Raw genomic sequence first — 144,179 nt, 5'->3', positions numbered from 1 at the left:
GCTGCCTGCCCCCTCTACAAGCCAGCAGGGCATGAACTTTAAACTTTAAATATCATGATCATTCATTGTGTAACAAATATATCATGTGCTGTAAAAAGAGAATTTTATTGGATCATGTTGGTTGAGGGACCTAAGTGGAGAGTCATCCAGGAAGGCTGGTCATTAAACTGAGTTGAAAGAATCTGTAAATGCAGCAGAACAATATTTACCTGTCAGTGGGTTCTAAGAAGTTTTTTAAATGTAAAATTTCCCAAAAATATTTGGTTCTCAGTTCAGTTCAGTCGCTCAGTCGTGTCTGACTCTCCACGACCCCATATCTCAGTCGATACTAGTTATTGGACAGTGTCATAGAAACCTGTTTACATGATCGAAAGCAAAGTATCAGCAGGGAAAAAAGGATGCAGCTCCTACCACATATTAATTCACATTTTATTACTACCATTGTCAGTATTAAAACATTTCACTGAGCTGTTTCATAATCTTATTTTTGTGTTTCCCCTGACATCTCTCAGTTCAACCACTGGGGAAGCCCCTGTCTTCCTGTCTGCCTTGTTTTGGTTTTGTTTCATGTACCTTTCCTGGCAACGGGGTCCATTTAGTTGACTGGTTACCATAGGAGCCTACTTCTTCTGAAGGGCAGAAAGGATTCTAGGGAAATCAGCAAACTACAGGAAAGGAAAGACTGAAAGTCTCTTGCCCAGATTATGAGTCAACAGGTAAATTTGACTCACTTTATTCCAAATTACTTCTAGGTGGAGTCTAATCTGTGGTGCAAATGGCCACTTTAAAGTTTTATTGCTTCAATGTAGGTATTCTGTCAAATCATTTTAATCTTTATTTGCATGGCTGTAAATGGTTTAAATAAATAAGTTTCTTGATTTTTCCACTTTATTTTATGACTAACTTTCTTATGTGCTCGTGCTCACTCACTTTGGACTGAGGTCCACCAAGCTCCTCTGACCATAGCATTCTCCAGGCAAGAATACTGAAGTGGGTTGCCATTTCCTCCTCCAGGGGATCTTCCTGACCCAGGGATAGAACCTGAGTCTCCTGCATTGCAAGCAGATTCTTTACTGCTGAGCCATCAGGGAAGCCCCAACTTTCTTATATTGCTTCAAAAATGAACTTCTTGGTTTAGTTCCCATTGCATGGGGAGTGCAAAGAAATTTTGAAAGTATGTTTGATGATGATAATTGTAAATGACATACAGAACCGGACTAAAAACCTGGTTTTTAGTCTGCCTGCCTGATAGTTGGCATATATAGGGAGAAATATATTGAACATCTGTATCCGTGAGATTTTCTTAAATGCATGATCAAGGGCTAAACTTAAACCAACTTGAGTTTCAACTGAGCAAATTGTTTTTCATTTGTAGAAATGGGAAACTAATATATACTTTGTCAAAAACAATTATTTCATTTAAAACTTGCAGTAATGCTTTGATCAGATTATTGTTATTCCCATTTTTTAAATGAGGAAATTGTAGGTCACAGAAACAATAAATGCTTTTTATAAGAGCCCTAAATCCCTCAGGAACAAAAAAGCAGTAATTTTATTATTTCAGTTGAGTTTATGAAGTAAATTAAAATTTAAGTAGTTCCTAGCAAATTAGAAAAAGTGTGACTTTTAAAGACACAAAGAAGAGGAGAACTGTGTCATCCATTGTGCCGTAAAAACAACTTACATCGGGACAAGAGTATAAAAAACCCAGGCTTTTTTTCTGTTGTTTGTTGCAAAGGAAGCACTGTTATATTGGCAAAAACAGCCCTGCACTTTCATTCAATGGAAAGAAATCAGCAAGTTCTCTGGAACAGGTTCGGGCTTAGTGGAAAATCATGTCCTGGTACAAAAGTAATAGCCTTTGTAGATAAATAACCATTTATAGCTTTTTATCTTAGTTAAACTGTTATCTTCCAGTCTGTAAAAGATAATTTGGGTTTGCCAAAGAGCTTTTTGAAGAAAACACTCTGCCTCTTATGAAATCCATCTCCCCAAGCTCTGCTCCAGAGTTTGCGGGCATTCTGTCAGTACTTTGGGAAGAATGTCTCTGAAAAGCAGACTGTTAGCCCTGAGTAATATCTCCCTCTGTTGAATTACATTTTCGTCGCCTAAATAACAGGTAGAGTTTGAAAGCAAGAAAGAGGTTGTCCCGGCAGAGAACTTCTAGGCTTTCCATCACTGAAACCTAAAGATATGCTTTAGGAAAAGGCAGAAGTGAGGCATCCAAATCAATTTAACACTTAATGGAAAAAGTGCAGAAGCACTGGAACAAAACAGCCGATAAAGCACTAGATTACAACCTACATGCACGGTGGAATGGCCTCAAGACAGAGGAGCTGAAAGCCGCAGTTTAAAATCCATCACTGAGATTCCTAAAATTAAAGTTTACTCCTTGATATTTTATCCACAAGAGATTTACTGACTCCTGGATGTTGCTATTACAAAGCTGAAATAAAAAAATAAATATAGGGAAACTGCATATGATAATATTTCTTCTTTACTGAACTAAAATACACAAAACATAAAACTCACTATCATAGTCATTTTTAGGTATACAGTTCAGCAGTATTATGTACCTTCATATTGTTGTACAACCATCTCTACCATCCATCTTCAGAACAGTTTTCATCTAGAAAAACTAAAACTCAGTACCCATTAAACAAAAACTCTCCCCAGGACCCCCTCTTCCCAGCCTCTAGCAACCACCATTCTACCTTTTTATGTCTCCTTTTCCTTCACGTCCCAGCCCTTGGTAACCACAATTCTAATCTCTGTAGCTCTGAGTTTTTTATGGGGGAAGGGAAGTTGTTTTTAACATACACCACATTTAAGCGGGAACATGGAATACTTGTCTGTGTCTGGCTTATTTCACTTAGCATAATGCCCTCTGGATGCACCCATGTTGTTGCAAATGGCCAAACTTCCTTCTTTTTTAAGGCTGACTGATATTCTTTTATTTAAATACATATATAATTCTATTATATGTATACATACTTCATTTTCTTTATCCATTCATCCATAAATAATATTTCATACTACAAAATGCTCTTCATTTTTAGAAGTTGCATTATTTATGAATAATATTGCAATATTTGTGAATAGTTTCACTATTCACATACTAGAAATGAGTGTAAATAACTGGAGATTCCCTTAGCAAAGCATTTGCCAGCTCTCCTCTATATACAGTAAGGTTCCACTCACACTAATAAATGGAGATTTCACAAATCATAAGGTGCATAACCTAGCAGAATATGGCTGCGGAGATCTTAAGATCAAGTGCAATTATTAGACGAGATCGGGCGCGTTCAGGGTGGTATGGCCGTAGACCAAGTGCAATTATTAAACAGGCAGAACGGAAAGGTTCCGTGCCCGCACACACTTGGTATATAGCCCCAGTATGCCAACAGTTGGCCCCAGAAGTCTATTGTTTCTCTGTATCTTGTATACTCTTTGCAGTTAGCTCTGAATCATTATTTCAAAAGAAAAATCCCAGTGATTTGTTCTCTTCTAATCTTAGTAGAAAACATTTCCACACCTGAGTGGACTTTATTTTTCCTTCCACTCTCAGCATGAAGTAACAGACCAAGCAAGGAGCCTCCTTGCTAATCCCTCCTCTGCTTCAGATTACCTCCAAGACCTTAGTAAGTCGTTTCTCATCTAAGCCTTCCTTCCTTCATTTGTAGAGCGGGGGGCTGCTGAGCAGGAAGATTTCTAAAGTCTTTGCAACTTGAAGATTCTGTAATAATATAGAGTTGTTCCCAGGTGTCTGGCAAAACTCCTAGTTTCTGTCTCTTTTTTTCCCAATGTATGTTTAAATTATGGGTCCCTCAAGTAAATTTCAATAAAAAGCCGCCTAAACCAGGGTTAATTGCAAGTTTTAAAAGGGGGAAGGGGAGAACCCACAGAAAGAGTTGTTGAGAGCCCAGAGATTGCTACCAGGATTAGAATCACCACTTTTGTCTTGCCAAAATTCCTCTCTGAAGTCACACAGCCAATCCTCTAAATAAAAGAGACAGGTTCAGCTGGAATTATCATGTTCAGCCTAAAAATGGTGGAAATTTGAAGACACTGTTAAGTTGCTACCACATGAAATTTAAGTTTTCTTTTAGTATTGTTATGTTAGCATCTCTTGCTAGGGGGCAAAACCAGAAACAAGAAACTTTTAAGCAGAAAAAATAGTGTTTACTTAAACCCAAGAAACATCTATTGCTTACCCTCAGTATTCTCCAGGATCAGGGTCACACTAAGCGCTCCATTGGCCCCAAATCCTCTTACTCTGAACATCCTGTCATACATCATATCAAACATATTACTGTACAGGGACATCTCATCCATAATATATATCATATTTGTTTAAACTGTAAGAAGGTGTTCATCATCTTTTTGAAACTTTTATTTTTAAGTTGCTTTCTCTTATGTTGTAACCTATAATTTCTATTTTGAGATCTTAACATTTCCCTGGCTTTTTAAACATTTCTGGCCTCTGGTGTCCAGTGAATTAATATCTCCATGATTCGTCCCACGTACAACATTCTTCTGAAAATCCACCAGGTCATCAAAACCGGGCCACACATTTAACAGCACAATCTGTGATGACTTCTCTAGATACCTCACAGGCCTGCTACATCTCCTGAACCCAACTGTGCTCTGGAGCTTCCAAAGCCATCAGGCTGAGTTCTGATTTGAGACCAGCACCCCTAGCTTCACTAATAATCAAATTCAGATAAAGAAACAGAAGAAAATGAAAGTTTCCCTTCAGAATATCAGCTTGAGAACCATTCAGATATGGCCTTAGGACTTTATACCTTCCTAGAAGTTGGTTCTTCCTGTGTCATTATAGTCTGACCTTTGAAATAGAGCTTTGCGCATATGTTGAGGCTGTATTGAAATAGTGCTAGCTTCAGGTTATGAGTATGGGAACTTTCAGGGAAACCAGCCTGGCCCCTGGGAAGGCGAGGATTGTAAACCTGAAACTTTGGACTGTACTTAGCATTGGAAAAATAATCAGTCTGCCAGAACAGACATCTTCTGTATTCCGACACCTGGTATCTAATCTAGAAAACATTCTAATTGTTCTCATTTTTTTCCATGACAAAATACAAGCTGTTGCCTCGAGAAGGGAAAAAAGGCCCAGATAATCTTGATTACAGGGTCAAGGATCCATTTAGGACAGCAGCTCTTTTTCAGTGTTGTTTGGCCATAAAGAATGCAATTCACTAAAGCGCTCCTTGGACATTTCAAAACAAAATCACCTTGAACATTCACGAAATGGATTAAGTCAGTGGAGTCCATTGATAACTGAAAAGCAAATCCATTCAGGAATATGTAGTTTAGAATCATATGTATAAGAAATTTCTCTTTTAAATGTCCTAGACCTCTGGTAAATGCTATACTTTCCCCAAATCTAACCCGGAGATGCTCTAGGTACTTAGAAATGTACTGAGGTAAATGGATCTTCTTTTCCTATCCAACAACCAGAATGCATGCCTGGCAGTGAAACAGAATCCGTAAAATCCATGTTGTTGATTGGTTTAGTCACTAAGTCATGTCCGACTCTTGTGACTCCATGGACTGTAGCCCACTAGGCTCCTCTGTCCATAGGATTTTCCAGGCAAGAATACTGGAGTGGGTTGCCATTTCCTTCTCCAGGGGATCTTCCTGACTCAGGGATTGAACCTGGGTCTCCTGCATTACAGGTAGATTCTTTACAACTGAGCTACAGACCCTGCATATTAATAAGGGCTTCCTTGGCGGTTCAGTGGTTAAGACTCCAAGCTTCCTCTGCCGAGGGAAATTAAGATGCTACATGCTGCACAGAGGGGCCAAAAGAAAAAAAAAACCTAATAAAAAATAAAGTTGCAAATACCAGAATGCAGGTTCAGATACTATCTCTGTATGGTCCAACTTGCCTTGAAAATTAGCAGTAAGTATAACAGAAAATTCAGAGTAAAATGTTTTTCAGTTTGTAATTGCAGTGTTATTGGCTTAGGTACACATCTTTACCACAACACTAATTCCATGTCTAAGTAAATTTCTCCAAGAAATATCTAAAACATGATTTCCCTCACAGAAAGGTTGACTCTAGGAAATTATTTCAGGAGGATTAGAGGATAAATGACTTTCAGATATGATATTCATTTTCCACTGATAAATCTATTTCTTCTTTATCCAGTTCAGTTGAGTCGCTCAGTTGTGTCCGACTCTTTGCGACCCCATGGATTGCAGCATGCAATGGCTTCCCTGTCCACCACCAACTCCCAGAGATTACTCAATTTCATGTCCATCGAGTCGGTAATGTCATCCAACCATCTCATTCTTTGTCGTCCCCTTCTCCTTCCATTTTCAATCTTTCCCAGCATCAGGATCTTTTGCGATGAGTCAGTTCTTCCCATCAGGTGGACAAAGTATTGGAGTTTCACCTTCAGCATCAGCCCTTCCAATGAATATTCGGGACCGATTTCCTTTAGGATTGACTGGTTGGATCTCCTTGCAGGGACTCTCAAGAGTCCTCTCCGACACCACAGTTCAAAATCGTCAGTTCTTCTGCACTCAGCTTTCTTTATAGACCAACTCTCACATCCATACATGACTACTGAGAAAACCATAGCCTTGACTAGACAGACCTTTGTTGGCAAAGTGATGTCTCTGCTTTTTAAAAAGCTGTTTAGTTTGGTCATAGCTTTTCTTCCAAGGAGCAAGTGTCTTTTAATTTCATGGCTGCAGTTACCATCTGCAGTGATTTTGGAGCCCAAGAAAATAATTTCCCTCACTGTTTCCATTGTTTCCCCATCTATTTGCCATGAAGTGGTGACAATAGATGCCATGATCTTAGTTTTCTGAGTGTTGAATTTTAAGCCAACTTTTTCACTCTTCTCTTTCACTTTCATCAAGAGGCTCTTTAGTTCTTCACTTTCTGCCATAAGAGTGGTGTCATCTGCATATCTGAGGTTATTGATATCTCGCCCAGCAATCTTGATTCCAGCTTATGTTTCATCCAGCCCAACATTTCACATGATGTACTCTGTATATAAGTTAAATAAGCAGGGTGACAATATACAGCCTTGACGCACTCCTTTCCTGATTTGGAACCAGTCTGTTGTTCCATGTCCAGTTCTAACTGTTGCTTCTTGACCTGCATACAGATTTCTCAGGAGGCAGGTCAGGTGGTCTGGTATTCCCATCTCTTTCAGAATGTTCCACAGTTTATTGTGATCCACACAGTTAAAGGCTTTGGTATAGTCAATAAGCAGAAATAGATGTTTTTCTGGAACTCGCTTGCTTTTGCAATGACCCAGCGAATATTGATAATTTGATCTCTGGTTCCTCTGCCTTTTCTAAATCCAGCTTGAACATCTGAAAGTTCATTGTTCATGCATGTACTGTTGAAGCCTGGCTTGGAGAATTTTGAGCATTACTTTACTAACGCATGAGATGAATGCAATTGTGCAGTAGTTTAAGCATTCTTTGGCATTGCCTTTCTTTGGGATTGGAATGAAAACTGACCTTTTCCAGTCCTGTGGCCACTGCTGAGTTTTCTAAATTTGCTGGCATATTGAGTGCAGCACTTTCACAACATCATCATTTATGAAATAGCTCAACTGGAATTCCACCACCTCCACTAGCTTTGTTTGTAGTGATGCTTCCTATAGCCCACTTGACTTCACATTCCAGGATGTCTGACTCTAGGTGAGTGATCATACCATCGTGGTTATCTGGGTCATGAAGGTTTTTTTTTTATAGTTCTTCTGTGTATTGCTGCCTCCTCTTCTTAATATCTTCTGCTTCTGTTAGGTCCATACCATTTCTGTCCTTTATCAAGCCCATCTTTGCATGAAATGTTCCCTTGGAATCTCTAATTTTCTTGAAGAGATCTCTTGTTTTTCCTATTCTGTTGTTTTCCTCTATTTCTTTGCACTGATCACTGAGGAAGGCTTTCTTATCTCTCCTTGCTATTCTTTGGAACTCTGCATTCAGATGCTTATATCTTTCCTTTTCTCCTTTGCTTTTCGCTTCTCTTCTTTTCACAGCTATTTGTAAGGCCTCCTCAGACAACCATTTTGCCTTTTTACATTTCTTTTCATCAGGAATGGTCTTGATCCGGTCTTCTGTACAATGTCACGAAACTCCATCCGTAGTTCTTCAGACACTCTATCAGATCTAATCCCTTGAATCTTTTTGTCACTTCCACTGTATAATTGGAAGGGATTTGATTTAGTTCATACCTGAATGGTCTAGTGGTTTTCCCTCCTTTTTTCAATTTAAGTATGAATTTGACAATAAGGAGTTCATGGTCTGTGCCACAGTCAGCTCCCAATCTTGTTTTTGCTGACTGTATAGAGCTTCTGCATTTTTGGCTGCAAAGAATATAATCAATCTGATTTTGGTGTTGACCATCTGGTGATGTCCATGGGTAGGGTCTTTTCTTGTGTTGTTGGAAGAGGGTGTTTGCTGTGACCAGTGTGTTGTCTTGGCAAAACTCTGTTAGCCTTTGACCTGCTTCAAGGCCAAATTTTCCCTTTGTTCTAGGTATTTCTTGACCTCCTTATTTTGCATTCCAGTCCCCTATAATGAAAAGGACATCTTTTTTGGGTATTAATTCTAGAAGGTCTCATAGGTCTTCATAGAGCTGTTCAACTTCAGGTTCTTCAGCCTTACTGGTCAGGGCATAGACTTGGATTACCTTGATATTGAATGGTTTGCCTTGGAACTGAACAGAGATCATTCTGTCATTTTTGAGATTGAAACCAAGTACTACGTTTTGGACTCTTTTGTTTACTATGATGGCTCCTCCCTTTCTTCTAAGGGATTCTTGCCCATAGTAGTGGATATAATGGTCATCTAAGTTAAATTCACCCATTCCAGTCCATTTTAATTCACTGATTCCTAAAATATTGACATTCACTCTTGCCATCTCCTGTTTGACCACATCCAATTTGCCTTGATTCATGGACCTAACATTCCAGGTTCCTAAGCAATATTGCTGTTTACACCAGTGGACTTATTTCCATCACCAATCATATCTGCAACTGGGTGTTGTTTTTGCTTTGGCTCCATCCCTTCATTTTTTCTGGTGTTATTTCTCCACTTATCTCCCATAGCATACTGGGCACCTACCCACCTGGGGGCTCATCTTTCAGTGTCTTATCTTTTTGCATTTTCATGCTGTTCATGGGGCAAGAATACTGAAGTGGTTTGCCATTCCCTTCTCCAGTGGACTACATTTTGTCAGAACTCTCCACCATGACCCGCCCATCTTGGGTGGCCCTACATGGCATGACTCATAGTTTCATTGAGTTAAACAAGGCTGTGGTCCATGTGATCCATTTAGTTAATTTTCTGTGGTTATAGTTTTCAGTCTGTCTGCCTTCTGATAGATAAGGACAAGAGGATTATGAAATTTTCCTGATGCAAGAGACTGAAGGGGAAACTGGGGCTTGTTCTGATGGATGGGGCCATGCTCAGTTCAATTCAGTTCAGTTCAGTTGCTTAGTCGTGTCCGACTCTTTGCGACCCCATGAATCACAGCACGCCAGGCCTCCCTGTCCATCACCAACTCCGGGAGTTCACTCAAACTCATGTCCATCGAGTCGGTGATGCCATCCAGCCATCTCATTCTCTGCCGTCCCCGTCTCCTCCTACCCCCAATCCCTCCCAGCATCAGACTCTTTTCCAGTGAGTCAACTCATCACATGAGGTGGCCAAAGTATTGGAGTTTCAGCTTTAGCATCAGTCCTTCCAATGAACACCCAGGATTGATCTCTTTTAGAATGGACTGGTTGGATTTCCTTGCAGTCCAAGGGCCTCTCAAGAGTCTTCTCCAACACCACAGTTCAAAAGCATCAATTCTTCGGCGATCAGCTTTCTTCACAGTCCAACTCTCACATCCATACATGACCACGGGAAAAACCATAGCCTTGACTAGATGGACCTTTGTTGGCAAAGTAATGTCTCTGTTTTTTAATATGCTATCTAGGCTTGTCATAACTTTCCTTCCAAGGAGCAAGCGTTTTTTAATTTCATGGCTGCAATCAGCATCCAGAGTGATTTTGGAGCCCAAAAATATAAAGTCTGACACTGTTTCCACTGTTTCCCCATCAATTTCCCATGAAGTGATGGGACCAGATGCCATGATCTTCGTTTTCTGAATGTTGAGCTTCAAGCCAACCTTTTCACTCTCCTCTTTCACTTTCATCAAGAGGCCTTTGAGTTCCTCTTCACTTTCTGCCATAAGGGTGGTGTCATCTGCATATCTGAGGTTATTGATAGTTCTCCCGGCAATGTTGATTCCAGCTTGTGCTTCTTCGAGCCCAGCGTTCCTCATGATGTGCTCTGCATAGAAGTTAAATAAGCAGGGTGACAATATACAACCTTGACTTACTCCTTTTCCTATTGGGAACCAGTCTGTTGTTCCATGTCCAGTTCTGTTTCCTCCTGATCTGCATACAGGTTTCTCAAGAGGCAGGTCAGGTGGTCTGGGATTCCCATCTCTTTCAGAATGTTCCACAGTTTATTGTGATCCACACAGTCAAAGGCTTTGGCATGGTCAATGAAGCAGAAATAGATGTTTTTCTGGAACTCTCTTGCTTTTTCCATGATCCAGCGGATGTTGGCAATTTGATCTCTGGTGCCTCTGCCTTTTCTAAAACCTGCTTGAACATCTGGAAGTTCACGATTCACATATTGCTGAAGCCTAGCTTGGAGAATTTTGAGCATGACTTTACTAGCGTGTGAGATGAGTGCAATTGTGCGGTAGTTTGAGCATTCTTTGGCATTGCCTTTCTTTGGGATTGGAATGAAGACTGACCTTTTCAAGTCCTGTGGCCACTGCTGAGTTTTCCAAATTTGCTGGCATATTGAGGGCAGCACTTTCACAGCATCATCTTTCAGGATTTGAAATAGCTCAATTGGAATTCCATCACCTCCACTAGCTTTGCTCGTAGTGATGCTTTCTAAGGCCCACTTGACTTCACATTCCAAGATGTCTGGCTCCAGGTGAGTGATCACGCCATCGTGATTATGTTCGTCGTGAAGATCTTTTTTGTACAGTTCTTCTGTGTATTCTTGCCACCTCTTCTTAATATCTTCTGCTTCTGTTTGGTCCATTCCATTTCTGTCCTTTATCGAGCCCATCTTTGCATGAAATGTTCCCTTGGAATCTCTAATTTTCTTGAAGAGATCTCTTGTTTTTCCTATTCTGTTGTTTTCCTCTATTTCTTTGCACTGATCGCTGAGGAAGGCTTTCTTATCTCTCCTTGCTATTCTTTGGAACTCTGCATTCAGATGCTTATATCTTTCCTTTCCTCCTTTGCTTTTTGCTTCTCTTCTCAGTAAATCTTTAATCCAATTTTCTGTTGATGGGTGGAGCTGTGTCCCCTCCATGTTGTTTGACCTGAGGCCAAACTGTGGTGGAGGTAATGAAGGTAATGGCGACCTCCTTCAGAAGGCCCCATGCGTGCACTGCTGCACTCAGTGCCCTCAGCAGTGGCCACTGTCAACCCTCGCCTCTGCTGGAGACCCCGGGACACTCACGGGCAAGTCTGGGTCAGTCTCTTGTGGGGTCACTGCTCCTTTCTCCTGGGTCCTTTGCACATAAAGTTCTGTTTGTGCCCTCCAAGAGTCTGTTTCCCCAGTCCTATGTAAGCTCTAGCAGCTCTGTGGTGGCGTTAATGGCAACCTCCTTCAAGAGGGCTGTGCCATACCCAGGTCTGTTGCACCTAGAGCTGCTGCCCCTGTAGCAGGCCAACTGCCGACCCATACCTTCACAGGAAATACTCAGAGTTCTGGCTCAGTCTCTGAGGGGTCTCTGGATCCTGGTGAGCACAACATTTGTTTGAGCCCTCTGAGCGTCTCTGGCAGGTAAGGGGTTTGATTCTAAATGTTCTTTTGCCCCTCCTACCATCTTGCTGTGGCTTCTCCTTTGCCTTTGAACATGGGGTATATTTTTTTTTTGGTGAGATCCAACATTCTCCAGTCAATGGTTGTTCAGCAGTGAGTTGTAGTTTTGGAGTTCTCGCAGGAAAAGATGAGCGCACATCCTTGTACTCCACCATCACACACCACCTATCATGGTCTCTTCTTTATCCAGGATGGAGGGAAATGGCAGAGAAGGGATGAGAGTACTGGCAAGGGACTCTGCCAGTCCTCTGAGCTCTTCTCTTCTCTAGGAAGCATACTCACTGCAAAGAAAGGTTATTTGTGAGAGAAAACAAGCAAACATCAGTTATTTCTATTTCTTCCGCCTACTCTTGGTTGAAGGTCATAGTGGTGGTGGTGGTTTAGTCACTAAGTCATGTCTCACTCTTTGCAACCCCACGGACTGCAGTCCGCCAAGCTCCTCTGTCCATGGGATTCTCTAAGAATACTGGAGTGGGTTGCCATTTCCTTCTTCAGAGGATCTTCCTGACCCAGGGATAGAACCCGCACATCTCCTGCATTACAGATGGGTTCTCTACCAACTGAGCCACCAGGGAATCCTGGCGGTCATAGTATACATATCCATTGCTGTATTTCAGAAGTGTGCTGCCTGGCCTTTTCCAGAGTAAAGTCCATAGGAGAAGCTAACAGAAATTTCTTGTTTTGTTTTGTTTTTTTTTTCTTTTACTGTCTTACTCCATATGGTCTTGCCAACCTTATTGGACTTGGGGCCTGTCCTGCAAACATGATTCCCAGGTATCTCCCTCCCATCTAGCCCTGGTGGGCTAAGGAATGATGTCAGAGGTCCCGGGAGCTATGGCTTTAGGGGAACTAGCAAGTGTGTTCAGAAGAGGAATTGTCTGTTCAAGTCAAGTCTGTTCAGGAGAGGCGTCTCACCTCACACAAGTCTCCACAGGGCCCAGACCCGGGATACGGCTCCAAGCGAGTCTGGCGGCCAAAGCAGTATGATAAGCACATGAGCACTCTCCCCCCACCCCACACCCACCCCCGGCCCTGCCTGCACTCAGGTGTCCAGGAACTCCAGGCCTGTGTGCACCCCTGTTAGCTCAGAGCAGCAGGCCATCTTCCTGGGACCAGCAGTTACCCACCCCTGCACTCCTGATGCAGAGTAGGGAGGGTCATTTGAGCCAGACCCTGTTATGACTCTGTGTCTGGAAGGTACTCAGGGCCTTTGAGGGATCAGGTCTCCCAAGTGTCTCTCATCAGCAGACTTCCTGGCATTGCTAAGAAATTTCTAGAATTTAGAGGTAACTGGCCCAATTTCCCTTGTTCATGGGGGTGTAGTTTCTTGTCTTTTTCACTTGGAAACAAATATCAGATAAAATATTACTTCTTATTCCTGATTTTATGCCAAACATATCTGGTGATTTGTGTTTTAAATCTTTCTAACTTACACTCTGATGTGAGTGTTGCTGATTCGGTGATATATTAACTGCTCCACAACCTCTTTTCTACACATTGTAAGTTGAACTGGGCAAAATTCTTGGAAGAAACAAAATACTGTGGCCCAGGGTATTATTGTTTTCAAGTAGGATATGACAAAAAACAGGTAAGAATACTCTCTAAGAAGAGGCCTGTATTGGAAGAAAATTAAGTTAGGTGGCTTATTAGGATTTTTATTGAATTTTAAGAACTTTCTGATTTGTTTTGCTCCTAGAAAGGGCCCATCCATTGTCCTTTGAAAGCATATTATGTAGTCTGTAACCATATCCTCCATGATTAACATTTTTGAAAGAGTTTAATTTTCAAATGGACTGGGGAGCTTACCACTGGGACTGTTTTGAAAGCTTATTAGGTATTTCATGACCTAACTATTACAAAAATTTTAGCTATTGTTCTGGCTTCTGATTAGAACTGTGTATAGAACCCCTTCATTTTAATTAATATTTTCTCTTACTCATTAAGAAGCTAAAGGTCAAAGTTATGAAATGACTAGCTACACTTCTACTTAGCAGCAAAAGATAATTTCAAGAGTTCTTTCTATCACATGGTGGTACTTAGATATATTTTAGTAATTTGTATTAATTTGATTAGATCTTTGGAGGAAACCTAAAGTTCTTGCAGTGAAGTTATTACTTTTATCCTCTAATGAAATATTTGACAACCCTGAAATTAATTGCCCATTTATTCTTTTGACAGATACTATTCAGCCAAGAGATTCTAAGTGGCTAAGGAGGAGGGGAGTACAGTACATAAGGCGTGGTCTCACCTTCAAGAAGGTTATGGTCTGGCAGGGATGATAATATACTTTGGCAATTCTCAGGACTGCCTTTCCCACTGGACCCAATAGGCACTGTATAGAGCCCACAGTACTTTCAGGATCCATGAAATGTTTTGATTTCAGTATCTTTTCAAACCAGAAGAAAAAAATGAACACATCTAGTCTGGATTACATTTGTCTTTATACCACAGTCATTAAGTATCATTTTTACCAGTTTGTAATGGACATGACTGAGCAACTGAACTGAACTGAATGGAGAAAAAGTCCAAAAAAGGCAAAAATGCCCAATACCCATGAAAGTCATATTACTGCTCTGGAAATGCTACCCCAAGCACAGAAATCTGAATGCTTCATTTGCCCTACTTACCATCTCAGAAGCTTTATATATCTACCTTTTGTCTCCATTTCTGTATAGCAGTCTTGGGAATTTTGCTTCAGGCTAAAATTTCCTTTGCAGAGGTTCAAAGATAGCTCTGGTGATAGTAGAGGTTGGTTTTCTGAACTCTGGAATCAAGTAGGCTTTCTGTACACATATTCTAGAAATAAAACACCATAATCTTAAATTTATGCCATTTTATGACCCTGACAAAAGCCCCTGAAACAGACTAATTTAAGGTTTTCCAAACTATATGATGATCATAGATGTTCCTGGAAAATAATGGGTTCTATGACCAAATGATTTTGAGGACTGCTGTATATAATATTCCCTGTTCTTGTTGATTATCAGTGAGCTATTAAATGTTATCAGATTCCCAACTGTAGACAAATCTTGTTAACTTTGTTTAATACAGTATTTTCCAAACTTATTTGAACAAAGACTCCTTTTTCAAGAATGTTTATTAACATTTCATGGGAAACTAATGTGCCTTGGAACATAATTCAAGAAATACTGGTCTATACTAGGCACTGGCAACCCTTTTAAGTAAAGGACCATATCATAAATATTTTAGGTTTTATGGGCCAGGTAGTCTCTGTCAAAAGTACTAAACTGTGCAGAAGAGTATCTATAGACATTGCATAAACAAATGGGTGGCTGTGCTTTTCAGCACAACTTACAAAACAAGCAGAGGACTGGATTTGGCCCAAAGGCCCTAGTTTGCCAACCCACGGTCTATACTTTCCACTCAAACCTTTCAGAACAGCTATAGCTCCACCCAGAAAGGTTCCAAAGCTGTCTCACAACATGTAACAGTTGAAAACAACCAATCCACCCTAAACTTTTATTTGGAAAGTATCTTTTCTGCCTAAAACTAATGTCAACCTAAATAAATATGTACTTTTTTCATCAAAGATCTTAAAAGTACTTGCCACAAGACACAGAGGATATTCCCTAAAACGAGTGGATGTCACAGGATATGGAACTACAAGGGACTTTGGTTTTCTTAGCTTTACTTTTCTGTAGCATTTATAATCAGAACAAAGACAGCAAAAGGCATTTTTAAATAACTCTCCTGTAGTTCAATATTTTTCCAAGTCCTTCTCTTGTCTTAACAATCATGCCACCTTATAATTAACAGTACTTGATGGTTCCCATTGTCTTGCGGGCGCAAAGCTAAATTGCTTCCATTGTTCCTGACTCTCTGTGACCCTATGGACTCTAGCCGTCCAGGCTCCTCTAACCATGTGGATTCTCCAGGCAAAAATACTGGAGTGGGTTACCAAGGATCTTTCCAACCCAGGAATCGAACCCACACCTCTTTCTGTGTTGCTAGGTGGGTTCTTGACCACTAGCACCAGCTGAGAAGCCCTCCCATTCCCTTACATGGTCTTTTCTCGTATCCTTCTCCCAGTTGTCCTTCTAATTAAAACTGGACAAATGTAGGTTCTGCTGTCAGCTTTCCTCAGCCTCGTCTCTGCGTTCTTACTCTCTCTTTATGGCTATTTTCTAAATTTACATTCCTCAATCTGATCCAGGTCCTTTTTGTCATAATCACCTTGGGATTTACTAAGTATGTAGATTTCTAGCTCCACCTGAGACTGAATTAATAAAAATGCTCAAGGATAGAGCCTCAAGGATAGGTGTATTTTTAAAAGTCCACAGGAATTTAGGTGGTACTCCTATTTAAAAGAAAAAACACAAAACAAAAAAATGCTGCTTTTGAGAGACTTAATTGTATAACATTTTTTTCCTGGCTTATTTTTTGTACCAGATTCTTAAAGGCTTATTTAAGAATCCATCCATCACATGCTCAGTCATGTCTGACTCTTTGTGACCCTATGTAAAACTGTAGCCCACAGGGTTCCTCTGTCCATGGAATTTTACAGGCAAGAATACTGGAGTGGGTTGCCAGTATTTCCTCCTCCAGGGAATCTTCCCAACCCAGGGATCAAACCCGTATTTCCTGTGTCTCCTGCATTGCAGACAGATTCTTTACCGCTTGAACCATCAGGGAAGCCCTGTTTAAGAACATGGTTTATTTATCTTTTCATATTTTTTATAGGTAGCTACAAGTCTAATGCCCACTGACACATAAGATGGATCCCATTTTAATCAGCAAGGCATATAAATACGTAGTAAACTTAAAGATGTATTTGTATTTTCTTTTTCTGTCTTCTTACCTTCCTTATATTTTGCAACCCATTATATTTGCATTTCTTTCTTCTGCCACCTCACTGACATTTCCTCAAAGATCATCAACAGCCCTTTACTTGTTAAATCCAAGAGACACATAAGTACTCATTTTTTGTGTCCTCTCTCTGACTTTTGGCATTGATAACCATTCTCTGGTCTTGAAATGCTGGTAATTGCTGTCCTTTTAAATACCCCACAAATACTGCTTGTTCTTACCCCAAAATAAGCCCAACCTTATGGCCACAAATGTGTGCTTCCTTACTTTGTTCCTCCTCTATCTGAATGATACCACCATCCACCTCATTCCCCAAACAGAAATCCAAGTATTTACCTTAATTCACCATTTTGCCTATTATATCCACCTTAGACAATTAATCACCAATTTAACTTACCCACATTTCAAAAAAAAAAAAGACTCTAAAAGCTCAAAGATTCTGTATAATTTACTTGGCAACAAAACCTGCTCTGAAGTGAAGTGAAAAGTGAAAGTGAAGTTGCTCAGTCGTGTCCGACGCTTTGCGACCCCATGGACTGTAGCCCACCAGGCTCCTCCATCCATGGGATTTTCCAGGCAAGAGTACTGGAGTGGGGTGCCATTTCCTTCTCCAGGAGATATTCCCGACCCAGGGATTCAACCCAGGTCTCTTGCATTGTAGGCAGACGCTTTACCGACTGAGCCACCAGGGAATGGAGGGTTATTCATAGTCGTAATTCATCTCATTTATTGTGAGTATCTGTATGCTTTACTGTGAAGATATTGATATATTGATTAATGGCCTGACATTCCTGAGTGGACTATGTAGTATATTTTGTATATATCATAGTATCCTTCAAGAAATATCCAAAAACTTCTTAAATCCCCAAAAATGCTGGTCTCAGCAAATCCTGGGGATTATGAACTTGTACCTCCCAAGGAACTCTCTACACCCTCTCACTTTCTCCAGTCCCTTCTCCCTTGGAGAAAGTGACGATCATCTCTTGCCAGACTGCAATAGCAGTTTCATACCTGTCCCCCAGTTCTCATTGTTGCCTCCTCAAACCCATTTCCTACCTGCAGCCAAAACAATCTTTCTTTTTTTACAAAAATGCTAATTTTCTCCCTTACTAAAGCCCTTTGATGTCATGTTTTGCTTCTACCTTAAAGTTCAAATTTAGAACATGGTCTAGAATTCCCCAGGTGATCCAGCCCCTGCCTAAATCCTCAGTCTTATTTCTCATCACTTTCTGCCCTCAACTCAGCCATAACAAAACCCTTCCAGTTACTCCATGTCCTGCTGTTTTTCACATTTAGTCTTGGAGTTGGACTCATTAAATATTTGTTGAATGAATAAACAAAATCTAACTTACTTTCTGGGCTCTCAAGAGAGCCTGATAGGTATTTTCTCTGAGCGCATTCCCATTTTTTTCTTTTCATTCTCCTTGTGAGAATAATCATGAGGGATGGGAAGGAGATGCAACAATGACCATAACTAATAGTATTATTTAATAAAAATAATGGTGTGGACGGGAGCAAGCTAAATGTTATGACCAAACACAAATGTCCTGTTGCCCTGATGACATTTCAAAATTATTTCCTGGCATTTGGGCCATTTTCTTTTTTTTTTTTTTTCCATTTTATTTATTTATTTATGACTGCACAGGGCCTTCGTTACTGTGTGCAGACTTTCTCTAGTTGCAGTTATTCGGGTTTCTTATTGCAATGGCTTCTCTTGTTGTGGAGCATGGGCTCTGGACTCGAAGGCCACAGCGGTTGTGGCACGTGGGCTCAGTAGTTTCGGCTCCCAGGCTCTAGAGTCCAGGCTCAGTAGTTGCGGCCTTTGGGCTTAGTTGCTCCATGGCACGTGGGCTCTTCACCGACCGGAAGTGGAATCCTTGTCCCCTACATTGGCAGGCATATTCTTAACCACCAGGAAGTCCCTGAGCTATTTTATACTCATTGCTTCTCTAGCTAACACTTAACATTCACAGTATTTGAACCTCTGGTTAACACTGTTAAACATCTACCATACGCATAATACTTTATATACAGTGTGTAAACGATATATAATCCACATAATAAATGTAAGGTGGGTATTGTTATCTCAGTCTTAAGGATCAGGAAACCAGGCTCATAGGGTTTGATGGATTTACCCCAAGGTCACAGATTCAACAAGTGGCAGAAATGGGATTTGAACCCCGTCCTCTTCATCTTCTAAACCGTCTCTGCTCCTGCACTCTGTCTTTTGGGCTCAGTGAAAACTGGCCATACTGCTGGGCAAGCTTGAAGTGATGACTCGTGGGCAATCAGGAGGGAAACTAGTGAGAGAGGCACGTGGGAAAGACAGACTAAACAGGAAATAAGGAAAAAGCATAGAATGTACAAACTCCTTAATTATAAAGATATCTGGCTACATTATAAATTCTATCAAGGAAGGGTCCACTTTTACATTCTCTGTCTCCAGCTGCCTAGGACAAGGCGGGGAACAGAATGAATACATAATGAAGACTTATGAATTGATATGAATTGACTACTTATTAATAAGATGTTGACAATGTTAACTAAGTATCATAACATTAATCCCTCTCTACTTTTCCCCACCCTTCAGATAGAGTGTAGTTGAGGTCATAAGAAGGTGTGGTAGGTGCAGTGAGGCTTATCAGTAGAAGGCATTTTAATGCCTTTAAAGATCTCATTAAACTCTCTGACCTAATATAATATTTGAAAAATGCCGATTGCCAAAGTCCTGTGTTTGACTTTCAAGGAACAAGTTGTATTTCTGTCAATGAACTGTTTAGAAATTGTGTCTTATATCCACAAATATTTATTAAGCACTTACTCTAAGCAAGGCAATGAGTAGGCAGTATGCATGGAAACATCCAAATATCCAGATGTGTACAATTGAAATGCCCTTAAAATGCCATTTTGTTTGCCAAAATAATCCAAAAAAAGACCTTCTATGGAGAGAAAAAAAGCCATCTTGCTTATTTCAACTATCATGTCGTTTTCTAAACACTTCCAAAGAAGCATTGTAAAAAAAAAAAAAACCCTCATTTTCCTGTGTAGATAATGCTGTGTCTGAATTCCGATTCTTGGTGGGAAAGCTGCTGTTGTTCAGCTCTGGAAGAAAAAGCCTTCTGCTCCTTTCGGAAGTCTCAGTGAGGGCCAAAGGCCTCTGTCCAGGGTGTGTATGTGTGTGTGTTTGTGCGTGTTGATTTCTAGAAGATGTAGCGCAAGATAAGCCAAAGGTATGTTAACCTGGTGCCTCTGATGTGCTTCAACCAGAATTTTTATAGGGCTCTGGAGCCAGAAGGCGCTATCCATTTTCCTAGTGGAAATTAGAGTGCTTTATACCTTAGCCAGAGGACAGAAGCAGGATCCAAAGAGAAGACATTATAAGTGCTTGGAGATGGGGGGTATGTTACAGGCAACTGGTCCAGTAATTCCTAAATCCTGTTGCCATCAGAAACATCTGAAACAATTATTTGGGATTTTTGTTTGTTTTAAATTTTTTCTATTCTTTTTCAAATTCTTTCTCCATTTAGGTTATTGGAGAATATTGAGAAATTTCCTGTGCTATAAAGTGGGTCCTTGTTGATTATCTATTTTTAATACAGAAATGTGTACATGTCAGTCCCAAAATCCCATTCTCCCTCTCCCCTCAGCCCTTCCCTCTGGTAACTCAAAGTTTGTTCTCTAAGTCTGTGAGTCTGTTTCTGTTTTGTTGATCAACTCATTTGTATATACTTTTTTCGATTCTTCATATAAGTGATATCATATGATATTTGTCTTTTTCTCCCTGATTTACTTCACTTAGTATGATAATCTCCAAGTCCATCCATGTTGCTGCAAATGACATTATTTCATTCTTTTTTGGCTGAGTAATATTTCATTGTATATATGGGGAAAAACAAAATAATTGTTTGAAACAATAAATAAAAAATAAATTCAAACTCATTAAATTGTTGATCATGTTAAAAAATAATAATAAAATAAATTTCCTCTGGTCAAAGAAAAAAAAAAACCACTTGAGAAGTTTCCTAAAAACTGAAGACTTGGGCCCCGATCATATACCTAGATTCTCCAATGGGTAGGAGCTGGGAATCTACTCAATCAAGCCCCCTGCTAAGTCACTTAAGTCATGTTTGACTCTGTGAGATCCCATAGACGGCAGCCCAACAGGCTCCCCCGTCCCTGGGATTCTCCAGGCAAGAACACTGGAGTGGGTTGCCATTTCCTTCTCCAATGCATGAAAAGGAAAAGGGAAAGTGAAGTCGCTCAGTCGTGTCCGACTCTTAGCGACCCCGTGGACTGCAGCCTACTAGACTCCTCCATTCATGGGATTTTCCAGACAAGAGTACTGGAGCCCCTAGGAGACTGCAAAGATAAAAGATGACAAATAATCAATGACAATTGCCAAATTTTGAGTATTTAGTTTACGATAAAGTAGGGCTTTTCAGAAAGAAAGAACTCCATTACAGGTTGAAGAAATCAACTCAGAGAAGAGTGTAACAGAGATTACAGCCTTAGAAATATATTCTTACTACAGGGTCAAAAATGATAGTGTGTAGTCCCAAACCAGCGGATGAGAAGTCCAAAGACCTGCATTCTTCTCTGTCTTAGGTATATGAACTCAGGGAACTTACATGGCTACTAGCTGCCTCCTTAAATAAACTAAATAGAAACACCACGTCTAAACATAGGAATCACCAATGTGTTTAAAGTTATCTGAGTTTCAGTTTTCTCATCTATAAAATGGGGATACTCATATGAATTCCTTTAAAGACTAATTTTCTCATTGCAAATGTAGAATTGAAAGAGGAAGTTTTTTTCCCTCTTATTAAGCAAGTCTGTACATAGAAACACTGGTTTATAGAAAAAAAGAAATTTTTTTTATCAATTTTGCTTTGCACCTGTCTTCCAGAAACGCTGTGGGAAAGAAAGCAGAGGTTCTCTATTCAAAGAGCAGGTTTTTGTTACATTTTTCTCACTATTCCTGTCTCACTTTAATTTACATCAAAGTAGGAAAAGAGTAAATGTTATGGGTTGAATTGTGTCCCCCCGAAAAGATATACTGAAGTCTTAAAGCCCAGAAGCTGTGAATGTGACCAAATTTGAAAATGGGGCATTTAATTTAATCAAGTTAAGATGAGGTCAGTCTGGTGGGCCATGACACAATATGACTAATGTCCTTATAAGAAGAGAGAAAATGTGGACACAAAACATGCACAGAGAGGAGAACGCCCTGTCACTGACACTGAAGAACCATGTGATGAAGGAAGCAGAGACTGGGATGTCACAGCTGCAAGCCTGGGGACGCAGAGGATTGACAGCCGCCACTGGTGGAAGAAGCGAAGACTGAATTATACCCGGGCTTTTGAGCAAGCGTGGCCGTGCTGACTCCTCAGTTTCAGCATTTTAGCCATTTCTGTTGTATTGAGCCTCTCAGCTTGTGGCACTTTGTAAAGGCAGCCCTAGGAAACGAATACAGTGAGTGAAATTGTCTGTATCCTTGACACAGCCATGTCTCCTCTCATCCTATCAGAGGAGAAAGAGGACTTCCATCCATCTTGGCTGGCACACTAGCAGTGGTACAGTTTGGGAATACCCGTCAATCCTTCCCTGAGCATAGCCCCAAAACCTGGAGTGGCATCACGAGGAGGGCGGCCACGCAAGCGGAAAATGGGCTGGCAGGGACACTGTAGCTCTCCAATCTATTAAAAGAGAAAGTGAAAAGTGAAAGTCGCTCAGTCATGTCCGACTCTTTGCGACCCCACGAACTGTAGCTTACCAGGCACCTCTGTGCATTGGGATTCTCCAGGCAAGAGTACTGGAGTAAGTAGCCATTCCCTTCTCCAGGGGATCTTCCCAACCCAGGGATTGAACCCAGGTCTAAACAAAATGAAACATGGTGTTAAAAGCTGCAGCACCCATTCATTTCAAATGTGATGTTAGTACCTAAAAGTTGAAGTGCTGGCCACCACTTAGCTTTGTACTTAAGGCCTATCAGTTTCACATACTTTATGGGACAGTTTGATCTGTCATTATATTACTTACAGTTCATACATTTCATTACAAAATAACATTTGCCTGGGAAAACCAAGGCCTCGTGAAGGAAATTGTGCCAGAACACCTTCCCGAGATAGAGCCCTGCATTGTTGTCCTGGAGATGAAATATTAAAATAGTGGGTTTGTAAACCAAAATCATTACCCCAACCTAGGTATTGCAGCTGTTTTTTTTATCAACACAGTCTTGCATAATATAAAGAAGTTTTATTATTTCCATTAGTTCACTGGAGGAAATTAAATAACAGGGCCAAGAAAAGCAATATATGTTCTCACCGTCAGATATGCAAATAGAGCGTATGAAGAACTATCCCTATTAACTTGCTGTCTGCCTAGAGAACCAGGCCTGTCGTCTGACATCCATCCGCTACAGGTTAATTGGGGAGGCTGCTTATTTAAAGAGCCTAGCAATTATTCTGAGGAACTGACCAGCCAAATCTATTCCATTTGATTATGAGTGAAAATGCAGAGTTTAACTCTTCTCTAAAAACAAAAACTTAAACATGTTTTGAAGGTGGGAGGAAGGAAATCTGAATTCTGCCCAACGCTTGATGCTGACATTTCATTCTGTCAAGAATATTAAATTATCTCATTCAAATAGCTTTTTAAACCACATATTACAAATAGGTGAGCTAGGGTGCTCAGTACAATGCAGTTTCTGCACGAGCTAGGGAATTCAGTGATTCTGAAATATTCTAGGCTCATGGTCTATTTCACTGTCCCTGTAGAATCTTCTGATTAAGTGAGGAAGCCCAGGAATACAGACATGAAAAGATTTTATTTTTAGTTGTTGCCTTTGGCAAAAGTTCTCTACCTAAACGGAGGGGATTTATTCTAAAAAATCGGAGTTTTCTTTTTCTGCCACATAAAGAAATAAAAATAGCAAACGCCTCGTACATTATCATTCCTCAATGTCAGGATGTCTAGTTTAGGAGCCTATTGTCAGATGAGGGCGGTTCACTCTGCAGGCAAGAGTTCCCTGCCTGTTTCCTGACACTAAAATGACAACTGGGAACAGACGAAGAGGCCTTTGGGCAAAAACATTTTTTTTTTTTCCATGAACAGGTACGGGTTTCAGAGAAGGCCAGAGATGACATAGACGTTCTCATCATTATCATACACCTCCCTTCCACCAGCAAAATTCTCTATGTCAAGGGTACTCACACGCCTCTTGTACCATCCCTCAAGGATGTCAGGATCTAATGAGCTCATCATGTATAAATGCTGGCGCTGCTTTCTCCTCACTCCCCGAAGCCACCTTGCCGGTGATCTTTCTGCAAGAGGCCCAGCATGAGTCAGGGCTGGTGATTTGGTTTAGTCACAGCCAACCCTAAATCCATAATTCACTCTATCTGACCTAAAGCCGGGAAATTTCAAGAGTTCAACACACCGGATCTTGGCATCCCCACTGTTGCCTTTATTCTAGTCATAATGGCTCCCTTGCATGCTGGGCTGGTTCTAAGACAGCCTGCCCAAGGTTTCTGCCCTATTCCCCAGGACTCTTCCCCAGGGGCATGATATGCTGGAATATCATGCCCCTGCTCATGTTACTTTACATGGAGAAAGGGGAGGACTTGGCAGTGCGATTAAGTTTAGGGATCAGTTACGCTGAAATAGGGAGATTATTCAAATGGTCCTATTCTAATCACATGGGCCCTTTCAAAGCAAAGTTGCAGCCAGCCAGAGAAATTCAGAAGGTGAGAAGGATTTAATATGAGGGAAGTTCTCCATTGCTGAGTGACAAGGCACCTAAAAGGCCCAGGGATATAGTGGTGAACCCAACAGGTAAGATCTAAGACTTTATATTCTAGTGTGATCCTTACATGCTAGAGTCATTCCATAAGATGTATGGATTTATTGTGATTTTGTGATTTTGAAGTTATCATAAGACTTGGAGTCATAATAACATTACCTCCAAAATATATGGAAATGTGATCAACATTACTCTTGCATCAAAGAATAGCAAGCACTGCCTTTTACATCCGGTAACTACAATTTAGTATTTATTTTGCAAGAGAAAAAAAAAAAAAGCAGTGACTTGTATGTGGGCAATGAAGTACTCATGTTATACCTCAGTGAGTTAATGGGGAAAAAAATCATTTCATTTCAGAGATTTAGGCAATGAATCCACAAAGAGAAAGCAAGGCTGTGGCCAAGGCTGGAAGTACTATGGAAGTACATAAACAATTTGCTGGTTAGATCTCAGACTAGGTATGCCTCCTGATTAAAAGGGGGGCGGGGGAGAAATCCTCTTACCCTCCCATTGGAAGCAAGCCCTGACTCTCACTGGAGACCATTTTGTAAGCCAAAAATACTCATGCCAGAGAACACTGAATTTATCTCAATGGCAGTTCATCACAGAGGGTGTCAAGGCTAAACAGCATAACTGCATGAAATGTCTGTGTGTATCAGACCAATCCAAAGCCATGGATTTTGTAAAGCAGAGCCCTTCACAGAGGTGTTGGCCCAACATCATCAATATCACTGTTTACAGCTTGTGCTGCAAAGAAGTAAATAAAAAGTGAAGCTAAAAAAGAAAACAGACTCTTCATTGAGTTGCCTCCTATTTACCAGTAATCCCACTGAGGGTTTTTTGGATTGGCAAAACTGAGCTGTACATGTTTATATTGGTAACATTTTCCAGTAGGTTCTACCAAAAGGTATCTGAGTACCTTGTGTTGTGAAATTCAGGGAAATGGAAAACATTAAAACAAATAAGCCTTGTCTCCCAGTACAGCCTCCTGGAAAAGAAATTCTACCTTTCCAAGGGCATCAGCCTAAATGAAGCCTCAGTTCTTAAATTCTTCAATCAGTTGCCTTAGAAACCAGCAAAATATGGTAAGCACCTCCAGTTAGCAAAGCAATACAGTGATAGGTTTAATCACCTGTTACTGGCCAAATACACACTCGAGAGAAGGTAGAATTGGTATTATTCATTGTGACTTATGTCCTGCACTTGCAGATTTTGTGTATGAGTTAGTCACTCAGTCATGTCTGACTCTTTGCAATCCTATGTACTGGAGCCCACCAGGCTCTTATGTCCATGGGATTTTCTAGGCAAGAATACCGGAGTGGGTTGCCATTTCCTTCTCCAGGGGGATCTTCCTGACCCCGGGTCAAACCTGGGTCTCCTGTGTTGGCAGGCAGATTCTTTACCATCTGAGCTATCAGATTCTTTACCATCAGATCTTTGGCCCTTACAGAAAATAAAAAGTCTCTCTCCTACATGTAAGAGCTACTTTCCCTAGTAGCTCAGTTAGTAAAGAATCTGCCTGCAATGTAAGAGACCAGGGTTCGATCCCTGGGTTGGGAACACCCTGGAGAAGGAAATGGCAACCCACTCCAGTACTCTTGCCTAGAGAATTCCATGGACAGAGGAAGGAGCCTGGCAGGCTACAGTCCATGGGATTGCAAAGAGTTGGACATGACTGCGCGATTAACTTTCTTTCTTATTTTCCCTACATGTAGAGAAAGAAGGAAGGAATGCTGGGTATATTGGGATTAGGAATTCTTGTTTATTAGCCATCGGTGATTTATCTCAATTGGAAAGCACTCAGAAAAAGTGCAATATAATCTTGTTCAACAAATTTCGTATTGAATTCCTACTATGTGCAACGCATGTCATGAAAACCAGCAACAGGTTATATTTACTCTTATTTCTGAAGAGTATCAGGAAGTTTCCAAAATAAACTGATAATACAGTATGATCTAAATATGAATATGGCATGAGGAAAATGTTCTTTCATTAATTTAATTTTACCAGATGAAGACAGATACTGAGTTTATAGGTAAACTAAGGAATTGCAAGGAGATCCAACCAGTTCATTCTAAAGGAGATCAATCCTGGGTGTTCATTGGAGGGACTGATGCTAAAGCTGAAACTCCAATACTTTGGCCACCTCATGTGAAGAGTTGACTCACTGGAAAAGACTCTGATGCTAGGAAGGATTGGGGGCGGGAGGAGAAGGGGACGACAGAGAGTGAGATGGCTGGATGGCATCACTGACTTGATGGACATGAGTTTGAGTGAACTCCGGGAGTTGGTGATGGACAGGGAGGCCTGGTGTGCTGTGATTCATGGGGTCGCAAAGAGGCGGACACAACTGAGCGACTGAACTGAACTGAACTGAACTGAAGGAATTATCACATTTTAAAATTAAATCTTTGAAACCTCCAAAACTGTTCTATCATCCAAAGTTACACATATGACTAAAAGTAAAGATTATAGTTGTGGGTTCTGAAAAATCAGTCCCTAATTCCATCTGCAAGGGGTTTTAATTAGCATCTCTAAATGACTCTGTTAGTCTTCAAAATTTTCATCTGTGTGTCCCTCTCTAGACTTATTCCAACCCTCTTTGTCCCAAAATAATGATCAGTTCTTCTATCAGGGCATTTAATTCTGAGGTCTTGTGCATTCTAAGTCTCTTCAGTCATGTCTGACTTTTTGGGACCCCATGAACTGCAGCCTGCCAGGCTCCTCTGTTCATGGGATTCTCCAGGCAAGAATACTGGAGTGGGTTGCCATACCCTCCCCCAGGGGATCTTCCCCACCCAGGAATCAAACTCCAAGTCTCTTATGTCTCCTGCATTGGAAGGTGGGTTCTTTACCACTAGCACCACCTGGGAAGCCCTCTGCGTTCTTAGATTTGCTCATCTGTTGTTTTGGGGGGTTTTCCCTCTCTCTTTTTTCTCGTGTTCTTGCTCAAAGTTGATCCTTCATACTATAATACATATTTCCCTCTCTTTCCTTCCCCACTTTCCTTTGCTGTCTCTCCACCTCTCATATGGATAGCCAGCGTTCAACATCTCCTTCCACCTTTCTCCATGCTTGTATCTTGGACATGTACAGGTGAGAGGTGAATCATGGTTTGCTTTACCAAAATGGTGTTATATGCAAGAATTATATCTTCCTTTTCTTGCCTGATAGTACATAATATCCTTTTGAATTAGGTGATATAGGGCTACCTTACTCTTTTAGTAGATTTGTAATACTCCATGTTTTGAATATACCGCAGTTTATTTACTCATTCCTCTATTAATGGCTATTCATTTTGTTTTTCAGTATTGTACCTCTCCAAACAGAGCTGCAATAAACATCCTTAGAGACTAGGACTTTCAATTTTACGGCACAGAATTACAGGAATGAAACTGCTGAGTTCACCAGTATGTGCATTTTTTATTTTAAATAGTATTGTCAGAGTGCTTTTTGAAAAGTGCATTCTACCAATCATGCATGAGGATATTCTTCTCCCTAAATTCCTACCTATTGTAAGCATAGTCTTCCTTTAAATATTTTCAAAACAGTGTGTGAGATGTTGTTTCTTTTAAATTTTAGCCTTCATTTTCCTGAATAGTGAAAAGAAATTAAATATCTTTTTGTTTACTGCTCATCTAGACTTGTTCCTTTATGAATTATCCATTCAAATCCTTTGTCCATTTTCCTTGGGTATGTTTTGCCTCATGGTTATCAATGTGCAAACTCTCATTTTATATTTCAGATAACAGCACTTTGTCATCTGTGTTGTAAAATTTTTTAAACTATTGATTTTTACATTTTCTTGTTCTGTTTTTTACATGATTTACTTTATCTGATTTACTTTATTCTGATTTTTACACAACTTACTCTATCTAGAATTTTACATGGCAAAAAATGAGGGTCAAAGTTTATTTTCTATCAGGTGGAGTGAACTAAACTATTCCTTTCCCACTGAATTTAAAATACAACATCTTTTTTTTTCCTGCCCCTGATCAGTTTGTAATTTTTATGCTGTGTGTATGTCTGTGTGTGTGTGTGTGTGCGCACACACAGGCTCAGTCGTTTTCAATTCTTTGTGACCCCATGAACTGTAGCCACCAGGATCCTCTGTCCATGGGATTCTCCAGGCAAGAATACTGGAGTGGATAACCATTCCCTCTCCAGGGGATCTTCCCAACCCGGGGATTGAATCCACATCCCCTGCCTTATCAGGCAGATTCTTTACCACTGCACCACCTGGGAAGCCCAATTTCTATGCTGCTGCTGCTGCTGCTAAGTTGCTTCAGTCGTGTCCGACTCCGTGCGACCCCATTGACGGCAGCCCACGAGGCTCCCCATCCCTGGGATTCTCCAGGCAAGAACACTGGAGTGGGTTGCCATTTCCTTCTCCAATGCATGAAAGTGGAAAGTGAAACTTAAGTCGCTCAGTCGTGTCCGACTCTTTGCGACCCCACGGACTGTAGCCTACCAGGCTCCTCCGTCCATGGGATTTTCCAGGCAAGAATACTGGAGTGGGTTGCCATTTCCTTCTCCAGAGGATCTTCCCAACCCGGGGATCAAACCCAGGTCTCCCACATTGTAGGCAGAGGCTTTACCGTCTGAGCCACCAGGGACTTCCCTGGGAGCTCAGTGGTAAAGAATCCACTTGCCAGTGCAGGGGATGAGGGTTTGATCCCCAAGTTCGAAAGATGCCCTGGAGAAGGAAATGGCAACCCACTCCAGTATTCTTGCCTAGGAAATCCCATGGACAGAGGAGCCTGGCAGGTACAGTCCATGGGGTCAGAAAAGAGTCCGATTCAACTTGATGACTAAACAACAACCTGCCTATTTAGATTATGGCAGCTTTACAGAATATTTTATTATCTATTATGCATAATCCCTCCTTACTATTCCTGTTTTCTTAATTTTATTTGCTATTCTAAATACTTACTATTTAATATAAGTTTTAAATCATCTTATTAAATTTTCCCCCAAATATCCTTATTTTTATAATTGGCATTGTAGTGAACTTATTAATTTTAACATTTTGACTCTTCTCATCCAAAAATATGGCATATCGTTCCATTTGTTCAGAGAATTTTGTCTTTACAGAGCAATTTCTTTTTTTTCTACTGTATGTTACTATATTTTTTGATGAATTCTTTCCTAAGTATTTCATAGATTGTCACTATAGTGAAGATAATATATTTTTAAATTTTCATTTCTAGATAAATTCTGATACATTGAAAAGCTATTGCTTGTTTCATATCTATCTTATTTCATCAATTCTGAAACATATTTTAACATCTCTGAAAATGAGATGTGTCCTATAATAATGACATTTTAATTATAATTGGCAATTTTTTTCCTTCTTTGGAGTATGTAAAGTAATAGAATATCTTAAAATTCATGGCATCTTAAATTTTTTGAAATATGATATTCCAATAAATTTACCACATTTTCCTCTTACTTCTATTTGATATTACTGAAATTTCTTAGGTTTTTCTAAATACATGATAATGTTTCCAAGAAGGTTTAATTTTATCTTTTTTTCAAATTTATGCCAATTATTTCATTTTCTCATTGAGGGTAAATATTGCTCTTCTGTTTTTATGTTATGAAATGGTTGCTGCTGCTGCTAAGTCGCTTCAGTCGTGTCCGACTCTGTGCAACCCCATAGACGGCCTCCTACCGGGCTCCCCATCCCTGGGATTCTCCAAGCAAGAACACTGGAGTGGGTTGCCGTTTCCTTCTCCAGTATGAAATGGTTAGCATGAACAATTTTAACTTCTTGTTGGCTTTTTAGAACTTTTTACTTACAGGTAAGTAATTTCTTTTCCTATTTCATGTAGAGTTTTTATTAAGAATGCCTGACAAATGTTAATAAATACATTCTAAGCATTTTACCCTTATGTAAAGATCACATGATTTTGCTCCTTCAGCATATAAAATTACACTAATAATTTTCATAGTTTTGAACCATTCTTGCATTTTGGGGATTAATTCTACTGAGTAATAGTGCATTGTATTTTGTATTTTTTTATATAATGCTATGTTCAGTTTGATTATAAGATTTTTGCTATTGTATTTATAAAAGGTTGAATTGCATTGTTTCACCTGTACTATCTTTAGCAGGTGTTAAGATTAAGCTGGTTTTATGAACTATGGGAAGATTTACAACTTTTCCTATGATGTAGAATAGTTTTTAAATACTTGGCTGGATGATTTTTAAGAATGTGATTAAACTTAGCCACAAAGTCGTCTGTCCTATTAACTTCTTTAAAGGCTTCTTTTTATCCACCTTTCTAGTATTTTCTAAAGCATTAAGTATACTAAAATTGACCTCCTTTTGGATCAAGTTTACTGATTTACATTTGTTATAATATCAGTTTCCTCTGAGTTACCAAATGTGTTACCACACATTTTCTTAGGTCTTTTAGTCTCTTCCACAGCTATAGTTATGACTTCTTTCTTCTTTCTCATCTTTCATGTTTTGCGCCTTCTCTTTTTCCTTTAATCAGGCTTATAATAGATTTGTTTATTTTATTAACCTATTTTAATAGCTGGGTTCCATGTTTATTTGCTCCCTTGTGTCTCATCTGGTAAAGAATCCTCCTGCAATGCGGGAGACCTGGGTTCGATCCCTGGGCTGGTAAGATCCCCTGGAGAAGGGAAAGGCTACCCAGTCCAGTATTCTGGCCTGGAGAATTCCATGGACTGTATAGTCCATGGGGTCGCAAAGAGTCAGACACGACTGAGCGGCTTTCACTTTCGCTTTCACATCGATGTTTATTTAACTTCTCTAGCTTGTTTATTTTCTATTCATAAATTTTAGATTATATACTTATTAGTGTATTCTGTTTTATTTCATATATATCTTAATTTCTTAGAATGACTACATGGTACCTTCATTTTTCTGTTCAGTCGCTCAGTCGTATCCGACTCTTTGCGACCCCTACCAGGCTTCTCCGTCCATGGGATTCTCCAGGCAAGAATACTGGAGTGGGTTACCAGTTCCTTCTCCAGGGGATCTTCTCGACCCAGGGATCGAACCGGGGTCTCCTGCATTGGGGGCAGACGCGTTAACCTCTGAGCCACCAGGGAAGCAATGCAGTTTAAAGCTATAAACTTCATCTGAGTGTAATTCTTCTTTGTTCCATAAATTTTGAGTTCTATGTCCCGTTTTTTACTGCCTTGAAGATAGTTTGTAATTTCTGTTTTTATTTTCTCTTTGATTCAAGAGTTATTAGTTTCTTAATGTGCAAATTTATTATACAGCTCTCAGCTCAGTTCAGTTCAGTGGCGTCCGACTCTCCGCGACCCCATGAATCACAGCACGCCAGGCCTCCCTGTCCATCACCAACTCCCAGAGTTCACTCAAACTCATGTCCACAGAGTCGGTGATGCCATCCAGCCATCTCATTCTCTGTCGTCCCCTTCTCCTCCCGCCCCCAACCTTTCCCAGCTCTCAGGGAACATTATTTCTTAAGCCTGCTAAGCAGTGCAAGAAGGTTCAGCTGTATTCTCCCTTCTATCTGAGCAGTATAAGTAGTTTGACAAGAATGTCCTTATCTGTCCGATTATTTCATAATTACCTATGCACTGGAGAATCAGTGTGTCTAATGGTTAAGACTATGGGCTCTTAAGTCAGACTGCCTGGTTTCTAAAATCTGGTCCTGTCACATAAATTGCTTAACTTCATTCAGCTCTGTTTTTATTCCTAATATATGGCAGATAATGCAGAATGCCTCATAGCATTTTGTGACAATCCAGTACAGGGATCCATAGAAAACTTGGAGTCAGGAATGTAATATACATTCAATAAATGTATACACTCAATGCCTATTACTTATATTATAGTTGGATTCCCTGGTGGCTCAGACAAAGCATCTGCCTGCAATGCTGGAGACCTGGGTTCTATCCGTGGTAGGATAGAAGGGATGGTCCCCTGGAGGAGGGCATGGCAACCCACTCCAGTATTCTTGCCTGAAGAATCCCCATGGACAGAGGAGCCTGGCAGTCTACAGTCCATGGGTTCGCAAAGAGTCGGGCATGACTGAGCTGCTAAGCGCATATCACAGTCAGTTCTTCAAGCTCTAAGACCATGTGTGTAAATATGCTTTGGAAAGATCATAAAATTAGGTAGAAATGTAAATCAGTATTAGTATTACTAAAATAAATAAGAGCAATGTGAGGGTTTCCAAAACTTAATTATGCTACATATAATTCCAGAGAATAAAATTATTTGAAATTATATACAATAAAACAATACTAAAAATTAAGTTGAAGTTCTTCGAGGACAGGGTTGTGCCCCATCCCACAGTAAAGATCCAGAATTTGGAGAATAGAGCTGGACACAATGGAAAATAAAGCAAAATGTTTTCTTGATTTTCTATGATTAAGTACTGTTCTCAGTAAATTCTTGCTGAACTACACAGAATCGAGATTCTAATTTGTTATCTCATATCTCTCTGCTACAAAAAGGGTGTCTCTAAAATTACTTATGAAAACACTTTTAAAAATATCACTGGAGTAGTAGAAGTCAAGATTCATTATCCACAAGCTAACACACACACATAAACATACAGAATAATAAATCAAAATCCATGCAATCTGACACATTTTGAAAGACATTTAAAGCTCTGCCTCCATTTCCTAATATAAAGAAGAGGTTTATTTTTTAAATATTAGAATGTCTCTATTTCCTTGGCATTTTGAATCCCTATGAGTCAATAACTTTTGCAGCATTATGCAAAGTGGTCTAAAAAGAGATTTAAAGAGTGGGGGCAGTGGTTTTTCATCTCCTGCCTTGTATGAGTTTAACTCCAGCTTCAGATTTCTGGCACACACTTAAAAACTTTTTCAAACCAACATATAAGGAGTACAGTCCAACATAATGCAAACTGAGTACCTGAGCACTGAGGGGAAGAAAATTGAAGGAGCTATTAGCATGAGAGAAAACTCATCACTGATCCTCTGAGCTCCCCCATCACCAGTAGTTTTAAGACTCTGGAATGCTTACAAATCATCAGCAGAATTTGTTAAAATGCAGATTTCAAGCTCCAACTCCAGAGATTCTGATTCAATAGGATTGTGATGGGAGCCAAGAATCAGAAGTTTTATTAGATTCATAATCAGAGGAAGGACATAATGTCTCTAGTTTTCTTTCTCTGGAACATGAAACACAAGATAATGTGTAACATGTAAAGACAGAGCAGTGCCTTACTTTACCTCACCAACTGGGGAGGAGGAGATGAGACAGTTCATGAATACTCTTCTAGCTCTGTGATGCATATGTTTGTAAAAATCCAGGCCATGTGCATTGCACAGACATTTCTTAAATGTAGCAAAGATCCACACTGTCCAGATTTTCCACTTAGATATTTTCCATGGTGGTCGTTTAGTCACTAAGTCGTGTCCGATTCTTGCGACCCCATGGACTGTAGCCTGCCAGGCTCCTCTGTCCATGGGATTTTCCAGGCAAGAATACTAGAGTGGGTTGCCTTTTCCTTTGCCAGGGGATCTTCCGGACCCAGGAATCGAAACCGGGTCTCCTGTATTGCAGGCGCACTCCTGCATTGCAGGCGGACTCCTGAATTGTAGACGGATTCTTTACCGACTGAGCTACATTTTCCATGAATAAGTCCCCATTTATGAGCTTCCCCGGTGGCTCAGCGGTAAAGAATCCTCATGCAGTGCCGGAGATGCAGGAGACAAAAGTTCGATCCCTGGGTAGGGAAGATCCCCTAGAGAAGGAAATGGCAACCCATTCCAGTATTCTTGCCTGGGAAATCTCTTGGAAAGAGGAGCCTGGAGGGCTACAGAACACGAGATCGCAGTCAGACGGATGAGTGACTGAGCACTATGTACTAACTTATGATTACTGACACCATTGCAAATTGTGTCATCATCACGAATAGATTAAAAGTCTACCAGCCAACCATGGAATATGTGCAAACAATAACACATTGAAAGTCAGCATTATTAATGTAGAGAAATTATTTAGGAAAAGCATTAACCCTAATTTTAAAAAAAAAAAAAGAAGAAGGGAAAAGAACATAAGACACTGTGTAGTGCAAGGAAAAAAAACTGGCTCAAAAAGCCTATGGAAAACATTCAAATCCTCTTAATATTTAAAGAAAAGCAAGTTAAAATAAGGATTTCGGTTAGCAAAAAATGTTTAATGATAAAACCTCTCCTTGAGGATACTATGAAAATGGACACTCATGCAGTCCTGGTGTTGGTTTTTAGTATTTCTGAAAATTAGTTTATAATATATATCAAGAACCTTTAAAAATTCAGATTATTTTAATAATTATTGTCTAGGAGAAAATGCTAGAGAAATAATAAGAAATTCAACTAAATATTGGTAAAAATGCTCATTATAGAATGATTATAAAAACAGTAAGTTAGAAAAAACTACACATAAAAATGAGGTTATTGCATAAATTATGATATACTAATATTGTGAAAACAGTATACAGTTAAATTATGTTTGTTTTTGAAGAACATTAAATGATATAAGAAAATGTTCAATATAAAATAATAAGCAGGGAGAAAAGGATTAAAACTACGTATTTGGCAAATATCCCAAAAATTTATCTTTGCATACTTCTGTGTGCAAACACAAATGGAAAAACATGCATCAAAGTCCTGAGTGTTTCTCCTTATAATTCTCTACACCTTCTGAATATTCTGCAATGTATCTGTGTTCCTTTCATGTTGATAACTGAAAAAATTAATACCAGGCATATCAGAGGTTCACAGGGAAGTATCTGTTCCCCAAATAAGCCCATCTATTTCCAACCAAAAGCAAATTTTTCATGTATTTTAATATGTATTACTGGTGTGTGTGTGTGTGTGTGTGTGCTCAATCATGTCAAATTCTTTGTGACCCCATGGACTGCAGCCCACCAGGCTCCTGTGTCCCTGGGATTTTTCAGTCAAGAATACTAGAGTGGGTAGCCATTTCCTTCTTCAGGGGATCTTCCCTAGCCAGGGACTGAACCTGCGTCTCCTGTGTCTCCTGCATTGGCAGGCTGATTCTTTACCACTGAGCCACCTGTGGCTTCCCTACATATAACTGAAACTAGGGCTAAATCAAGTAAAGTTCCCATATCACTAATAGAAATGATGAAATGAGTGTGAAGACCTTCATATACTGTCAATATTTATATATTCAAGAAAACCTCAAGCCATAATTCTTTAAAGCTAATTCATCGCTCTTAAGAACTGAGGGAAAACTGATATATGAAAAAGTTGGGGGCCAACCAGAGAGAATGCCCTCCCAGCTTGATTCACAGAGTTTTCTCCTATGGCCTACACTGTGCTGAATAACCCCTGTAAGAAGTATACCAGGCCACTCAGCCTCCCTCAGAGGCAAAGAGAATAAACATGCTTATTTTGGGGGGCTCCAAAATCACTGCAGATGCTGATTGCAGCCAGGAAATTAAAAGACGCTTACTCCTTGGAAGGAAAGTTATGACCAACCTAGACAGCATATTAAAAAACAGACATTACTTTGCCAACAAAGGTCCATCTAGTCAAGGCTATGGTTTTTCCAGTGGTCATGTATGGATGTGAGAATTGAACTATAAATATAAACCTGAGCACAGAAGAATTGATGCTTTTGAACTATGGTGTTAGAAAAGACTCTTGAGAGTCCCTTGGACTGCAAGGAGATCCAACCAGTCCATCCTAAAGGAAATCAGTCCTGGGTGTTCATTGGAAGGACTGATGTTGAAGCTGAAAATCCAATACTTTGGCCACCTGATGCAAAGAGCTGACTTGGAAAAGACCCTGATGCTGGGAAAGACTGAGGGCAGGTTAAGAAGATGAGATGGTTGGATGTCATCATCTACTCAATGGACGTGGGTTTGGGTGGACTCTGGGAGTTGGTGAGGAAAGGGAGGCCTGGCATGCTGTGGTTCATGGGGTCGCAAAGAGTCGGACACGACTGAGTGACTGAACTGAACTGAACTGAATATTTAAAGCCTAGTTGGAAAATCAAGAATTGGATGGATGTAAAATCTACAAGCAGGAAAGATAGGGAAAGACTTTAGTGGTTCCTAAATAACCTCACATATGCAGATGACACCACCCTTATGGCAGAAAGTGAAGAGGAACTAAAGAGCCTCTTGATGAAAGTGAAAGAGGAGAGTGAAAAGGTTGGCTTGAAGCTCAACATTCAGAAAACAAAGATCATGGCATCTGGTCCCATCACTTCATGGCAAATAGATGGGGAAACAGTGGAAGCAGTGTCAGACTTTATTTTTTGGGGCTCCAAAATCACTGCAGATGCTGATTGCAGCCATGAAATTAAAAGACGCTTACTCCTTGGAAGGAAAGTTATGACCAGCCTAGATAGTAATTTAAAAAGCAGAGACATTACTTTGCCAACCAAGGTCCATCTAGTCAAGGCTATGGTTTTTCCCATGGTCATGTATGGATGTGAGAGTTGGACTGTGAAGAAAGCTGATCGCCGAAGAATTGATGCTTTTGAACTGTGGTGTTGGAGAAGACTCTTGAGAGTCCCTTGGACTGCAAGGAGATCCAACCAGTCCATTCTAAAGGACATCAATCCTGGGTGTTCATTGGAAGGACTGATGCTAAAGCTGAAACTCCAATACTTTGGCCACCTCATGTGACAAGTTGACTCACTGGAAAAGACTCTGATGCTAGGAGAGATTGGGGGCGGGAGGAGACAGGGACGACAGAGAATGAGATGGCTGGATGGCATCACCGACTCGATGGATATGAGTTTGAGTGAACTCCGGGAGTTGGTGATGGACAGGGAGGCCTGGTGTGCTGTGATTCATGGGGTCGCAAAGAGTTGGACACGACTGAGGGAATGAACTGAACTGAACTGAAACCTAGCCACACATAGAATAACCTGGGGAGCTTGTTAACTATTGACTCCTGACCCCAGCCCTAGAGAGTCAGAAGACTGAGATGTGCATTTTGAACACATATCCCAGGTAATGCTAACGAAGTCTAAGTCCCAGGACCAGCATTTGAGAGCCACTGACCTAATACCAGGGCTTCCCAGGTGGTACTAGTGGTAAAGAACCCGGCTGCCAATGCAAGAGACATGAGACACGGGTCTGATCCCCAGGTCGGGAAGATCCCCCAGAGGAGGGCATGGCAACCCATTCTGTTATTCTTGCCTGGAGAATCCCATGGACATAGAGTCACAAAGAGTCAGACACAACCGAACAACTTAGCACACCGGCAGGCGTGACCTAATACCAATGAGGCAATTTAAGCCCCAAAAGATAAAGATCAATTACTTAATTAGTAACAAAGCACCTGTATGCCTTGCTGTATATGACCTAAATAATAACAGAAAGGAACAAAAATGTTCTTTCGTGAACATAAACTGTAATTAGTTTGAAAAGATGCGAGGGAAGGGCAAGGGGCTAAGGAGGAAGAAAACTTTCTGTTGAGTATGCACAGTGTGGGCAGGGACCCATCTGTAAATTGACCAGGAATTTGTGTGGCTCATACAAAAATCCTGAATGTCAGAATGTTTCCTGTGATAACTTAGATAACTTAGAACCCAGCTCAAAAACTAAATAGCCACATATGGTGAGACTTTGGGGTGGTTTATATCTTCCTATTATCATTTTTTACAGATCAGCTTACCAAAATTTACTAAAAATGCGTTCACTGTGTGATATTACAGCTACTCAAACAAAATAAACATTGACTTTTTATCCAGCTCTTTTATCCTTGGATAAAAGCTCACTACCTGAGCTTGTAAAAAATGGGGATTTAGTGAGAGAAAAAATCACAGAACAATATCATTATGAACTTTCATATATCTAAGCAAAGGAATATTTCTTTTTAACTAGGCACCTACTATGTGCCAGGAACATTTAGTAAGTCTGCATAAATCTTGTTAAGTAAACCATTATTATTTTACAGATTAAGAAATAATAAGAATGAAAAAAGATTAGATGTTTTATTCAAAGGCACTAAACCAGAAAATGGCCAAGTGGGAATCTGAATCCAGGACTAACTTGTAAGCTTAGGTTTTCATCAATATAAGATATTTGAATAAAAAATTGAAAACACAGATGTTACTCTATATGCTCAGCTTCCCCAGTGGCTCAGCGATAAAGAATCCGCCTGCAATGTGGAAGATACAGGTTCAATCCCTGGGTCATGAAGATCCCCTGGAAAAGGAAATGGCAATCCACTCCAGGATTCTTGCCTGGGAAATTCCACGGACAGAGGATCCTGGCAGGCTACAGTCCGTGGGGTTGCAAAAGAGTCAGACATGACTAAGCAACTAAACCACAGCTTTCTACATGCTAAGTCTTTGTCTGTACCTTATTAATAACTGTAATTCTTGATTCACTATGTTCTTGCTCTGGAGAAGGAAAAAATATATTCTGCATCAGATTTTTTAAAGTTATTTTATAATTTATGGAGAGATATTGCAGATCTAAAATACCCTCCTTGGTATTTTAGTCCTTGAGTAACAATCTAAATTGGGCACTTGTTCTTTTTAAATAGCCACTGATTACAGGATTGAAAAGGCTTTGTTATATCAGAGTGGTCTAATTTTTTGAAATTTTCCTGTGGGTCACTGTATTCTCACATATGGTAAAACCTTTCTGAGAGGATTGTGCTGAAATCACAATGGAAATTGCAACAGGAGTCTCATCAGTTGCTGGTTCCTTTTTGGGTCCAAGAGCTACCTGGGAAATTTCTGTCTTGAAAATCAGTCAGGTTTGGAACAAGAAGAGAAGAAAACCAATGACACAGTGGTTGTAACCAAGAAAGTGTGAAGGGAAGACAGTTTAGATATGTGTTGTCTTATCAGACTACTGCCTCTATCCAATTTAAAGAAGCAGCATGTTCTAATTAAAATTTAGGGGAATAGCAGGGGAAAAATTGTACCATGAGGGAGATCCATTTTTAACACAGAATCATTATTTATAATTATTAGCTTTATTATCATCACCATATTCATGAAATATCCGAGTTCTGGAGAGGTTTTCAAAAGCATATTCCTTTGCAACATCAAGAGTCATGTTATATTAACCCCAGATTCTATAGACTTTGAACTTATTCCCAATAGGCTATTGTTACTGGAACTAAAGCTGCCTGAATGTACTGTGAAATATCCATAGCTTTGCATATCCTGGGCACTCCTGAGTTTTTGTCATTAGGACTTACTAGGTCCCTGTGAAGCAGAAGCAGGGGTGCTGTCTTCAGTAATCAGATTTAAAAAAACAAAAAGCAAAAGTTGGGGAGTGTGTTTTCTCAAGTCACGTACTACCCCAAGAAAGAGGGACCTCAGTTCTTGACACATTGACTACAGTGAGGATTCATTCTAGATCCAGGTGTGTGCAGAACAGAATATGACGATGAGGTGGGAGAGTGAGTAAACACAGCTGTGTCCTACCCTTCTCCCCTCTGCTTTTCCTACTCCACATTCCCCAAAGGAGGAGAGAGAGAATTCTCAACAGCCAAAGCAGAGGGGACTGTGGAGAAGGTTACAGTTCTTGGCTTCATATAGTATTATAAACTAACAAAATAGGTTATGTCTTTTGCTAAATTAGCATATACCTCCAGTGACCATTCAGATGTAATGATATCTCTAAGCATTACTCAAGTGGGCCATTAATAGACCTCATTTTTCCATTTTCAGGTGTTTCCTCTATGTTTTCCCATTCTTAGAATGTATCCACTTCTATCCAAAGCATAAATTCTCATCTCCACCCTGCTGAACACAGATTTTATATCTCCAACACTAATTTTTCAGTCAAGCTTTAATTTCATGTTTATTTCCAGGAAATAAAATGCCAACAGGACCCTTCTACCCGACCATTCTACTCTAACCCCAAGTGTCTAAAAATCAAATTAAGGCACACCCACCCCTGAGTAAGCTTCCACATGCAGCTGCATTCTCCCCCCAACACACATTTTCCTAAGTTCTCCAAAGCCTAAAACGTAGGCTCATCTTCTAGTCTTTTCTCTGCTGCTGCTGCTTCTCTTCAGCTGTGTCCAAGTCTGTGCAGCCCGCCAGGCTCCTCTGTCCATGGGATTCTCCAGGCAAGAATAATGGAGTCGGTTGCCATGCCCTCCTCCAGGGGACCTTCCCAAGCCAGGGATCAAAACCAGGACTCCTGCACTGAAGGCAGATTCTTTATGACTGAGCCACCAGGGAAGACCAGTCTTTTCTCTACCCAACCCCTAAAAGTCAAGTGTCCGTTTCTGGTGTCATCTTCTTTTATGATCTCTTAACTCTTTGTGACACTGAACTGTAGCCCACAGGCTCCCCTGTCCATGGATTTCCCAGGAAAAGACTACCGAAGCGGGTTGCCATTTCCTTCTCCAGGGATTCTTCCTGACCCAGGGATCGTCTGAAGCCACAGAGCACTCACAGACCTATTTATCCCTACTTTCCATTTCTTCAAATCTAGGCCTTTATCTTCATACAGAGTTGCAGTTTTCAACAAAATATTTAGTAGTAAACTTTCTAATATACTAAACCCTACAATAAATTCTCTGATATACCAAAACTAAGTTAATCTTTATAAAACCTTTGATATCATTCCATTTACTTGATTATAAATCCATACTCTTCCACTGTGGCCTTTCTAATCAAGTCCAAACTCCTCAGCCCAGCAATTCAGATTTTCTATTATCTGACCTCACCTTCCCTATCAGTTCAGTTCAGTACCGTTCAGTCGCTCAGTCGTGTCCGACTCTCTGCAACCCCATGAATCACAGCACACCAGGCCTCCCTGTCCATCACCAACTCCTGGAGTTCACCCAATCTCATGTCCATCGAATCGGTGATGCCATCCAGACATCTCATTCTCTGTCATCCCCGTCTCGTCCAGCCCCCAATCCTTCCCAGCATCAGACTCTTTTCCAGTGAGTCAACTCGTCACATGAGGTGGCCAAAGTATTGGAGTTTCAGCTTTAGCATCAGTCCTTCCAATGAACACCCAGGATTGATCTCCTTTAGAATGAACTGCTTGGATCTCCTTGCAGTCCAAGGGACTCTCAAGAGTCCTCTCCAGCACCACAGTTCAAAAGCATCAATTCTTCAGGGATCAGCTTTCTTCACAGTCCAATTCTCACACCCATACATAACCACAGGAAAAACCATAGCCTTGAGTAGATGGACCTTGGTTGGCAAAGTAATGTCTCTGCTTTTTAATATACTATCTAGGTTGGTCATAACTTTCCTTCCAAGAAGTAAGCGTCTTTTAATTTCATGGCTACAATCAGCATCCGAAGTGATTTTGGAGCCCCAAAAAATAAAGTCTGACACTGTTTCCACTGTTTCCCCATCGATTTCCCATGAAGTGATGGGACCAGATGCCATGATCTTTGTTTTCTGAATGTTGAGCTTCAAGCCAACCTTTTCACTCTCCTCTTTTACTTTCATCAAGAGGCTCTTGAGTTCCTCTTCACTTTCTGCCATAAGGGTGGTATCATCTGCATATCTGAGGTTACTGATATTTCTCCAGCTTGTGCTTCTTCCAGCCCAGCGTTCCTCATGATGTACTCTGCATAGAAGTTAAATAAGCAGGGTGACAATATACAACCTTGACGTACTCCTTTTCCTATTTGGAACCAGTCTGTTGTTCCATGTCCAGTTCTAACTGTTGCTTCCTGACCTGCATACAGGTTTCTCAAAAGGCAGGTCAGGTGGTCTGGAATTCCCATCTCTTTCAGAATTTTCCACAGTTGATTGTGAGTCACACAGTCAAAAGCTTTGGCATGGTCAATGAAGCAGAAATAGATGTTTTTCTGGAACTCTCTTGCTTTCTCCATGATCCAGCGGATGTTGGCAATTTGATCTCTGGTTCCTCTACCTTTTCTAGAACCTGCTTGAACATCTGGAAGTTCACAGTTCACATATTGCTGAAGCCTGGCTTGGAGAATTTTGAGCATGACTTTACTAGCATATGAGATATTACAATTGTGTGGTAATTTGAGCATTCATTATAGGGGACTGGAATGCAAAAGTAGGAAGTCAAGAAACACCTGGGGTAACAGGTAAATTTGGCCTTGGAGCACGAAATGAAGCAGGGCAAAGGCTAATAGAATTTTGCCAAGAGAACGCATTGGTCATAGCAAACACCCTCTTCCAACAACACAAGAGAAGACTCTACACATGGACATCACCAGATGGCCAACACCGAAATCAGATTGATTATATTCTTTGCAGCCAAAGATGGAGAAGCTCTATCCAGTTAGCAAAAACAAGACCAGGAGCTGACTGTGGCTCAGATCATGAACTCCTTATTGCCAAATTCAGAGTTAAATTGAAGAAAGTAGGGAAAACCACTAGACCATTCAGATATGACCTAAATCAAATCCCTTATGATTATACAGTAGAAGTCTGAAATAGATTTAAGGGACTAGATCTGATTGATAGAGTGCCTGATGAACTCTGGACAGAGGTTCGTGACATTGTACAGGAGACAGGGACCAAGAGCATCCCCATGGAAAAGAAATGCAAAAGAGTGAAATGGCTGTCTGAGGAGGCCTTACAAATAGCTGTGAAAAGAAGAGAAGCGAAAAGCAAAGGAGAAAAGGAAAGATATAAGCATCTGAATGCAGGGTTCCAAAGAATAGCCAGGAGAGATAAGAAAGTCTTCCTCAGCGATCAATGCAAAGAAATAGAGGAAAACAACAGAATAGGAAAAACAAGAGATCTCTTCAAGAAAATTAGAGATTCCAAGGGAACATTTCATGCAAAGATGGGCTTGATAAAGGACAGAAATGGTAGGGACCTAACAGAAGCAGAAGATATTAAGAAGAGGTGGCAAGAATACACAGAAGAACTGTACAAAAAAGATCTTCACGACCAAGATAATCACGATGGCGTGATCACTCACCTGGAGCCAGACATCTTGGAATGTGAAGTCAAGTGGGCCTTAGAGAGCATCACTACAAACAAAGCTAGTGGAGGTGATGGAATTCCAATTGAGCTATTTCAAATCCTGAAAGATGATGCTGTGAAAGTGCTGCACTCAATATGCCAGCAAATTTGGAAAACTCAGCAGTGGCCACAGGACTGGAAAAGGTCAGTCTTCATTCCAATCCCAAAGAAAGGCAATGCCAAAGAATGCTCAGACTACCGCATCTTCCCTATACAGCTATGTAAATCCCCATTAGAACATGATTCGTGAGTCTGTATCTTTTGCTTCAGTCAGAATTCCCTCTAATGCTTCCTTCTCCTCAAAGCACACTCAGTAAACTCATTCTAGACTTAGCATTTTGCCATGAATTCCCACTAGGAATGCTTGACCTTCCATTACCTAAGTGCTACAACCTGCAAGACTCAATTCTAACGTCATTTTTATCATAAAGCTTTTCCTGATAACTTCTCTACAGAGTAGTTATGTGTGTCTCTAAATGTCACAACATGGTCCGTGTGAATCTGATTACACACCATCATGTGTTGTGTTTTTAGCCCCCTTATTCTGTAAATTCGCCTCCTCCTGGATCGCAAACAGTTGGAGGATCTTGACAACAACAAGTGGGTTTGTTTGTTGTAGTTGTTTCTCTGAAAGTCAGAGAACAAAACAGTTGCAAGGCTATACGTTATGTTTGATGTTATCTTAATTATCATAATCTAAAATCTCTTTTTTTAATTTAAGGGTCTTATAAAGTTGTTAACCTTATTTCTGATCCTGAAATTTCATTGGCCCCACATAAGGACTGAGATCATTTCATTAGAGACAATGGAGACAGTCACAAATTCTCCCTCACATGGGTCAGTTTTTGAACTTTACCCCTGTTCCTGGCTCAATGTTTAGTTAATGTGCTTGAGAGAATGCTGATGTACATTTGTAATTTTATGACCACTTTTCTAAAAACAAAAGAAAAATGCTAGGTCAGTAGCACTTTTCTCACATTTGGAAAGTGAGCCATAACATGCATGAAGACGTTGAGCAGAAAACCTAGGAAAGATTACTGAAAGACTTGCTTACCCCACAAAAGAAAAGAAAACTACAGGCCAATATCACTGATGAACATAGATGCAAAAATCCTTAACAAAATTCTAGCAATCAGAATCCAACAACACATTAAGAACATCATACATCATGACCAAGTGGGCTTTATCCCAGGAATGCAAGGATTCTTCAATATCCGCAAATCAATCAACATAATACACCACATTAACAAACTGAAAAATAAAAATCATATGATTATCTCAATAGATGCAGAGAAAGCCTTCAACAAAATTCAACATCCATTTATGATAAAAACCCTCCAGAAAGTGGGAATAGAAGGGACATATCTCAACATAATAAAAGCTATATATGACAAACCCACAGCAAACATTATCCTCAACGGTGAAAAACTGAAAGCATTTCCCCTAAAGTCAGGAACAAGACAAGGGTGCACACTCTCACCACCACTATTCAACATAGTTCTGGAAGTTTTGGCTACAGCAATCAGAGCAGAAAAAGACATAAAAGGAATCCAAATTGGAAAAGAAGAAGTAAAACTTTCACTGTTCGCTGATGACATGATCCTCTACACAGAAAACCCTAAAGACTCTACCAGAAAACTACTACAGCTAATCAATGAATACAGTAAAGTTGCAGGATATAAAATCAACACACAGAAATCCCTTGCATTCCTAATCCACTAATAATGAGAAAATAGAAAGAGAAATTAAGGAAACTATTCCATTCACTGTTGCAACGAAAAGAATTAAATACTTAGGGATATATCTACCTTAGGAAACAAAAGACTTGTACATAGAAAACTATAAAACACTAGTGAAAGTAATCAAAGAGGACACTCATAGATGGAGAAATATACCGTGTTTGTGGATTGGAAGAATAAATATTGTAAAAATGAGTATACTACCCAAAGTAATTTATACATTCAATGCAATCCCTATCAAACTACCAATGATATTTTTCACAGAACTAGAACAAATAATCTCACAATTTGTATGGAAATACAAAAAACCTCGAATAGCCAAAACAATCTTGAGGAAGAAGAATGGAACTGGGGGAATTAACCTGCCGGACTTCAGGCTCTACTACAAAGCCACAGTCATCAAGACAGTATGGTACTGGCATAAAGACAGAAATATAGATCAATGGAACAAAATAGAAAGCCCAGAGATAAACCCACGCACCTATGGACACCTTATCTTTGACAAAGGAGGCAAGGATATAAAATGGAGAAAAGACAGTCTCTTTAACAAGTGGTGCTGGGAAAACTGGTCAGCCACTTGTAAAAGAATGAAACTAGAACACTTCCGAATACTTCCTAACACCATACACCAAAATAAACTCAAAATGGATTAGAGAGCTAAATGTAAGACCAGAAACTATAAAACTCCTAGAGAAGAACGTAGGCAAAACACTCTCCAACATAAATCACAGCAGGATCCTCCAAGACCCACCTCCCAGAATATTGGAAATAAAAGCAAAAATAAACAAATGGGATCTAATTAAAATCAAAAGCTTCTGCACAGCAAAGGAAACTATAAGCAAGGTGAAAAGGTAGCCTTCAGAATGGGAGAAATTAATAGCAAATGAAACAACTGACAAAGAATTAATCTCCAAAATATACAAGCAGCTCCTGCAGCTCAATTCCAGAAAAATAAACGACCCAATCAAAAAATGGGCCAAAGAACTAAACAGACATTTCTCCAAAGAAGACATACAGATGGCTAACAAACACATGAAAAAAGGCTCAACATCCCTCATAATCAGAGAAATGCAAATCAAAACCACAATGATATACCATTTCACACCAGTCAGAATGGCTGCTATCCAAAAGTCTACATGCAATAAATGCTGGAGAGGGTGTGGAGAGAAGGGAACCGTCTTACACTGTTGGTGGGAATGCAAACTAGTACAGCCACTATGGAGAACAGTGTGGAGATTCCTCAAAAAACTGGAAATAGAACTGCCATATCTTTGACTGTGTGGATCACAGTAAACTGTGGAAAATTCTGAAAGAGATGGGAATACCAGACCACCTGACCTGCCTCTTGAGTAACCTGTATGCAGGTCAGGAAGCAACAGTTAGAACTGGACATGGAACAACAGACTGGTTCCAAATAGGAAAAGGAGTACGTCAAGGTTGTATATTGTCACCCTGCTTATTTAACTTATATGCAGAGCACATCATGAGGAACACTGGGCTGGAAGAAGCACAAGCTGGAATCAAGATTGCTGGGAGAAATATCAATAACCTCAGATATGCAGATGACACCACCCTTATGGCAGAGAGTGAAGAGGAACTCAAAGGCCTCTTGATGAAAGTGAAAGAGGAGAGTGAAAAAGTTGGCTTGAAGCTCAACATTCAGAAAACAAAGATCATGGCATCTGGTCCCATCACTTCATGGGAAATCGATGGGGAAACAGTGGAAACAGTGTCAGACTTTATTTTGGGGGGCTCCAAAATCACTTCGGATGCTGATTGTAGCCATGAAATTAAAAGACGCTTACTCCTTGGAAGGAAAGTTATGACCAGCCTAGATAGCATATTAAAAAGCAGAGACATTACTTTGCCAACCAAGGTCCGTCTAGGCAAGGCTATGGTTTTTCCCGTGGTCATGTATGGATGTGAGAGTTGGACTATAAAGAAAGCTGATCGCCGAAGAATTGATGCTTTTGAACTGTGGTGCTGGAGAAGACTCTTGAGAGTCCCTTGGACTGCAAGGAAATCCAACCAGTCCATTCTAGAGGAGATCAATCCTGGGTGTTCATTGGAAGGACTTATGCTAAAGCTGAAACTCCAATACTTTGGCCACCTCATGCGACAAGTTGACTCACTGGAAAAGAGTCTGATGCTAGGAGGGACTGGGGGTAGGAGGAGACAGGGACAGCAGAGAATGAGATGGCTGGATGGCATCACCGACTCGATGGACATGAGTTTGAGTGAACTCCGGGAGTTGGTGATGGACAGGGAGGCCTGGCGTGCTGTGGTTCATGGGGTCCCAAAGAGTCGGACCCAACTAAGCGACTGAACTGAACTGAACTGATGATCCAGCAATCACACTCCTGGGCATACACACCGAGGAAACCAGAATTGAAAGAGACACATGTATTCCAATGTTCGTTGCAGCACTGTTTATAATAGCGAGGACATGGAAGCAACCTTGATGTCCATCTGCAGATGAATGGATAAGAAAGCTTTGGTACATATACACAATGGAGTATTTTTCAGCCATCAAAAAGAATGCATCTGAGTCAGTTCTAATGAGGTGGATGAAATTGGAGCCTATTATACAGAGTGAAGTCAGTCTGAAAGAAAAACATCAATACAGTATACTAACACATATATATGGAATTTAGAAAGATGGTAACCTTAACCCTGAATACTAGACAGCAAAAGAGACATAGGTGTATAGAACAGTCTTTGGGACTCTGTGGGAGAGGGTGAAGGTGGGATTATTTGGGAGAATGGCATTGTAGCATGTATATTATCATATGTGAAATGAATCACCAGTCCAGGTTCGACGCATGATACAGGATGCTTGGGGCTGGTGCACGGGGATGAACTGGAAGGAGGATATGGGGAAGAGGGAGGTGGGAAGGGGGTTCAAGAGGGGGAACACATGTACACCCGGGGCGGATTCGTGTCAATATATGGCAAAACCAACCAATATATTAATGTAAAGTAATTTGCCTCCCATAAAACAAAAAAAAATAAAAAAGAATTCAAATCTTCCTGACTCAAAAGTCCCTGCTAATGATTATACATGAAAATGAAAAAATAAAAAGACAGCAAATATACACAACAGAAAAAAAAAAAAATACTCCTGACTGACAAAGCAGAAAGGTTAATTTGACATATCTGATTGCTCTAGACTGGCTTCTCTGGGCCACAGTCCCCGGAAATGAGGATTTACATGTAAATGACACATTAAGGAAGGTCTCCAGCAGAAACTCACAGGGAGTAGAGCAAGCAGGCCCTGGAAGAGGCAAATAGGGCGTAAATGTAGGTCTCAGCCTCAGTGTGATCCCAGAAGGAACTCTGGAGGTAAATTACTCCTTCACCAGTCCTTGGCTACAGCCTGATCTAGTGGGTCAGCAGGTCCCAAATATTTCCATCCCTTTATACCACTAAGCCCCTCTAGTAGCCCAAGGACAGCCTACAGAAAACAAACCCAGGTGGACGGATGGCCAGAGCTGGTAAACAGGCTCCAAAGGGATCTGGTGGGCAGACAGTATGTTTACTAGTGTGTTCCTAGTTCTGTAACAGAAATAATATACATAATATGAATGCTCATTTATTTAAAATGCTTGTATGTGTATAGAAAACAAATGTTAACAGATTTAAGCTCAATTATTAACTGTGGGCTGTAAGATTGGAAGGAGGAAACTTTCACATTTTACTTTCCACACTTCTGTTTTGTTAGAATTCTTACAATAGATATTACTTCTGTTAGGAAAAAAAAAAAAAACTATTAGCAAAACAGATTTTTCTATCAAAAAGTTAATGATGTATTCTTTAATTTAATCACATATTATATTGTTTTTGTTGCTAGTACTCTAGGAAGATAGCACCATCTGAATAAAAATTGGTTATCTAAGCTGTTAAAATTCTTGAGTCCATTTGGTAATTAACAAATTGCATTCTTATCCAGTATAAATGATATGGTGTGCCCAGAAAGCAAAAAGCCTTGTTAAGGTTTAATTGTAGAATGGGACTCAACTGGTTTTGCCATCTGTGGGTACTAGAAGTTTGGCTCTTAATTGTAAGATATGGTCCACTCATTCATTTATCATTTATATGTAAAAAAAATTGAAGAAAACAATTTTTTGTTGCCTTCAGAAATGTATCTTAAAAGTACTTTTGGAATTTCAGCTGAAAGGTAGAATCACATTTGGTTAAAGCCTTGCAAACTTTGGATATAATTAGATAATAGCAATTGGTCAGGTCAGTGCATTAAGAAAAGTAATCCAGGGAATTCCCTGGCAGTCCAGTGGTTAAAACTCTGTGCTCTCACTACCCAGGTCCAAGATCTCTGGTCAGAGAACTAAGATCCCACAAGCCACATGGTGTGAGCAAAATAGAAAGAAAGAGTAATCTGGCAGCTATATATAGGGTAAATTAGGGCAGTGAAAGCGAAGAAGGCAATGGCACACCACTCCAGTACTCTTGCCTGGAAAATCCCATGGATGGAGGAGCCTGGTGGGCTGCAGTCCATGGGGTCACTAAGAGTCGGACACGACTGAGCGACTTCACTTTCAATTTTCACTTTCATACATTGGAGAAGGAAATGGCAACCCACTCCAGTGTTCTTACCTGGAGACTCCCAGGGGTTGGGGAGCCTGGTGGGCTGGCATTTATGGGGTCGCACAGAGTCGGACACAACTGAAGTGACTTAGCAGCAGCAGCAGCAGGGGAGTGAAAGAGAGGTAAGCAGGAAGGTCAGTTAGAATGGTACTAGAATAACCCAGGTAATAGGCAATGAAGATGATAAATAATGATAAAGGAGCAAGCATTCAGCATGTCTGTCCTACACGAACCAGACTAGTAGTAGTATCCAAACAATAAATGAGAACAATGATGATTTTAAAAATTAGAACACATACATAAATTACTGTGGAGATGAAAATTAGTAGAAACTACTCTATTTAGATAGAAGGGCTGAAGGAGAAAGTGGATTAGAAAAGAGAGTGACTATTTTAGCAAGACAATGTTGAATTTGTAAGAAATGCTGTTTTGAATATAAGTGAATATAGACATAAGGATATTCAGTAGGAAGTAGAAATAAGTACCTGGAGTTATGAAAGAATTAAGAACACAAAGGATCATGAAAAGCAAGAAAGGAGGCCAGACCTGGGAAGTGTCAGGAAGATGAAGGCAGAAAATTCTATTTATTTTTCACCGTTTGTTAGGAAAATGAAAGTTATAAAACAACCCTATTTCTATCCATTTTCACAGCTCAACAGAGTCCTAGAAGAGATCGAAAGTATTTTTTTATTCTAATAACCGAGGATTTTAAAAACTCAGAAAGAAGCATTGCATTTTATCTGGCTAAACTTTCCCCAGAGACTCCAGCTCTATCCTTACTCCATATTTATTCAAATTACCCCATTTATCTTCAATGACAAAATAAAAAATTCTGCAATCTTTGGACCATCCAGGGAAAGAATTAACCTGTCCTCTTGAGTCACTAAAGATTTCATGAGCTTAAAGTATAATCCAAGGTAAACCCACCCAATAAAACAAGTGATCATGATTTGGGTCAGGTAACAGGCATGGAGAACACAACTGAAGTGAACAAATACATGAAGTTACAGGAGGCTCCAGGTAGACTGCCCCAAATAACAAGCCATGGTTAGGTACAGGAGGGAACACAGCTTTGAGAAAGAAGGAGAGTCAGTCTAGCACCTGAATGACCGTCATGGTCTTGGGACCATGGCGCACTGGTGCTCTCACTCGCTCTACCCCTAGCCCAGAGGCTGGCTCACTTCCCCAGAGTCTTGAACTGGATTGTCCTAAATCTTTAGCCATTACAACTTCCAGGGGCCTTTAAATTTAAGTATTCAATTTATTAATTATCCTCAAACTAATATTTGTTCCTGTTACATGTTTTTTCAAAGAAGCTTATACCTGATCCAAAATTTATATTTACTTATATTTATATACACACAGACACACACACACACACTTTAAAGACAGTGTTATAAACTATTTTCAGAAACCAATTAAACCTTAGGCCATATATTTAAATTTTTTTTTTTTTTTTTGCTGTCACCGTTAAATTGTTCCTTGATATAAAATGAACCCAGATTTTCAACATAAAATATATTTGTTATCCTGGCTCTTTGCAATTTGGGAAACCATTTTCACTGCTCAGTGACTTGTATGTCATAGAGATAGCATTTGTATTATCGTAACACACCTACACACATTCCTGTTATGATTACAGTGATTAAAATAAATACACTTTCTAAACGTTTGAAGAAACTTAATAACATTGTTCCAGAAACAACTATCCACATCCTAGACTCTGTGTTTATGCCACATGGAGCGGGCTACTCAACGCTTACACTTGAGAGCTGAATCATGCCACCCACTTGCTGAGTTTTCAGACACACAGACTGATCATTGCAGGTGATCCTCACTTCCCTCTAGAGTTAATACATTTTCCTTGGCTTCAGTATTTTCAAGGAATCAGCACCACTCGCTCTACACAATATGCTCCTTTCTTTTGAGAAGAAAGTGGGAGGGAAAATGCGATTTTCTCATGGTATTGTCCTAAATTAAATAAAATCAATTCTATGTAAGTCTGAGAATATGTAATAGGATAAAATTATTTGAATCACTGGCTGCTTTGATGGGGACTATCAATTTTTATAGGGTTTAATGATGTATCGCTGACTTATGTGTCAAGTGTTTGTCATATGGAGCCATCAAGAAAGTTCTTTGTGAGAGAAAAAGTGATAATTTGGAGAGGGTAGTATGAGTCTGCTCAGTAAATTAAAGTTTTAGGTGATCTATTTCTCATGGTACAGTGATTCGGAGTGAACAGCAAATCTCTGCCAATTTTCTTCCCTCATTCATTGATAGCCTCACACCCTCATCAGCACATATTTCACCTTTGCATGTGTGACAGATTCAGGACAATGTGACAACTCAGCTGCAAGCAAGAATTAAGCTCATTGTATTTGTTCATTGTTCTTTGTACTATGAGAAGGCAGACATTATTGGTACAACCTCTGCCCTCAAGTCAATTATAATCTTATGAAAGTAGTTGAATAGCCAAACTGTAAAACTAAGCAGAATAACATACATTTTAACACAGATATAGAAACAACATGCCGCCAAAATGTAGAAACAGAGACTTTAATTCTTAATGAAAGGAATTAAAAAATGCTATTTAATCTTCGAAGACAACTTCCTTTCCTAATAAGGACCGTAAATACTCATCTCTCTGTAAGTCTTTGCAGATGACCAGAACAACTGAGCTAATTTTATGTATTTCATCAGACATGTCATTAATCTCTGTATTCATTCATGTAACAAATAAATACTGAGCATCGATTAAGTGCCAAGGATGTCACTGGGAATGATAGTGAATATGATTTAGTCCTGCCTTCAAGGAGATTACAGTCTGGTAGACAGAGGAAATACATGAAAACTAACACCTTTTTTAAATGTTAGAAATTTTGAACAGAACATACCAAGGCAGAAAGGGAATAAAAAATATAGCAGCCAATTCTTTTTCCTAGAAATGGGAGGTTAATTAGGTCAGAGACGAAAAGCTAATAATGGAGATGGAGACTTAATTTAAGGTTGCTTTCCCTTTGATTAGCTCCCAGAACTTCCAACTAGAGTGCAATAATATGCAAAAAATCAAGGGTACAGATAAGTATTGCTTGATTTGAGACTGCTTCAAATGAATTGCTTATTTCTTAAGAAGTTCTAAACTTCACCGTGCTTAGTAAGAAGAAACTGCAAGGCCCCAGAGGAGCCCACACCCCAAGGTCTCAGATGTTCAAAATTTTAGGCAACAGAGGGGACTTTATCATCACCCATGAGTTTATTTACCATAGAAGAAATTCTTGATGGACCACAATTATGTACCTCCTAACTGCATTATCGAGCTTCCCTTATGACTCAGCTGGTAAAGAATTCACCTGCAATGAGGGAGACCTGGATTTGATCCCTGGGTTGGGAAGATCCCCTGGAGAAGGGAAAGGCTACCCAGTCCAGTATTCTGGCCTGGAGAATTCCATGGACTGTATAGTCCATGGGGTCGCAAAGAGTCAGACACCACTGAGCGACTTTCACTAACTGCATTATCAGGCTTATGTCAGACTTGACCATGGCCTACAATAGAGGTATTGACCTCTGTTGTTAGGGCATTGCAAGTTGAATACACATATGTATCACCATCACCACCCAAACCCATCTAGAGTGACAGTAAAGACATTTTTTTGAGTTAAAATCAAAAACAGAAAACCACAAGGACAAAGAAAAATAAAGACAATAGTTGATAAGACTTATCTGCAAAATCTTGGAAAATGGAGAGCGATAAATATGAGTTAGCTGACACTGCAGATCAAAGAAAAGTTAAAAGTGCTTAGGCAGGAAAATAGTAATGAGTAGGCCAAACCCCAGCAAAGCTCAGGAAAGGAGGTATCAATTACCACTCAGGAATCTGCAAGCTGAGAGTGAGGGTGAGGCATTGTACAGAACCCAAGGGAATCCAGGGAAATTTCATCAAAAGATGAGATTCCCTAAACTCTTTCCTTTCATCATCTAACAGTTTGCTGGCACCAGGGATTATACTTCCAGGTATCACCTTTTATCTCCAGAATATAAGAATGGAATATTCCTCTCTGCAAAGAGGAAAAAAAAACCTAAGGGTACTGATATCGGGCTGATCCAATCATCCTGCATCAAAGCTCCCCATTTAACAATCACAAGTATTCACACATGCATACATTGCTTCACTCTTCATTCACAACAACCCTTTGAAAATATATACCAAGAGAGATGAGAGAGCTAAGCCTTGTGAAAGTGAAGTCGCTCAGTCCTGTCCGACTCTTTGCTTCCCCATGGACTGTAGCCTACCAGGCTCCTCCGTCCATGGGATTTTCCAGGCAAGAGTACTAGAGTGGGTTGCCATTTCCTTCTCCAGGGGACCTTCCTGACCCAGGGATCGGACCCTGGTCTTCCACATTGTAGGCAGACAATTTAACCACCTGAGCCACCAGGAAAGTCCCTAAAGTGAAAGTCATTCAGTCGTGTCCGACTCTTTGTGACCCCATGGACTACAGAGTCCATAGAATTCTTTAGGCCAGAATACTGGAGTGGATAGCCTTTCCCTTCTACAGGGGATCTTCCCCACCCAGGAATCGAATCCAGCCCTCTCCCAAAACACACACGCCAACAAACACACAATCACAGAACCTCTAATTAGTTCTTCATGGTGCCCCATTCTAAGATAGGAATATACTTTAAAGGTGCAAAGCCTCTAACCTGGAACAGAGAAACAAAGACAGACAAACAGAAAAAAATAAAGTGAGTCTAAAAAGCTAGAGGAAACAGAGATAATACAAGGAATATGAGGAAAAACTAAAATAAGAAAAGTAAAACTGCCCTTATTATTCTCAGAGAGCTAGTCCATCCATAAATTAAAAGAAGATAGAATTTTTAATGATGCATTAAGAGAGTTACAAACCATTCTTAGAAATTAAAAATATAATTAAAAATGTTTAAAGTCAATAGATATTTAGAAGATATTTACATTGAGGAAACCTAGAAAAGAGAAAGCAAATACCAGGGAAATAGCAAAACAAGGACAAGACTAGAATAGCAATTTAGGGAATATGACATCCAAAGCATAGGAGTTCTAGAAAAAATAACTAGAGAAAATGAATGAAAAGAAGTTAGTAAGAAATTAGAAAATTTCTCATATCTAAAGGAAATTAATTTCTTGATCAAAAGAATCCACCATTTATCTCCAGAAAAATGAATGAAACAGACCCATACAAGGACATATAACTGTGATATTTTAGATCATTAGGTATAAAAACCTTAAAAGATTTCAGAGAGAGTGGGGGAAAAAATCAGGTCATATACAAGGAATCAGAAATCAAAATGGCATCAGACTTCTCAACTGTATCTTTAAAAGAGAGAAGAATTTGGATCAATTTTGATGGGGAAATGTCCAACCTGGAATCCTATTAATATTAACATATCAGGCAGACTATTGATCAAATGTAGGAGGGTGGGTATATGAAGCCATGAAAAGGATGGGGACCACATTCTAGTCAGAGGAAGTGGTGAGGCATAACTAGTCATCGTGGCTTGTTATAGCTTTATTACCTGGGGAGGGAAGGCAGAGGCATACCAGGGGAGGCCTTTAGCTGGAGAGTTGTTCATTTCCCTACTAGCCCAAGAAGTCACTGAGGACTTCAAGAAAGTGATGAAATCCAGTTGCCATTTGGCAAGTCTCAGCTGCCAACTTTTGAGAGACTGGATAAGAGTTGAGGGTTGTTGGTGGCAGAGATAAAAAGTATGACAAGGATTGATGTGGACCTGACTAAGGGCAATAGCTGAGACCAAAGGACTGACATCCAGGCAGCTGCAGAGTAGAATCATCATTAAGTGTCTGATTGGATGTAGATATTCAATGAAAGTGTCTAGGATGATTCCCGGCTTTGCACCTTAGGTGACTATTTCTTTGACAATATCTTAGGGAGAAGAGGAGTTCAGACTGGAACATGCTAATTTCGCATTACACTCCACTCTACTTCACCTACACCTTTGTGCTCCTATACTTCTGTTATATGTTCTACTTGGAATTCTACCTCCTCCTTCCCTGTTTTATATAGGCACACCTCAGAGATACTGCAGGTTCAGTTCCGGACCATTGCAATAAACAAACATCACAATAAAGCAAGTAACAGGAATTTTTTGGTTTCCCAGTGCCTATAAAACTTACTTTTTAAACTACACTGTGTAGTCTCTTACGTGTGCAATAGCATTATATCTAAAACACAATGCACATACTTTAATTAAAAAGTACTTTACTGCTGAAAAATGCTAGCAATCATCTGAGCCTTCAATGAGTCATAATTCTTTTGCTGATGAAGGCTGTTGCCTCAGAGTGGTGCTTGCTGAAGGTTGGGGTGGCAATGTCTTTAAAGACAATAGCAAATGATGTTTACAGTGTTGACTGACTCCTCCTTTCACAAACAATTTCTCTGTTTGATAACCCTTTACCACAGTAGAACTTCTTTCCAATTTGAGTCTATCCTCTCAGGTCCTGCTGCTGCTTTATCAACTAAGTTTATGAAATATTCCAAATTCTGTCTTGTCATTTCAGCCATCTTCACATCATATTCACCAGGAGCAGCTTCCATCTCAAGAAATCACTTTCTCTGCTCATTCATAAGAAACAACTCCTCATCTGTTTTCTATCGTGAGTTTGCAGCAGTCCAGTCACATCTTCAGGCTTCATTCATATTCTGCTTCTCTTGCTATTTCCACATCTGCAGTTCTTTCTGCTACTGAAGTCTAGATTCCCTCAAAGTCACCCATGAGGGTTGGAATCAAAGCCTTCCAAACTCCTGCTAATGTTGATCTTTTGACATTTTCCCGTGAATCACAAATGTTCCTAATGGAATCTAGAGTAGGATGGCAATAGGTGAATAGGACAGGGTAGGTGAAAAGATAGTGAGTCCTTTTAAACTGGTTTTCAATTTACTTTGCCCCAGATCCATCAAAGGAATCAGTACCTATGGAAGCCATAGCCTTATGAAATGTATTTCTTAAATAATAAGACTTAAAATTTTAAATTACTGCTTAATGTATGAGCTGCAGAATGAATGTTGTGTTCAATTCAGTTGATCAGTTGTGTCTGACTCTTTGCAACCACATGGACTGCAGCATGCCAGGCCTCCCTGTCCATCACCAACTCCCAGAGTTTACTCAAACTCATGTCCATTGAATCAGTGATGCCATCCAACCATCTCATCCTCTGTCATCCCTTTCTCCTCCCACCTTCAATCCTTCCCAGCATCAGGGTCTTTTCAAATGAGTCAGCTCTTCGTATCAGGTGGCCAAAGTATTGAAGTTTGAGTTTCAACATCAGTCCTTCCAATGAATATTCAGGACTGATTTCCTTTAGGACGGACTGGTTGTATCTCCTTGCCATCCATGGGACTCTAAAGTGTCTTCTGCAACACCACAGTTCAAAGGCATTAATTCTTCACGCTCAGCTTTCTTTATAGTCCAACTCTCACATCCATACATGACTATTGGAAAAACCATAGCCTTGACTAGATGGACCTTTGTTGGCAAAGTAATGTCTCTGCTTTTTAATATGCTGTCTAGATTGGTCATAACTTTCCTTCCAAGGAGTAAGCGTCTTTTAATTTCATGGCTGCAGTCACCATCTGCAGTGATTTTGGAGCCCAAAAAAATAAAGTCTGACACTGTTTCCACTGTTTCTCCATCTATTTCCCATGAAATGATGGGACCAGATGCCATGACCTTAGTTTTCTGCATGTTGAGCTTTAAGCCAACTTTTTCACTCTCCTCTTTCACTTTCATTAAGAGGCTCTTTAGTTCCTCTTCACTTTCTGCCATAAGGGTGGTGTCATCTGCATATCTGAGGTTATTGATATTTCTCCCGGCAATCTTGATTCCAGCTTGTGCTTCTTCCAGCCCAGTGTTTCTCATGATGTACTCTGCATAGAAGTTAAATAAGGAGGGTGACAATATGCAGCCTTAAAACACTCCTTTCCTGATTTGGAACCAGTCTGTTGTTCCATGTCCAATTCTAACTGTTGTTTCCTGACCTGCATACAGATTTCTCAAGAGGCAGGTCAGGTGGTCTGACATTGCCATCTGTTGAAGAATTTTCCAGTTTATTGTGATCCACACAGTCAAAGGCTTTGGCATAGTCAATGAAGCAGAAGTAGATGTTTTTCTGGAACTCTCTTCCTTTTTTAGTGATCCAAGGGTGTTGGCAATTTGATCTCTGGTTCCTCTGCCTTTTCTAAAACCAGTTTGAACATCTGGAAGTTCTTGGTTCATATATTGTTAAAGCCTGGCTTGTAGAATTTTGAGCATTACTTTTCTAGCGAGTGAGATGAATGCAGTTGTGTAATAGTTTGAGCATTTTTTGGCATTGCCTTGACCTTTTCCAGTCCTGTGGCCACTGTTGAATTTTCCAAATTTGCTGGCATATTGAGGGCAGCACTTTCACAGCATCATCTTTCAGGATTTGAAATAGCTCAACTGGAATTCCATTACCTCCCCTAGCTTTGTTCATAGTGATGCTCCCTAAGGCCCACTTGACTTCACATTCCAGGATATCTGGCTCTAGGTGAGTGATCACACCATTGTGATTATCTGGGTCATGAAGATCTTTTTTTGTACAGTTAGCAGCCCTGAAAACAATATTGATCTCATTATGCATCTCCATGAGAGCTCATGGGTCATGAGGTGCATTGTCAATGACTAGTAGTATTTTGAAAGGACTCTTTTTCTTCTAAATAGTAGGTCTCAACAGTGGACTTAAAATATACAGTCAACCATGTTGTAAACAACTGTGCTGTCATCCAAGCTTTGTTGCGTCATTTTTAGAGGACAGGTAAAGCAGATTTAGTGTAACTCTTAAGGACCCTAGGATTTTGGGAACGGTAAAAGATCATTGGCTTCAACTTAGAGTCACCAGCTATTTTAGCCCCTAGAGAGTCAGCCTGTACTTTAAAGCTTTGAACCCACACATTTGTTTCTCCTCTCTACCTATGAAAGTCCTAGATTGTATCTTCTTCCAATAGAATGCTATTTCATTTACATTAAAAATCTGCTGTTTAGTGAGCCACCTTCAATAATGATCTTAGCTAGATTTTCTGGATAACTTGCTGCAGCTTCTAAATCAGCACTTGCTGCTACACCCTATAAAAGTGGAAAGTGAAAGTGTTAGTCACTCAGTCATGTCCAACTCTTTGTGAGCCCAGCAAGCTCCTCTGTCCAAGGAATTCTCCAGGTAAGAAAAGTGGAGTGGGTTGCAATTCCCTTCTCCAGGGGATCTTTCCAACTCAAGGATTGAACCCAGGTCTCTTGCATTGCAGGCAGAGTATTTACCATCCAAGACCCTAGGGAAGCTCTCTTCACCCTGTACTTGATGTTATGGAATTGGCTTCTTTCCTTAAACCTCCTGAAGCCATCTCTGCTAGCTTCAGACTTTTCCTCTTCAGCTTGTCACCTCTCAGCTTTCACAGAACTGACGAGAGCTAGGGTGATGCTCTGGATTAGGCTTTGGCTTTAGGGCATGTTGTGGCTGGTTTGCTCTTCTATCCAGACCACTACAACTTTCGCCATGGCAGCAGTAAGACTGTTTTGCTTTTTTATCATTCATGTGTTCACTGGAGTAGCATTTTTAATTTCCTTCAAGAACTTTTTCCTTGCACTCACAACTTGACTAACTCATTGGTGCAAGAGGCAAGGTTTTTCACATACTTTCTTCACTCAGTTTGCTCATATCTGACTTTCAATTTAAAATGAGAGAAATGCGACTCTTCCTTTCACTTGAATACTTAGAGGACATTGCTGCTGCTGCTGCTAAGCTGCTTTAGTAGTGTCCAACTCTGTGCAACCTCATAGATGGCAGCCCACCAGGCTCCTCCGTCCCTGGAATTCTCCAGGCAAGAACACTGGAGTGGGTTGCCATTTCCTTCTCCAATGCAGGGGAGTGAAAGTGAAGTCGCTCAGTTGTGTCCGACTCCTAGTGACCCCATGGACTGCAGCCCACCAGGCTCCTCCATCCATGGGATTTTCCAGGCAAGAGTACTGGAGTGGGGTGCCATCACCTTCTCCGTAGAGGCCATTAATTGGCCTAATTTTATTATTGTTGTGTCTCAAGGGATGAGGAAGCCTGAGGAGAGGGAGAGAGAGGGGAAATGGCCCAGTTAGTGGAGCACTTAGATGCACACATTTATTAAGTTCACCACTATATATGGGTGAAGTTTGGGGTGCTCCATAACAATCATAAAAAATCAAAGGTCCTTGATCACAGATCACAATAATAAATATCATAATAATGAAAAAGTTTGGAATATTACATGAATAACCAAAATGTAACACAGAGACAAGAAGTGAGCAAACACAGTTGGAAAACGGCGCTGCTAGACTTGTTCAAGGCAAAGTTGCCACAAACCAATTTGTAAAAAATGTAGTATCTGCAAAGTGCAATAAAGCCAAGTGTGATAAAATGAGGCCTACATGTACTAATAAAAGCTCAAATCAACATAAGAAAAAGTCATTCACAACCCCAATTATATTCGCTACATAACTTTACATGGTTATAGAGATGCAGTATTATGCCCTGCTTCTTTCACTTAAAATATTTTAAGCATGCTTCTCTGCTATTCCGTAGTCTTTATAATTACCACTTTTATGACTGCATAATATTAAATCACCTGGTACTTTTCTTATTTTACTGGTTGTTTCCATTATTATTGAATTTTTAGGCAGTTTCTATTTTTTTCCCACTATTTTGCTGAATAATGCTATAATGAGAATTTTTGTGCATGTGTCTTTTTTTGTGCATTTTTGTCTTTGTGGATATTAGGAAACAGTGATTTTTCTTTATCCCCAGAGAGCTAGTACTATGACTCAAAAAATATAAGAACATTTCTGGCCGCATTTCGCTTTGCACAGACGCAGGAATATGTTTTCATGCCAAATCCCCGTCCTTCCTGGGTTTCTCTCTGCTCCCTGCCAATGCCACCGCATAGTAAATGATGGCACTGCCTTCTGCAGGCCCAGGGCCTTATTCCAGGCTCCACTGCCCACCTCTGCCACTGTGCCCTGCTGTAGACCAGCATCTTCCCACTCCTTTACCTTTCAAGCCAGTGAGACAGCTAAACGCTTCATCTGGCTTTGGTTCTTCGGAATGACTATCTATGGAAGTTATAGCCTTATGAAATCTATTTCTTAAATAATAAGACTTGAAATTAAAAATTACTGCTTGATCTATGAGCTGCAGAATGAATGTTGTGTTAGCAGCCATGAAACCAACATTAATCTCATTCTGTATCTCCATGAGAGCCCTTGGTTGACAAGGTGCATTGTCAATGAGCAGTAATATTTTGGAAGGAATATTTTTCTTCTGAGTAGTAGGTCCACGACTAGTGTACTACTACTGGTAGGTCTAGTGTTCACAGTCTGGGGTGCACACTGGGTTGCAGAGTGCCCTAGTTGGAAGCAGCTTGTCAATAATCCTAACCTGAGACCACGGCCAAGATAGTCTACCCAGATTGGTGTAGTTGCCTGGATTTCAGGGTTTAAGAGGAGGAATCAGACATAATGATATAATGAGAACATTATATCCGCTCAAAATTTTACTCCTTCTTATGCAAACTGCCCTTCCAGCATTTCCCCCACTGCAGTGATTAAGAGCATGGACTCCACAGTCAGGTTCCAAGTTGTATCCCCTTGAGCAAGTTTGTTTGGCCTCTGTGTGCTTCAGTTTATTCATATCTGAGATGGGAGTATATATGTAAGTGCTTAGGACAGTGCCTGGTACATGGGAAATCTTCATAAGTATTTACTATTATTAGTATACCCTCACAACTCTGGGGAAATAAATATAATTGATAAATTCCCTTGAAAAGGCATAATCCTCATTCAGAAGTAATAACAACTAAACATATATCTGAACATTCATTGGAAGGACGGATGCTGAAGCTGAAACTCCAATACTTTGGCCACCTAATGTGAAGAGCCAACTCATTGTAAAAGGTACTGGGAAAGATTGAGGGCAGGAAGAGAAGGTGGAGGCAGAGGATAAGATGGTTAGAGAGCATCACCAACTCAATGGACATGAGTTTGAGGAAACTCCAGGAAATAGTGAAAGACAGGGAATCCTTGTGTGCTGCAGTCCATAGGGTCGCAAAGAGCTGGACACGACTTAGCAACTAAACAACAACAAATGTGTAAAGCACTTGTATGAGAGGCATTGTCCCCAGGACTCTAAACATATTGTCTATTAAAACTTCTCAGCACCACCTGAGGCAGGTGCTATGATCCCCACTTAAAGGTGAGGCACAGGAGTGTTAAGTGCCTGCCTGAGGTCTTACACTGCGGTCAGGATACAGGAACTCAAATTTAGTGGTAGAGTTCCAAGGATGCACTCCTGTCTGCTAGACATATGGCCTCTCTGAATAAAGCAACAGAAATTTAGTGGTTCATGAAGGAGAGAGTGGCTAACAAATTACCTAATCTTTAGCAATGTGATTCCTCTGTTGCTGCTCCAAGGGAAAAAGCTGAGTTCCAGGGCACTAAAAACTATTTTCAGTCTCCGCCTCCTGCTTTACTTGGTGCTTTGAACCGCATCCAAATTGAATTCAACACTTATGGATTTCTAATGCCATTGTGAGTTAATGGTTCTTTTAATCTGCGTCTTATCTCCCAGCTGTAGTCTTTGTGGCTGTCCCTAACTCTTAAAGTGTCAGATCAAGGGATATGAGACTTCAGTAAATCCTTCAGAGTTTAAGATTAATGAGAAGGAAAAAATATCTGATGTCAGTTAAGTGTTAATGTTCTGTAGTTCTCTTTCAAATTTCAGGATGCAGAAATTTTTTACTAATGAAAGAAGAAAAATGCTGTGTCCTGTACTCATTATGCAAATCAGAAACAGTAAGGACACATCTGTATAGTTAGAAGATGAGTACCCAGAGAGGACCTCTGTGAATGAGGGAATTGATCATGTTCTCTCTAGTATGAGTGTATTGCTGCTAGATCACCACTGGCAAGGCCTATGTTGTGTTTGATTTTCTATACTGATTATGTGAAAAATGAGGAGATGCTATCATGGATAGAGGACAAGACAATGCAATAAGTTTTGGAGGCCATGGCTGCCTTTGAAGAGAGTATCTTAAAAGCTCAGGAATATATGTTAAATGGGGAAGGAAAGACAAGAGATGAGGGAGCTGGAAAGGTGAAAAGAAACCAGATTATAAGTTTATAAAGTGATCCAGTGTGCTAAAGAATGTGACTATTTTCCTGTAGAAAATGGGTAGTCAAAGCTATGGATTTTCCAGTAATCATGTATGGATATGAGAGTTGGACGTTAAAGAAGGCTGAGCACCAAAGAATTGATACTTTCAGACTGTGGTGCTGGAGAAGACTCTTGAGAGGCCCTTGAACAGGAAGAAGATCAAACCAGTCCATCCTAAAGGAAATCAACACTGATAATTTATTGGAAGAACTGATGCTGAAGCTGAAGCTCCATTACTTTGGCTACCTGATGTGAAGAGTCGACTCATTGGAAAACACCCTGATGCTGGGAAAGATTGAAGGCAAAAGGAGAAGGGAGTGGCAGAGGATGGGATGGCTGGATGGCATTACTGACTCAATGGACATGAGTTTGAGCAAACTCCAGGACATAGTGAAGGATGAGGAAGCCTGGTGTGTTGCAGTCCATGGGGTCACAGAGTCAGACTCAACTGAGTGACTGAAATACAACAAAATGATTTTATGCTAGAGTGACCAGCATAACAGTAAATTAGATTTCTGATTAACAATGATCTTTCTCATCTTCTGTGTAGAGAGGGGAGAAGGGAAGGGAAAGGATGAGACTGGATGCCAAAAAAATGGGCAGGGTACCATTTGCCAATAGTACCACAGACCAGGGAAATTACACTGCAGAGGTACCCAGGACTCAAGCAGCAGCAATGAAAAAGAAAGATCTGGAATGTAGGAAGGGCAAGTTTTAAGTTACATATGCTCTTAAAGGGATGTTCTAGAAGAGTGAATCTCCATTTTAATTCATGATCCCCTTTTCAGAAAAACCTTACATTTCCCCCCAACAAGATTCTAATGTACCCCTCTAGTGTAATATGCCCCACCCCACCACTTAGAAATCAACTTCTCTTTAGTTTATTCTTACTGACCAGGAAACATTTTGTCACATTTTATTTATATAGTTCTTATTACAAAACAATCAGATTTTCAAATATAAATTTACATTTTATTGTAAAATAGAAATATTGATCTACAGAATAACCTAGAGAGACTATAAACTCCCACTGTCCTCTCTAGAGTCAGTGTGCTTAAAGAGCTTCTGGGTTTCTAGATCTGAGCAGAAAGGTTAATTGTGGTTCTTAAATAATATAGAGAATACAAGAAAAGAGGAGAAAAGAGGTTTAGGAAAGTGAATATTGAGTTTAAAGTGAATCAGTGTGATTTGCTAAACTAAAAACCACCAGACAGCAAGGACCATTTCTTAGCCCTAAATAACCTAAAAGAGTAAGTGATTGGCCCCATCTTTAAAAAAAATTTTTAATAAAAAATGTGTGTTGATGTGAACTAAGGTGCCTGCTGGACATCAGGAAGGAGATAGTAGGAAAGGCAGAGTTAGAGCTGTGGTGAGAGATCTAAACAGAGATAGTGTTGGGGGATGATAATGGCAAAAATAAGCAGGATTTTTAAACTTTTATTCCTGAATTTTTTTAAAAAACTAATGAAAACGATCAGTTTTCCCAGTATGTGTACATATACAATATGTGCTTACAGTTATCCCCGTAAAGTCTTACTTTAGAGTTTAAGTTTACTCTTACCTTCAAGAGTTTCCAGAACCCAGATCAAGACTCTCCACACCTGTGACAGTTGGGTCCTGGGTGAGGTCTCTCCCCTCAGGGGCACAGTAGGAAGATAATGAGGCTAAGAAAAGAACTTGGGGGAGTGTCAGTGTTTAAGAGGCAGACAGAGGGTAATCTTCTAAAGGATGAGCATAACAGTCATAAAAGTAGCAAGAAATAGGAATGATGGGTGTGATTAAATCAAGGAGCAAGATTCTTTCAAAGACGGGGAGACAGGCTAACCTCATGTAGAGAGGCAAAGTTCGGTGGTGATAAAACCACATCATTTGGATCCGTGGAAGCTTGTTGGTTGCCCAGTGTTTATTCTTCTACCTCTGGGAAGAGAATTCTAAATTTCCTCGGAAAAATCAATCCCTCGTTTCACCCATTTTCCACCATATGAATCATGTAAGATTGACCCAGACCTAGTTTCAGAGGACTGCATCTTCCCGCCTCCACGAAGAATCCAGAGATAGGTACATAAGGAAGGTCTGCTGAACCTTAAGATTTTATTGAAAATCCTGGGACAGAGAGGCTTTGGATATGAACTAGAAAGAAAATGGCCTTGGGACCTGCTGGTGGACATCTCTAGACAGAAAGCCAAAGAAACCAGGCCACTGGTCACCTTGATAGATCACTAAATCAAGCCTTTCCTAAAGCCAATCTGCCTCTGAAAGTTTCCATTTCACGAGCCCATTTAAATCAGATCCGCTTTCAACAGGAAGCATGACAGAAATAAGACTGCTATTGTCTGACAAATAACCGGGAGAAGTAATGCTTTGTCAATCCAAACTACACAGTTTATTTCTACAGCAAATTTATTGTGGTCATTTAAAACAAAATACAAGTGTTTTTGTTTTGTGTGTGTAGTTGTGGTTTCTTTCTTCTTTAATTTTTATTTTATATTGAAGTATAGTTGATTTTTAATATTATGTTAGTTTCAGGTATCCAGCAAAGTGATTCAGTTATACATATACATGTTGTCTATTCTTTTTCAAATACTTTTCCCATTTAGGTTTTTACAAGTTATGGAACAGAGTTCCCTGTGCTATGCAGTAGGTCCTTATTGGTTATCTACTTTAAATATAAATACTGTGTATATGTTTTTGTTTTTTTAATTATTTTCATCATATGGGCTTTCAGTTCAGTTCAGTTCAGTCGCTCAGTCGTGTCCGACTCTCCGCGACCCCATGAATCACAGCACGCCAGGCCTCCCTGTCCATCACTAACTCCCGGAGTACACTCAAACTCATGTCCACAGAGTCGGTGATGCCATCTAGCCATCTCATTCTCTGTCGTCCCCTTCTCCTCCCGCCCCCAACCTTTCCCAGCATCAGAGTCTTTTCCAGTGAGTCAACTCGTCGCATGAGGTGGCCAAAGTATTGCAGTTTCAGCTTTAGCATATGGGCTTTAGGGAACATCAAAGAACAGTATATTCTCTTTTGACTCTTTGTCTTGGACACAGGTGATAGCTCAAAATCTTGGAAGAATTTAAGTGATTCTGCCCCTGGTTTATTAAAATACCCTGGTCAGCCAACATTGAAACTTACCCACCACTTTTCCTTCCCGCTTATATTAGGCTATGCAGTGTACTGTTGACTGCAGATTTTCCTGCTCAGAAAAGCAAACCTAGATGTTCTGAAAACTCCTTATCCAAAACTCATCATCTCTTGCCTCGACCATTGAAACTCACACTCATATGCCTCCTTGTTTCGTTCTTGTGAACCACTTTCAGCCTGGTCTCTACACAGCAGCCAGAGTAATCTTTTTTTTTTTTTTTTTAATATAAAGGAGCGCATATTCAGAATCGCCCACTTGCTTCTTACTGCACTTAGAATTAAATGTTTAATAGGGTTGCTTTGGGAATAAAATTAGATTATATTTGTAAAGAGCTTCGAATAGTGCCTGGAACATATAAGCACTGGATAAGTGTTAGCTTCATTAAGACTTGCTGTTGCCTCTGCCTGAAAAAACCTTCTGCCCCCATGTTCACTTAGTAAAATGTATCTTCTTTAAGATTCAATTCAAATATATCTCCTCCCTTTTCCTAAGCAAAGGACTTTCTCCTCTATGCGCCCATGAAATCTAGTTCATACCTGTGGATGATGAAATGTGCTGAATTTATGTACAACTATTTATTTAGTGATCAGCATCAGTAAACTGGATAATTTGTATATCCAACACAAGATCTGTCATTTTGTGGCTAACATGTTCCACAAATAAGTGAACTTATGTTCATTGCTATTTCTTTGTCCACAGGCTGATATATCCCAAATATTAGCAGATTATTTCCTCCTCTTGCAGAACCCACATTCCACCTTTCCTAACTGGGTCTGTTTGTTACTGTGGGTTACTGACGGTAATGCCTACCCTTCGTTACAGCGTCCAACAGCTGACAGATGTAAAGGTGATCTTAATGTCACTTATTACCTACAGTGTCTATTGTGCCCAAGTTTCTAAGCTGATGTGGCAGTTTTCTTAAACATGAGTAGTTAGAAGGCAGCATAACTGAAGAAAAAGTTGCCACAGGATTTGGGGAATTCACTGCTGTCTCTAAACTTAGTTTCTTAACTCATAAAACCACTTTCAGAGTCCGTGTACATTCAAGTGGAGTAAAAGAACTCCATCTGGATGTCAAATGACTATATATTTTACTGAACCTTGACTATCTAGCACTGCACCGTCCAATATGGTAGCCATGTGCTATTGAGCACTTGAAATATGGCTGGTCCAAAATGAGATGTGTAACATTTGGTGTGTAAAATGCACACCAGATCTCAAAGACTTAGGATGAAAAAAGGAATGCAGAATATCTCTTTAATACTTTTATGATGAGAATATGTTGAGAGTCGGCGTCCCTGGTGGCTCAGACAGAAAAGAATCTGCCTTCAGTGCAGGAGAACTGGGTTCTATCCCTGAGTTAGGACGATCCCCTGGAGGAGGGCATGGCTACCCACTCCAGTATTCTTGCCTGGAGAATTCCATGCACAGAGGAGCCTGGCACCAAAAGTCCACAGAGTTGAAAAGAGCTGGACACGACTGAGTGATAAACACACATGTTGAGAGTATTTTGGATATCATAGGTTAAATAAAATACATTACTAACATCATTTCCCCTGGTTTTTACTTTTTATGTGGTTATTAGGAAATTTTAAATTATATATTTGGCTCACATTATATTTCTATTTCTACTGATCTAGAAAAGGACTCCCAACTTTCATGCATCTAAAAACATGTTTCTGTGGCTTTGATGCCAGGAACAGTCTGCTAAAGGGCATTTCAGATCACTTTTCTGACTCTTCTACAAAAAGGAATGGAGGATTTATGCTGTAACATACTTGTGGGTACCAGTTCTGCATATTCAAGAACCTGGTGAAGAGGAAGAGGTGATACTATGAAAGTTAACTAAGCTTTCCAGCTCGCCCCAGGAATACATCCCATCTCTGAGCTCATTTGCTCACTAGTCAGAAGTGCTTATGCCCTTTCTTGGCTTCTGGCAACTCCCATAATATCTATTCCTTGTAGGGGTAAAATTATTTCTAATTCACAAATAGAAAAGTACCTTTGTGTTGCTCTACATATTCATAATTAATATCCCCAATACTGACATTCTGGTAATGAAAGTAATGTTTCTTTCTTATTTTACTAGAACTTTGTTAAATGTCAGCTGAAGTACACATGTTTTCTGGTGGCTACTCTCAAAACCGTCTTACTCACAGCACACCTCCCCAAGCATGAACTCGTTTCCTAACCAAAATTAAAATGGAAAGCCAGTCACTCTGCATTTTTCTGTTGGACATAGAACTGAAAATAAAGCTTCTGAGGAAAGCCATGGGATAATGATCCCACGGAAAGAACATCAGCGGAGGGTAGAGTGTCAGACCTTCCTGATGAAAGGCAGGGCTTCATTAGCTGTCACTGCAATTCCACTCGAGAGGAATTATAATTTTTTAATTAAAATGTCAGCAGAGAAGCATGGCTCCAGAGAAACTGAAGGTATCTCAGTGACCAACGAATGCATGCTCCTGATTGTCCCTGTCATCATATTATTCCGAGTAGTTGAAAGAAAGGAAAAGAGTGCAGTGGGGGAGAAGTATACGTTCTGGGTGTGTTTGGGGTCTGTTTAGCAGTGTGTATGTGAATAGCCTTACACCTAGGCCATTTCCTTAATTCATTCACTCAACAAATATTTATTAACATCCATTACGTACTAGGGGATTAGCAGCAAACAAAGTCTCGACACCCAGGGACTTTACGTCCTAGCAGAAACTCCCTGGAGAGAGCTGTGGACCCGAAATGTGCCATCTAAATTTCTCTTAGTATCTTTGCTTCAGTGGCTTGCATCTCCCACCTTTCTATCAACTCCACACCCACACTGGAGTCATATGAATTAACATATCATATACATAGAACCCAGTTTTAGAATTCAGAGGAAAGCGGGGAGGGAGAGGGAGACTCAACTCTGAAATCCCCTTCTAACTGGCAAAGCCTTCGGAGTGCCATAAATAACTCCCACTGAAAGAAACGTTTGTTCTTTCTTTAAGACTGATAAGAAAAGGTAGCCCTGTTAGAGCTGGGTAAACAGCAATCGCCTTGTTCCCTATCTTCCTCCCTCCTCTCACATTCACTCTGTGTGCTCTCTCTGGCATCTGCCTCCCTGGCAGCAAACGTGATGAAACCAGAGCCGGAGGATGCACAGCTGAACTGTGGCACTGTCTCTGTGTGGGGAGGGCTTTTCCATGTGAGACAAAGGTCCATTTCAGAGAGGAGTCCTGCTCCTTCCACAAACTAACTCTGTGACGTTGGACAAGTCACTGAGCATTCTTAGGCCTAGTTTTCTCTTCTGTTAAAGTGCAGGTACTAGACTAGAGCCTGGAGTGAGAAATGGCAACCCACTCCAGTATTCTTGCCTGGAAAATCCCACGGACAGAAGAGCCTGGTGGACTACAGTCTGTGGGATCACAAAGACTCAGACACGACTGAGCACACACGCATTAGAACTGTTGTTCAGCCGCTCTTTGTGACTCCGTGGACTGCAGCACACCAGGTTTCCCTGTCCTTCACATCTCCCAGAGCTTGCTCGGACTCATGTCCATTGAGTCAGTGATGCCATCCAAACATCTCATCCTCTGTCATCCCCTTCTCCTCCTGCCTTCAATCTTTCCCAACATCAGGGTCTTTTCTAACAAGTCAGCTCTTCACATCAGGTGGCCAAAGTGTTGGAGCTTCAGCTTCAGCGTCAGTTCTTTCAATGAATATTCAGGACTGATTTCCTTTAGGATGGACTGGTTGGATCTCCCTGCAGTCCAAGGGACTCTCAAGAATCTTTTCCAACACCACAATTCAAAAGCATCAATTCTTCAGCACTCAGCCTTCTTTAGGGTCCAACTCTCACATCCATGCATGACTGCTAGAAAAACCATAGCTTTGACTAGATGGACCTTTTTCAGCAAAATGATGTCTCTGCTTTTTAATATGCTGCCTAGGTTGGTCATAGCTTTTTTTCCAAGGAGCAAGCATCTTTTAATTTCATGGCTGCAGTCACCATCTGCAGTGATTTTGGAGCCCAAGAAAATAAGCCTCCTCTCAGTCTTAAACCTTCAAATAATTAATGTAACACAAATAAGTACAGACAGAGAAGTCAGAAAGTGGAGTAAAATGTCAAGAAGAAATTTGTGAACCTTAATTGATATTTATCAATAGTCATGGAAGATCAGTAACCAGAGAGGAAACCAGTGTGTCCTCTAAAAAGTGACTTGAACAAGGTCACCCAGTGAACAGAGAATTTTTCCTGCAGTGTGTTGCCTTAGTTTTCAGTAAGGCTCAATCTATTACGTTTGGCAGTTTCTCAGCTGGACTTGTCGTATCTATATAAATTGGGCTACAACTGTAGCCAGCTGTTTTGTCAGAAGTAACAGAATCTCCAAGCATATTTCCTATCAACCAATATAAACGCTGAATCTGGTGTTTTCTAAAAACAGCTTTTTGCCCTGAAACCGCAGACCTGAGCTAACATCGCCAACATTAAACAAAAATGGCAAACACACTGAAGACACTTACCCTGGAAATTTTGAGGGGTGTTACTGCTACATGATCCATATTATGATTAGTGACCCAAAGATGGGGTAAAAATATGTCAGGAAAATTTCTACATTTTTCCTTTCCTCTGCCCCCAAATTGGAAAATATTCGCATGGGGAATCCTTAGAAATGAAAAAAAACAGTTTAAAAAAATAACCTAATTTTTCCAGTCCTTCACATTTCTAATAATGGTGGGCCTGGCAGGTTCCACTACTGTTTTCCAAACACTACACAGACCACATAACCGATATAAATAGAAATAGGTCTAAACAACTTATGAAAATAGCACTCGGGGCTCCTGCAGAGGCCATCTGTGAGATGATCCTTTCCTAATGAACCTGCAATTCAGGGAGTCACAGACTCACTCATTTTGATCCAATCCTTTTGGGGGGATTGGCTAACACATTTTTTTCCTAAGGGAGGGGACCCAGCAGAATTAGAACCAGGGGAAGGGATGAGGATTAGAGAAGAACCAAAAGGAAGCCTGGGTCTAGGTTTCAAAAACTAAATCATTATCAGAAGCGAAGACAGTTTTTGTGGTTGAATCCTTCTACCACTGAAAACACTCCGCTCTTTGGTCTCTTCTCCCTGTAAATACTTGTAAATACTTGACATTTAAAACGTAGCGTTTATTAAGACATCCAGTATTTACTTAGCCATCCGCTCTGTTTATTAGGCACATTTCCTGATGGAATTGGCATAGCTTTTTCCTTGCCAACACTGTTTATCATTTCTGGCCACTCACGGATCAGAGAATAAACCTAAGAGCCAAAGGAAGATGGGGGGAAGGAGGGGAGCAGCTGACAGTCTGCGGGGGAAGAGAAGCTACTCAGTCGCGTCCGACTCTTATCAACCCTGTGGACTATAGCCCACCAGGCTCCTCCGTCCATGGGATTTTCCAGGCAAGGGTACTGGAGTGGGTTGCCATTTCCTTCTCCAGGGGATCTTCCCAACCCAGGGATTGATCCCAGGTCTCCCGCATCGCAGGCAGACTCCTTACTGTCTCAGCCACCAGGGAAGTCTGAAGCCAGCAAAGGGCTGCTTAAAATGGAGGTTCTCTCCTACAAATTTGAATGGCCAAATCAATGGAGTCACTCAAAGCTAAAAGTAAACACTTGAGTCATCTTCAGGGCTGAATCACTATTTTAACCATTTTGTATTTCTTCATGCATTTGGTTACTCTGTAAACTCTGAGAATTCATTATAAACAATCTCATATCAAATAACTAACTTTATTAATTCCTCTGAAAATGCTGAGTACTTAAAATATCCATAAACAGGTGTGTTTAGCTTCAATCTTGTTAAATGTTTCTGAAAATTAAACATTTGCTTCTAAGTATGTCAAGATGGAAACTGTGGGCATTTCCATTAGGTTTTGAAACTGTACACTCAGAGCACATGGCACTGATTACTGCACCTAATTTATAGTAACATACATTTCAGTTCAGTTCAGTTCAGTCACTCAGTCGTGTCCGGCTCTCCGCGACCCCATGAATCACAGCACACCAGGCCTCCCTGTCCATTACCAACTCCCGGAGTTCACTCAAACTCATGTCCACAGAGTCGGTGATGCCATCCAGCCATCTCATTCTCCGTCGTCCCCTTCTCCTCCCGCCCCCAACCTTTCCCAGCATCAGAGTCTTTTCCAGTGAGTCAACTCGTCACATGAGGTGGCCAAAGTATTGCAGTTTCAGCTTTAGCATCAGTCCCTCCAATGAACATCCAGGATTGATCTCCTTTAGAATGGACTGGTTGGATCTCCTTGCAGTACAAGGGATTCTCAAGAGTCTTCTCCAGCACCACAGTTCAAAAGCATCAATTCTTCGGCGATTAGCTTTCTTCACAGTCCAACTCTCACATCCATACATGACCACAGGAAAAACCATAGCCTTGACTAGATGGACCTTTGTTGGCAAAGTAATGTCTCTGCTTAACCTGAAATTTTAAAAACTATAGCAAAATCGGGAAAATGGATGAAGAATCAAGGAGATGTGCACATACACAAAAATAAATCTGAATTCTCACTACCTTGAAAGGTATTAATAGGAACGAGAGCCACAGAATTCTGTTATAAACCCACATCCATAAATGTTAATCATTTAAAACCTGAAAAAGAAAAAAGCATGGATTCTCAGGAAAAAGGCACTACACAGACTTCTTCAGTATTTTTACACCTTATTTTTAATTTTTTTTCAAAATTTAAAAATTATATACCTTTAAAAACTGATTGTATTATAGTAAATTCAACATTATTCAAAACTCTTCCCATTAGAATTATTAAGGAGCCAGGTGGTGCAAAAATGTCAAAATAGAAAACTCTGTGTAGGACTTTCTCTTAATTCTTGTTCTGTCATCACTTTATAGCTCAATGCCCTCCAACCACTGAAACACTTTCCCCATCTAGGGGAGACTTGTCCCCCACTACCTCCGCACTAGTCACATTGCCTTAAGAAATGTGGGGAGGGTCTAGGTAAGCCCACCATGCCGTCTCAGGTGATTTTGATGTGTAGTCTCGGTGGAACACAATTATATTAATAGATGAAAAAGTTCCCTCCACAAATAAGTTTGAGAAATGCTCAATGCTAGTTCTCTTTGATTTGCATAATACACATTGCCAGCATATGACACATTCTAGGGAATCCTGCTTTAATACACTTCTTTAACTTTGATGGTTTTGTACATCGCTTTAGAAAATTTTTAGAAATTTTAGAATTTAGATCACTTTAGAAAATTTATATGCATTTTCTCAGCGAAAATAGGATTAAGAATACTGAGATATAGAAAAATTAGGAGATTGCCTAAGATCTCTAATAGTAAATGGCAGAGTGGTCCAGAACACAATTTTTTTGACTCCACTTTGTCAGAAGATCCCATTGGTCTTATTGCCCCACAGCAGTGATTCATGTAGTACAAGAACCACATAAAAATGCAACGAAGAATTCCATTGTTTCAAAGTTTCTTTTGTAGTTGTTTGTGTTTTTCTTTTGAAATATTTCCTTTGAACTGATTTCTCTACCACTATGAAGAGGAGAGGGAGGGTGACACCCCAGAACAGGTGTTTGTCCTAATGGCAGCTGCCTACCACCAGATGACCCTTATCATCTCCCATCTGTCACAGACCTCATTCATAGAGAAGGAGAAATAACACATTCTAGAAAAAATTCCTTCTCTGTGATATGTTCTGTTGCCTTACTTCATTCACACTTTAATCTGCATTTTTAATATCAGTATAATCTAGATGATGTCATACAATAATAACTCCAAAACAATTTTAATGGATGCCAAATAGACAGCAGCACAACCATACATGCAATACTCCAACTCAACAATAAAGCCCTGTGAAATGGACACCATAATGCACTTCACCTTCTGGCCACCTCTGTGACAGTCACACAGGTCGGGTATAATTAGTAAACCCATTTAAAGGTGGTAGGAGAGTAATTTAAATGGTTAGTTTTAAAGGAACCAGTTAGTAGCAGGTCTTGTTACGAGCTAGCTAATCAAATAACTTCAGTTGTTTTCAAAACATTTATAATAAATATAGTCTTTTCCAGTAGAAAAAAAAAAACTTCCACATATATATTATCTCACAATAACCACATGAAAATTAAATAAGAGACCCAAAGAAACTCAGTGTCTAGAAATAACTGGTACATCAATACTTACTGCAAGTTCACTAAACTTCTGTCTGTACATTCTTTTATCCCTAGAGACAGACAAGAACAAGATATCTGATTATTTCAATGCAGATTATTTAGAAAATTGATGGAGAAGAGAACATTTTTTATAAACATTTTTTATTATGTGTCTTCTAATATTTTGTGTACTTGTAAAATATTTTTGATATGTGTCTCACTATTAATACATTTAAAAGAGAATAAGACTATTTTGTTCTGTCTCTTATTTGGGAGCTTCAGTGACTTCATGTCAAAGAAATCTCCTGTGTTATTAGGTTCAGTTTTCACCAGATATAGTGTTCTAAATATGGTCATACAAAGATGTGCTCTTTGAAAGTTTTTGAAAACTTTCAGAAAACTGGATCATATTACAAAGCGCTCTAAAAATGTTTGGTATGAAAAGGAGACTGGTGATCACTGATTTTATAAAGTAATATGTCCTGTTTTTTTCTGAGAGGTTCTGCAAGACTGACAGCAGTGTGGGGATTACCAAGGGTGTTGTCAGAAGCGGATACAATACAGGGCATGGCATTAGGTTAGCAGGAAGAGAAAGTCAGATAAGCCAATGCTCGTTCCTTGTGAAGCCCAGAGAATGGACCTCACGCAAGAGGACATATGAGGAAAAGAAAGAATTCTTCAGTAATAAGAAAGATCTGGCCTCTATTTATTCATCAAGTACTTATTAAGAACATACTGTGTTTTTAGTAGCGTCCCAGGTGGCGCTAGAAGTGAAAAACCTGCCTGCCAGTGTAGAGCCCTGAGAAACTCAGGTTCAATCCCTGGGTTGGGAAGATTCCCTGGAGGACGGCATGGCTACCCACTCCAGTATTCTTGCCTGGAGAATGCCATGGACAGAGGAGCCTGGCGGGCTGCAGTCCATAGAGTTGCACAGACTCAGACGTGACTGAAGCATGTACGCACACATGTTTTTTGCAGTGGGCACAGACCACGCAGACTACTAGATGTAGAAATAAAGCTGTGAGCAAGAGAAAGCAGAACTCCTGACTTCATGGAAATTACTGTCTTATCCAGTGTTTTTCAGATTTGGAAAACATAAAGATCTTTTCATGGGCAAAAACAAATCCTCCCAGACACCTAGTGTTGATTTAAATTAATTATATTACAATGTTATATAAAAAATATAAATATAAAACCATATATGAATACATTTTGCACCTGGCTCATGCATTTACAAAAATATATCAAAATTACAACATTGATGGAGGCAGAATTTCAACACCAGTAAAATTCAAATTAGCATCACTGAGTATCCTAAGAGCCACTCTTTTGAAACCAGGAGGGACTCAAGTGTGCTCCAGTACCATAAAAAGAAGTGTGCTCTTTCCCACACATGTTCTCTGCATGAACACCTACGAATCTTTTGGTGCCATAAATGTGAAACTATTTGATCATTACTTGGCACAAATATTGGGATTTACATGTTGTGATCACCTCTCTTCTACTGTCATTAACCCATGACAACTCAGGGGCCATTATTTGGTGTCAACATAATTGGAAAATATATATATACACATCTGCATGTGTATGTGTGTATGTTTACAATCATACGAAAATACAAAATTTAACTAATCTTGATGAAAACTGATAGACCCCTCCCCACAGAATACATCCATTCATCAAAGGAGGGGTAGGGTGAGGAATGTAATTAAAAGGATATTGTTCTGATGAGAATGACAGACCCTAAGCTGTTAGGGATATGACGGGCTTCGCTCACAGGGACAGTATTATGAGGACATTCAGAGAGAACACTAGCCAGGTCCTCAGTGGATGGGCACTTTTTGAAGAAGTAACAGTTAAACCGAGACTCAAAAAAAGAATTTTATCTTAACTGGGAAGAGAGTCGAGAAGAAGAGAGGGCTAATTTTCAACCTGTTAACACTAGGGTATCTGTGCACCACTTCAGACCTGTCATTGATCTGGTGGGACTGGTTGTTAAATAATTTGCATTTTCCCATCCACCAAATCTTCATATATGAGAATAGGGACTATAATACCAGTGGCATCACATTCTTGGGCACATTCAGTGAGTTGTACTATGCTGGTACTTGGTATAGTGACTGGTGTAGAGTAAGCACCTTTAATTTGGAATTGCAGTCACGTTGCTGACCATAATTAGAATGATCCTTAGTAATCTACTTAGAAGTATATATTGGTAAAACTGATGGTGTATTTGTCAACTATAAAAGCAAAGTTTAATCTGTGTCCAGGGCCTGTTGTTCCATCTTCTCCATGAATGAGAAGAGGAAACTGGGACTCCACTATTTCATTTTAATACGCATCTCAGAACACTCTTATGCAGAATTTGGGAAAGAAAAGTAGAATACGTTTTTGCCTCTTGGAAGACAAGTGAAGACCAGTACATAGGACAATATATTTCCTAGTTTATAAAAAACAGTTGCTCTCCGTGTTCCCTGTCTGTCTCAAGGGAACTACTAAAGAACTCTGATGGATCAGGACCTCTGTCCTACAGAAAACGTGTGTCTTTTAGCTAAAGATCCACAATCCTTTACCCTCAAACAAGTCCCAACATGCTGACTGCCAAGAAACAGACTTGAGGTTCATATACTCTGACCCCCCAGTTTTGGTAGATCCCACCCCTCTGACCCACACTCATGGCAGCCCTCCCTCATTTTGGTTCGTAAAGGATGGTTCAAGGACTCTATGCCCAGATTCTAATCCACGCTTAAGAATCCTGGTCTTGAGTGAGAACAAGAGTTGTTTCCACATTTCTAATGCCAATAACATTAGACTGTTTCCTATAGACTGAAGGTTGACAGTCAAATCAATCATGAAAATAAACTCTGACTTCTAAGTTCAAGACTAAAAATGAATAAATAAATAAGCATGTAGACATTATCAGTGGTGTCCAACTCTTTGTGATTCCATGGACTGTAGCCCACCAGGCTCCTCTGTCCGTGGAATTTTCCAGGCAAGAATATTGGAGTGGGTTGCCATTTCTTCTCCAGGGGATCTTCCTGACCCAGAGATTGAACCTGGGTCTCCTGTATTACAAGCAGATTCTTTACCATCTGAGCCACCAGGGAAGCATGTAGAGTCAGCTAAATGGGGTTTTAGATATAGGAAGATTTCCGTGACAACAAAGGTGGCACTCTGTTTAGAATCTGAAGATGTGATCTGTAGTCTATTCATCCCAGAATCTCATCCTTGTGGAGCACAGCACAGATTCTAATAGTAAATGGATACTCAAAGTCAGTTGTTATGCAACTACTTGACTGTACCAATCCTTTCATTCTGCCATTGATTTCTTGGTACAAAATGACCTACTAAAGGTCAGTAAGCTAGTTAGCTTCTATACTAGGTTTATATTACAGCCTTTTTGATTCTCAATCCAGTAATCTTTCTGATGCTTATTGTTGCTCCCTGCTTTCCCACATGATTTGACTATAGATAATATTTTAAAATCTTCCAGGATTTGTACCAGTTTGCATCCAGTTAGCTTTCTAAGCTCTGCTTCCCAAATCCGAACTCTCTGGCTCTCTATTGCCTTTCCTTCATGACTGGTTGCATTCTTGCTTTCTACTTGCTTTCTTTGGTCTGACACATCACACCTCCCTTTATTACCTGTTTTATTCACCCAGTACTTTAGCATCACCATAGTACTCTTGGTTCAATGCTCAAAAGCCAAACACCCTTAATTGAGATCTGGCTTTTTACTTCTAAGTAGGCCCAAAAATAACCTCATACACTTTCTAGCCCATTTCTTCTCCCAGAATTTAACTGCTTCATCATAGGATAAATAGGAAACTCAGGGCCCTAAAATTCAATACCAGCCTGAATGGTTCTGGTCAAATTCTTGGCCCTGTACCTAATGTCTGCATCCCATGGTGAACTCTGCTCGTTTCCACTAGAGTTGATGCTATGTCCATAGTCTCCTGACCTTGACTTGGTTCTGACTTCTGCTACTTCCTTGGCAACCTGTCCTCTCCAGAAGGGACATGGCTATCAGAGGAGCCCAAAAGCAACTGGCACCTGACCCAGGCTCTTGGCAAATGCATTTTTTACTGGCCCACCACACTGGTGCACAAAGAAGCATCTTGGGAGGAGAATGAGGTGGCATTCACAAATGTAAATGTAAGTTATGTGAGTTTGGCAGGCCTTATGCTTCTAAAACACAGACTTCTGTGATAGAATTAGATAAAGTTTTATTTCAAACTTGCATAACTCAGCATTATGCCATGTAAGTCTTCATGCTTTTAATATCCTGCTAAATTTCATGGTCCAAAAAAATCAACAGATGCTGAAGAAAATTATATTTATGTAAAAGAGCTTCTAATTCAATATGAAAATAATAGAAGAATGAAGATCTACTCAGGCAACTCAAAGAATCTGGGCAGAAGTTTGAAGTCCAGGAACTTCACCCAGGGCATACTAGCCATGACAGTGACCACGTAATACGGCCCCAGCCCTCCCCCACAGACACCTCTTCCCCAGCAGCACTCACTGTCTTCACAGCATTCATCTTTACCCTTTTTCCTGTGATTTAAGTATGCATGGAGCTCTTCCCATCATGGCCCCGACTTTGATTTTTATCCACTCTCAGCAATTACATTTGAGAAAAAATATTTCAAAAACATAGCTATTCTGCTGCCAGCCATCTTACAAATCAATGCCATTGAACTCAAAGCAAACTTGTAGAGTATTCATGTCTGTATGGGTTCTGATACATAACAGAGCACTCCAAACTCAGTGTTTAGAACAACCACAGTCATCATTTTCTCCCTACAGATACTGTGAGTTAATTGCCTCAGCTAAGCGGTTCCTCCACTCCACATGCTGTCAGCTGGGGCTGCACTCCAGGGACTGGCCTGGGCTGGAATCCAAGATGGCTCACTTACTCACACGCTGCTGGAAGCTCAGCTGGGGTCTGTGACTGAGCACCTGGGGTCTCCGCCACAAAATCTCTTCATGTTTCTTGGGCTTCTTACAGAATTCCAAGAGGTAACCACAGCATCACTTCCACCACATTCTGTCACCAAAATACATCAAGATGAACTCAATTCAAGGAGAAGGGGAAAAGGCTCTCTCTTCATGACCCATCACAGTACCAAATTCACCATATCTATAGAGGAGAAATAAATCAAAGTTTTTATTGTTGGGGCACTAATTCCATTGTTTACAAAGCCCCTTCCCTCAGTAGATTCAATTCCACCAGAGACCAGAGGACCTGACTCCCTGCTTTTAGATCTTCTTCAAGGCAGGAAAAGAGTGAAAACTTCTCAGATGCTCAGGTTGGATTCTAACTTCAAGGTGGCCTAGGGCGCCTTGGGACTACTTAAAGATCAGGGGGCTATGTAGGTTTGAAAATACCTGCGGTTTATAACCCTACTGGGGATTTACCTTGAACTATATAAATGTCAAAATAGCCTAAATAATTTTCCAACAGATTCTTCCAAATGAAAGAATAGTGGGTCACTTAGGTATAGTTGTTAAGAGAGCGGATTACACTGATGTCTCTGTCAAAGGGTTAAAATTAAACATGATTTCTAAATCCACCACTCATTGATATTGCTCTTATATTTTACTGGAATAACGACTAGAGAGGACAAGACTGTGGATTCAGTTCCCATGAGAAAGGTCAATCTTTGTTTCCACTATACCTCTAAGGCAAACTGGCTATAGTGTAAACCTGCACCTTGATTTACCAATAGATCTGAAAGAAAGAGTGCAGATCAGTGTAACCCCTTCCTTGACCCTGAGACCCCTCAAACCACAGGACCTTTCCTTGAATGCCATTTAACTTCTTCCTACTTCTCTTTATCCTAACCTCCCTTCACCGTTAAAAATAAGGAAAGAAATTAATCATTATTGAGCGTTTATTACATTTCACCCCGTACTACAATTTTTTTTCTTTTCTTTTTTACTAAACTAACATTGTGTCATTCAATCATTATCACATAGGATTTTGCACACTACCATCATTTAATAAATAGTTCTCATTTGACTTGCTGAGATAAGTTATGAGCCTGGTGACCAACCATGACATTAGCAATGTTTCACTGGATGAAAAATCTCACACATTTTCAGGGACAGCCTCCCTTGGTTGTCAAGTACAGAAGCTGCATATCCTTGCCAGGCCTAGAAGTATATTATTTTTGGCTAATATTAGCAGAGTATATGATATTAATTTACAAAACGTGGTAATAAAACCCTGAAGAAATAGAAGACATTTTCATAATTGTACTTTAACCTACGTGAGATATTTCATCATGAAATATCTGAACAAAATGCCATTCAACCATAATTTGGAGATGTTGCTTATTGCAAGCATTTTACAAGCTAATTTTGGATGAATCTACTACTTTAGCAAATTTGCAGTTCTCAAAAATAGGAATTCCATCCAGAATGGAATGGCAATTTTCCCTCAGGGCATGAATGATCATTCTCATTTTGTTGAAATATTTCAATATGCTGAATTTAATCAAAGTGGTTTTAATTATCCCCTTCCTCTGCCCCCACTTCCAGTTCTGCCTTCACCCCTAAATCCCAGATTGTCTTTAGCTGAGTTTAATATTAACACTTTTTTTTTCTTCAATTACTGCTGGTTTAGTCTACCCTTGAGTTTCTGAGAAGCTGAGAAGGATTTTCAAATTAGGATGAATCATCTTTAGAAATCAAAAGACATTTTAATGACAGGACAACTTACCTGGCCTTTGGAAAATGAGATTATGTTTAAGAAATCTACTGATCAAGAAGACAGAATGGAAGAATTCAAAGGGTATTTATCACCAATATCAGGATGTAAGTCAAGATAACATGTGAAGAGAGAATAGGATGAAGAAAATATCAAATTATAGAAAGACTTGTTAGAGATTATCACAAAAACAAGAAATTTGAACCTAATCCTATGTTGGATAAAACATCAACATGATTTGCTTACCTGAATCAAGATTTTCTTCATAAAGAATTCTGTTGTCTCCCTTTTGTGTTTAACAGTATCCTGTCCTCTAAACTAAACCATATATTCTAATTAATATGGATTTTATTTGCTAGGTTGATTATGTTTTATTCCTAGATGATTGCCAAGTGCATGAAGATATTTAATTTACTTCAAATATATGGATATTTTCTAAACAAAAAATATTGTACATGGGGTGTGTGTGTGTGTGTATAGTATATCCGAGCTTCTCAGGTGGTGCTAGTGGTAAAGAACCCACCTGCCAATGCAGCAGATGTAAGAGACACAGGTTCGATCCCTGGGTCGGGAAGATCTCCTGGAGGAGGGCATGGCAACCCGCTCCAGTATTCTTGCCTGGAGAATCCCATGAACAGAGGAGCCTGGCAGGCTACAGTCCATGGGATTGCAAAGAGTCGGACATGACTGAAGCGACTTAACACATAGTGTATTTCCTGGTGAAGAGTTTGTTTGAAGGTTCTGTCTCCTTTAAGGGGCTTCCAGCTTTTAATTCAGTATTCTAAATATTCCAGAAAAAGTTATCCAGCTGTCCACTCTTTCTATTCTGTGTCTACACAAGATGCGTAATATCATACCCTTTAACAAGGTGGAACCATCAAATAAGTGACTGAATCACTATTCAAAGTTATCTTGCCTCCCAGAATCTGACTTCTCCTGTCATATACTGACACAGGTATATGTCCTGCCACCCGAAAGGTGGTATTTAAAGTCAGTTAAATTTCCAAGTCCTTTTGCAGACTAGTGTACTTTAAACACAGCCTATACAAACCACATATGTGAGTCTACTAAATCTGCAATCAGTTCAGTTCAGTCACACAGTCCTGTCCGACTCTGCAACACACTGGACTGCAGCATGCCAGGCCTCCTGTCCATTACCAACTCCTGGAGTTTACTCAAACTCATGTCCATTGAGTCGGTGATGCCATCCGACCATCTCATCTTCTGTTGTCCCCTTCTGCCTTCAATCTTTCCCAGCATCAGGGTCTTTTCAAATGAGTCAGTTTTTCTCATCAGGTGGCCAAAGTATTGGAGTTTCAGCTTCAACATCAGTCCTTCAAATGAATATTCAGGACTGATTTCCTTTAGGATGGACTGATTGGATCTCCCTGCAGTCCAAGGGACTCTCAAGAGTCTTCTCCAACACCACAGTTCAAAAGCATCAATTCTTCAGCGATCAGCTTTCTTCACAGTCCAACTCTCACATCCATACATAACCAGTGGAAAAACCATAGCATTGATGTGACAGACCTTTGTTGGCAAAGTAATGTCTCTGCTTTTTAATATGTGGTCTAGGTTGGTCATAACTTTTCTTTCAAGGAGTAAGCATCTTTTAATTTCATGGCTGCAATCACCATCTGCAATGATCTTGGAGCCCAAAAAAATAAAGTCTGTCACTCTTTCCCATGAAGTGATGGGACTAGATGCCATGATGTTAGTTCTCTGAATGTTGAGTTTTAAGCCAACTTTTTCACTCTCCTCTTTCACTTTCATCAAGAGGCTCTTTAGTTCTTCACTTTCTGCCATAAGGGTGGTGTCATCTGCATATCTGAGGTTATTGATATTTCTCCTGGCAATCTTGATTCCAGCTTGTGCTTCATCCAGCCCAGAGTTTCTCATGATGTACTCTGCATATAAGCTAAATAAGCAGGGTGACATTATACAGCCTTGACGTACTCCTTTTCCTATTTGGAACCAGTCCAGTTCTAACTGTTGCTTCCTGACCGGCATACAGGTTTCTCAAGAGGCAGGTCAGGTGGTCTTTTATTCCCATCTCTTTCTGTTTGTAGTGATCCACACAGTGAAAGGCATTGGCAGAGTCAATAAAGCAGAAGTAGATGTTTTTCTGGAACTCTCTTGCTTTTTTGATGATCCAGTGGATGTTGGCCAATTGATCTCTGGTTCCTCTGCCTTTTCTAAATCCAGCTTGAACATCTCGAAGTTCATGGTTCACATATTGCTGAAGCCTGGCTTGGAGAATTTTGAGCATTACTTTGCCAGCATGTGAGATGAGTGCAATTGTGTGGTAGTTTGAGCATTCTTTGGCATTGCCTTTCTTTGGGATTGGAATGAAAACTGACCTTTTCCAGTCCTGTGTCCACTGCTGAGTTTTCCAAATTTGCTGGCATATTGAGGGCAGCACTTTCACAGCATCATCTTTCAGGATTTGAAATAACTCAACTGGAATTCCATCACCTCCATTAGCTTTGTTCGTAGTGATGCGTCCTAAGGCCCACTTGACTTCACATTCCAAGATGTCTGGCTCTAAGTGAGAGATTATCCCATCATGATTATCTGGGTCATGAAGATATTTTTTGTAGTTCTTCTGTATATTCTTGCCATGTCTTCTTAATATCTTCTGCTTCAGTTAGGTGCATACCATTTCTGTCCTTTATTGAGCCCATCTTTGCATGAAATATTCCCTTGGTATCTCTAATTTTCTTGAAGAGATCTCTAGTCTTTCCCATCTTATTCTTTTCCTCTATTTCTTTGCATTGATCACTGAGGAAGGCTTTCTTATCTCTCCTGGCTATTCTTTGAAACTCTGAATTCAAATAGGTATATCTCTCCTTTTCTCCTTTGCCTTTCATGTCTCTTCTATTCACAGCTCTTTGTAAGGCCTCCTCAGACAACCATTTTGGGTTTTTTTGTATTTCTTTTCCTTGGGGATGGTCTTGATCCCTGTCTCCTGTACAATGTAATGAACTTCCATCCATAGTTCATCAGGCACTCTATCTATCAGATCTAGTCCCTTAAAACTATTTCTCACTTTCATTGTATAATCAGAAGGGATTTGATTTAGGTCATATCTGAATGGTCTAGTGGTTTGCCCTACTTTCTTCAATTTAAGTCTGAATTTGGCAATAAGGAGCTCATGATCTGAGCCACAGTCAGCTCCTGGTCTTGTTTTTGCTGACTGTATAGAGCTTCTCCATCTTTGGCTGCAAAGGATATAATCAATCTGATTTCGGTGTTGACCATCTGGTGATGTTCATGTGTAGAGTCTTCTCTTGTGTTGTTGAAAGAGGGTGTTTACTATGACCAGTGCGTTCTCTTGGCAAAACTCTATTAGCCTTTGCCCTGCTTCATTTCGTGCTCCAAGGCCAAATTTGCCTGTTACTCCAGGTGTTTCTTGACTCCTTACTTTTGCATTCCAGTCCCATATAATGAAAAGGACATCTTTTTTGGGTATTAGTTCTAGAAGGTCTTATAGGTCTTCATAGAACCATTCAACTTCAGCTTCTTCAGCTTTACTGGTTGGGGCATAGAGTTGGATTACTCTGATATTGAATGGTTTGCCTTGGAAACGAACAGAGATTATTCTGTGGTTTTTGAGACTGCATACAAGTACTGCATTTTGGACTCTTTTGTTGACTATGATGGCTACTCCATTTCTTCTAAGGGGTTCTTGCCCACAGTAGTAGATATAATGGTCATCTGAGTTAAATTCACCCATTCCAGTCCATTTTAATTCACTGATTCCTAGAATGTCGACTTTCACTCTTGCCATCTCCTGTTTGACCACTTCCAATTGCCTTGACTCATGGACCTAACATTCCAGGTTCCTATGCAATATTGCTCTTGCATCTTGTTTCCATCACTAGTCACATCCACAACTGGGTGTTGTTTTTGCTTTCTCTCCGTCTCTTCATTCTTTTTGGAGTTATTTCTCCACTCTTCTTCAGTAGCATATTGGGCACCTACCGACCTGGGGAGTTCATCTTTCAGTGTCCTATCTTTTTGTCTTTTCATGCTGTTCATGGGGTTCTCAAGGTAAGAATACTGAAGTGGTTTTCCATTCCCTTCTCCAGTGGACCACACTTTGTCAGAACTCTTCACCATGACCCATCCATCTTGGGTGGCCCCGCATGGCATGGCTCATAGTTTCATTGAGTTAGACAAGGCTGTGGTCCATGTGATTAGATCTTCATTACCTCCACCAGTAGTTTAAGTGAAGTGAGTGAAGTTGCTCAGTCATGTCCGATCCTTTGCAACGCCATGGACTGCAAGAATACTGGAGTGGGTTGCAATTTCTTTCTCCAGGGGATCTTCCCGACCCAGGAATTGAACTCAGGTCTCCCACATTGTAGGCAGACACTTTACCATTCTAAGCTAACAAGGAAGCCTGTAGTTTGGTCCTAGGTAAATAGCAAGGCCGGAGAAGGCAATGGCAAGCCACTCCAGTACTCTTGCCTAGACAATCCCATGGATGGAGGAGCCTGGTAGGCTGCAGTCCGTGGGGTCGCTAAGGGTCGGACACGACTGAGCGACTTCACTTTCACTTTTCAGTTTCCCACATTGGAGAAGGAAATGGCAACCCACTCCAGTGTTCTTGCCTGGAGAATCCCAGGGACGGGGGAGCCTGATGGGCTACCGTCTATGGGGTCACACAGAGTCGGACACGACTGAAGTGACTTAGCAGCAACAGCAGCAAATAGCAAGGCGGCGCAGACGCGAGACGCCGGCGCAACCGACCACGCGCAGAAGCGTGGCCAAGAGGAGCAACCCCACGCCCAAGGTCAGGGCAGTGGCCGAGAGGAGCTGTCCCACGTCCAAGAGGCGGTGGCTGCGCGGGCACAGGAGGGCCGAGAGGAGCTACTCCACATTCAAGGTCAGGAGGGGAGGCATTGAGGAGATACCCCTCCTCCAAGGTAAGGAACAGCGGCTGCACTTTGCTGGAGCAGCTGTGAAGAGATTCTCCACGACCAAGGTAAGTGAAACCCAAATAAGACGGTAGGTATTGGGAGGGGGCATCAGAGGGCAGACACACTGAAATCATAATCACAAAAAACTAGCTGATCTGATAATATGGACCACAGCCCTGTCTAACTCAATGAAACTAAGCCATACCGTATGGGGCCACCCAAGACAGACGGGTCATGGTGGAGAGGTCTGACAGAATGTGGTCCACTGGAAAAGGGAATGGCAAACCACTTCAGTATACTTGCCTTTAGAACCCCATGAACAGTATCAAAAGGCAGAATGATAGGATACTGAATGAGGACTTCCCCAGGTCGGTAGGTGCCCAGTATGCTACTGGAGATCAGTGGAGAAATAACTCCAGAAAGAATGAAGGGATGGAGCCAAAGCAAAACAAATACCCAGCTGTGGATGTGACCGGTGATAGAAGCAAGGTCCAAGGCTGTAAAGAGCAATATTGCATAGGAACCTGGAATGTTAGGTCCATGAATCAAGGCAAATTTGAAGTGGTCAAACAGGAGATGACAAGAGTGAACGTAGACATTCTAGGAATCAGTGAACTAAAATGGACTGGAATGGGTGAATTTAACTCAGATGACCATTATATCTACTACTGTGGGCAGGAATCCCTCAGAAGAAATGGAGTAGCCATCATGGTCAGCAAAAGAGTCCGAAATGCAGTACTTGGATGCAATCTTAAAAACGACAGAATGATTTCTGTTCGTTTCCAAGGCAAACCATTCAATATTACAGTAATCCAAGTCTATGCCCCAACCAGTAATGCTGAAGAAGACGAAGTTAAACGGTTTTATGAAGACCTACAAGACCTTTTAGAACTAACACCCAGAAAAGATGTACTTTTCATTATAGGGGACCAGAATGCAAAAGTAGGAAGTCAAGAAACACCTGGAGTAACAGGCAAATTTGACCTTGGAGCACGAAATGAAGCAGGGCAAAGGCTAATAGAGTTTTGCCAAGAGAACGCACTGGTCATAGCAAACACCCTCTTTCAACAACACAAGAGAAGACTCTACACATGGACATCACCAGATGGTCAACACCGAAATCAGATTGATTATATTCTTTGCAACCAAAGATGGAGAAGCTCTATACAGTTAGCAAAAACAAGACCAGTAGCTGATTGTAGCTCAAATCATGAGCTCCTTATTGCCAAATTCAGACTTAAATTGAAGAAAGTAGGGCAAACCACTAGACCATTCTGATATGACCTAAATCAAATCCCTTATGATTATACAATAGAAGTAAGAAATAGATTTAAGGAACTAGATCTGATAGATAGAGTGCCTGATGAACTCTGGACCTAGGTTCGTGACATTGTACAGGAGACAGGGACCAAGACCATCCCCATGGAAAAGAAATGCAAAAAAGCAAAATGACTGTCTGAGGAGGCCTTACAAATAGCTGTGAAAAGAAGAGAAGCGAAAAGCAAAGGAGAAAAGGAAAGATATAAGCATCAGGATGCAGAGTTCCAAAGAATAGCCAGGAGAGATAAGAAAGCCTTCCTCAGTGATCAATGCAAAGAAATAGAGGAAAACAACAGAATAGGAAAAACAAGAGATCTTTTCAAGAAAATTAGAGATATCAAGGGAACATTTCATGCAAAGATGGGCTCAGTAAAGGACATAAGTGGTATGGACCTAACAGAAGCAGAAGATATTAAGAAGAGGTGGCAAGAATACACAGAAGAACTATACAAAAAAAGATCTTCACGACGAAGATAATCACGATGGTGTGATCACTCACCTGGAGCCAGACATCTTGGAATGTGAAGTCAAGTGGGCCTTAGAGAGCATCACTACAAACAAAGCTATTGGAGGTGATGGAATTCCGATTGAGCTATTTCAAATCCTGAAAGATGCTGTGAAAGTGCTGCACTCAATATGCCAGCAAATTTGGAAAACTCAGCAGTGGCCACAGGACTTGAAAAGGTCAGTCTTCATTCCAATCCCAAAGAAAGGGAATGCCAAAGAATGCTCAAACTACCGCACAATTGCACTCATCTCACACGCTAGTAAAGTCATGCTCAAAATTCTCCAAGCCAGGCTTCAGCAATATGTGAACCGTGAACTTCCAGATGTTCAAGCAGGTTCTAGAAAAGGCAGAGGAACCAGAGATCAAATTGCCAACATCTGCTGGATCATGGAGAAAGCAAGAGAGTTCCAGAAAAACATCTATTTCTGCTTCATTGACTATGCCAAAGCCTTTGACTGTGTGGATCACAATAAACTGTGGAACATTCTGAAAGAGGTGGGAATACCAGACCACCTAACCTGCCTCTTGAGAAACCTGTATGCAGGTCAGGAAGCAACAGTTAGAACTGGACATGGAACAACAGACTGGTTCCAAATAGGAAAAGGAGTACATCAAGGTTGTATATTGTCACCCTGCTTATTTTACTTATATGCAGAGTACATCATGAGGAACGCTGGGCTGGAAGAAGCACAAGCTGAAATCAAGATTACCGGGAGAAATATCAATAACCTCAGATATGCAGATGACACCACCCTAATGGCAGAAAGTGAAGAGGAACACAAGAGCCTCTTGATGAAAGTGAAAGAGGAGAGTGAAAAGGTTGGCTTGAAGCTCAACATTCAGAAAACAAAGATCATGGCATCTGGTCCCATCACTTCATGGGAAATAGATGGGGAAACAGGGGAAACAGTGGAAACAGTGTCAGACCTTATTTTTCTGGGCTCCAAAATCACTGCGGATGCTGATTGCAGCCAGGAAATTAAAAGACGCTTACTCCTTGGAAGGAAAGTTATGACCAACCTAGATAGCATATTAAAAAGCAGAGACATTACTTTGCTAACCAAGGTCCGTCTAGTCAAGGCAATTGTTTTTCCCGTGGTCATTTATGGATGTGAGAGTTGGACTGTGAAGAAAGCTGAGCGCCAAAGAATTGATGCTTTTCAACTGTGGTGCTGGAGAAGACTCTTGAGAGTCCCTTGGACTGCAAGGAGATCCAACCAGTCCATTCTAAAGGAGATCAATCCTGGGTGTTCATTGGAAGGACTGACGCTAAACCTGAAACTCCAATACTTTGGCCACCTCATGCAACAAGTTGACTCACTGGAAAAGACTCTGATGCTGGGAGGGATTGGGGGCGGGAGGAGACGGGGACGACAGAGAATGAGATGGCTGGATGGCATCACCGACTCGATGGACATGAGTTTGAGTGAACTCCGGGAGTTGGTGATGGACAGGGAGGCCTGGCGTGCTGTGATTCATGGGGTCGCAAAGAGTCGGACACGACTGAGTGACTGAACTGAACTGAACTGAGCTGAAATAGCAAGGAGGGAACACAACTCCACCCATCAACAGAAAATTGGATTAAAGATTTACTGAGCAGGGCCCAGTCATCAAAACAAGACCCAGTTTCCTCCTCAGTCAGTCTCTCCCATCAGGAAGCTTCCAAAAGTCTCTTATCTTCTCCATCAGAGGGCAAACAGACTAAAAACCACTATCACAGAAATTTGCAATGGTATGTTATAATACCATATCTTGGAATGGTGAAACAATGTTCAAGGTAGTGTTTAATAAGTGTTTTCAATCCTTTAAGTTGAATCTTATTTCTGAGAGTTCAGAATTGAAATCCATCATCTAAGAATTACGGGGGACTTCACAGATGTCAACACGGTAACTACAACTCAGTTCTTGAGGCCTCCTAAAAATAGACATTCAGGTGCCAGGAGTAGCTCATTCAGGCATTTTGTGATGACTCTAACCAGGCCAAAGAATGCCTACATTTTTCCTCAATCTATTTTTAGAAACCAATTGTCAAAATGGCCCACAACTTGTGGATCTGCCAAGGAACTCTGTAAACAGATGTTGCTTTATTGCTCTATCTTGACAAATATGTCAAGTACCATGTGCTAGCTACCAGAGAGATTCAGTTCAGTTCAGTTCAGTTCAGTCGCTCATAGAAGTAATAAGAAATAGGTTAGCTTCCACTTAGCTGGGTGTTCAAAATGAATCAACTTTTCAGAGCATCCCATTTACTACATTCTTCATATCACATTGCCTCTACTTCTTCGTGGCAAATTTGTGGTCAAGATTCAAAGGCAGCCCTATAGAAGATTAATGAGCTCACGTGAAAATGAGTCCATTAGCATGTCTATTACCAATTTTTCTCCAATATACATCCCTATATTGTACAATGGAACCCTGTAGACGGTCTCTTCTACTCTCTTGCCTTCTGCCTTTGTTAACTTGCCATGTACAGATATTTCATTTGCATAACAGGCTAAAAGGATGTATAGTTTTATGAATGGCTGCCACATTTCTTCTCAGCAGAGTTCTACTCTGTGTCAGCAGGTAGAGCAGCTCTCTTTTATTGACGGAGTCAAATAGGCACATCACCAAAGAGGTGAACTATCTGTGGTACAAGCTTTAGATTAATCTCATTTTTAATCAGTTACCATACTCCAAGGGGAAGATGGTCTCTGAAGCCAGCTCACAGCTCCAGTAGGATATCTACCTGTCCCATAAAAAGCTCCCAGGTGACGATCTAAAGAGGCTTTATAAACAGATCCCAGGTCCCCAGAAAAACAATGTGAAATCATCTATACAAGATACTAGGTTACGACAACAAAACAAAAGACAGTACAAAAAAAAAGTATTCTCCCTGTGCTTTCTAACGTCTGACTAGAAATCATAAAAGACCACTATTTTTGATAGCTAGTAGACTTGGATTTCCATATCCTAATAGAAACAAATCTCTTAATTATGTTTATACACTGAAAGAGTTCATGCAAAAGACGGTGTTTTCCTGAAATCTTATATATCACCAGTAAGGCTAAAATCAGATATCTTCTCATTCCCTCTCTTCAGTTGTATTCAGGATTGCAAAAACATTTAAGCTGCAGATAAAAGAGAATAGATAAGTATTTTGCAGCACAAAAATAAACTGCCTAGTAAGTATGATCCCATAAGTAGTATAAAATTTCTATAAGCTGGTATACGTGTTACATGTGGTTCAAAGACAGTCCTTCATTTTCCCCCACTCTGGTTTTAACCTGCTGTTCAAAGGCCATAAACTCTCAAAGGGAAGTCCTCTGTAATTTTATATGGAATTTGATGACTTAGAGGCCCATGGCAGGAATTATGGAGAGAGAGTTTTCTCAACTCTAAAGCTCCGATAGAGACTAAAGCGCATTATCTGAATCTTTGACTAGTTCGTTGTACAAAGCCGCAAAAGAGCATGAGCTTTCTTTACTCCCTCAGTTTCATTCTTTGGGTAATGTATTCTATTCACATTCCTAGAAATGTATGTTAGAGGCAACTGGATAGAGGGGAAGAAAGGCTAAGTATGCCCAGAATATTGGAAGGACCTACAGTGGGAAATCAGAAGTTAGAAGACTGGCCTAGTTTTTCTTGAAGACAATCCTTCAAGCCTTCCCAGGAAATAAAAGGCTTCTAGTGAGAAGAAACAATAGACCTGAACAGCAGGAGTGTTTGGGACGGAGCCAGAGAGCAAGAGTCACTAACAGAGAGCGGTAATTTGGAATGAATTACTGTTTTGTGTAGTGAAGCACCAGGGCACAGCTGGTGTACCGGCTAACCTGAGGATTTGTGGTGGCTGCATTGAAATGGTAATGAAGTTTTTATTTTATGATTGCAGATGTCTGTGGATTATTGTTATTAAGCTTATTAGTGTAACAGTACAAATATGAGATTTTTATTTACTTGGTCTCTTATTTATGGGAGCTTTGTTAAAGTCTTTTAAACCAAAGTCAAGAAAACAAAAGCCATGCAATAACCAGAATGGGCTGAACCGTCAGGGAGGCCTTGCCACACATGCGGGTGCACTCAGCCTAGGATTCTGCTGCACCGGAGATAAGTCTCGATGTTCCCATTGTAGTTGTGCCTTGGGTCATGTTGCCAAGTAATCTGCTCATAGGTAAAGCAGTCAACCATTATATTAACTGTGGTTACTATCACCGATTCTGGAGTTGAATCCCCTAGTCCTCTGTCATTGGCAAGTGTGTAACATTAGGCACTTAACTAACTTCCACATGCCTCGGTTTCCTCCTCTGTAAAGTTAGGTTTAAAAAAAAATCTTACTTTTTTCATTAAGTCATTGTGAGGATTAAATGACATTATATGCATAGAGCATTTATCAATTAATAACTATTTATCAATTAGCAATTTTTTTCCAGTAGTCATGTACAGATGTGAGAGTTGGACCCTAAAGAAGGCTGAGCACTGACGAATTGATACTTTCAAACTGTGGTGCTGGAGAAGACTCTTTAGAGTCCTTTGGACAACAAGGAGATCCAACCAGTCAATCCTAAAGAAAATCAGTCCTGAATATTCATTGGAAAGATTGATGCTGAAGCTGAAGCTCCAATATTTTAGCCACCTGATGCAAAGAGCTGACTCATTAGAAAAGACCCTGATGCTGGGAAAGATTGAGGGCAGGAGGAGAAGGGGACGACAGAGGGTGAGATGGTTGGATGGCACCACCAACTCAACAGGCATGAGTTTGAGCAAGCTCCAGGAGATAGTGAAGGACAGGGAAGCCTGGCATGCTGCAGTCCATGGGGTCATAAAGAGTCAGACACAACTTCATGACTAAAAAGCAAATTAGATGTTCCCCAAAAGATATTTTGATATAGAAGAACACGTAAACCTTTTATTCAAAAACTTCAAGACAGAGAATTGTGTTGGGAACTCTGTTACTTTTCAGTGTTTGATTAAACAATTCAAAGAAGTTACACAGGTGATGCTAATATGGATAACTAGCTTTCAAGCAATATTATAAATAATATTTAGTTGTTAGCTTTTTGTTAGGCATACTAGGGTCTCTTTTGATGATTGATGATTCACAAACTGTGAAAGAATCTTCAAATTCCTCAGGATATTATCATCAGAGAACACTGAACAGTGTTATGGAATAGAACAGTGTTCATGGTTCCAGCTATAAAAGTTCCAGGTGGGTTGCTTTCATTATAGTTCTCTTCCTACCTAACTGTAAAGACACAGTAAATATATAGGAAAAGTAATGAGCATCTCTGAGGTATTTAGTTTCTAACTTGCTGGAATAATTTCCTTAGGTTAGAAATATCAAAATCCCTCAAAATATCCCATATGTAAAAATAGAGTCATTACCATTATGCACTTCAAAATTGAAATGATTACTACTTGACCAATTAAAGTGAAGCTTCTTTCATATTGACTATTCAGCAATTCCTACCAGTGTCGAGATATGATGTTTATGATTTAGAGCCAATCTGAGACACTAATGAAAAAGCCTGTGATTCACAGTTGAATATATCTGCAGCCTAGTCATAAATTTACAGTAAAGTTGATAACTAATGAAAGTTTTCAAATGGGCATATCTTCTGTGGTTGTTTTCTTTTTTTAACAATGCAATTAAAATAGGCTCATGGTTGGAGACCACCTGTCCTGCCTCTTGAGAAACCTATATGCAGATCAGGAAGCAACAGTTAGAACTGCACGTGGAACAACAGGCTTGTTCCAAATAGGAAAAGGAGTACGTCAAGGCTGTATATTGTCACCCTGCTTATTTAACTTATATGCAGAGTACATCATGAGGAACGCTGGGCTGGAAGAAGCACAAGCTGAAATCAAGATTGCCGGGAGAAATATCAATAACCTCAGATATGCAGATGACACCACCCTTATGCAGAAAGTGAAGAGGAATTCAAAAGCCTCTTGATGAAAGTGAAAGAGGAGAGTGAAAAGGTTGGCTTGAAGCTCAACATTCAGAAAACAAAGATCATGGCATCTGGTCCCATCACTTCATGGGAAATAGATGGGGAAACAGTGGAAACAGTGTCAGACTTTATTTTGGGGGGCTCCAAAATCACTGCAGATGCTGATTGCAGCCATGAAATTAAAAGACGCTTGCTCCTTGGAAGGAAAGTTATGACCAACCTTGATAGTATATTAAAAAGCAGAGACATTACTTTGCCAACCAAGGTCCATCTAGTCAAGGCAATGGTTTTTCCCGTGGTCATGTATGGATGTGAGAGTTGGACTGTGAAGAAGGCTGATCGCCGAAGAATTGATGCTTTTGAACTGTGGTGTTGGAGAAGACTCTTGAGAGTCCCTTGGACTGCAAGAAGATCCAACCAGTCCATTCTAAAGGAGATCAGTCCTGGGTGTTCATTGGTAGGACTGATGCTGAAGCTGAAACTCCAATACTTTGACCACCACATGCGAAGAATTGACTTATTGAAAAAGACCCTGATGCTGGAAGGGATTGAGGGCAGGAAGAGAAAGGGATAACAGAGAATGAGATAGCTGGATGGCATCACTGACTCAATGCACATGAGTTTGGGTGAACTCCAGGAGTTGGTGATGGACAGGGAGTCCTGGTGTGCTGAGGTTCACGGGGTCGCAAAGAGTTGGACATGACTGAGCGACTGAACTGAACTGAACTGGAGATTATAGAGTAATATAAGAATAATAGCTTAAGATTTTTTCAAGGTTCCAGTTTAAATATTATCAGTTCAGTTCAGTTCAGTCGCTCAGTCGTGTCCGACTCTCCACGACCCCATGAATCACAGCACGCCAGGTCTCCCTGTCCATCACCAACTCCCGGAGTTCACTCAAACTCATGTCCACAGAGTCGGTGATGCCATCCAGCCATCTCATTCTCCGTCGTCCCCTTCTCCTCCCGCCCCCAACCTTTCCCAGCATCAGAGTCTTTTCCAGTGAGTCAACTCGGCGCATGAGGTGGCCAAAGTAGTGCAGTTTCAGCTTTAGCATCAGTCCCTCCAATGAACATCCAGGATTGATCTCCTTTAGAATGGACTGATTGGATCTCCTTGCAGTATAAGGGACTCTCAAGAGTCTTCTCCAACACCACAGTTCAAAAGCATCGATTCTTCGGCGATCAGCTTTCTTCACAGTCCAACTCTCACATCCATACATGACCACGGGAAAAACCATTGCTTTGACTAGACAGACCTTGGTTGGCAAAGTAATGTCTCTGCTTTTTAATATACTATCAAGGTTGGTCATAACTTTCCTTCCAAGGAGCAAGCGTCTTTTAATTTCATGGCTGCAATCAGCGTCTGCAGTGATTTTGGAGCCCAAAAAAATAAAGTCTGACACTGTTTCCACTGTTTTTCCATCTATTTCCCATGAAGTGATTGGACCAGATGCCATGATCTTTGTTTTCTGAATGTTGAGCTTCAAGCCAACCTTTTCACTCTCCTCTTTCACTTTCATCAAGAGGCTTTTGAGTTCCTCTTCACTTTCTGCCATAAGGATGGTGTCATCTGCATATCTGAGGTTATTGATATAGTATGTAGTTATTAAATTGTTGCCTCCCTGATGGCTCAGTGGTTACGATTTCACCTGCAATGCAGGAGACACAGGAGACACAGGTTTGATCCCTGGGTCAGGAAGATCCCCTGGAGGAGAGAATGGCAACTCACTCCAGTATTCTTGCCTAAAAAATTCCAATGGACAGAGGTGCCTGGCAGGCTACAGTCCATGGAGTCACAAAGAATTGGGCTCGACTGAACACACACATGACAACAACAAATGATTACTTTAATGTGTGTTGATAACCTACTTCCTTAAACCAAGGTGTTTCCAAGTGATGTTGGAAACAATAAGAAAACACTGTATAGATTATTAAGCACTATTTTTGGGAAGCGAGAATGTTAGGGAATTGGTAAGCAATTGCTGAGTTCTCAAGCACATTCGTTCCTCTGAGGGACAGCTTCCATTAGGAACTGTCGTAGTATCAGCATGCACCAATACCATAGGCTGTCACCAAGAAGATTTTTATGCAAAAACAAGGTCTTCAGAAATTATATTTTATATCTCATAATTATAAATTAATTGCTTATGGTATAAATACTTCTCAATTAAAAAACAATTCACTTAAGTTCTATTCTCTATGGAGATTTTTTCCAAAGTGGAATGTGTAACTTTAGGTATAATGTAACCTGGAGCTCCACAGAGAAAGTCTTCGTGAGAACAAAGCTAACCCAGAGAAGACCTGAGCCAAGGGATGGAAAGAGACAGACACTGGCGACATCATTTGAGGCCTCCAGATTCAACCATGCCTGTGATTCAACCTTGGTTCTTCGAGTCAGTAAGTTGCCAGTATGGCTTATGCCTATTGAAACTGGACCTCTGTAACTTAAAAACTAAGAGTATCCTGACTAATACAAGGGTCTGAAGTTTTTGGAAGATGATTCAGATATATCCGTTTCTAGCAGATTCACAATGTGCAGTGATGTATTGAAAGATATGAGAAAACCTGGTATAAAGAAATTCATTTATCTTTGTTAAACCTACTGTTTCTAAATGTGGCTGTCAGTAGAACCCCTTTTTACCCAACAGAATATCTCTTGTGACTCAGCTGGTAAAGAATCTGCCTGCAATGCAGGAAACCTGGGTTTGATTCCTGGGTTAGAAAGATCCCCTGGAAAGGGAAAGGCTACCCACTCCAGTATTCTGGCCTGGAGAATTCCATGGACTGTATAGTCCAAGGGGTTACAAAGAGTCGGACACAACTGAGTGACTTTCACACTTCACTACGAATTCCACTGAGCCCATTTTGGTAGATGATGCTCTCCTAGGGCAAAGAGGAGAGTTGTCAAAACTGTATAGGGACTGCTTTGTTTGAAATCAACAGTACTCCAGAGATGCATTGAAAAGAAATCCATTAAGTGAAATAGCCTCTTCATAAATAAGCAAGTCTCAGTGGGTAGCCCCAAGGTGGAGATATGGAGACCTCCATCATCTCTTTAAACGGCACATCATGAGGTACTCACTGACACTGATGGTCCTTCCTCTGCCATTTGCCAATATTTTGGTTGTTTTTCCTGACTTCTTTCCACTCCAGAATGAAGTGGAAATGAACCTGTAAGATGAAGTCATGCTAGGCCATTTGGAACTTCTTTATTTAAAGTGGCAATGATCCTCATTTTCCAGGTTCCCATCACAGTTCCCAACCCTGCACTTGCCAGCTTCAACTTCTGAAATGAAATCTCAGCTCTCCTAACTTCTGCCACGTAATGACCATCTTTCCACAACCCCATTCAAATCTGAGGACCTGAGAACCAGAAGAGCTGATGGTGTAAGTTTTCCAGTTCAAGTACAGGAGAAAACCAGTGTCTCAGCTTGAGAATAGAGAATTCTCCAGTACCCTCACTCTTGTTCTACTCAGGCCTCTGAGGGATTGGACAAAACCCACTCATATTGAGGAACACAGTCTGCTTTGCTCAGTCTAATGACACAAGCTAATCTCATTCTGAAACCCTCACAGACATACCTAGAATAATGCTTAACCAAGTATATGAACATGAATCAAGGCAAATTGGAGGTGGTCAGACAGGAGATGGAAAGAGTGAACACTGACATTTTAGGAATCAGTGAACTAAAATGGACTGGAATGGGTGAATTTAACTCGGATGACCATTGTATCAACTACTGTGGGAAAGAATCTATTAGAAGAAATGGAGTAGCCATCATAGTCAACAAAAGAGTCCAAAATGCAGTACTTGGATGCAGTCTCAAAAACAACTGAAGGATCTCTGTTCATTTCCAAGGCAAACCATTCAATATCACAGTAATCCAAGTCTATGCCCTGACCAGTAATGCTGAAGAAGCTGAAGTTGAATGGTCCTATGAAGACCTACAAGACTTTCTAGAACTAACACCCCAAAAAGATGTCCTTTTCATTATATGGGACTGGAATGCAAAAGTAAGGAGTCAAGAAACACCTGGAATAACAGGCAAATTTGGCCTTGGAGTACAGAAGGAAGCAGGGCAAAGTCTAAGAGAGATTAGAAAAAGGAACGCACTGGTCGTAGCAAACACCCTCTTCCAAGAACATAAGGGAAGACTCTACCCATGGACATCACCAGATGGTCAACACCAAAATCAGATTGATTATATTCTTTGCAGCCAAAAATGTAGAAGCTCTATACAGTCAGCAAAAACAAGATCAGGAGCTGACTGTGGCTCAGATCATGAACTCCTTATTACCAAATTCAGACTTAAGTTGGAGAAACTAGGGAAAGCCACTAGACCATTCAGGTAAGACCTAAATCAAATCCCTTCTGATTATACATTGGAAGTGACAAATAGATTCAAGGGATTAGATCTGATAGACAGAGTGTCTGAAGAACTATGGACGGAGGTTCGTGACATTGTACAGGAGGCAGGGATAAAGATCATCCCCAAGGAAAAGAAATGCAAAAAGACAAAATGGTTGTCTGAGGAAGCCTTACAAATAGTTGTGAATAGAAGAGAAGTGAAAGGCAAAGGAGAAAAGGAAAGATATACCCATCTGAATGCAGAGTTCCAAAGAATAGCAAGGAGAGATAAGAAAGCCTTCCTCAGCTATCAATGCAGGGAAATAGAGGAAAACAATAGAATGGGAAAGACTAGAGATCTCTTCAAGAAAATTAGAGATACCAAGGGAACATTTCATGCAAAGATGGGCTCAATAAAGGACAGAAATGTTATGGACCTAACAGAAGACGGCAACAGCAACCCACTCCAGTACTCTTGCCTGGAAAATCCCATGGATGGAGGAGTCTGGTAGGCTGCGGTCCATGGGGTCGCTAAGAGTCAGACACAACTGAGAGACTTCACTTTCACTTTTCACTGTCATGCATTGGAGAAGGAAATGGCAACCCACTTCAGTGTTCTTGCCTGGAGAATCTCAGGGACAGCAGAGCCTGGTGGGCTGCCATCTATGGGGTCGCACAGAGTTGGATACTACTGAAGTGACTTAGAAGCAGCAGCAGCAACAGAAGCAGAAGATATTAAGAAGAGGTGGCAACAATACACAGAAGAGCTATACAAAAAAAGATCTTCATGATCCAGATAATCACAATGGTGTGATCACTTACCTAGAGCCAGACTTCCTGGAATGCGAAATCAAGTGGACCTTAGGAAGCATCACTATGAACAAAGCTAGTGGATGTGATGGAATTCCAGTTGAGTTATTTCAAATCCTGAAAGATGATTCTGTGATAGTGCTGCCTTCAATATGCCAGCAAAAGTGGAAAACTCAGCATTGGCCACAGGTCTGGAAAAGGTCAGTTTTCATTCCAATTCCAAAGAAAGGCAATGCCAAAGAATGCTCAAACTGAAAGAGACACATGTACTCCAATGTTCATTGCAGCACTGTTTATAATAGCCAGGACATGGAAGCAACCTAGATGTCCATCTGCAGATGAATGGATAAGAAAGCTTTGGTACATATACACAATGGAGTATTTTTCAGCCATCAAAAAGAATGCATTTGAATCAGTTTTAATGAGGTGGATGAAATTGGAGCCAATTATACAGAGTGAAGTAAGCCAGAAAGAAGAACATCAATACTGTATATTAACGCATATATATGGAATTTAGAAAGATGGTAACCTGAACCCTGTATAAGAGACTGCAAAAGAGACATAGGCATATAGAACAGTCTTTGGGACTCTGTGGGAGAGGGTGAAGGTGGGATGATTGGGGAGAATGGAATTGTAGCATGTATATTATCATAAGTGACCAGTCCAGGTTCAACGCATAAATTTTCCTCTGTTCATTTCTTTGCATTTGTGCTTTTTCAATAAAAATACTTTTAACTGAAAAAATAAAAATAAAAAATAAAAGTAATTTCTTTGATTAAAAAAAAATAAATAAATAAAACTAAATTGGGAGTTAGGGATTGATATGTACACACTATTATAATTAAAATGAGTAACCAACAAGGACCTCCTATATAGCACAGAGAACTTTGCTCAATATTATATAACAGCCTAAATAGGAAAACAATAGATATGTGTATATTTATAACTGAATTCACTTTGCTATATTCCCGAAACTAACACAACATTGTTAACTATACTCCAAAATAAAATAAAAACCTAAAACAAAAACAAAAAACTTACTGAAGTATAGAATAATTTAGACATATAGGTTATTTCAGAAAAGTGGTAAAATCACTATTTTCCCACTCACACATTGAAAATGGAATTCTAAACGTGTCTTTTCCTTCTTCACACATGCTTGGTTTTGTTACTTAACATTTCTGCCAATCCAGTGGGTTTATCATAGTTCTAATTTGCATTTCTTTGATTACTGATACTGTATCTCATACCTTCACAGGGTGTTTTTTAAAAATTGATTTTTAGTGTTTTTCAATAATAACCATTTGTGGGTTGAAGATGACAATCTTTTCTCACTTCCTGGCTTGTTTAAATTAAATTTGTGGTATACTGAAGGTCTTCATTTTATGAAATCAAATGGGCAAAATAAAATGATTCCAAACAAAAAAAAAAAAAAAGAATGCTCAAACTACCACACAATTGCACTCATCTCACACGCTAGTAAAGTCATGCTCAAAATTCTCCAAGCCAGGCTTCAACAGTACATGAACTGTGAACTTCCAGATGTTCCAGCTTGATTTAGAAAAGTCAGAGGAACCAGAGATCAAATGGCCAACATCCGTTGGGTCACTGAAAAAGCAAGAGGATTCCAGAAAAGCATCTACTTCTGCTTTACTGACCATGGCAAAGCCTTTGACTGTGTGGATCACAATACACTGTGGAAAATTCTGATAGAGATGAGAATACCAGGCCACCTGATCTGCCTCTTGAGAAGTCTGTATGCAGATCAGGAAGCAACAGTTAGAGCTGGCCATGGAACAACAGACTGGTTTCCAATAGGGAAAGGAGTATGTCAAGGCTGTATATTGTCACCCTGCTTATTTAACTTATAGGCAGAGTACATCTTGATAAACCCTGGGCTGGATGAAGCACAAGCTGGAATCACAATTGCCGGGAGAAATATCAGTAACCTCAGATATGCAGATGACACCACCCTTATGGCAGAAAGTGAAGAACTAAATAGCTTCTTGATGGAAGTGAAAGAGGAGAGTGAAAAATTTGGCTTAAAACTCAACATTCAGAGAACTAAGATCATGGAATCTAGTCCCATCACTTCATGGCAAATAGATGGGGAAACAGTGGCAGACTTTATTTTGGGGGGCTCCAAAATCACTGCAGATGGTAACTGCAGCCATGAAATTAAAAGACGCTTGCTCCTTTGAAAAAAACTATGACCAACCTGGACAGCATATTAAAAAGCAGAGCTATTACTTTACCAGCAAAGGTCTGTCTAGTCAAAGCTATGGATTTTCCACCTTGCAATGCAAGGTTTGCAGGTTCAATCCCTTGTCGGGGAACCAAAATCCCACATGCCGCAGAACGACTAAGCCCACACAAGGCAACTAGATACTCCATGCACCGCAATAAAAGGTCCCACATGATGCATCAAAGATCTGCATGCCACAGCTGAGTCCCAAAGCAGCCAAAGAAATAAATGTTTTTTAAAAATTTTATTAAAGTAAAAATCGTATTCACAGGAGCTTCAGACACTTTTACGAAATTTACAATGTCCCTATCCCACAATCCTATTCAACATCATTGGCACTAAATATATGACTCTCGAATTTTAAAATGATATATAATTTACTTAGTACTTGTACTTTTTCTAGGTAAACACTCTTCAATAATTTCTTATTTGTTTGTTTCCTGAGAGTAAGAATAAGAACACTAGACATTTGCATAATCTAAATTTGAGAACTCTTCAATAATTCCCCATTCAACTCATTTTATCTTTAGATAAAAGGTGAATCAATGTTAAGTGTTTTAGTCAGCTGTTCAGAAAGGCATCATATGACTCCTCTTCTGAGTGACATAGAAAATAAGTATTTGGCTGGCATTAATAGTCCTGAAGATTGTTATTTAAGAGCCTTATGCAGTTCATTCCTTAAGTTTTCAATAAATGCTTGCTGCCTGATTGATTTTGAGGGGTAGAAATGTTCTCTTACTAGTGAGAAATTCTACAATTTGTTATCACGAAATTTGTGTTCTGCTTTTTATTCTCTTTCCTTTTTTTTCCTGAAAAGCCTCCTTATATTTGCTAGTACCAGCAATAGAAGCAACAGAGAAGTTCAGGTCTGGAAATATGAGTCCTTAAGATGCACATTAAAAAAATATATATTACTAAATGGCATGTGGTGTGAGCGTATGATACAGTCAAAATTAGTGGAACAATACTAGTCAAAAATTCACTACATCCCCTAAAACCTGGAGCATCTAGGGTATATAGCTCCTAATTAATAAATGTATTCTTGTGGCAACAGTCACCTGAATGATTTTTACTAATCTACCATTTATGGGTTGTAGTGAAATGTCAAACGATGATTAGCACTTCCTTAAGCTCAATTAAAAAATCCAATTTGAAGTATCAGTAAAGACACAAGTCTTACCCAAAAGTGGCAGTTATTTATGGGCTTTGTTAGACTCTAGGTTGTTTTTTAACACATAAACATCTTGGTAGATGTTGCAGGAGATCTCTGTTTTTAAGCAAGGATTCCACACCGTTGATCCTTGGCTTTATCTCGTCTAATCCAAGAACCAGTTTACTTTCTTTTTTCCTCCTCTCTCTCTTCTCTCTTCCCTTCCCTTCTCCCCCATCTCTCACACACCTTCTTTTCTTTCCACAAGAATTTCTTCAGTCTCCACAGTAGATCCATGCTGAATCTTAAAGATACAATGATGAACACTACAGTGTCCCTAAATTTAAGATGCTTGTGAAAGTGAAGTCGCTCAGTCGTGTCCGACTCTTAGCGACCTCATGGAGGATAGCCTACCAGGCTCCGCAGTCCATGGGATTTTCCAGGCAAGAATACTGGAGTGGGCAGCCATTTCCTTCTCCAGAGGATCTTCCCAACCCAGGGATCGAACCCGGGTCTCCTGGATTGCTGACAGACACTTTACTATCTGAGCCACTAGGGAAGCCCAAGATGCTTATAGAATGTCTTAAATACAGCATAAAAAGAGATGGAATTCAGAGTGTAAGTCACTGATTACCTAGGCAGAGTAAAGCAGGTTATAAAATTTATTAGAATAGAAAAAAATTGAGCAAGTTTCGGTGAAGCAAAAAGTAAAGAAATTTATTCTGAAGTCGCAATTATATATGTTCAAATAATTTGAGGCTGATCAATGTCAATCACTTATTGAAATTGCTCACTTTCTAAGGCTTGACTATTTCATAATGGGAGAAAATCATAAAGCACGCATTCATAATACCCAAATTCCTGATATACATTATATTTGACTATCAAAAATACTTTATTATTTAAAATACAGCAAAAAATTTTACTACCACTTTGAATGTGTAACCGTATTTGAGTAACATTCATTTTTTAAAACTAAAATGCATACTGATTCTTGTCTGAATTTATAACTATGCTTTTATTATATATTCAAGAATTTTTCCCCCATGGTTAATTTATTTAACAAATATTTATTGACTATCTCCTATCTGTGTCTGCAATAAAATTAATAAAAAGGCCTGGTCTCAGTGCTCGTAATAAGACTCGTATACCGGTAAATAGTCTCAAATCGTGTAATATAAATCATGGGCAAAATAGAGTTCCCTTCAGAAAAAAATGCATTTTATAACAAACTTGGCTAAAACGCAAATATCCCAGTAAATAGGGCATGACTGCCTCCGCTGTTTTAGAACCGCAGTTCTAAAACCACAAAGCACAGGCTTAAAGTGAAATGGACTCAGTTCAAATTCAGCTCTGTACCTTCTTGAATCTCTGACTCCATCCTTAGAAACAGAATAATAATCTCAACTTCACAGGCCTATTATGAAAATTACATGGTGGGTGTCAAGGATGATCTGACACCCAAAAAGTGGTAGCTCGCGATACAGCTGCTACTTCTGTTTGTGTTTTGCTTTGTAACCAAACCAGAAGATGGAATTGAGGTCAAATAAAACCTCAGTGCTTGTAAAGTGGTATGTCCTAGTATATTTGTGTACTTATGATTGACTGAGGGATATCTGGATTTTTTTCATTTAAATACCCTTGTTTGTTAAGTCTTTATAAGCTATGAGAAACATTATTCTTTAATACATTTAGTATAGTCTGAGAATGATGTGGTATTTTCACTCGTAGGAAACTCTGGACCCTAAATTAAAGGATGCTGGATTAGTAATACTTGAACCTATGACTTTCGGTGTGTTTGTGTGTGTGTGTAAGAGGATGTGTGTGTTTGAGGACCTCTCAGTGCCTCTGTGCCTATATCATTATGATGAATTAATGGATTAGTAACAAAAATGTTATACAGCAAGAGTCAAGCTGAAAATGAATTCTCAGGAACATACTCTGATATCTGTAATCCTTTTAGAACAAATAAGAAGTGTTCCATGCATCTGTTGATGATGGTAAAATCCCTTATTTTACTTCTTCCCATTCATCAAAAATATCATAATCAATTATAAATTGTGAGTTCCTATATTCCGGTTGAGATTCTTCTAAATGACACAAATTAACAACTTGCTCCTCTCCTTCCAAAATCATTTGATTTGCATCACCAAATGTTTGATGAGGATATTTAGAAGATGTTTGTTACTTCTGATAGTGGTAAAAGGATCACTCAAAATTAGAATTTAGGAGTGTCTCATTCACTTGAAAAGAAATGTAGTCTTTAAAGCATTTAAGATTAAATAATTTGGAAATCACCTGGAAAAGACTATTAAGTGTTAACTTTTTCATTAGTTTGTACTACAGAGTTTACTATTTTTTGTATATATGCTCACATATTCCTTTCTCTCAATAAAATGTGTTAATTGTAACAAAGTTAATAAATTATAAAATTGATCAAACTAAAATTTCTAAAATGAAACTTTACATATTCTTTCTACGAAAAAAAACACTTAGTAACAAATCTTTAAAATCACATATAAGAACCAAATTTCAAACAATAGGATTTCTTTTTCCATTACATTTCCTAGTCAGAGCAGCCACATGTCATTATTTATTCATTTTAGCAAGACGCACATTTCACAGATGTTCATAGACTCTTTTATCCTTAAACAGCTTTATCAAAAGATGTATTATGTGTAAATCTGTATCATAAAAATATCTTTTACTTTCTTGACCTGATCTTTTCCCACCCTCACTTCCTTCATAAAGAAATTTTTAAGGAGAAAGGATCACAGGAAACAGTTGTGGGGTTATCTCAAAAAAATGAAAAAACAGTTCATCTAGCCACTGATGGTTGCTTATTTAGCATATAGGTGACCAGACTCTATCTAGACATCTATCTCTTACCACTGTCTAACACTTAGGATGATTTCAAGGGAGTACCTCATAGATAAGAGCTGTTATTTGTCTCTGGGGAGCTCATCCTGTTTGACAGGGTTTTTATTTTTTTTTAATAAATAACTTTTAAAGTACTCCTGCAAAAGAAAGCACAAATGCAATATCTCTTTTTTAAAAGCTGGGAGTCAGGAGGCAGTGTGAAAGAACATGAAGAGGCCAAGCCAAAGAACATGCTTACAGACTCAGCCCTGGAACTACGATGCTGGTGTGTGTCTGTGCGTGTATGTAGCTGGATGTCCATTTCTGTCTTTACATCTCTGTTTCAGGATTCCACTGTTCTGTGCCTCTCTGCCTGATTTCTTTTAGTCAATTCGCCAAGCAGTTCTTGGTAAAGCTAATGTCCCCTTCTCTTGCCTGTACCTCTGACGTGTTCTTTACCAATTTATCTTGTACAAGCCATGGATTTCTCCCTGGTCCTGAATCTTGGATTCTGCTTCACTAAAATATGGTAGACTTGGGTGAATAGATTTGGTCTGATGGTTCAAAATGCCCTGACAGGCATGGCAGCTTGACAGTAACTTCAAGAGGGTAGTGAGAGGGGAGACATCTGATGAAGAATGCAAAGATGCCATAGATGTGTGGTAGTAGCTTTTATATACACTCTGACAAGAACCATCTAATTTCTACCATGACCAGGGCAAAGGCCAAAGGGGTGATACTGCCTCCTCATCCGCTTCACAGTCAACAAACCCTTACTGAGCACCACGGACCGGATACTGTGCTGAACCTGATGCGTGCGTGTCTGCTAAGTCACTTTGGTCACATCTGATTTTTTGCAACCCTATGGACTATAGACCATCAGGCTCCTCTGTTCAAGGGATTTTCCAGGCAAAATCCTGGAGTGGGTTGACATGTCCTCCTCCAGGCTAAACTGTATACTGAATGCAAAAGCAAAAGAGGCCATGTTCCACCTACTTGAATTTGAAGTGCGGCTCAGCAGAAGAGGTAAGCATGCAAACATACCCAGTTATAAAGGGAAATATGTTATAGCAAACTACAAGTTTCTTAAATGGTTATGAGAGTATAGCTGCTGCTGCTGCTAAGTCGCTTCAGTCGTGTCCAACTCTGTGCGACCCCATAGATAGCAGCCCACCAGGCTCCTCTGTCCCTGGGATTCTCCAGGCAAGAACACTGGAGTGGGTTGCCATTTCCTTCTCCAATGCATGAAAATGAAAAGTGAAAGTGAAGTCGCTCAGTCGTGTCCGACTCTTCACAACTCCATGGACTGTAGCCTACCAGGCTCCTCCGTCCATGGGATTTTCCTGGCAAGAGTGCTGGAGTGGGGTGCCATTGCCTTCTCCGATGAGAGTATACAGAATAGAGTAATCCCATTCATTCATATATCTGATTTATTCCTCCTCCCCCTTTTGGGCTGCCTGAAGGTATTGTCTAATCTGATGTCATCTGTGTAAAATTTAAGTTCATGGAGGGCAGCAAGAAGAGTAATAAAATATCATTTTCTCTGGATCATTCCTTTCCCCTAAATAAGGCTCCCTCATTCGAAGGGCCCCTTGCCCAGTTGCCTGATGGCTGCTGCTGCTAAGTTGCTTCAGTTGTGTCTGACTCTGTGCGACCCCATAGACAGAAGCCCACCAGGCTCCCCTGTCCCTGGGATTCTCCAGGCAAGAACACTGGAGTGGATTGCCATTTCCTTCTCCAATGCATGAAGGTGAAAAGTGAAAGTGAAGTCGCTCAGTCGTGTCCGACTCTTAGTGACTCCGTGGACTGCAGCCCGCCAGGCTCCTCCATCCATAGGATTTTCCAGGCAAGAGTACTGGAGTGGGGTGCCTTTGCCTTCTCTGTGCCTGATGGCTAGTGTTTCCCAAATCTGGAAGCTCCCACTAGAACACTAGTACTTGTGGGCAGACTGAGCCAGAAGAGTCACGACCTTCTCAACAAACACCCTGACAAGTCTTAATTTTGGGGAGGAGACAGAGCTGCGGGGGACAGGGTGTGTGGGTTGGTAGTTCCCATCTATGAGTAGTCATTTAAGTGAAAAGATAGTTTTGATTTATTAGAAAGAAAAGTGACTGGCAAAGTTTACCAAGAATGTATTAGTATAAAATAACAAACCTCAGTTTATAAGTGATATATCTGAAAAGTGACAGATGATTAATCTTGACTTGGTCAGTAATACTTGAGTAATCAAAAGTTGGGAGATATTCTGAAATACCCACTCGTGGATGGTAGACAATTTAAACATCTCTCAATGTTCTTGGAGCATGTTCAGTCAGACTTGTGCATCTGTCAAACTGGTTGGCAACAAGCCAAAGTCGGAATGGATTGATACCAATAAAGCACTGGGAACTAAGATGGCTTTGTTTTGTTTTTTTATAGTGCATGGATACCAATTTGGTATTGTGAAACCAGTAAGAGATAAAAGGAAAAGAGAATTTTATCAGCCAAAGGAAAGAGACTTTTATCAACTCTCGCAAATTGTGGTACCAAGATTGATGCTGGATAACTTTAATTTCATTTCTTTTCCAAAGAAGCTTTCCATCCTTCAGATGCAAGTTTTTTACTCTTGGCTGATTTTCTAATTCTGAAAGTTCACAAAAGATTTGAAATCACATTATCTACAGAAGGACCCAGAAAAGACTAGGAGAATTTTTTCTTGTAAAAAGTTTAATAAGTAGTCAGTTTGAGGGAAGATAAATTAGTGAGCCATTATGGAAAACAGTATGACGTTTCCTCAAAAACCTAACAATAGAACTACCATGAAGTGAAAAAAGTGAAAGTGTTAGTCACTCAGTTGTGTCTGACTCTTTGCAACCCTGTGGACTGTAGCCTACCAGACTCCTCTGTCCATGGAATTCTTCCAGGCAAGAATACTGAAGTTGGTAGTCATTCCCTTCTCCAGGACATCTTCACGACCCAGGGATCGAACCTGGGTCTCCTGCACTGCAAGCAGAATCTTTACCATCTGAGCCACCAAGGAAGCCCAAGAACTACCATATGACCTAGCAATTCCACTCCTGGGTACGTGTCTGAAAAAAAAAAAAACACACTAATTTGAAAAGATACATGGACCCCAATGTTCATAGAGTGTTATTTACAGTTGCTAGAATATAGAAGCAACCTCAGTGTCCATCAACAGATGAACGGATAAAAAAGATGTAGTATATGTATTCAATGGAATACTACCCAGCTATATATATAATTAGCCTCCAATTAAAATAAACAAACTAAAAAAAAAAGAATGAAATTTCATTATTTGCAAAAACATGGATGAATTTGGAGGGTATTATGAACTCCGGGAGTTGGTGATGGACAGAGAGGCCTGGCGTGCTGTGATTCATGGGGTCGCAAAGAGTCGGACACGACTGAGCGACTGAAATGAACTGAACTGAACTGATGCTAAGTGAAATAAGTCAGACAAAGAAAAATGCTGTATGATATCACTTAACGTGGAATCTAAAAAATACAACAAATTAGTGAATATAGCAAAAAATTGACGGATTTAGAGAGCAAACTAGTGATTACCAGTTGGAAGAGGGAAGGAGGGAGGAGCAGGATAGGAGTAGGAGATTAAGAGGTACAAACTACTAGGTATAGAATAAATAAGCTACAAGGATACAGCATACAACACATGGAATATAGACAATATTCTGTAATAACTATAAATAGAGTATAACCTTTAAAATTTGTGAATCACTATGTTATACACCCTATAACTTATGTAATATCCTATATCAACAATTTTAAAAAGTGAATAGATGATCTGATATCCCAAGAAGTGGTAAATTACCATGGCCTTAAGTTTTTAAACACTAAGTATATACAGAGTGAAGTAAGCCAGAAAGAAGAACATCAATACTGTATATTAACGCATATATATGGAATTTAGAAAAATGGTAACCTGAACCCTGTATAAGAGACTGCAAAAGAGACATAGGCATTTAGAACAGTCTTTGGGACTCTGTGGGAGAGGGTGAAGGTGGAATGATTGGGGAGAATGGTATTGTAGCATGTATATTATCATAAGTGACCAGTCCAGGTTCGACGCATAAATTTTCCTCTGTTCATTTCTTTGCATTTGTGCTTTTTTAATAAAAATTAAAAAAAAAAAGTTATATGTAAGCAAAGTTATTAAATATCTTTAGTTAATGCAACTTTGACATACAGAATTTCCCGTATTGTAGATAGAATTTAATTTCCCAACTTAATTGACATCAGTGAGATATCAGTGAGGTTACTTTGTGGTACTTCCCAGTAGAAGAAACAGAGTTTATTTCCCCCTCCATTGATGTCTGGTGATGCTAGCGGTAAAGAACCCACCTGCCAGTGCAGGAGTCATAAGAGATATGGTTTGATCCCTGGGTTGGAAAGATCCCCTGGAGGAAGGCATGGCAACCCACTCCAGTATTCATGCCTGGGGAATCTCATGGACAGAGGAGCCTAGCGGGCTATGGTCCATAGGGTCGCAAAGAGTCAGACATGACTGATATAACTTAGCAAGTACGCATCATTGATGTCAGGCCATTTGTCTTCCTTTGAACAGTGAAATAGCAGCTGATACATAAGCAGAAGATTTCAGTGTGCTCAGATAGTTTGGTTTCGGCTCTTGTAATTCTGCTATCCACCATAAGAAAATCATTTCACAAGGATTTTCCAGCCCCCAAAAGGTGAAGACTTGTGTTAGACACATGAACTTGATATGAAGCCTGGAGTCTAAATTGCTTAGCCAAGCCAAGTCAAGAAATGCAGCCTACTCATAAACCCATGGGCAAGAAAAATAAATTTTGTTATTGTAAACTACTGAAACTGAGATTTCTTCATGGTATTGTACAATTCTGAACCATAGGAATTTTGCCTAATAATATAGATGACAGATTCAAGCTTGTCTAAATATAATAATAAAAATCTTACAGTGGCCTTTTTAGGGCCTCATTCTCAATGGACACATTAAGTGTCTCCTACATGTTTAGTACTTTATTAAATCTAACATCAAGCAATGTGGAAGCAGAAAATGGGTTTTAGAGAAAAATATTAATTATATTCTGAAATAAAATACAACGAAAAAAAATAAATAAATAAACACTAAGTAGATTTTCCCTTGATCAATATAGAAATTAATAAATTCCTCTTGAATTCCAACAGTGTTCATTATGGCAATATTGAGAGGGCACTCCTTGTTACTGGGGGCTTCTCTTGTGGCTCAGCTGGTGAAGAATCCACCTACAATGCAGGAGACCTGGGTTTGATCCATGGTTTGGGAAGATCCCCTGGAGAAGGACTAGGCTACCCACTCCAATATTCTTGCCTGGAGAACCCCCATGGACAGAGAAGCCTGGCGGGCTCCATGGGGTTGCAAAGAGTCAGACAACTGAGCAACTAAGCACAGCATACAGCACAGCACAGCATACAGCGCAGCACAGCACCAATGGCTGAAAACTGCGTCCTTCCTTGCAGCATATCTCTTCTTTAGAGTCATTCGTCCACATCAGCTGCAAGAAGTATTCACAGTGAGTAAAGCAAATACACACACACACACACACACACACACACACACACTTGGTTTATTGAACTTAAGTTTATCCTGACAAAAGAAGAAATTTTCATATTTTTGAATATTTCACTAATAGATACCTGAACACTGATCAAACCTTTGGTAAAATTAATTTCTTGCATTAGAAAGGTGTCTGTGAAGGACTTTATATATTCCGTGATCTAGTTGTGTTTTTTCTTTTCGTCTAATGACCAAAATCTCATATTCCCAATCACTGAACAGTCTGTGCTCTCTCAAGGGTTATGGATCTATATATAAGAAAGGAAACAGTATGGTGGTGGTATATTAGGGTTCTCCAGAGGGACAGAACCAATAGCAGATACAGATTGATAGACAGGCAGACAAATAGATGTATCCCTGCACATATAAAGCGGCCTACACAGCTGTGGAGCCTAAGAAGCACCACAATCTGCCATTTGTACATAAGAGACCCAGAAAAACCTGTGGTATATTTTGATCTAAGTTCACAGGTTCAAGAACAAGGAGTGAAGACATCTGAGGGCAGGAGAAAAATAGGTGTCCAAGCTCAAGCAAAGAACAGATTCTCCCATCCTTTGTCTTTTTGTTCTATTCAAACCTTCAATAGTGTGATACCCACCCATACTGCTGAAGGCAATCCTGTGTACTCAGTCTACCAATTCAAATGCTAACATCTTCTGAAAACACTCTCATAGATACACCCACTAGTAATGTTTTATCAGCTACCTGGGCATTCCTTAGCCAAGTGGACACATAAAATTACCCGTTACAGGTGGTATTATCAGCTTCATTAACAACATCACTTCTGACACTCACAGCCCTTTATGTGGCTGGCAATATGCTAAGCATTTCATTGGCATGATCTCAGTTAGTCCTCTCAACAATTCAGTGTGACAAGTGCTACATAATAATTATCTCCATTCTTTAGATTAGGAAATTGAGGCTTAGAGAAATTCAGTAGCTTGTCCAAGATCACAGGGTAAGGGGCAGTGCCAGCATTGAACACACAGGTCTGTCTGACATCTAAAGACCACACCCCCACCTTTCATCCTCTAACTACCCATGTCCAACTTGAAAATCGGTGCTTAGTTATTTTCAACCATCCTACGCATATAAACATATGTGAAAGTCAAGTGATACTAACCTTATTTGGTTAAGTAAACAACATGATTTATAGACGTTATCCAGTAGAAAGCTTTCTTTACTTTACTTATCATTTATACCTCATTTTGTCATAGACATAAAACTAAGATTTAATACCAAAAACTAAGTCTTCACAAAAATCAGCTGGTCAGAAACCAATATGGCTTAAACAGAAGATGTTTGAAGCAGAGTTACGCTGACTGTCATGCACTTGTGTCATTAGAAAACTTCTTTCTTCCCAGCGCCTAATGGGAAAGCATTAAGTTGACCTCAGCTCCAAGTTCCCCGGGGTTTGGCAGGCCATCTCTTCCTAAGGGCTGGAATGACCACACAAGCAGTTCCAACAGCTGCTCTGGGACTAGGCCACTTAGGGTGTGGCCATTGAGACCAGCGTGGGTGGTTACAGTTAGCAGACCACAGGGCCAGGTTCCTGCAGTGGTCTTCTCAGAATCCAGGTGGTAAAGAGGATTCTCTCCCACTCCTTCCACACACCCCACTTCATCCAGAAAAGTTGGTTGGAGAGAGGGAGGCTTCCATTCCAGCTAGAAGAACAAGCTGAGGAGAAAATTCCACCCGGTGTGGGGGCGTGCCAGCCTTCCGAGCAGCCCGCCTGCTGATTCCCAGGAGCGTCTGTCAATATCCGTGTCAGCCTTCATCCCACGGTGGTGACTCAGCCAGGACTTGCTCCGCTGTGGTGGCGGGCCTGTCCTTTTCGTTCCTCCAAGGGTTTCCTAGGAGTCGAAGGAGCATGTGCAGATGGCAGGGAAGGTTTCACAGTCTGCAAAGAACGGAGCACTCTTGTTTCTATCAGGAGTGATGAGTCCAAATGCAGTTCTTATCAGAGGAGGCTCACTGGGGCAGTCAGAAACTGAAGCACATGGGCTTTCACATTAGGGGGGAAAGGGTCCACAGAGCTGTTTGAAAACCCAGAGGGAGATAGAAGCTAAAGAAGCTTTTCTACTCACAAATTAGTCATATTTACCTGTAGAGACGACTTCTGGTACTTTATGGATTATTTGGGAGCCTTAAAATCCCAGGTAATTCATTATAAATGTATTTCATATTCAAAGTTTCAGAATAGTAACTCAAACATGTCCAAAATTACTCTTTTTACTTACACGTTGTTTTGCCTCTACCACAAAGTGAGGAGTCCAGATACAGTAACCCTCCTAAAATAATTGAGTCCTACCTCCAACCCTGCTTTGAATGTTCAGACACACAGCTATGGGAGTGAAGTGAGAGGCAGGAAACCTGACAGTGAAAAAAAACTCTGTTTTACATCAACTCAGGCACTCTGGGGGCTGGGAGATGTGTTTTCCAGAGTGTTAGACACACTTCTTCAGTCCTAATTGAGAGGGTTGTTATCAGCATCTTGTAATTGCAAATGCCGAATTTAAACATAAGTTTAAATTAAACAGGAATGAAGAAAGAAAAATACAAACACACTCGGTAAAAGAACTTCAATTTCCTAGATTCATCTGTGTTGATTTATGTAGGTGGTGATCTAGGTCCCTATCTGGATATTGCGTTTTCAACAGTAAAAGAATAATGTGAACATTAGAATCATAAAGATCAAAGTCAGATCTAGCTCCTGTGACACTAAAGCACTTCAATGACCTTGGATGAATCACTTACTTACTTGAAGTTATGGGTCCTCACCTAAAAAATGAGAAAGAAGAACTCCTACAGATAGGTAGTATTGTAATATCTAATACAGTTAGAAAATGTAAGCTCCCACCAGTTTGTGTATTTCACGAGAGCAGATGATCTGAGGTTTTTGGGTTTCTCCCCCTCCAGTTGCTATGTCTTCTTCAGTACCTAAGACATTGCCCAGCATTCAAATATTTGTTGAGTGAATGAATACTAAACACACACACAAAAGAGATTCTTTATGGGAAATGTCTGTCCCCTATTTAACTAATAAATTTTTTTTTCTCTCATTCATCTCCACCTGGCTCCATCGTCATTCCTACCAACTAATTCAAATGTTAAAGTCTGAATTATTCTGATTCAATTCATATAATAAATTTATGTTCAGATATTCTTACAAATTTAAACTAAGAATTATACTTTAGTCTTTCTTTTCTATTATTCCTCTTAATAAATTAAGTAGCAGGTTTATTTTTTGTTTCTTTGTTTCAGACTATTTTTTGATAGGCATACAAAACAACACTTTTTTTTAAACACTTCAATTTTTCTCTTTGTTGCATACACTCAAACCTTAGTTCTCTATACCAGGGTTTGGTGAACTTTTTCTGTAATGGGCCAGAAGTATGTACTTTATATTTTGACAGGCATACAGTCTGAGTTATCATTAGTTAACTTTAACAGGAATATTAATTTAACCTCCAGAATATGTCTCAGATTCCTCCACTTTTGTCCACCTCCACTGTCATTACCTAATCTGAGCTGCAATACCCCAAATGAACTCTTGCAATAAGTAACCTCCTAACTGGTGTTTCCCATTTTGCTGTGCCCTTAACAACCCATAGCTGGATCTCAAGTCTCATCTTGTCCTGTTTTCTTCTCTCTTTACCATGCTCCAACCATCCAGACTTCCTTTCTGTTACCCACATTTCAAGCTCTCCGGTCTCAAGCCTCATACTTGTTATTCATCCTGCCCAGGAGTGCTTTTACTCTGGCTCTTGTGCAGTTCCGGCACATGCACCTGCTCGAACACACCTCCTCAGAGATGCTTCCCTGTTTACCACTTTTTCCCTACACATTTCTTCATATTTTCATTTGTTCACTGATTTAACCTAGGCTAAATCTGGTTCTACCACTTACCTGCTGGAGAACTTAGACAGTGTACTTGGTATCTTCACCTGTAGGATAAGGGTAATAATCAGACCGATCTCACAGAGCTGTGAAGAATAAACGAGATATTAGGTGAGAAAAGCTCTGAACATTACCTAGAACGTGTACTTGCTCAATATCAGTTATATATATTATTTTTATTATCATATTCACCTGAAAAAATATATGTTCCTTGAGGTCAGGGTCTGCATCTGTTTTTTCATCATTGCTTTGCTTGTTCCTAGAGCTGTGCTGGCACTGAGTCATCAGTAAATGTCTGCTAAATAAATAAGTGCTACCTGAATGGGCCACATGCATTTCAGGATAAGAGCTTCTTATAAATACATATGCATGTTTAAATGGTGGTGGTGGTTTAGGTGCTAAGTCATGTCCAACTCTTTCCAACACTGTGAACTATAGCCCATAAAGCTCCTCTGTCCATGGGATTTCCCACAACAATTCTGGAGTGGGTTGCCATTTCCTTCTCCAGGGACTTCCTTCCCAACCCAGGGATCTAAACAGAGTCTCCTGCGTTACAGGCAGATTCTTTACCAATTGAGCCACCAGGGAAACCCTGACCCTGTTTAAATATGCTTAGTTAATTAGCTGCAATAACTCCCTGATGTTAAGAAAGAAAAGAGAAATTGCTTTTTGACAACTTCTCACCAGCTCCACCACTACTACCCTGGCCAAGCCACTGGGATTATCTCAGTTCAGTTAGGTTAAGTCGCTCAGTCAAGTCCAACTCTTTGTGACCCCATGGCCTATTGTACACTAGGCGTCCCTGTCCATCACCAACTCACGGAGTTTACGCCAACTCATGTTCATTGAGTCAGAGATGCCATCCAACCATCTCATCCTCTGTCGTCCCCTTCTCCTCCTGCTTTCAATCTTTACTAGCATCAGGGTCTTTTCAAATGAATCAGCTCTTCACATCAAGTGGCCAAAGTATTGGAGCATCAGCTTCAACATCAGTCCTTCCAATGAACATTCAGGACTGATTTCCTTTAGGATTGACTGGTTGGATCTCCTTGCAGTCCAAGGGACTCGCAAGAGTCTTCTCCAACACCGCAGTTCAAAAGCATTAATCCTTCAGCATTCAGCTTTCTTTATAGTCCAACTCTCACATCCATACATGACTACTGGAAAAATCATAGCCTTGACTAGACAGACCTTTGTTGGCAAAGTAATGTCTGCTTTTTAATTTGCTGTCTAGGCTGGTCATAACTTTTCTTCCAAGGAGTAAGTGTCTTTTTATTTCACGGCTTCAGTCACCATCTGCAGTGATTTTGGAGCCCACAAAAATAAATTCAGCCACTGTTTCCACTGTTTCTCTATTTGCCATGAAGTGATGGAACCGGATTCCATAACCTTTGTTTTCTGAATGTTGAGCTTTAAGCCAACTTTTTCACTCTCCTCTTTCACTGTCATCAAGAAGCTCTTTAGTTCTTCTTCACTTTCTGCCATAAGGGTGGTGTCATCTGTATATCTGAGGTTTTTGATATTTCTCCCGGCAATCTTTGGGCCATTTCTTTGAGGCCAATTCTTAGAATCATGGCAGCTTATGTCATGGCTACAGTCTGGTCATCATGTAGTTAGCTTCTTCCACTTGTTGGGGGTTTCAGTACCTATAAGACAGCTCCCAGGTTATGGCTCAGAATATTATTTATGGCCCTTGAGGAGGAACTAAAAGGTCCTTGACTTTGCTTAATGGCTAAACTATTATTATTTTATCTCCTTTGGCTGTTTTCCTTTGTTTCTGCATTTTCTCACTTCTCTGATTAAGCTCACTGTTTTGCTAAGGTTTTTCCACAGACAAAAGGCAGGTTGAGAACATGGTAGTGACCACTGAACGTGTTTAACTCTACAGTTAGGACTAACACAAACTGCAGTCTATGGTGAAGGAACACAGTACAAACTGTATATGCCTGACAATAAAATATTGACTCAACTATTTTTTTAATAGATGGGAAGAGGGAAAGAATGTGAGTAGAATTGTAAGCTCTTCCATCTGCAATAGCCAAGAGCCAAATGCTACAATTTAAAACTGACTTTTGATGCTTTTGAACTGTGGTGCTGGAGAAGACTCTTGAGAGTCCCTTGGACTACAAGGAGATCCAACCAGTCCATTCTAAGGGAGATCAGTCCTGGGTGTTCATTGGAAGGACTGATGCTAAAGCTGAAGCTCCAATACTTTGGCCACCTCATGCGAAGAGCTGACTCACTGGAAAAGACTCTGATGCTCGGAGAGATTGAGGGCAGGAGGAGAAGGGGATGACAGAAAATCACCGACTCGGTGGACATGAGTTTGGGAGTTGGTGATGGACAGGGAGGCCTGGCGTGCTGTGATTCATGGGGTCACAGAGAGTCGGACACGATTGAGCAACTGAACTGAACTGAACTGAACCCTACAAAGCAGAATATTAAGAGAGATGATTGATTAAAATTAGACAGTGAAAGAGAGAAACAGGAAAATAATAGTAAAAAAAACTGTATCATCAAAAAAGGAAACTAATAGAATCCATTTGAAGAAGATTAGGAGCAATGACATTATATAAAGATATAATTATGAAAATATAAAAATAAAGACATAGACCTCCTTAAATCTTTGTAAAATTTCACATTGAAAATAAATAGCAGACCAAAAAAATCACATAGCAATAGACTTTTTTAAAGGTATAAAAGAAAAACATGATATAAAATAATAACAAAGTTAAGACCCAACCCTTCCATCAAATCAATAAATGTAAATTGTCTTGATTCAATTTTTGCAGACTAAATCACAATTTAATATAATTTACTCCATTCCAGACACAAGGAAAAAATTTAAATTTTCTTAAAATAAAAGCAAAATCTAAAGTCTGCCAAACAAAAATAATAATATAAAGCAGAAATCAAAATCTTAATATCAAACAAGATGAAAGTCAGAACAAACAGTTTTAACTAAGACAAAGCAAAGAACTTAATGATGCCAAAGTGATAAATTTCCAGTAAAGATACTACAATTAAGTATATCTATGCAAGAAATAACAGCATCCATTGAGCAGAAATTACAGGAGCTCTAAAGACAGATAAACACAAACATGCTAATTTGGGAGACTTCCAATTCATCTCTCCAGTGCATGATTAATCAGGTGGAAAAAATTAACTAAGGATACAATGATCTAAATATCACAATTAATATAATACAGATAATTCTTATAAGCATCATAACCTGAAAATAAAGAATACACTTCTTTTCCCCAAAATGACCAGTAGAAAAATTTAATGAAATCTAAAAAAATGTAATCATAGAAATAACATTCTTTGATCACACTAACTAGAAACTAGTCACACTATTGATAATGGTGCAGATGTTCTAAATAATATATTAGCAAAAAGAATCTAGGAGCTGACTTTAAAAAGCAAAAACAAAAAATTGTTACCACATGAGATCATAATGGTTCAATACTAGAAACTCTGTTGACAAATCTAAAGAAAAAAATTATAGGATCTCTCCATAGATGCTGAGAAAGCATTGGACAAAATTCATCAGCCTTTCCTGATACAACAGACAGACAAAACAACCAAGAAAATATTGAAATAGAGGCAAGAGGCTATCTTGTCACAGTGAAATGTATTTAATTCACAACAAAGCATCTTAATGCTTCTGACTTTTATGGAAATGTCTTCACTGTGCTGGCTAGTATCCACTAACATCACTGCTATGTAACATTGTGCTGGAATTTTTAGTCAATACCATTATCCAAGAGAAAAAGATTATAAATATAAAAACTGGAAGAGATGAGTTAAAAATATTACTCATTGTAGATGACATGGTAGTATGATTAGAAGATTCAAGAGATTTTATTAAAAGCTACAACAAGCAATAAGAGAATTCACCAATAATGAAGTACAAAATCAATGTGCAAAATCAGTCATTTTTATATATTCAAACAACCAATTAGAAGATTTAATTGGAGAAAAGAGTTCATATATAACAGCAACAAAAAAGATAAAATACATAAACATAATATCAACAAAAATGTGAAACCTGTTAAAAATTTAAAAATAATACTGAAGGCCACAAAATAGCCTTTCTATAAATAGGAAGACCATAGTGTTGGGTAAGAAACCTCAATATCACAAATGTGTTAATTTTTTCCAAATTAATCTGTAAATTTAACATGATCTCAATGAAAGTCCAAAAGTTTGAAGCTAAATTTCATAAGAAAAATAAACATAGAAGGGGACAACCCTCAAAGACACTAAAACATTTTTAATAGCCTAAATAATTGACTAGTATAGTGGTTTATTAACAATATAGAAATTCTAGAAGTAAGTATAAGATACATACAGGAATTAAGTGTATAAAAAAGATGCTGTATCACGTCTTTAGGAAGAAAAGCAACCAGTCAATAATGGTTTATGGATAAATTAAGTAATATCCATATATTACTTCATATGGCAGAACATATCCCAAAGGTACCAAAGATTTAAATTTTTGAACATAACCATAAATCAGTAAGAAGGAAAGTTGGAACAATTACTTTTTAAGTTTGGGGTTAGGAAGATCTATCTACACTTTTGTGACTCAAAATCCCCAAGTCATAAATTATTTTATTGGTAAATTTGGACATACAAGAATTTTTTTTAATTAGAAGGAAAAAAGTATAAACAAAATTTAAAAATAAACGAATTGTGGGGAAAAGTTATAACTTGTCACAGACAAAGGGCTAGATTCTCTAATATACAAATTGATAAGACCATTACCCATTTCAGATACAGAAAAATAAATGAAATTTGCTCTTAAATAGGTGACAAGGTAATCAACCTCCCCCATAAAAAATAATGTAAATTAAAATCACACAGAATATAATTTTCTACCTCTCTGTTGGCAAAAATACAAAGTTAAGTAACATAATCTGTTCAAAGACTCTGAGGAGAAGAAAAGCATTTTCTTATGCTTTGCTGATGGGAGTATAAATTGGGCAATGTGCTAATATCAATTCAACTTACAGTTTCACTGCTAGGAAAACCCAGATACTGCTAGTGATGTATAGAATGCTTCCTGTACAAGATTAGTCTTTGAAACAAAAATTTTGCAAATATACTAATGTCTATTAATACATAATCAGCTAAATAGTGATATGTTCATACAATTGAGTTACAGGTAGCTATTAAAAACTGAAAACAAAACTCTCTGTGTACTAATATCAAGTCTTATCCAAGGTATATTAGGAGAAAATAGGGTAATTAAGCAAAAGTTTAATAGTGTTCATTAAGTGAAAAGAGAATAGAATGTGTAGCATGCCATCCTTTGGGTAAAAAGGAGAGAAAATAACGTATTTATATTTTCTTGTATATGCATAAAGTAATTCTAAATGATTTGTAACATTACTATGAACAAAGCTAGTGGAGGTGATGGAATCCCACTTGAGCTATTTTAAATCCTAAAAGATAATGCTTTTAAAAGTGCTGCAGTCAAATTTGGAAAACTCAACAGTGACCACAGGACTGGGAAAGGTCAGTTTACATTCCAATCCCAAAGAAAGGCAATGTCAAAAAATGTTCAAACTCATATACAATTGCATTCATTTCACATGCTGGCAAGATAATGCTCAAAATACTTCAAGCTAGTCTTCAATAGTACATGAACTGAGAACCTTCAGATATACAAGCTAGATTTAGAAAAGGCATAGGGACCAGAGATCAAATTGCCAACCTCTGTTAGCTCATAGAAGAAGCAAGGGAATTCCAGAAAAACATCTCCTTCTCCTACATTGACTATGCTAAAGCCTTCGATATGTGGATCAAACAAACTATGGGAAATTCCTAAAGAGTTGGGAATACGAGACTGTCTTACCTGCCTCCTGAGAAATCTGTATGCAGATCAAGAAGCAACATTTAGAACCAGACATGGAACAATGGACTGGTTCAAAACTGGGAAAAGAGTATGTCAAGGCTTATATTGTCACCCTGCTTATTTAACTTCTACGCAGAATACATCATGCAAAATGCTGGGCTAGATGAATCACAAACTGGAATCAAGATTGCCAGAAATATCAACAGCCTCAGACATGCGGATGATACCACTCTAATATAAGGCAGAAAGCAAAAAGAAGATAAAGAGTCTCTTGATGAGAGTGAAAGAGGAGAGTGAAAAGCTGGCTTAAAACTCAAATTAAGATCATGGCATCCAGCCCCATCACTTCATGGCAAATAGAAGGAGAAAAAGTTGAAACAGTGATAGATTTTATTTTCTTGGGCTCCAAAATAACTGTCGGCAGTGACTGCAACCATGAAGTTAAAAGATGATTGCTTCTTGGAAGGAAAGCTATGACAAACCTAGACAGCATATTAAAAAGCAGAGATATCACTTTGCCAACAAAGGTCTGTATAGTCAAGACAATGGCTTTTCCAATAGTCATGTATGGATGTGAGAGTAGGGCCATAAAGAAGGCTGAGCACCAAAGAATTGATGCTTTCAAATTATGGTGCTGGAGAAGACTCTTGAGAGTCCCTTGGACTGGAAGGAAATCCAACCAGTCAATCCTAAAGGAAATCAGTCCTCAATATTCATTGGAAGGACTGATGCTGAAGCTGAATCTCCAATACTTTGGCCACCTAATGTGAAGAGCCAACACACTGGAAAAGACCCTGATGCTAGGAAAGATTGAGGGCAGGAGGAGAAGGGGGCAAAAGAGTAAAAGATGGTTGGATGGCATCACCGACTCAAGGGACATGAGTCTGAGAAAACTCTGAGATAGTGAAGTTCAGGGAAACCTGGCTTCCTGCAGTCCCTGGGGGTGCAAAGAATCAAATATGACTTTGGACTGAACAACAACAAATGAATACTCTAGGGTTAACAAAAACTGTTATACAGAGGGTTAGACCTGGAGGGCAAACTGAAAAGTTAAAGACATAGATCTAAAGGGCACTTTTCACTTTATAACTTCTTATGTTTTTCTGAACCACAAGGATGCCTTATCTATTCAAAATTAAATTTAAAGGACTAAAAGAAAAAAGAAAAACAATGTTATGAAGCTAATACTGTCTTGTGTTTTTCTTAATTTTCAAAATTTAATCTGTTTAATTTCTTAATTTTTAAATGCAATTCATTTCCTTAATTTTTAGCATTATCTTACTGATAAAATTTTGAAGGCATTAGTTGAGTCTTCATCTAACTGTACACTATGTCCTTTTTAATAACATTTTAGCATTTCCATAATCCTAAATATTCCCGTTAGGAAAGGACATGGTAGAGCCAGGCTATAAAACTGATAGCTTTTCAACTATAAATGTTTCACACACACACACACACCACCAGGGGTTTGTTCAATATATAGTTTCTTTGTCATTTTTTCTGACTGGCAGAATTCTTATGATCAAAGTATCTTTAATAATAAATAAAAGCTCACTTAGAGCACATCTATTGACAATAAAGTTCAAAGGCAGTGAAATCCATAGCTGTGCAAAGATTCCTGTGTTGTGATATGCTACCAATTTTTAATTAATCAGTGTATATGTCTAGTGTATTAAATATAAGAAATGACATTTTATCATTCATCCCAAATTTGTTCAGGAAATTTCGTTGTAAATAGTCAGAAGTGGTCAATTCCTACCGCCCCATTCATGCATGCACTGTCTTCCCAGCTCCAAACAAACCACTGTACCACCTTCTCCTCTCACAAGTTCTGAAAGTCAATGGAGACACTTCAGTTCCTATGTCCTATGGCTCAACCAAAGGCTGGAGCCAGTTCTATCCCTTTCTGGTTAAAATAAGAATATATAGTCAAATCACAACCTAGTGATTTGATATTTCTGTACATTTCAAAATGATTACCATGATGAGTCTAGTTTCCATCTGTACCAAACAAAGATAGTATTGTATGTCAATTATACTTCAAAAACAAACAAACGCATAAAAAAGCGATGGCAAGAGGCAGGAGGTAGGTAGAGCAAGAAGAAAGTGGATGAAGGCAGTGAAAATGTATGAATTTCCAATTATAAGGTAAATAAGTACTAGGATGTAATGCATGATATGATAAATTAATTAACATTCAGTTCAGTTCAGTCACTAAGTCATGTCCGACTCTTTGTGATCCCATGAATCACAGCACGCCAGGCCTCCCTGTCCATCACCAACTCCCGGAGTTCACTCAAACTCATGTCCGTCAAGTCGGTGATGCCATCCAGCCATCTCATTCTCCATCGTCCCCGTCTCCTCCCACCCCCAATCCCTCCTAGCATCAGACTCTTTTCCAGTGAGTCAACTCGTCACATGAGGTGGCCAAAGTATTGGAGTTTCAGCTTTAGCATCAGTCCTTCCAATGAACACCCAGGATTGATCTTCTATACTTAATACATGAAAGTTGTCAAGAGAATAAATTCTAAGCAGTCTCATCACAAGGAAAACAAATTTTGTATTTCTTTAATTTTGATGATGGATCTATACGTGATAATGGGGGTTCACTAAAATTATTGTGATTATCATTTCATGATGTATGTCATGCCATTATACTGTATACCTTAGATTTATACAGTGCTATATGGCAATTATATCTCAAAACTAGAAGAAAAAATTAAAAAACAAAATAACCAAAAGAAGGCATTCCAATTTTTATCATTATTATATCTGTACTTTAACTTCAAAATCAATATTCAAATAAATAAAAATAATAAAGTTCTATGGTAAAGATGAGGAGGGCTGTGAAGATTAAGCCATGGCATTCAAGTTTTTATAGCAATGCAATATAAATATTCAGTACTTTGTTTAGCCAAATAATGCCTGTCAAGGTTTCAAAAACCACCTGCGAAATCTAGCTTTGAGAATAGCATCCAGGGACTAAGTGATTCATGGCCATGGTGAGCACATCCTGAAGCCTGGTGTGCTGCAGTCCAGGGCTGCAAAGAGTCGGACACGACTTAGCGACTGAACGAGTGGTGAGCACCATTTGCAAAGGGATTAGTAACGTACCCAGGCACTTTCGATTCTGCTTAAATTTCAGTCTGAACTTGAGCAGCATCATGCTGACACCACACATTCATAACAAGAGAGGAGTTTCCTGCTCTTTTCTCTTTTTATGAAGATTTATAACCTTGGTTTCTGGGACTCCTTGTTTTGGGGGGAAAAAATCACTTCCTGATAAATTCTCTGTTGAAGAAAAAACTAAATAAAAGAATAATTGGGAAATGAACATGATTTACATAAAGATATGTAAGTGATCTTTTTTGTTACGCTTTTAATTCAACTTAAAATCTGACTACACATTATTTTTCTCTATAAGTATACACAAGAGGGGAAAAAAAGTAAACCACTTCTGCTTGCTGGGTGCTCCTAATAGGTGTTTGGTATCACAAAGACCGCAGAAACCACATGATTGTGACAATTACTATGGCAACTAACAAAATGTTCAAATTGAAATACCCACAGTCCAGGCTGCCCACACAGAGCTCAGATCTGACACCCATTTCCATGCCAATGTTCAGTGTGCAAATTTGGAAGCCCCTGCCATCCTGTAACCACAGTGAACAAAACTGCCTGCATTAACTCTGCTACTTTATTTGTAGTTGACTTCCATACGTCAGGGAGCATCTCTTGCAGCACTCCATTAAAAAATGAAGTTGGCTGCCCACCTAGAAAACTGCACATAAAGCCTGAAGCACACACAGTACTAAATTAGCAGCATCATCCATATGTTTTCTCCTCTGTGTGCTTGGTGCCATGAAAATAAGCTCATTAAAAATAGCTTCCGTCACATAGTGTATCTTTTTCTTCTCCTGACTCAGATCGTCATTTCAATCTGTCTGATTTAATTATCTAAAACCAAGTCCCTCATATCAGAGAGGGCCTCTCCTCAAATAAATATTACACAGGAAAGCTGGTATGTAATAAGATTGTAAACGGTTTGGTCAGAATGTTCTGTTTTGTGTTCAGAGACAACAGAATTTCAGGAATCTTTTGGCTCATTATCATGCAGCGATGAGGAAAGGCTCAATATGGACATCAAAGCCATCCGGGAAAAGGCTGAAAAGACGAGGAACGTGAAAATAATTCCTGGACTGGCAACACACCCTTTTAATTGGCGGGGGGGGAAGCTATTGGACAAGAATTATACTGTGATCAGCAAACGTCACTGTGTGACTTCAAAAGAAAAAGGACACAGGAAGTTTTAGGGCAAGAAAGCCAGAGGAAATGATGTGCATCTTAGCAGGACAAGCAAACAAGAAAGACAAATGGAGCTCTCTTCTCCTAGGACCTATGAAATCGAGACATACAAATCCACTACAGAGACAGAAATTTTCCTTTTGGCCCCAAAGACATCGTGGTCAGCAGCATCATCATCATATCAGCAAAAACCCCCACCCCCACCGGAGCACTTATACACATCAGGCATTTTTTAGAGGGTTTTACATGGATAGACTCTTCTAAAAGCCTCACTTTCAGCAGACTATGCTGTCCCCCATTGCCCATGCAAGTCATAAGATGTAGAGTGGGGCCAGTACGTAAACCCAGGCAAACTGTTTTCAGGTTTTAAAGCCTCAAGAGCAAAATAGGTGTCTGGAAATGTCTATAATAGCTCTCCTTAGAGCTTGTTGCCTTCCAAAGTCTGCACACAAAAATGACAATTTACAACAGTGTTGTTGGATGGGACCAGTGTTTACTGAGAAAATATAACTATAGTTGGAAAATGTCACCTGGCTACGGTCTTGAGTCGGGGATCAGAAGAACTAGGCTTCCACAACCAGCCTACGGCCCCAAACTTTCATGCCCAGAGCCGCATTTTTAAAGGGGAATAAGTCTAAAGTTAGTAAAATGGAAGTAAATGGAAGCAAAAATATTATCATCTCTTGATTGTGATTTATGGCTGGGAAATACAGGTCATTCAAACAGCTACTTTAGCTGATAAGTTTGACTTTCTGCCCATGAAAACCTTCAGTTTTTATTACTGCTATAACAAATAACCACAAATTTGGTAGCATAAAACAACACAAATTAAGTATCTCATAGTTCAGTAGGTCAGCATTCCAGTGTAGGTCTCACCAGACTACAAACCAGGTGTCTGCAGGCTGTATTTCTCTCTGGACAGTTTAAGGGAAAATCTGTTCCTTGCTCACTTGGGTTACTTGCAGAATTTAGTTCTTTGTGATGGAAGGAGGACTGAAGTCTAAACTGAGGCCCATTCCCAGCTTCTAGAGGCCACCACATTCCTCGGCTCATGGCCCCCTCCCTCACCTTCAGAGCCAGCAAGGGCAAGTGGAGTCCTTCAAATCTCGCCTCCTTCCTCTTCCGTTTCACATTTCTGACTCATCCAGGAAAGTTTCTTCCCTTTTTAGGACTCATGTGATTATACTGTGCCTGTGCACTTAACGGAGGATAATCTCCTGACCTCAAGGTCCATACCTTTGATTACACCTGCCAAGCTCCTTTGCCAGAAAAAGTAAACCGTTCATAGTCTTACCCACTTCCACATTAGTACATCCCCAGGTCCAGAGATAAAGCAAGTTAACACCTTTGGAGGACATTATTCTGCAATTTCCTTTATGAATAGAAAGCACAGAAGGTTTTGTTTGTTCCTCTTTTTCTCTTTAACAGCTTTATTGCGGTATAATTTATGTCCATTGAACTGCACATCTTTAAAATGTACAATTTTATGAGTTTTGACATTGGCATACAGTATACAGCCGTAAATCTATCACTGTAATCAATATAATGAATATATCCATTATCCCTAAAAGTTTCCTTGTAACCCATCCCTCCCTCCTCATCTCATCCCAGGCAACCACTGATGTGCTTTCTGTTGTTATAGATGTGTGTATATTTTCTAGAATTTTATAAAAATGGAATTACACAGTATGTACTTGGGGGGGTGGTGTCTGCCTCTTTTCATTCAGTGATGATTTTAAGATTTGTCCATATTTTGGCATGAATAATACCGCATGACCTAGCTAGTCTGCTCCTATATACTACTTTTATTATTTTTGCCTGGGACAGTGTGTTAAGAAAAGGAAAGAGACTGAGAAAAACCAGAGCTTTTCTAATCTCCCGTCCAGCTCAGACACATGAAATCTCTGATACTAATCTCTGATCCTCAGACACTATTCTACTCTATCCGTTAGTTTCTGCTGTATAAGAAACCACCCCCAAAACTAACTGATTTAAAACAGTATCACTTCTCTGCGAATCAGCGATTTAAGTTAGTATTTGCTGGTCGTTCTGCTCGGCTTGGCCAGGCTCACTCTGATGCTGACGTCAGTGGTAGATTGGCTAAGGGCTGATTGAATGTCTCCCTCAGCGTCTGGTGGCTCGTGCCAGCTGTCAGCTGATATTGGCTCCCAGTGGGGTGATGAAGATGATGGCCACAGGTCTCCAGTGAATCACTCCAGGTTTACATTTACCAGGTTGCAGCCACAGGGTTCCTAAGAGCAGCAAGAGAGGCAAGCCTCAGTGTTTAAGGACTTTGCATCACGTTTGCTAGTGTGTTATTGGTCACAGCAAGTCACATGACTAAGCCCAGATGAAGGGGTGAAACACCAGACTCCACCTCCTGATGGGAGCACCTATAAAGAAATACCGCACAGGGACATGCATTCAGGTCGGGGAAGATCGTGTAACCATGTTTCTGCAGTCTAGCATCTCCACCTCTTTTCTTCCTCCATTACCTCCACTTCCTCACTACCCATTCATGCCTCGAGCCATACCTCAAGTTCAGTTTCCTTCCCCATCACTCAGCAGAGTCTGTTCTCTCCTAAGTTACCAATGAACTTGTTTCTTGTTAAATCTGGGGAGCCCGTTTCACTCATCATTTCATTTGGCATCTTGGCATCATTTGATACAATCTTCTCTGTTGGCTTTGACAACACTATTCTTTTCCTTAGAGTCCTCTTTTTTAGCTATTTCTTCACAGTCTCCTTTGTGGAAAAAGTGTGTAGCATGGTGCCTTGTGTAAAATAAGCATTTAAATGGTTTTTTGAATGAATTCTTGAAGCCATGAATGAATGAACAAATAGAACAGGATTTTGTTTTCCTACCCACCAATTAAATGCTGGATTTTTGCCAAGCTTTGGTTACTACCTGTGCACTGATGACTTCCGGTTTTGTGTCTCCAGCCCAAATCTCTCTCCTCTACTTCAGGCATATATACATGGAAACTCTGACTGGACTTTCTCCCCACTGACACTCCACACTCAATATGTTCAAGTCTGATCCCATTAACCTCACTGCCAGACTTACTTTTCTTCCACATTCTTCCACAATCTGCACAGTCACCCAAGCTAGAAATCTGAGTGTCACCCTTGGCTCCATCCTATCAGTCACTAAGTCCTGTTACATCTTCCTTTTGAAATCAGTCTGCTGGTTTCCAACGATGTTGTTTCTACTGATTTTGTTTAGATCCTCCCTAGTCCTCATCTATAAGTCTGCAACTACTACCCAACTCAGTGTCTGCAAAATCTCTGTGAAGACAAAAATCATCTGAAGACAGGAAGCATATGCTTTTATGCTTGTTAAAAATATAGATTACCAGACCTGCACCAGATCTTCTGCATTGTAATATCCCAGAAAGCAGCCTGGAAATATGCATGTTTTAAAAGCACCCCAGGAAATAAGGGAAAACATTTTTCTGCCTCCCAAACACCAGAGTTGCCACCTACCTTACCATCCACTCTCCGCAGAATTGCCAGAGTGACCTGTTTAAAACAGAAATCTCTGCTTCTCAGTACATCCCATGATTCTTCGTGGTGTCTAGGATAAATATACACATTCTTTAATAAGAGACTCTTCATATCTCTCTGGCCTTATCTTTCAACTCTTTTGGGTATGGACCCTACACTCTATTCTTAACTCTTTCCTAAAAGCAACATGCATGCCCTTTCAGGCCACTGCACCAGCTCTGCTTACTACCTAGAACACTTAACACCTTTATTCACCACACTCGTAACACTTTGGTGAGACACGGGCTCTGTTCTGAGTGCTTTGGAATGTTAAGTCTTATAGTCATCCTTACAACTCTGGGATGGATAAGTAGATGGTGAATACAGTTGTTATCCCCACTCATGGAGAAAAGTGAGGGACATTTGCCGGAAGTCATGCTAGTTTCTGGCAAAACCAAGACTTGAGCCCAGACAGCTTGACTGTAGAACCTTTGCATTTAGCACCGATGCTTTAGTGCCTTGCCTTCATCTGATTAAAATCATTTTTATTTAAAGTACAGCTCATGCATTAATACTTCCTGGAAGGCTTCTTCAATCCCCCAGTCTGAATTAACATTCTGGGCTTATTTTTTGTCACTGCACTCATAGCACTGTACAGCTATACAGTCTCTTTTCTTGTTTTACAAATCAGACCGTAAGTTCTTTAACAGAGGGAAACACATTTTTTTGTATCCCCCAAACCTAACACAATGTTCAGCATGAAGTATGAACTATCTGTTGAGTTTTTTAAAAAAAGAAATAAATGAATGAGTGAATAAATGCATACATTAACTTATAAAGAAGCAGCAGGGAATGACAGACGATCTGAACATTCTGCCCTGAATCGTCATCTGTATACAGTTTTATATGGCTTTTCAATTTAAGGCAGACAAGATGGCCTACCTTGTATCAAAAATAAACTTTGGAGTCTTCTGACAAATTTTACAGATTTTCATGGGACCTCAAATTAAATGTATGATTGAACATTTATTTGTTTAATCTACTCAGTAGATTTCTTTTCTTTCTCTGTGTCAAGCAAGAACATTAAAACGATTTCTAGACCTTTCACCTTACTTCAACTCTCCCCTTAATTTCTTCACTCCAGAATGTTGAACAAAACAGGACCCTTTTTGTTGTTGGAAAGTTTGGCTTTACATAGAACCTTTCAGCACACAACTGTCAGCACTTGATTATGGGTCATTTTTTAGCCTCTGACTTTCACTTCCTTCCTTAAATAGGTCTTTGAGATGAATCATCTTCAGCCACTCTGTGATCATGCAAGGAACACTTATGCAGTACACACATGAGCAAGATGCACTCAGCCCCTCCTACCTTATATCCGTCTGTGCTCTGATTTGGGGTTTTTCATTTTTCATTCAGCAAAAATTTGAGTGACAACGATGTGCTAGATTTTGTGTAAGCCCTCTGTTCATTAACACTTCCTACAAGAAAAAGAGGAAACAAAGAGCTGGGGAAAGCTCATATCTCTGTTTCTGGTTTGGAGATGAGTTTAATGGAAAAGGACTTGGATAAAACACTTTATAATACATGTGCAATTATTTTTCTATTCAGCCTCATGTCATTTATTAGAACAACTGGGTGTGTATATAGTATCTCATACATATATATATATATATATATATATTACTTATATATATATAAGTAATCTGTCAATCAGCACAGTAGAAGCGCTTTCTAACTACTCAAAAATTTATCCCTCAGTCCATAACCTGTGAATGCTTTATCAGGTTCATTCCTATAACACATATGCTGAAATCATAACTATTCAGTACTTATTGGATCAATTTTGGAATATAATACATTTTGGTAAATAATCTCTTTCAGTTCGGTTAAGTTCAGTCACACAGTCGTGTCCGACTCCTTGCCACCCCATGGACTGCAGCACACCAGGCTTCCCTGTCCATCACCAACTCCTGGAGCTTGTTCAAACTCATGTCCATCGAGTTGGTGATGCCATCCAACCATCTCATCCTCTGTCTTCCCCTTCTCCTCCTGCCTTCAATCTTCCCCAGCATCAGGGTCTTTTCCAATGAGTCATTTCTTCACAAATAATCTTTTTAATGATGGTTTATTGATTGTTTCATAACATGTACTTAGTTCTATGAATATTAATATGAAATAATCCACTTTTTTTCCATTTGAAACCACGTTCAATGAAAGTACCAAGGCCTCCAGTACTGGAAAATACTAGAATGAATTAAGGAAAGAGGAAGTTTACACTAGGAATTTTTATCTTTTATCTTCCATATGAATGACATCCTACATATGTATGATCCTGACCTACATTTCTACAGTGGAAGGCTGTTTCCCGAGTGAATCACAGTTGCAATGAAATGTGCAGCTTCAGAGGTATGAAAAGACATCAACAACAGCACTCTGACAAAGCAATTCTATAGGCAAGAGATTAAAGGACTCATGTAGGACCTCGGATGGGGGAGGTTTAGAGAAGATTTTGACCCTCCATAAGAATGCACCCCACTGCAGTACTCTTGCCTGGAAAATCCCATGGGCAGAGGAGCCTGGTAGGCTGCAGTCCATACAGTCGCTAAGAGTCAGACACGACTGAATGATTTCACTTTCACTTTTCACTTTCACGCATTGGAGAAGGAAATGGCAACCCACTCCAGTGTTCTTGCCTGGAGAATCCCAGGGACGGGGGAGCCTGGTGGGCTGCCGTCTGTGGGGTCGCACAGAGTTGGACACGACTGAAGTGACTTAGCAGCAAGAGTGCAAAAACAACTTGTTTAAGAGTCTTTTCAGGCTGCTAAAGAAGATTCTGACTTTGTGCTGCTTCTTCCCGTCCTTTATCTTCTGAGAAGAGATGCAAAAAGAAAGTAATGCTTTGGGCATTGGTAACGGAGAATCATCAGAGAACGAACAGAGAGCAGTGTCTGTGACTTGGTAGGAAGAGAAGAAGACGTAACTGAGTCAATGATGATAAAGAGCCGAAGAGGGTGGGAAGAGAAAAATAAAAACAGCCCGAACTGGGGGCAGAGGAATTGGCTCAGAAAAGAAGCAAGCAGTGAGAATAGCTGTGGGGTGTGACGGCAGCTTGTGGGAAAGAGAAAAGGGGAAATTTGAGGAAATTTTTCTGAGACATATTTGTACCCTTCATAGTACTTGAGAAACACAAGTGCAGCGTTTGAGACGCTCTGAGATTACTTTTGGTAACTGAGTTCGTTAGGTACAGTCCTGCCCCGGGACAGAACTGCATGGTTCATGGCTTTATAAACATTACACACCTTAAGGTGAAATGCTGTGAAAACCACCTTCACCATCGTCTGGCCAGCACGATTTGCTGCCCCTGGATGAACTGATAAAACCCATTTAGACTGACTCATTCTATACTCAGACCACACCGCCTCTTCTCCTTTCCCCATCTTCACTTACTGTTATTTGAGTCCTCATTGATATACAAATAATGTGCTAGACTCTAACATCCTTGATGCCAGGAACTGTGTCTTTTTTATCTTTGTATTTTGAGTTATATCTGGCAGGACACCCGGGACATGATCATACATTCAGTTAGTTAACTAATCAATCAACTCATTCTAGGATACACATAAAGGTTTGAAAAATAAAAGGAGTAAAAATTCAGGAAGAGAAAGCCAACTAGCTCTGGTTTTGTTGGTGGTATTTTAAATATTACCATTTTTATTGATCTTTGACATATTCTGATTCAGCAATATATTGGAATCTAAGAACTATCATGTACATTAGTTAGTGGTGATTTAATTACTACAACTTTGCTTACTGACCTTACCAAAACGTTCTCATTTCAGCAATGCATCTGGAACTCAATGGTTATTGCTACATTTTAACACTTCAAAAAATATCACTAATTTAAGAGACCATTTTGCTAGGAAGTAGTTATATCAGTAGTATTAATAACACATGCCTTTTCCACCATTCTTGTCTAAAAATGAAATACAAAATTGGCCAGTTTTAATTCTCTCAGTTTTGTGAAGGTACGCGTGAGATTGTAGCTATTGCTCCCACACTAACGGTTTTGATTGTCTGGAAGTCTTTGTTGTCTCATTAGCTATTATCCATCTGCATGAAGTCCTAACGTAATGAAATTCATCGAACCATCTCTGGATCCACAATAGCAGTCTGCCATGAGTGAAAGTATTTAATAGCTAGGTGGAAGCACCCATTGAGAATCTAGATTGAAGGCACTATATACTGTTAACTATAGGGAGTTAAAAAGGAACAAAAATATTTGTCCTCTGACAACACGGAACTCATATACAACATACACAAAATAAATTGCTGTGATGTGAAATGACAAGCATTAAAAAATATATGTACACATACTTTCCTGTCATGCATTCACAAACTTACATTTTCAGTTATGTGGTTGCTCTCTCAGTGTCCACGTGTTGCTAGACAGATGTGTTTATGACCAGGTAACGCAGAAGAGTCCAATCAAGAAAACAGGCCTGGAAGAGGAAGCCCATGCTACCTGTGTGCCCTCTGTAAGTCTTAGAGCTTCATATGTGATTAGGCGTGAACATCTACCTCTTGAGTGGGGTCTAAAGAGAAAATGAGGTCACTCATGGAAGGGCCTAGTATATGCAGAGCATCCCACAACCACTTTATTTTGATTTCTGACTGCTAACTCGGGGTAAAACCTGCACCTCCTTAGAAGCTCTGCTTCGTAGACACCAAGATTAAACAAACAAAAAAATAGAAGTGCCCTTCTGATGACTGTATACCAAGCAAATGTATATATTGTTTACTAAAAAAGAAGCATGAAACTATTTACACAAAGAAATAGCATTAAATATGTTACGGTGAAAGTTGTTTAGATATACATAAATGCTTGGCTATTTAAAAGATATAAAGGGCAATTAACATAAAGGAGAGGAGATTTCCAGGAATATTGTAGAACAAGAAACTGTCACTTGAAAGGGTGTTATAAGTAAGATCTGATCAAGGAAAATTTTATTGTGCTTGCTTTTTTATGATACAATGCACATTTTAAAATTTGAAAAATTTTTTAAAAAGCATAAACTCAGCCACAAAGTCAGTCAGTTCATATTTTATCAGATATAAACACTGTTAACTTTTGGTGTTTCCTCCCAATGTTTTTCTTCATATGTAATCTATGTTTTTGCCTATTTTAAATTATACAATTTGTGTGGTTTTGCATCTTGGGTTTTTCCCTCTTAGAATATGTAATAAGCATTTTCCATGCTATTAAACATTTTCTGAAACTTTGATTTTCAATGGCTGTCTGTTATCCATAAGATGCATGCATAATAACTGAATTTCACCCCTTACCTATTCTTACTCCTTTATATTTATACTCCTGCTGCTGCTGCTAAGTCACTTCAGTCGTGTCCAACTCTGTGTGACCCCATAGACGGAAGCCCACCAGTGTCCCCCGTCTCTGGGATTCTCCAGGCAAGAACACTGGAGTGGGTTGCCATTTCCTTCTCCTACTCCTAGTTTCTCACTTTTAGAAGAACTTGAGCCAATGAGAATGATGCATTTTAGTTAAAAGTAACATTTTGACCAACATGACATAAACTTCCAGGCTGGATAATGAGGAGCAAGAGATGAGGGGTAACAGCTCAGAATACGGGCCAGCATGGAATCGCCTTATCTCCATATGCTGTCAGACAACATAATAATGCAATTGTACTTCTAAGTAAGTTAAAAACATCTTAAGGAAGTCAGAGAGTGTTTACTCATTTCAAGGAATGGACAGGAGTTAGTGAAAAAGGTTATGTTCTTTCCAAAATAGTGATGTATGTGAGACCTGAACCAACTTTTGCTGTCACACTTGGTCTCTGGAAAGTGTCCTCTATAATAACAAGATGCCATACTTAATAAACATCAAATGGCAGGATGACATCTGAGTAATAAAGCAGATAAGGAGTCCATCTCATCCCCAGGTTGAGCTGCTCCGGCATAACCATCAAAGTGTGCAAGGAAGGTGGGCAGAAAGGGCAAGGACAGCAGGGAAGATTCCTTCCCTTCAGAACCACACGATTCCGTCCTATCAGGTCTTTCCTGAATGATCCCCTTTTCCATTGCCTCCCCCCATCACAAGTTCTACACACTGTAGGCTAGCACGCACTGTCAGTTCATGGACTCAGCTAAGTTATAGCCGTGTTAAGGACATAGACGCTCAGGAGTCACGCTGACCAGCCTGTGTTCCTCTTTTGTGAGAAGTCTCTTCTGAGGTTCCATAGACCCTCCTCTGTCGTTACACTGACACTTGAGCAACAGTGGATTGTGAAATGAAGGATTATAAACCAGGGCCAGGAGAACTATGGCAGAAAATGAACTCAGGAAGAAGCTGGAACCAGATTATAAGAACACACTGAACAGACATCCTGGAGACAGAGATACATAAAAAGCAAAAGACAGAAGTAACTGTGGAGTCAAAGTCAGACAAAGAACCTGATACCAGAGAGATCAGGTCAGGATAAGGCACTGCTGAAGAAACGACACCTGCCTCAAATGGAAGGATACTGCTATTCCTCCTGAGGACTCAAGATCCACAGATTGGCATCTTGGACATAGATCCAAGAGATTACGATGAATGCATTAGGTGGGAGGGGAGTTTGGGGGTGGGGGGGAATGGATGCATATACATGTATGGCTGAGTCTGAAACTCACACCTGAAACTACCACAACATTGTTAATTGACCATACCCCAATACAAAATAAAATTCTTTAAAAAAGATGAATGCACTGGATTCGGTAAACCAGCACCTCTCATTCAAATCCCTGAGAACCAGCAACTTTTCTGACCTTGGGGCTGGGTCTTTCTCTCCTATCTACCCTACCTCCCATTCTCTAGTTTCACAGCAGGTCAGATGCCCTTTTGGTTAATAAGTTTGACTTACGTTATATTCTTCATAGAATCCTTGATTTCTGGTTGAAACTACCACATCCAAGGCCACTTCCTCACTCACGCAAGAGATACCTCACTCCTTTCTGTCTTATATGTCCTCAGCTCATTTTAAACAAGAACATTCTTTCCCAGGTTTGAAAGTGGCAAGATATGTGTGAGCACCTCAAAATCCTTCCTATTTTCTTTGGGGTTGAGGAAGAAGGGGATTCAGAAAACAATATGGAGAAAACAGTACCCTCGGGGATGACCAAAAGTACTGAAAGCTCCTGTAACAGAGCAGAACTCGAAGGGGCCTTCCCAGGACAGGGCACACTCCCCACTCCCCACTCCCCATTTGCTCTGCCTGCCTCTTGTCGGTAGAAAAGCTTTAGTCAAAGAGTAAATTTAATCAGAGAAGTGAAAAAATGCAGAAACAAAGGGAAATAGTCAAGCAACGGAAGTCATAATAATTTAGTATTAAACAAAGTCAGGGACCTTTTGGTTCCTCGTCAAGGGCTGTAGATAATATTCTAAGCCATATCCTGTGAACTGTTTTACAAACACTGAAACTCCCATCAGGTAGAGGGGGCTTCCCAGGTGGTGCTAGGGGCAAAGAACCTACCTGCCTGTCAATACAGGAGACGTGAGAGACGTGGGTTCCATCCCTGGGTCAGGAAGATCCCCTGGAGGAGGGCATGGCAACCCACCCCAGTATTCTTGCCTGGGAAATCCCATGGACAGAGTAGCCTGGCAGGCTACGGTCTATAGTGTTACACAGAGTTGGGCAGAACTGAAGCAACTTAGCACGCACGCACCACCAGATGGAAGTTAACTACACGATGACCAGATTGTAGCCATGGCATGTGCTCCATCTTGCACAATTTCAAGAACTGTCCTCAAAGAAATGAAAACAAACCAGCCCCAGAACTAAAGATGAACTGAACTTAAAACAGTCAAGATGATGTTGATTAGACCACCACATAACCAAGATGATTGTTGGAGCTGACTGTGCTATTCTGCACGTTGCCCACTCCCTCCACTTGTACACTCCTGACCCTGAAATTCCTCTTCACTAATTTCTTTTTCTGGCCACACCAGGCAGCATGTGGGACATTAGTTCCCCAACCAGGGATCAAATCCACACCCCCTCACCTTGGAAGCACAAAGTTTTAACCACTTGACTACCAGGGAAGTCCTTGAAATTCCCCTTAAAAAGCAGTTGGGAGTTGGCCTTGTACAGGAGTCCACCTTTTCCCCAGGTTGCTGGCCCCCAGAAAAAGCAGACTTTCTTTTCCTACTCACACCTGTCTCTAAAGGATGGACTTACAAGCAGCAAAAAGTTGAACCTGAATTCAGTTAACACTCCTTCCAAAAAATGGCCCCCACAGCAGGACTGCACCATCCCACATGTGCCCTGGGCTCACATGCAATGCATCAGCTTTGCCTCAGCCTAACCTCTCTAGGTAACCCTTTCTCAAGAACTCAGAACCTGATCTGTTCATTGTTTCTCTAACCTTTTCATTATGCCAGAAAGCCCTTTTGATCACTTTCTATTCTCCAGGCATAGTTGAAACCTTCCTTCTCATACAATTTCTTTTTATTTAAAAATTTTTCGTGCTCTCTTCAGCAGAACGTATACTAAAAATTTCTCATTTTGTGGATTCACATATACACATGTGAAAAGCAACCTCAAGGGGATTCTGGTACGTATGTAGAACCCTGAAAGAGAAGTATTTACATTTTAAAATGAATAATAATATAGCTTATATTATTGTTTCCTTAGTAGGCACCAGAGATTCTGCTAAGTGCTTAATAGTATAAATTATATACAATTGATTTATCTAATATTTTCAACATACTATGAGTACTTTCAGTGTACCTCTTATTTCCATTTTACAGAAGAAAAAATAGAGGATCACAAATAGCACGTGATGGGAGTCGGGACTCAAGACCAAATCCATATGTCCACACCTTTGGTTCTCGGGTCAGTATTCTGCATGGTTTCTTGCTTTGAATAACTCTGGCATTGCAGTCATTGGCATTTATTTGGCAAGAAGTGTGGCACTTTCCACATCCTGCAAAAAAGACAGAGTTACTGCACAGTCTTGGCCACAGCATCACTTAGTTGCTCTGAAACGGCTGTGTATAAGGCTTGTTAGACTCATGCATTTCCATACTGATCACCTTTTGAGGTGGGAGTGGAAAGGAAGAACTGCAAAATCACCCTGGGACTGCCATCCTGGAAAGTAAAATGCAAGGCTCGTCTCCAGCGGAACCTCCCTGTTAAGGGTCCCTCTGCTCCTCCCTTCCCATCCACTCTTGTCAGCCCTTCACTCAGCACCCTCTGTAGTCACACTTACTTCATCAGTGCCCTACTTTGTAAATGGTCTGAGGCCCCTTTTATATTCATGGATTGTGTGTCTCCCATGCCATAAAGTAAGGTCTTTGGGGATAAAGCTTCTATTTTTCATCTAGTAGAGGAGTTAACTGAATGGATACTGGCTTGAAGAAGTCAAGATTGTTTGGGGCCTGGCACAAATAAGCATCCATGTATTATAACTCCCATACTAATAGTAATAATTGTTGTGTTTGGTGCTCTGGTTCATAGAAATGTGTATACCTATTTAAGAGGTGTTGAAATATCCTGACAACTCTCGTACCTTGAGCACGTTACAAGACAGGAAACCAGAGAAGGTTGGTTCACTTTATAGTGGTGATTATCAAGTAGAGACACATATCTGGAGACAGATTTGGTTATCACAGCTTGGGGGGGTCAGGAATGTTACTGGTATGTAGTGGTCAGATGCCAGGAAGGCTACCTAAACACCCTAAACACCCAAACACAGGAGAGTTCCCCCCACAACCACAGCAAAGAAGTACCCATTTCAAAATGTAAGTAGCACTAAAGTTGAGAAATACTGGTTCAGGAAAAAAGTTATTCTGAGGTCAGGTTATCAGCATTGCCTGTTTACTTGTGGTTGGTTTGTTTGCCAATTTATTATCAAAGGCAAAGTATAGATTTTATTTTTAAGACTGAGAATACCACCATTTACATACCAGTCGTATTAGCTAAATACACTGTAACACAATTTGTTTCACCTTACATTCAAAATTACCATCTCAACTTTTTAAATTATTAAAATAATTCTAATTCTTTAAATTATTATTTTAAATATTTTACACTATTAATTATTATTTTCCATTTTTGTATGCAATATAAATCCATTTCTAAATTTTTAAATAAAATCTCTAGATTGGAAGGGAGAAGGAAATGGCACCCCACTCCAATGCCTGGAAAATCCCATGGATGGAGGAGCCTGGTGGACTGCCTTCCATGGAGTCGCGAAGAGTCGGGACACAACTGAGCGACTTCACTTTCACTTTTCACTTGCATGCATTGGAGAAGGAAATGGCAACCCACTCCAGTATTCTTGCCTGGAGAATCCCAGGGACAGGGAAGCCTGGTGGGCTGCTGGGGTCGCACATAGTCGGACACGACTGAAGCAACTTAGCAGCAGCAGCAGCAGCTAGATTGGAAGAAATGTTAGGAATTACCTGGCCCAACCTTTTCTTTCTACACGTGAAGAAGGTGAGACCCAAAGTCGTCCAGGGACTCTAACGACAGGAGTAGACTGGATCCTACGCCTCCTGACTGGTATTCCAGTGCTCCTTTACAGCATCACACAATGCAACCATTATGTAAATGAGGAGTCAATTCTTCTTTGGGAGAGTATTTCTTTCTAAGGACAAACTTCAGCCTTTCTGTATCTAGCAACTGTGCTAACCAGTTTCACTAAATCATAAGGTGGAAAATACTTGCTACAGTAATATATGATGAAACACTTGTCCTCTGAGATAGACAAGATCAAACACTAAAATTCCATTTTGGAAATGGGAATTCTAAAGCTATGTGGCGTTTTTTACTTTTAAGCTCTTTTAGATAATACATTTCAGAATATTATCACGTTGCTCCAAATAATTATGTTAAGACTTTATCTTTGTATTGGTAAACAGATTATTATAATAGACATTTAGATGAGGAAATCTTAAACTCTCTCAAGAACAATCTTAATAAGTATTTTTGTTCTATGCAGTAACTTTGGTGTTCCCTTCATTGACAAAGAATTACCAGAATGGAGAATTTAATTAACTTATTTATAATCATGCAGTACTTTACTAGTGGTAAAGAAAGGATTCCAGTGCTTAGTTTTTAGTTATGTATGATTTTGGTTTTTTGGTTTTGTTTGCTTTTATTTTGCAAAGCAAATGCTTTTAAATTATGCATTAGTTTTAATGCCCAGTTTGTTGTTCAGCCTACATCCACCCTAAGAGGGCATGCTTCTGAGCTCTCAGATAATGTGAAAGAAATGAGTAATAGCTAATATTACCATTTCTTAATATTTTCTATTGAGCTAAGTTGACTGAAACATTTATGATATGAAGATTACAGATCAATTTGCACCTTTAGCCTCCATTACTCAAATTTGAGTTTCTGTCATTTGTCCCAAAGAAGATTCAGTGGAAATGCATGGAAAGATTAGTTTGAATCAAGCACTCAACTCAAGGAACAATTTAAAACAAAGCCCCACTAATCACGGAAAATGTCACTAGTTCCTATTTTGATTAAAAATGAGGAACAGAAACGAGCGTGAACAGACTGGAACTTTTTGCAATGACTCGTTTGGGATTTATAACAGAAGGAGGAAGTTACTCTCCAGAAGTTGTGTTTGAAGTAGAAAGAGATGTGTTACTGGCATATGAATACCAGTCAGGCTGACAGCACTGTTAGAGGTAGGCATGATGTGCAGAATAGCCACTAAACGCAGTGACAACTCTGAGTGACAGATGAAGAATAAAAATGAACAATTTTTCTGATAATGTGTCAGGAAACAAATGCCTCTTTCTTTCAAAAGAAAAAGATATATATGGTTGTAAATTCCAGCAACCTCCCATCCGGTGAACTCTTTATTCCTTAACAAAACTATCATTTTGGCCCCAAACAGAGCAATTTCTTGGTGGAAATTGTTACTTCTTCAGTTCATTGAAGGTTTGTAACAGTTTATTCTGACTGTTTCTGTTCAGCTTTAACCATGTGTTTTATACTAACATTGTCCTGTCTGCTGCATAATAAGAGATCTAAGAATAGTTTAGGCATTTTGTCCTCTGTAGGGCAAATGCCATCTTAAGTTCAGATGTACTACTCAGAGCAAATTCACAGGTGCTTTTTTGCACCAAAAATATGTAATGTTTTAGGAGTTACCTCTTTGTAAAATAATAAGAAAATAAAATACTGTGCTAATTTTCCTTTGTCAAAAATAACTCAAGGAGATGATATGGGAAAAAATTTTAGAAATTATACACTACGCGTCTGTGTCAATCATTAACATCTTGCCTTTGCCAACAAAATGAACTCGAATACTATTTAAACTTCCCCCAAGAAATTTCTGAAATGGATCAAAAAGCAGAAAAGAAAATAATGTGCCTCTACCTCAGGCTACTATGTGCACAGTTTCCCTGAATGATGGAAATCCCATGGCGACAGCCTTTCATCACAGCAATAGATGTTTCCAAAGATACGGTTCTATAAAAGTCCCTCTGAACTTAAGAAAGGAAATATTAATTAGATAGTACGGTGTACTGTGTCACTTTTAATTCTCCTATGACATCTGAGAAAACTTGAATCTAATAGCAGACCAATATTTGGTTTCAACTAAGGAGAATGGTATCTGTTCATATATCACAAGGATCTGTGAATCCAAAATAATGAAAGAAAGCTAAAGCACATTACAGAGTTATCTGTTCATTATAGGAGTTCATTAGCTATGCAGAAGATAGCTTTGCCCTTTCTAATTTCCTTACATAATTTATTATGTTGAGGGTATTCTCACTTCTGCCCAGAAATTTCAAGATATTAGTTGAAATGTTACTTTCATATGTTGTTAAAGTCCATTATTTCTGCATGGAGTTCTCATATTATGCATCATGGCAATTGTTTCCACTTCGTGAAATGATCAGAAATTCACTTTGCCCAAATTTCGGTTTTGATCTTTGCAGAATTTCAAAACTTCTCTTTGGAAAAAAGATAGAGCAGTTGGTTTCCCTTTTGTGTTTAGTATTCAATTTAAGGGTGTACAATTTGTAAGGCCCTGACCAAGAACTCACCTCCCTGTCATCAGGATTCCCCTCAATGTCTCATCTCCTCAACTACCATGAGTTCTCTTTGACATCTCAGTGATTTCCCAGCTCCCACTCATTACTATATGCTTGGCGTTTGGAAGGACAAATTAATTGACATCACTCCATAGTTGTTATTTTTAATAGATTGATGACTGTTTTGCAATATTGGTTTGATTTCTGTCATATATCAACATGAATTAACTGTAGCAATATGCTTTTAAGGTTCTTCCACATTTTTGTGTCTTGATAGCTTGTTTGTTTGTTTTTAGTACACTAACATTCCATGCTATGGATGGTGCCACACTTTATTTATCTATTCACCCTTTGAATCTTTTTTAATTTAACTCTTAGCACAAATCCTATGAATTCTTGCTATTCCCTTTGACATATAAAGAAACTAAAATGTAGAAGGTTCAGGGAACCTGCAGATAGAAGATGCAGAGCCTAGATTCAAACCCAGGTCTGTTCATTTTTCAAAGAAAAAGAATGAACCACTCCCTCTCTTCCCCAGTGCAGAATCTGAGAACAAGAGGCAGTGGTTCAGCATTGAGTCAAATCTTCGTTAAACTCAGAGTCTCTAAGGTTCTCTTCGTATGACTGAGGAAGTGAGGCCTTAAGGGAAATGAGGCAGCAAAAGGTCCCTTCTTCTATTCTCAGAAAACACAAAGGGAAAAGAGGATAAGAAATGAATTAAAGAAACCAGACTTTACAAAATGTTGAGGATTACTGTTTTTGTGGACAGAGAAACAAGCTGAAGTTTTTTTTAATATATTTAATTAACACTTATTCCCCAATGGCTCAGCAGGTAAAGTATCTGCTTGCAATGCAGGAGATGTGGGTTCAATTCCTGGTCTGGAAGATCCCCTAGAGAAGGGAATGGCAACCCACTCCAGTATTCTTGCCTGGGAAACCCCATGGACAGAGGAGCCTCCATAGTCTTCAGTTCAGTTCAGTAGCTCAGTCGTGTCCGACTCTTTGTGACCCCATGAATCACAGCACGCCAGGCCTCCCTGTCCATCACCAACTCCCGGAGTTCACTCAAACTCATGTCCATCGAGTCGGTGATGCCATCCAGCCATCTCATTCTCTGTCGTCCCCGTCTCCTCCCACCCCCAATCCCTCCCAGCATCAGACTCTTTTCCAGTGAGTCAACTCGTCGCATGAAGTGACCAAAGTATTGGAGTTTCAGCTTTAGCATCAGTCCTTCCAGTGAACACCCAGGATTGATCTCCTTTAGAATGGACTGGTTGTATCTCCTTGCATGGAGTCACAAAGAGTCAGACACAGCTTAGCGACTAAGCACACATAAATGTAGCACAAAATGTATGTCAGACACTGTTCTAGAAACTTCATAAATATCAACTCATTCATTCCTTATACTAACCTATGAAATGGGTACTATTACTATCCTCATTTCAAAGATGAAGAAAATGAAATATAAAAACATTCACTTCTGTGCCCAGAAACCTGCTGTTAGTCAAGACAAGATTAAGATTTAAATGTAGGCAGTTTGGCCTTAGACCGAGCTCTTCAGCACCATAACATACGGCCCCTGATAGGAAAATATTTTGCTTCTTTTTATGGGCTTAGACCAGTGTTTCTAATCTAGAGTTCAAGATCCCCTGGATCCTTCAGATGTTTTTTTAAAGGCTCTGGGGTTCTCTTCAAGAAGATTTTCATTTTATGTTTAGTTCTCAGCTTGCACTGCAGCATGTGTTACCAAGTCGCGTCAGCCATGTCCATCTCTTTGCAACCCCAAGGACTGTAGCCCACCAGGCTCCTCTGTCCATGGGATTATCCAGGTAAGAATACTGGAGTGGGTTGCCATGCCCTCTTCCAGGGGACCTCCCTGACCCAGGGATCAAACCAACAACTCTTACTTCTCCTGCATTAGCAGGTGGGTTCTTTAGCTCTATCTCCGCGTGGGAAGCCCCATGCGTGCTTAGTCACTCAGTTGTGTCTGACTCTTTGCAACCGCATAGACTGCCCCTGCCAGGCTCCTCTGTGGATGGGAATTCTCCAGGCAGGAATACTGGAGTGGGTTGCCATGACCTCCTCCAGGGGAGCTTCCCAACCCAGGGATGAAACCCAGGTCTCCCGCACTGCAGGCTGATTCTTTACCATCTGAGCCACCAGGGAACCATTGGGAAACCCTGCTTCTCAATTTAAGTGAGGCTTAGGTTACAACTGACATATTTTTCCCATTCTTTGGAAAAGCTGCTTGTTAAGAGGGGCTTCATGTTAGCAGGTGCCTCAAATTCAGGGTCTACCAACCAGAAATGAGACAGCACAAGGAACTGAAGTGGGCAATAGGGTCTGGCCAACTGCCCACCCACCAGATTGTCTTCAGATATGGCTCCTGTCGTGAAAACATCTCAGGACTCCCAGCTGCATTTGCTCTCTAAGCCCACTGTCTTCTGTATGCAGCTCTCTTATCATCCATCACTCATGATGACTACTATTATCATTCTCTTTATACTGGCCAAGCAACTTCTATGTAGGAATTGCCTTGAGAGTTCTGTATAGACTGCTTGTTGCCCTCAACAGCCACTCTCCCCTTCTTTTATGATAGAATCTTCCACTTCAGCTAGGTGCATTACCCAACAGTTAAAAGACACCATCTCTCAATCTACCATAGATACATGAGTGTCCCACACAACTAAGCTCTCACCAAATGAGCTGTAAGCAGAAATGTTGACTGAGACTTCCAGAAAACTTCCCTAAACATGAGGAGACTACGGAGCATGTTGAAAACGCATGTGTGTGGACAGGAGATACATGCTAAATCTCTGTACCTTCAACTCAACTGTGCTGTGAACCTAAACCTGCACTTACAAA

The sequence above is a fragment of the Moschus berezovskii genome, chromosome 6 (assembly GCF_049115385.1).
Source record: "Moschus berezovskii isolate FMDL1 chromosome 6, NW_MosBer_1.0, whole genome shotgun sequence".
NCBI classification, from domain to species: domain Eukaryota; kingdom Metazoa; phylum Chordata; class Mammalia; order Artiodactyla; family Moschidae; genus Moschus; species Moschus berezovskii.
Note: the sequence above shows the minus strand (reverse complement) of the source record.